The sequence below is a fragment of the Coffea arabica genome, chromosome 7e (assembly GCF_036785885.1).
Source record: "Coffea arabica cultivar ET-39 chromosome 7e, Coffea Arabica ET-39 HiFi, whole genome shotgun sequence".
Lineage (NCBI taxonomy): Eukaryota > Viridiplantae > Streptophyta > Magnoliopsida > Gentianales > Rubiaceae > Coffea > Coffea arabica.
In genome coordinates this window covers 17,781-161,959 of record NC_092323.1, presented here as the reverse complement: position 1 = coordinate 161,959, position 144,179 = coordinate 17,781, and positions in this window count along the sequence as shown.

The window sequence follows — 144,179 nt, the reverse complement described above, 5'->3', positions numbered from 1 at the left end:
TTTGTCAAATTGCCATGGTCGACCCAAGATGACATGGGTGGCGTGCATAGGCACGACATCACAAACAATTTCATCAGTGTAAGGTCCAATGGAAAAGGGAACGCGTACCTGTTTGAAGACACGTACCTCTCCATCCTCACTCAGCCATTGGAGGCGATAAGGGTGTGGATGCCTAGTGGTTGGAAGTCCTAAGCTCTCAACCATGTAAGCTTGCCATGTTTGTTCAGCTCCCACCGTCGATGATGAGCCTACACACCTTGTCACCCACTTTTCAACGAGTGTAAAACAGGTTCTCCCTCTGGAGTTGCTCGTCCTCTTTTACTCGGGCGGTTAACACTCGTCGTGCCACCAGACACCCTACTTCTCCTTGTGTAGGCGAGCAATCTTCCTCAGCCGAGTCTTCATCCCGGCAGTTGCCTTTGGTCAATTCGGGTATCTCCTCACAGTCGTCATCAGCGGACACGATCTCGCCATTGTGAGTGATTAAAATGACCCATTGGTTTGGACATTGAGATTGAATGTGCCCAAACCCTTGGCACTTAAAGCATTTGATGTCCCTACTCCTAGTCTTAGGAGTCTCATGGGGTGCCTTCGAAGTAGACCTGGATGTATCGGTAACTTTGTTAGGGGTAGAATTAGAATTTCGGCTAGGAGCATTACCTTGAAGTCGGCTTGAAGAAGTTGGTGTGGCCGAATATCCAGCTTCGTGGATCGCCCTCCGTGGTTGGTTGCCCTTCCATGAGGTGGAGTGTGAAGACTGGAAGGTACGGCCTCCTCGCCTCAGTCTCTTTCCCCTCTCGGCCTTGATAGCGAGTTCAAGAAGGTCATGCATGTCCACATAGTGTTGGAGCTCTAAGGCTTCCTGAAGGTCTAGGTTGAGACCTCGAAGGAATCTAGCCATGGTTGCTTCGCTATCTTCTTGAAGGTTCGCCCTCATCATGGCCATCTCGATCTCTTTGTAGTAGTCCTCCACACTTATGTTGCCTTGAGTGAGGGTTTGCAATTTCGAGTGGAGGTCTCGGTTGTAGTAGCTTGGAACGAATCGCTTTCGCATCAATGCCTTGAGCTCTCACCAAGTCCGGACTCGCGGTTCTCCCATTCTCCTCCTATGGGTCCTTACTTGGTCCCACCAAACTAGGGCGTAGTCGGTGAACTCAACGGTGGTGACTTTGACTTTTTGTTCCTCGCTATAGTCGTAGCAGTCGAAGACCATTTCGATGCGGCCTTCCCACTGTAAGTACGCCTCAGGGTCACTCTTGCCTTTGAACGCGGGTACTTGAATCTTAAGCCCCTTTAGTTCGTTCTTGGGCGTGTCCCTTCTAGGCTTCTCGGGTCGCTCCTCATCCTCACTAGCGGAGTAGTCTTCGCTATGTGCCTCTTTGGTGCCATGGTTACTCCGGTTGTGGGATCTCGAACGAGAGCCTCGTGTGAGACTCCTGGACAACTCGTCAAAACGAGTGTGTAACTCCTCCATTTGTTGCTTACTGATTCGCCTGAGCTCATTCTTCATTGCGGCGAACAACAATGAGTGATCGGTGGTTGCTTGTTGTTGCTCCATGTCTTTCTTGATGCCCCTGCAAAAGGTTAGTAACAAGCAAGGAAAGTGCAAGTATAGCCTCACTTCACTCCCTTAGTGTGTCCCTCACGCTCGTGTGTAGTGCTCAATTCACTCTATTAGACTTACCAAGTGCCTTTACCTGTTGGTTTAGGTAATTGAGAAATGTTGCCCGAGTCCAATAATCGTCACCAACTTTTCCCCACAAGAGTAAGCAAGAGTGTAGGACACAATTGGATGATATATTTGAGATGGAGTGGTCGGATTTGAAGGTTGTTGGGACGGACAAACTTGAAAAAAAAATGCTAAGAAGAACAAAACCCTAGGATTCCTAAGATGTAGGAGTGGGTCCTAAAACGTAGGAGTGTAAGTAGGAGTGGTCCCCTAAAGCAAGGAGAGAAAGTAGGAAGGTGTCCAAGTGATCTTAGAGTTATCCAAGTTCTTACTTAGTTTCCTAAAGCATTTGGGAAAACAAGTCAGCCTTGAAGTCCTCCCTTGACCAACCTTTAACACTTCCAATGGCTTCTCCAAAATCAGATTCAGCCTTTCTCCCCTTTGGCCGAATTTTTTCCAGAATTTCCTCCCACTTAATCCTTTCCTAAAGTCGGCTATTACTCCCTATAAAACCTCCTCTCACAGCCGTACACTTCACACCCAACACAAACCAGATTTGGTGGCTTCCTACTTCAACCGAATTGGTCCTCTGAAATTTCCAGATTTCTTCCCTCTTAAGTCCTTCCCAAAGTCGGCTAACCTTCCTATAAAAAACCCTCCTAGGCAGCCGCACCTTCCTCCAAGAAGTTCGGCTCTCTCTCTACTCCAAACCAGTTTTCAATTCGGCCCCTCCCCCTCCAAGACAGCGTAGTCCTTGTTCAAGACAATGGCTTCCCAACGTAACGCGAGTAATGTTACTCAAGAATCTCCCAAGCGACTTGTTCAAGGAACTCCCAAGAAATTTACGCCTAAACCAAGAAAGCCTCGTATGGATGCAAGATCTTACAAGAAACTTTTTATATGGAGAGAGGTGCAAGTCTTCAAGACTCAAGATGACCAAGAACCTCAAGAATCTCAAAGGGTGATACAAGTGATCAAGGCTCAAGGTGATCAAGATTTTCAAGAAGAGGTTGGCCAAAACTTTTGAGTTTCTTTCTATTTGCTGTCCGAATTTTCTGGTTTGTTGGAAACAATATGTAATGGTTGTTGTTTTGGCAATAAAACCCAAGTACTTCCCTCTTCCCCTTGTTCGGCCTTTGTTCCACCCGAATGCTCTTCTCCTTTTTTTTTTGTTTTTGTTTTCATTCCGATTCTCTTTTTTTTTTTTTGACTTAGCAATATAACTACACCTGGCCGAAAGGTTTAAAACCAGGTTCTGGTCAGCCCCCAACTTACTACAACCAACACCCCCAAAAACTCCAAGATTTTATCAAGAACTTTCAAGAACTTCAAGATTAATTTCAAGAAACTCAAGAAACCCTAGATGCTTGTAGTTTCCTTCAAGATTCACAACTCCAACAAGTTTGATCCACAAATCAGTTTAGAAAACTAACTAAAACAACTTGGATGACCCAAACAAAGCTTGGACAGATTTGACAACAAAGAAAAAACCCTAGCCGCAACTTGGAAAAACATAGCTGTTTTTTTTTTTTTTTTTTTTTTTTGTAGTTCGGCTATAACCCAATGCTGGGTAGAATTGATGCAACAAGAGCACAAAATCTGGTCAGATTAGAGCTAGCAACAATATGCACAACTTTGGACAGAATTGGGAAAATTGATTAGCGACTTGCAAGGACAACAAGCCGTGGACAGATTTGTTGCAACCAAGGAACCTAGGGGCGGACAGCTTTTGGAAGTGCAACTATGGGATGCTAATGGACACAAATGGTCAGATTTAAACACACAACTGAAACCAGAATTTGACACGATAACAAACGAAATTAGTGCGGACAGAATATTTTTTTTTTTTTGACACAAGGCAGCGGAATTCAACAAAACTAAGACAAAATAACGGATATAACGGAAGGTACCTCAACCAAAGCTCTGATACCAGATACGTTCCTCAATCAACTCGTTTCGAGACACGTAGCACGTTTGCCCAAGGATCTAGCGAGGTTGTCCTACGCTTGGTTTGCGGAACCAAGAATTAAACGGACAACACGTTTGATTAAAGGCGGTAGACGACACTCCGATGAAGGTGAATACTCCAGGGGAATCGGTCGGTTGAACAATCAAGGACAGAACGCAAGATTGCTCAATAACCCTTGCCAAAGCAAGTTAAAGGCTCGAATTCCCTCTTAAGAAGAAAACGAAGTTGCTAAAAACTTTATTCATCAAACTTGTATCCTTAATCTTACAAAGCTAGCCTATTTATAGGCTAAACAAAACCCTAAAGAAACCCTAAGAGGGGAGTCGGCCATCTTGACTTCAAGATGGGCCGGCCCATGCCTTCTACTAAGCAACTATTCCAACTGAATAAGTAATAAAGACTAAGGCCCTACTCGGCCGACTCACAAGGAGGCCCATTTGACTCTTCATGGGCTTGGATCAAGGTGTAAGTTACTTGATTGTCTCTTTCTAAGCCTTCAATAACTCTATGGGCTCCATGTTGGTCTTGGACAACTCGAATGAGGGCTTGGAGGGATTCTTTGAAGAGTTTGGCCCGTGCACGCGTAACTGGGCCCAATGGGACTCGGACTGGGTCATTGCGTGGGCCCTGATCCATGCACACATCACTCTTACTCAAGTTGCAAGTATATTTCTCTAGTCCTCGAGAGTAAATTTGGGCAGCATGCCCTTTGTATTTTCCTATTTCCTGCCATTTATGGCTTCATTATTTTCCCCATTCAAACCCAAAGGTACACACACAACAATCTAAATTCAATAGCCGTTCAATAGGCTCAAGACAATACAAGGACAAAAATCAAGCTAACAACAAGTGCGGAAATGAAGTTTAACAAGAGACAGATTTGATAGAGTTTTGCGTAACGGACACAACCGAAGCTACTCTTATCGGATTGGGGTGAAACTTATACCGTTTCGAAGCTAAGACGAGGGTCTACAACTTTCATGAAGATGACTTAGTCAAATTTCCAGTGTAACCCAGTCCAATTCCCAATTCGCAGAACCAACTTCCAACTAACCGGCTAGTTAACCGTACTACATTTAAATGGCCATATCTCAGGCTACCAAAGTCCGTTTAAGGCGTTCTTGGAGGCGTTGAAAAGCTAAGATAGATTAATAAAACTTTCATGTTTTGGAAAATGGCTAAATCAGCACGGATCATAGTGAATAGACACGGTCAACTGGATGAACTGTCTAAAACCGATCACTGGATGCATCCTAGGGCAGTGAGGGTATTTTGGTCTTTTCACAGGCTACGTTGCTCCGATTGGGCTGAAATTTTCTAGGAATCTATAAAATATCATTCTATAAAACTTTCATGTTTTATTCCAAGCCTAATTCGGCTTCTAACACAGGGCACTGAAACCGGACAGAACTGAAGCATACAATTCCAAAAATCTGGAATTTTGGGATTTCAAGGGCAATCTCTTCATTTTCTTGATTCAATCACTACCACAACCTCTTATACAAGCTTATATACATCATATACCACTCCTACAATAAGTATAAGAAGGAAATCAGTCAAACCCTAGCTTACATACATCACCCCAAAATCATCACAACAACTTGTATAGCTACTAATCTAACCAAAACATGAGTTATATAACAACTTAAACAAAAATAAAAGAACCAAAGCCATGGATCAGACCTTATACCTCAACAAAAGGGCTTGCAAGAGTAATACTTCACCTCCTCTTGAAATTTTTGGTTCCCTTAGCTTCCCAAGTTCACAACTCACAAGTTAATCGGTTTAGAATCTTGTTTCCTTCACTCAAATGGTGCAAATCAAGATGAAAGAAGGTTGTTTCTCTTGCTCTCTCTTTTTCTCTCTCTCTTGTCTCGGCCAAACCAGAAAAAGAATGAGGAAGAATGAGCTAATTTGCAAGATAAGAAGGTAAGAAAATTAAGTTTAGTCAAAGCCACAAATTGCCAACACTTGGCACTACCAAAACCATCCAAAATCTTTTTTTTCTTTCCTTGCATTTTGAGTCCAATTTTTCGGCCAAGACGATAGCTATGAGGGGGGGATATTTTCCACCAATATCAAGGTTATGTGCTGGTAAGGAAATGGTAGTCAAGTGGGGTGTTCAATCGGTAGTGCACGGTACACGTCGGTTCGCACCGTTTTTCCTTAAATCACACATACTAGGGTTTTTACTTCCTATTCACTAACTTTTTATCATTGCTTCTAATCACATATTATTTCTCACCTAAAAGTCACTCTTAAGCACCAAATTTGATCCTTACTCCATACCGGATAATTACACTACGGATACACGAAAAATCCTATTTCAGTTCGAATTGAAATCGGAAAGGAAAACCCTAATTTCATATGATCATTGGCACTTTTCTAGGGTGATTGAGTAGTAGGATAGTGTAGACTAATAATTGCCAAATAATTTTCAAATAAAAGGGAATTTTTAAGAAATATATAAGGAATTTAAAAGTCCTCACACTCTCTTCCCCTTAAGAAAATTTCGACCTCGAAATTCATACATGCACTCCTAAATAGCGTAGTGTATTTTCTTGTATATCCGTTTCTAGCTCTCAGGTCTCACTGTAGCCAAAATTTAGCTTAACAATAGAAATCACGAATCGTACCTTCTACTATCTCCGATGATTCAGGTAATGCCTGTTGATCCAAGGCGTACACTCTAGCTGGCACTCTTGGCTTAGTCCCTCCTACATTTGCTTGTTCAGGATTTAGGTGTAATCTACGGGGACAAGTTGCAAACTGGTGCTCGGTGCTACCACACCATAAACATTTTCCTGCCTTTCGCCAACAATCACTCTCCGTATGATTGGCTTTTCCACAGTACCCACAAGATACTTGAGGGGCTGAGGTCTGACCTCCTTGTGAGGCACCTCTTGCTTGGCCCCAGTCACGCGAAGCTCCTCTTGGAGTACTTTCCTTAAATGTCCCTGAAATTTTCTCACCACCATCTCCCCGACCTATCTTAGAGGATGGCATATCTAAATCATCCTGTCCTTGCCTTTGACTTCCTCCAGGCGCACCTCTCCTTTTTGCATGAAAAGCTCTCACTTGTGCCATAGCAATTTCTATTCTTTGGGCCTTCTCCAAAACCTCCGTAAACGTATTATTCTGGACTGCCGCCAAGGCCTCTTGTATTTCCACATTGAGCCCTTGCACAAACCTCCGTACTCTTCTTTGCTCCGTAGCTATCAGTTCAGGAGCAAATTTAGACAACTTCGTAAATTGAGTTTCATACTCAGCTATACTCAAAGTTCCCTGTCGGAGGTTAATAAAATCGTCCTCTCTCTTTTCCTGGACGATAGGTGGAAGGTATTTCTCGTTAAACTCCCGCACAAAATTCACCCATGTCCATGCGGTCCCCTCTCTCTCCCACTTAGCCCTCACTACATTCCACCAAGCCCTGGCCGGTCCCTCAAACTGGAAAACCGCAAATTGTACTTGCCTATCCTCTGTATAATTTAAAGCGGCAAAGATGTTGATCATGGCTTCAAGCCATCTCTCAGCTCCTTCCGAGTCTGGTCCTCCCAAGAACTTAGGTGGAGAGTACTTCTGGAATCTCTATAAGGCCCAATCTTGCCCCATATCGGGGTCCCTAGGTTGATTTACAGGGGCTTGACCCTGTTGTTCCACTAAACGGGCCAGAATATTAGTCATTTGTTGGATTGCAGTTGCCACTTGATCTCCCTCTATAGCCTGGGGTCCAGGTTGTGGCTCGACCATTGCACTTCCCTCATCTCTCGGTTCCCGCACCGGTTCTTGTGCTTGCCTACCCCCACGACCACGACCAGGACCACGTCCTCGAGTAGTTCCCCGATCCTGACTTCTTCTACCTTCCATGCTTCGCGACTAATCAACTATAGCAATATAGCCAGCTAATCAATGATAGAATATAGCCACTAAATAACTATATAAATATAAACAGAATAAAATAAGGCTCAAATAAACCTTTCCAAATCATAAAACAGGGGTAATGCAACACATTCAATCAAAACAAGTCACATCAAAACTCAAAGCACGTGAATAATAAGGATCCCAAATCCCATGAATATCTTCACACTATATTTCAAGTCCAGACTATTCGCATTCCCCGTGCCTTTGCTTTCGCCATCCAAACTTATCCTAATATTACGCGAGATCTCAACTTATCGTAAAGGTATCACTCTTTGGTACTCGGGGACAAGAATCCGAAAATATGATAATTCACCACTCAAGCTGGCCAGGCTCAAGAGCAAATCACCCGTATTAGAGATTCCTACCCAAAATACATATCTAAGGTCCCCAACAATAGACAATTGTTCCATACTTAACAAGTCAATCCCCACAGTCCGAGAACCCTCTCCCGGCACGAGCTCAATAGGAGCTCTGATACCATCTGTGACGGCCCCACCTCCCCTTGGGCGTACCCTAGGGTTTAGCGGACCGCCTGCCCAGCTCTCGCCAGGACTCACTCACTCGCATCAATGAAAATAAGGTGCAACCTTGATAATAAACGAAATAACGGTTCCCAAGAATGGAACATACGAATACATTCATTTCTATCTCAATCATCCATACAGTCCCAAATACATCAAAAGATTTAAGTTCTCAGTACATTCAACCCTAATCGAGCGACTAGCGCGAGTACAATTACAAAATTCAAAACAACTAGACTACGCTAGTCTGTACACGTCTCACGCCTCGCTCGTACCCCCTGTAAGGAAAACAAATGGTGTGGAATGAGCTAAAAGCCCAGTGAGGTTCCGAATAGAAATTGACCATTATTTAGAAGTACAAGTTTTCGATATAGCAAAGTAACGAGCATGAAGAGTTCATAAAAGTGAGCAATAGCACGTCAAGTAGCAATCTAAAAATGAGGGAGTGTAAAAGTTTTTCAGAAGAAACAATAATCCAATAAGCAATAATCATTCCAAAGTATAAGGATACGGAGGGCTCTCAGGAGCCAAATTCCCATTGCATCACCAGGAGCTTGATCACGTAATAGTTGACACTCCGTCAACTTTCAAGTAAGTAACCAATCTAGTAGGACACCACTTACACTACTCTCCGTCCACCATTCAAACCCCCTGCTGGGCCCGAAATCCTCAATAAACATGGGTGGTAATACTCGAGTATACCGATTAGTCGAGGAGATATCACTCCACTCGACAATCAAGAAACCCAGGGTTCGTTACCCAATCGACCAGACCCTTGCCGGCTCGACTCGAGTAACTTGCCACAGGGTTTCTGGAATTCCAGGAAGTGTGCACATCATAAACAAGTATATCAAATCGATTTCAACAATAAACAAGTATATATCAAATAAGGGCAAGTGCGATAAAGTACACTGTTGCCCGTTCAAGCCAATCATATATCATTTAATCATATTGATCAAGTATTGGAAACAAGTGTCCAGTTCAATCAGGTATTTGGAAGCACTCACCAAAATGAAGTGCCCCTAGTAATCACGTCTGGGTTATACTCCGGGTTCGGAGTCCAAATCTGCGATAAAACTTTGTTTCAGAACTTTAAAAAATCAACTAAGGTTCGAAACGTAGACGTTTCGTTCAATAAGAATGAAGACATGGAAATTCACTTGGAGGATATTCGTGAAACACTCGCTCGCTTTTCAAATTATATAACTTTGTAACATTTATACTTGGAAATGCCATTTGAGTGGAAAGTACAACGAAAACGTATTTCTAGTAGTCATGGTTGTATTTATCAAGGGTACAAGTTCGGCCAAATCCTTACCTATATACCTCGGTAAAAGAAGACGCAAATATCCTAGATAGTTCAAGTGGTAATCACTCTTAACCCTTACTCAAGTTGCAAGTATATTTCTCTAGTCCTCGAGGGTAAATTTGGGCAGCATGCCCTTTGTATTTTCCTATTTCTTGCCATTTATGGCTTCATTATTTTCCCCATTCAAACCCAAAGGTACACACACAACAATCTAATTTCAATAGCCGTTCAATAGGCTCAAGACAATACAAGGACAAAAATCAAGCTAACAACAAGTGCGGAAATGAAATTTAACAAGAGACAGATTTGATAGAGTTTTGCGTAACGGACACAACCGAAGGTACTCTTATCGGATTGGGGTGAAACTTATACCGTTTCGAAGCTAAGACGAGGGCCTACAACTTTCATGAAGATGACTTAGTCAAATTTCCAGTGTAACCCAGTCCAATTCCCAATTCGCAGAACCAACTTCCAACTAACCGGCTAGTTAACCGTACTACATTTAAATGGCCATATCTCAGGTTACCAAAGTCCGTTTAAGGCGTTCTTGGAGGCGTTGAAAAGCTAAGATAGATTAATAAAACTTTAATGTTTTGGAAAATGGCTAAATCAGCGCGGATCATAGTGAATAGACACGGTCAACTGGATGAACTGTCTAAAACGGATCATTGGATGCATCCTAGGGCAGTGAGGGTATTTTGGTCTTTTCACAGGCTACGATGCTCCGATTGGGCTGAAATTTTCTAGGAATATATAAAATATCATTCTATACAACTTTCATGTTTTATTCCAAGCCTAATTCGGCCTCTAGCACAGGGAACTGAAACCGGACAGAACTGAAGCATACAATTCCAGAAATCTGGAATTTTGGGATTTCAAGGGCAGTCTCTTCATTTTCTTGATTCAATCACTACCACAACCTCTTATACAAGCTTATATACATCATATACCACTCCTACAACAAGTATAAGAAGGAAATCAGTCAAACCCTAGCTTACATACATCACCCCAAAATCATCACAACAACTTGTATAGCTACTAATCTAACCAAAACATGAGTTATATAACAACTTAAACAAAAATAAAAGAACCAAAGCCATGGGTCAGACCTTATACCTCAACAAAAGGGCTTGCAAGAGTAATACTTCACCTCCTCTTGAAACTTTTGGTTCCCTTAGCTTCCCAAGTTCACAACTCACATGTTAATCGGTTTAGAATCTTGTTTCCTTCACTCAAATGGTGCAAATCAAGATGAAAGAAGGTTGTTTCTCTTGCTCTCTCTTTTTCTCTCTCTCTTGTCTCGGCCAAACCAGAAAAAAAAATGAGGAAGAATGAGCTAATTTGCAAGATAAGAAGGTAAGAAAATTAAGTTTAGTCAAAGCCACAAATTGCCAACACTTGGCACTACCAAAACCATCCAAAATCTTTTTTTTCTTTCCTTGCATTTTGAGTCCAATTTTTCGGCCAAGACGATAGCTATGAGGGGGGGATATTTTCTACCAATATCAAGGTTATGTGCTGGTAAGGAAATGGTAGTCAAGTGGGGTGTTCAATCGGTAGTGCACGGTACACGTCAGTTCGCACCGTTTTTCCTTAAGTCACACATACTAGGGTTTTTACTTCCTATTCACTAACTTTTTATCATTGCTTCTAATCACATATTATTTCTCACCTAAAAGTCACTCTTAAGCACCAAATTTGATCCTTACTCCATACCGGATAATTACACTACGGATACACGAAAAATCCTATTTCAGTTCGAATTGAAATCGGAAAGGAAAACCCTAATTTCCTATGATCATTGGCACTTTTCTAGGGTGATTGAGTAGTAGGATAGTGTAGACTAATAATTGCCAAATAATTTTCAAATAAAAGGGAATTTTTAAGAAATATATAAGGAATTTACAAGTCCTCACACTCTCTTCCCCTTAAGAAAATTTTGACCTCGAAATTCATACATGCACTCCTAAATAGCGTAGTGTATTTTCTTGTATATCCGCTTCTAGCTCTTAGGTCTCACTGTAGCCAAAATTTAGCTTAACAATAGAAATCACGAATCGTACCTTCTACTATCTCCGATGATTCAGGTAATGCCTGTTGATCCAAGGCGTACACTGTAGCTGGCACTCTTGGCTTAGTCCCTCCTACATTTGCTTGTTCAGGATTTAGGTGTAATCTACGGGGACAAGTCGCAAGCTGGTGCTCGGTGCTACCACACCATAAACATTTTCCTGCCTTTCGCCAACAATCACTCTCCGTATGATTGGCCTATCCACAGTACCCACACGATACTTGAGGGGCTGAGGTCTGACCTCCTTGTGAGGCACCTCTTGCTTGGCCCCAGCCACGCGAAGCTCCTCTTGGAGTACTTTCCTTAAATGTCCCTGAAATTTTCTCACCACCATCTCCCCGACCTATCTTAGAGGATGGCATATCTAAATCATCCTGTCCTTGCCTTTGACTTCCACAAGGCGCACCTCTTCTTTTTGCATGAAAAGCTCTCACTTGTGCCCTAGCAATTTCTATTCTTTGGGCCTTCTCCAAAACCTCCGTAAACGTATTAATCTGGGCTGCCGCCAAGGCCTCTTGTATTTCCACATTGAGCCCTTGCACAAACCTCCGTACTCTTCTTTGCTCCGTAGCTATCAGTTCAGGAGCAAATTTAGACAACTTCGTAAATTGAGTTTCATACTCAGCTATACTCAAAGTTCCCTGTCGGAGCTTAATAAAATCGTCCTCTCTCTTTTCCTGGACGATAGGTGGAAGGTATTTCTCGTTAAACTCCCGCACAAAATTCACCCATGTCCATGCGGTCCCCTCTCTCTCCCACTTAGCCCTCACTACATTCCACCAAGCCCTGGTCGGTCCCTCAAACTGAAAAACCGTAAATTGTACTTGCCTATCCTCTGTATAATTTAAAGCGGCAAAGATGTTGATCATGGCTTCAAGCCATCTCTCAGCTCCTTCCGAGTCTGGTCCTCCCAAGAACTTAGGTGGAGAGTACTTCTAGAATCTCTATAAGGCCCTATCTTGCCCCATATCGGGGTCCCTAGGTTGATTTACAGGGGCTTGACCCTGTTGTTCCACTAAACGGGCCAGAATATTAGTCATTTGTTGGATTGCAGTTGCCACTTGATCTCCCTCTATAGCCTGGGGTCCAGGTTGTGGCTCGACCGTTGCACCTCCCTCATCTCTCGGTTCCCGCACCGGTTCTTGTGCTTGCCTACCCCCACGACCACGACCAGGACCACGTCCTCGAGTAGTTCCTCGATCCTGACTTCTTCTACCTTCCATGCTTCGCGACTAATCAACTATAGCAATATAGCCAGCTAATCAATGATAGAATATAGCCACTAAATAACTATATAAATATAAACAGAATAAAATAAGGCTCAAATAAACCTTTCCAAATCATAAAACAGGGGTAATGCAACACATTCAATCAAAACAAGTCACATCAAAACTCAAAGCACGTGAATAATAAGGATCCCAATCCCACGAATATCTTCACTATATTTCAAGTCCAGACTATTCGCATTCCCCGTGCCTTTGCTTTCGCCATCCAAACTTATCCTAATATTACGCGAGATCTCAACTTATCGTAAAGGTATCACTCTTTGGTACTCGGGGACAAGAATCCGAAAATATGATAATTCACCACTCAAGCTGGCCAGGCTCAAGAGCAAATCACCCGTATTAGAGATTCCTACCCAAAATACATATCTAAGGTCCCCAACAATAGACAATTGTTCCATACTTAACAAGTCAATCCCCACAGTCCGAGAACCCTTGCCGGCTCGACTTGAGTAACTTGCCGCAGGGTTTCTGGAATTCCAAGAAGTGCGTACAACATAAACAAGTATATCAATTCAATTTCAACAATAAACAAGTATATATCAAATAAGGGCAAGTGCGATAAAGTACACTGTTGCTCGTTCAAGCCAATCATATATCATTTAATCATATTAATCAAGTATTGGAAACAAGTGTCCAGTTCAATCAGGTATTTGGAAGCACTCACCAAAATGAAGTGCCCCTAGTAATCACGTCTGGGTTATACTCCGGGTTCGGAGTCCAAATCTGCGATAAAACTTTGTTTCAGAACTTTAAAAAATCAACTAAGGTTCGAAACGTAGACGTTTCGTTCAATAAGAATGAAGACATGGAAATTCACTTGGAGGATATTCGTGAAACACTCGCTCGCTTTTCAAATTATATAACTTTGTAACATTTATACTTGAAAATGCCATTTGAGTGGAAAGTACAAGGAAAACGTATTTCTAGTAGTCATGGTTGTATTTATCAAGGGTACAAGTTCAGCCAAATCCTTACCTATATACATCGGTAAAATAAGACGCAAATATCCTAGATAGTTCAAGTGGTAATCACTCTTAACCCTTACTCAAGTTGCAAGTATATTTCTCTAGTCCTCGAGGATAAAATTTGGGCAGCATGCCCTTTGTATTTTCCTATTTCCTGCCATTTATGGCTTCATTATTTTCCCCATTCAAACCCAAAGGTACACACACAACAATCTAATTTCAATAGCCGTTCAATAGGCTCAAGACAATACAAGGACAAAAATCAAGCTAACAACAAGTGCGGAAATGAAGTTTAACAAGAGACAGATTTGATAGAGTTTTGCGTAACGGACACAACCGAAGCTAAGCTTATCGGATTGGGGTGTAACTTATACCGTTTCGAAGCTAAGACGAGGGCCTAGAACTTTAATGAAGATGACTTAGTCAAATTTCCAGTGTAACCCAGTCAAATTCCCAATTCACAGAACCAACTTCCAACTAACCGGCTAGTTAACCGTACTACATTTCAATGGCCATATCTCAGGGTACCAAAGTCCGTTTAAGGTGTTCTTTGAGGCGTTGAAAATCTAAGATAGTTTACTAAAACTTTCATGTTTTGGAAAATGGCTAAATCAGCACGGATCATAGTGAATAGACACGGTCAACTGGATGAACTATCTAAAACGGATCACTGGATGCATCCTAGGGCAGTGAGGGTATTTTGGTCTTTTCACAGGTTACGTTGCTCTGATTGGGCTGAAATTTTCTATGAATCTATAAAATATCATTCTATACAACTTTCATGTTTTATGCCAAGCCTAATTCGGCCTCTAACATAGGGCACTGAAACCGGACAGAACTGAAGCATACAATTCCAGAAATCTGGAATTTTGGGATTTCAAGGGCAATATCTTCATTTTCTTGATTCAATCACTACCACAACCTCTTATACAAGCTTATATACATCATATACCACTCCTACAACAAGTATAAGAAGGAAATTAGTCAAACCCTAGCTTACATACATCACCCCAAAATCATCACAACAACTTGTATAGCTACTAATCTAACCAAAACATGAGTTATATAACAACTTAAACAAAAATAAAAGAACCAAAGCCATGGGTCAGACCTTATACCTCTAAAAAAGGGCTTGCAAGAGTAATACTTCACCTCCTCTTGAAATTTTTGGTTCCCTTAGCTTCCCAAGTTCACAACTCACAAGTTAATCGGTTTAGAATCTTGTTTCCTTCACTCAAATGGTGCAAATCAAGATGAAAGAAGGTTGTTTCTCTTGCTCTCTCTTTTTCTCTCTCTCTTGTCTCGGCCAAACCAGAAAAAAAAATGAGGAAGAATGAGCTAATTTGCAAGATAAGAAGGTAAGAAAATTAAGTTTAGTCAAAGCCACAAATTGCCAACACTTGGCACTACCAAAACCATCCAAAATCCTTTTTTTTCACTTCGAATTGAAATCAGAAAGGAAAACCCTAATTTCCTATCATCATTGGCACTTTTCTAGGGTGATTGAGTAGTATGATAGTGTAGACTAATAATTGCAAAATAATTTTCAAATAAAAGGGAATTTTCAAGAAATATATAAGGAATTTACAAGTCCTCACACAAGAACCGAGAGAGGAGAGAGAGGCAACGATTGAGCCACAACCTGGGCCCTAGGCTGTAGGAGGAGATCAAGTGGCAATTGCGATCCAACAAATGACCAATATCGTCGCTCACTTGGTGGAGCAACAGGGTCAAGTCCCAGTGAATCAACCTAGGGATGATATGGGGCAAGATAGGGCCCTAGAGAGATTCCAAAAGTTCTCTCCTCCTAAGTTCCTGGGAGGACCAGACCCTGAGGGAGCTGAGAGATGGTTAGAGACCATGATCAATATCTTTGCCGCGTTAAACTATGCAAAGGAAAGGCAAGTACAATTTGCTGTTTTTCAGTTTGAGGGTCCGGCCGAGCCTGATGGGATGTAATTAGGGTTAAATGGGAAAGAGAGGGGACTGCATGGACTTGGGTGAACTTTGTGCGAGAGTTTAATGAGAAATACCTCCCACCTATCGTCCAGGAGAAGAGAGAGGACGATTTTATTAAGCTTCGACAGGGAACTTTAAGTGTATCTGAGTATGAAACCCAATTTACGAAACTATCTAAATTTGCTCCTGAACTGATAGCTACAGAGCAAAGAAGAGTCCGGAGGTTTGTGCAAGGGCTCAATGTGGAGATACAAGAGGCCTTGGCAGCGGCCCAGATTAATACGTTTACGGAGGTTTTGGAGAAGGCCCAAAGAATAGAAATTGCTAGGGCACAAGTGAGAGCTTTTCATGCAAAAAGGAGAGGTGCGCCTGGTGGAAGTCAAAGGCAAGGACAAGGTGATTTAGACATGCCACCCTCTAAGATGGGTCGAGGAGATGGTGGTGAAGAAATTTTAGGGACAACTAAGGAAATTACTCCAAGAGGAGCCTCGCTTGGTAGGGAGCAAGCAAGAGGTGCCTCACAAGGAGGTCAAACTCGAGTATCTTGTGGGTACTGTGGGAAGGCCAATCATACGGAGAATGATTGTTAGCGAAAGGCAGGAAAATGTTTATGGTGTGGTAGTGCCGAGCACCAGCTTGCAACTTGTCCCCGTAGGTCACACCTAAACCCTGAACAAGCAAATGTAGGAGGGACTAAGCCAAGAGTGCCAGCTAGAGTGTACGCCTTGGACCAACAGGCATTACTTGAACCATCGGAGATAGTAGAAGGTACGATTCGTGATTTCTATTGTTAAGCTAAATTTTGGCTACAGTGAGACCTGAGAGCTAGAAATGGATATACAACAAAATACCCTACGTTATTTAGGAGTGCATGGATGAATTTCGAGGACGAAATTCTTTTAAGGGGGAGAGAGTGTGAGGACCCGTAAAATTCTTTATATTTTTCTTAAAAATGCCCTTTTATTTGGAAATTATTACTTTCTAATAGCCCTACTACTCAATCACCCCACAATAAGTATAAATGAACCTAGAAAGTAGGGTTTCACTTTTCGTTTTCAAGTTAGAGCGAATTAGGGTTTTCATGTTTTTCCGTAGTGTGACTATTCGGTACGGAGTAAGGATCAAATTTGGTGCTTAAGAGTGAATTTTAGGGGAGAAATAATATGTGATTAGAAGCAATGATAAAAAGTTAGTGAATAGGAAATAAAAACCCTAGTACATGTGATTTAAGGAAAAAACGGTGCGAATCGACGTGTACCGTGCACTACCGATTGAACACACCACTTGATCACCACTTTCTTACCATATAAGCTCATTAATATTTGTGCAAAATATCCCCTCATTCTCAGCTAGCTTTGGCCGAAAATGTTGACCAAATTTGCAAGGAAAAGAAAAAAAAATGAGTGGAAATTGGTGATGCCACTTGTTGGCCATCTAGGGCCTTGACCAAGACCAAATTGTCTTGCCTTCTTATCACCATTTAGCTTCCTTTCTTCATCATTTTTTACTTGTTTTGGCTGAGACAGAGGGAGAGAAAAAAACCAAGGGAGAGATACACCAATCCATCTTGAGTTTGAGTCACTTAAGTGAGGAAACAAGAAACTAATCCGATTAAAACTTTCTTTGAGTGTTTAGCTAGTGGTGTGTTGGTGAAAGTTTGGAAGGAAAAGCTAGGGCTGCTCTTGGAAGTAACTTTAGTAAGGTAATAGTGCTGATTTACCATTTCTTACTCTTAATCTTGCTTAACTTGGCATAGCACCATAAATTTGTGGTGGATGATAACTATTATAATGATTTGGATGGATATAGTGTATGTTCTTGAGTTACATGAGTTAGGGTTTGAATGATTTTCTGCCTATACTTGCTGTATGGATAGTATATTTTGTATCTAAGCTTATATAAGAGGTTGTGGTAGTGATTGAAGCAAGAAATGAAGAAAGTTTCCTTTGAAACCGTAAAATTTCAGATTTCTGGAAAACTGTAGCTCAATTCTGTCTGGTTCCAGTTCGTGATGTTAGAGGCCGAATTAGGCTTAGCATAAAACATGAAAGTTGTAGAGAATGATATTTTATAGTTTTATAAAAAATTTCAGCTCAATTGGAGTAACGTAGTCTGTGAAAAGATCGAAATACCCTCACTGCCCTAGGATGCATCCAGTGATCAGTTTTAGACAGTTCATCCAATTGACCGTGTCTATTCACTATGATCCGTGCTGATTTAGCCATTTTCCAAAACATGAAAGTTTTAGTACTTTGTCTTAGATTTTCAACGCCTCCAAGAACACCTTAAACGGACTTTGGTAGCTTGAGATATGGCCATTTGGATGTAGTATGGTTAACTGGCCGGTTAGTTGGAATTTGGTTCTGTGAATTGGGAATTTGACTGGGTTACACTATAAATTAGACTAGGTGGTCTTCACCAAAGTTGTAGCCCTTTGTCTTAGCTTCGAAACGGTATAAGTTTTACCTCAATCCGATAAGCATAGCCTCGGATGTGTCCATTCCGTAAAAACCTGTCAAATCTGTCTTTTGTTAAACTTTATTTCCGCACATGTCATTAGCTTGATTTTTGTACTTGTATTGCCTTGAGCCTATTGAACGGCTATTGAAATGAATTTGTGTTGTGTGTAACTTTGGGTTTGATTGAAGAAAAGAATGAAGCCATAAATGGCTGGAAATAGGAAAATACAAAGGGCGTGCTGCCCAAATTTACGCTCGAGAACTAGAGAAATATACTTGCGACGTGAGTAAGGGTTAAGAGTGATTACTACTTGAACCATCTAGGATATTTGCATCTTCTTTTTTCCGAGGTATATAAGTAAGGACTTGGCCGAACTTGTACCCTTGAGAAATAAAATAATGACTGCTCGGAGTATGTTTTCCTTGTACTTTCGACTCAAATGACATTTCCAAGTATAAATGTTACAAAGTTATATAGTTTGAAAAGCGAGCGAGTGTTTCACGAATATTCTCCAAGTGAATTTCCATTTCTTGATTCTTATTGAACGAAACGTCTAAGTTTCGAACCGTAGTCGATTTTTAAAGTTCTGAAACAAAGTTTTATCGCAGATTTGGACTCCGAACCCGGAGTATAACCCAGACGTGATTACTAGGGGCACTTCATTTTGGTGAGTGCTTCCAAATACCTGATTGAACTGGACACTAGTTTCCAATACTTGATCAATATGAGTAAATGATATATGATTGGTTTGATCAGGTAAGAGTGTACTTTATCGCACTTGCCCTTATTTGATATATACTTGTTTATTGTTGAAATCGATTTGATATACTTGTTTATGATGTGCGCACTTCCTGAAATTTCAGAAACCCTGCGGCAAGTTACTCGAGTCAAGCCGACAAGGGCTTGGTCGATTGGGTAACGAACCCTGGGTCTCATGTTTGTCGAGTGGAGTGATATCTCCTCGACTAATCGGTATACTAGAGTATTACCACCCGTGTTTATTGAGGATTTTGGGCCCAGTAGGGGGTTTGAATAGTGGACGGAGAGTAGTGTAAGTGATGTTCTACTGGATTGGTTCCTTTACTTGAAAGTTGACGGAGTGTCAACTATTACGTGATCAAGCTCCTGATGATGAAATGGGAAGTTGGCTCCTGAGAGCCGTCCACATCCTTATGCTTTGGAATGATTATTGTTTATTGGATTATTGTTTCTTCTGAAAACTTTTATACTCACTCATTTTGAGATTGCTACTTGAAGTGTTATTGCTCACTGTTATGAACTCTTCATGCTCGTTACTTTGCTATATCGAAAACTTGTACTTATAAATAATGGTCAATTTGCTATTTGGAACCTCACTGGGCTTTTAGCTCATTCCACGCCATTTGTTTTCCTTACAGGGGTACGAGCGAGGCGTGAGATATGTAAAGACTAGCGTAGCCTAGTTGTTTTTTACTTTTGACTTGTACTCGCGCTATCACTCGATTAGGATGATTGTACTTGGATTGTATACACTTTGAACCTGTTTGGGTATATAGAGGCTTTGTATATTGATTGTACATCGATGTAAATTATAAGTGTGAATTGTGATGTTATTTATTATCTATGGATGTATGCACGTGATACGAGTGAGTGAGTCCTGGCGAGAGCTGGGCAGGCGGTTCGCCGAACCCTTTGGTACGCCTTAGGGGGAGGTGGGGTCGTCACATTGCATCTCAATGGCAGCCAACCTATCGGATAATTGTGTCATCACAAATTCATGTCTCGCCGCTTGTTTTCGAAGAGCTTGGAGCACCAGTTTGAGTGACACGTCGGCCTCAGACTGCTCGGATATGTTCCCTTCTTGAGACATATTGTCAAACCTGCAAAACAAATGTGTCCTAGTCTACCTTGCAAAGCACTCGTGTATCACTCAAGGAAAAACACACTCACTCTCAACTTTCCTTCTCGAAGTTCTTAAAACAACTTAAAGTCTCAAAAATTCTAGAATTAATTACCCTATAAGCAAGTAACAAGACACAAAGCAGAATTTTTTGTAAATCTTAGAAAACTCTACCCGAAGCTAGAACTTTTTTTGAGCTGCTATTTTTGCTGAGTTTCTGGTCAGTATTTTGGAGGGTAAGTGGTGCTTTTGGGGTGCTCAAATAATGCAAGAACCAGTCCTCAAATTTCAATCAAATCGGTTCGGAAAAACTAGCTCAACCGATTTTAGAAACTCAAGAATTCAAAGGCGGTTTGGCTAAGGTGTTTGTGGTAGTTTAGGTTTGGTTTTGGAAACTGATTTGGGTGTGTTTTGGGGCTGGTTAGGTCGTTTGGGGTTGTTGGAATTCACTCAAGATTGGAAACTCAAGATTTGGAAACCAATCAAGAATTGGAAACTCAAGGTTTTGGGAAATCAATCAAGATTTGGAAACTCAAGGTTTTGGGAAACCAATCAAGATTTGGAAACCAATCAAGAATTGGAAACTCAAGGTTTTGGGAAACCAATCAAGATTTGGAAACTCAAGGTTTTGAGAAACCAATCAAGAATTGGAAATCAATCAAGAATTGAAAACCAATTAAGATTTGGAAACTCAAGATTTGGAAACTTTATTTCCTTTGTGTGAGAGCCGATTCCTTCTCTTCTTCTTCTTTTTCATTTTTTTTTCATTTTTTTTTCTTTGGCTCTTCAAGGAACACAAATTCAGGTCACACCAACAATTTCAAGAAACGGATGAAAGGTTATGCAAATTCCAAGAAAACCCTAGTTCTTGATTTGTTGTTCAAGAACTTTCGAAACAAGACTTGGTGGTCCAAGAACTTCAAGAATTTTGTTCAAGAAGCTCAAGGACTTCCCCAAATTATGTTGTGGTGTCCAAGGTTTGCAAGAACAACAACCAATACTCAAGAAATAGGCAAAACAGAATTTCAGCAATACTCAAAAAAAATTCCAGCAACTTGGACACTAAAGCAATATAAGGTACATGACTTTTTTTTTTTTGTTAATAAACCCTAAGTTCGACAGCAAGAAAAAAGAGAAAAATCAGATTTTTTTTGACTCGGATTAACAGTAACGTGAATAGTACGCTATAGTCGATGAACAGTGATTCGCTACAGTACGATGAACAGTGATTCACTACAGTTTTTTTGGGACAAAAGACACAAACTAACAAGATATGAGCAACTTCAATTGAAAGAGAATCAACCTTGTGATACCCCGAAAATTAGGAGGTTGTTTGTAAAGAAAATACTAAAGTGTATTTCTTTGGGTTTGATTTAAAACCTTATTTTGTTTTAAAAGACTAGAAACCCTAAAAAAATTTTAATCAAAAACCCTAATTTACTTGTGACTAACCGGTTTTCTTAAATCACTCATATTTTAATTGAAACCCTAAGTTTAATCACTGGAATTGTAAAATTCCTCACGTTTTTCTTAAAATGCCTTTTATTTGGAAATTATTCATTTATTATGGCCCTAATACCCAATCATTCCTCAATAGGTGCAAATGAACCTAGGAAGTAGGGTTTCACTTTTCGTTTCCAAGTTAAGAGCGAATTAGGGTTTCACGTTTTCCCGTAGTTTGATTATTCGGTACGGAGTGAGGATCAAATTTGATAGGTAAAAGTGACTTTTGGATGAGGGAATACTATATGACTAGAAGTGATAATAATAAGTTAGTGATTATAAGCTAAAAACCCTAGTATACGCGATTTAAGAGAAATCGCGTCAAACCGACGGGTATCGATCACTACCGATTGAACCCACCACTTGACCACCACTTTCTTACCACCACATACCCTTGATATTTTTGCAAAATATCCCCCCCCCCTCATACTCATCCATATGGCCGAAATTTGTGGCCAAAATGCAAGGGAAAGAGAGAGAAATTTGCATGGCTTTGGTGGTGGTGACAAGTGTCACCACCCTATGGCTCTTTGATTAATTTTTTTTTCTTGTTCTTTTATCCTTCATTTCAGCTTATTTTCCTTCATTCTTTCTATTTTTTTGGCCGAGCAAGGGAGAGAGAGAGAGCAAGAGAGAAAAACCTTCAATCCATCTTGAATCCAACCATTTGAGTGCAACCAAGGAAAACTAAACCGATTATTCACTAGGTGGAAGCTTGGGAAGCTTGAGGAACCAAAAAATTTCAAGGAGAGGTGAAGGATCATCCTTGCAAGCTTGTATCTTGAGGTATAAAGGCTGATCAACCATTCTTTTTCCATTAATCATGATTAAGTTGAGTATTAATGTTAGTATTGTGCTTGTGAACTTGTTTCAAGTGATTGTGATGATTGGATGGATGATTTTGAGTTGGGGTTTCTTGTGGGTTAGGTGTTGTATGATGTATATATATGGTATATGATCTTGTGAAGGTGAAAGTAGTGGTAGTTTCAAGGTGAAAATATGAATTATAGCTTGAAACAACAAAAATTCCAGATTTCTGGAAAATTGTGGTTCAGTTCTGCCTGATTCTATTTCAGTATGTTAGAGGCCGAATTTGGCTTAGAACAAAACATGAAAGTTGTATAGAATGATGTTTTATGGTTTCCTACAAAATTTCAGCCCAATCGGATCAACGTATCCTGTGAAAAGACCAAAATACCCTCACTGCCCTAGGATGCATCCAGTGATCTGTTTTAGACAGTTCATCCAATTGACCGTATCTATTCACTATGATCCGTGCTGATTTAGCCATTTTCCAAAAAATGAAAGTTTTAGTACTTTGTCTTATCTTTTCAACGCCTCCAAGAACGTCTTAAACGGATTTTGGTAACTTGAGATATGGCCATTTGAAGGCAGTACAGTTAACTGACCGGTTAGTTGGAATTTGGTTCTGTGATTGGGAAATTTGACTGGGTTACACTGGAATTTGGACTAAGTGGTCTTCATCAAAATTGTAGGAATTTGTGTTAGCTTCGAAACGGTATAAGTTTCATCCCAATTCGATAAGCGTAGCTTCGGTTGTGACCGTTACGGAAAAACACGTCAAATCTGTCTTTTGTTAGATCTCATTTCCGCACATGTTGTTAACTTGATTTTGTACTCATATGACTTTGAGCCTATTGAATGGCTGTTGTGATGAATTTATATTGTGTATAACTTTGGGATTGGCTGAGGAAAATAATGAAGCCATAAATGGCTGGAAAAATTAGGTAAACACAAAGGGCGTGCTGCCCAAATTTACGCTCGAGAACTAGAGAACTATACTTGCAACTTGAGTAAGGGTTAAGAGTGAATATCACTTGAACCATCTAGGATATTTGCATCTTCTTTTACCGAGGTATATAAGTAAGGACTTGGCCGAACTTATACCCTTGAGAAATAAAATAATGACTGCTCGGAGTACGTTTTCTTTGTCACTTCGACTTAAATGGAGATTTCAAAGTTTTACGAGCAAGCATAAGTTTTACAAATATTTTACTCATAGCCTTTGGTTTAAATGTACTCTTTTCACTTCCAAAACTATACTTATACTTTGTACTAGTAGTTATTCGGATTTTTTTTGGTTCACTTAAACTTTGGAGGGGTTTAACTGTAATATTTTCTCTTGGCTATTATTAGGGTTTCTTGGCGATTGAGAGTGTTATCCGGGAGGATACTTTGGACATTATTTTGCTTAAATAGGTGAGTGTTCTATATACGTTTTGTTTCTATGACTATGTAGGTTGTTGTGACTATGTGATTATTTGTGAATATTTGATTAAATGTTAATTGTTTTCTATGATTTCTCAAATGAACTTTCGCTAGGTGAGTGTGTATTTTATCGCACTCGACCTAAATAAATATGAAATTTTTGATGATTAAATGTTGAAATACTAGTTGTGCATGAATGTAAGCCTTTTGACTGAACTGGGCCCTTGCCTTTGTTACTGATCGACTCGAGCCAGAAGCGGACTCGGTCGGGCTATTTGGTGACTTGGGTGAATGTTTGGTATACTCGAGTATTACCTTGTTGTCGGGTGGAGTCCGGCCAATATCCGGATGGGGGTGAAAAGCCTGGCCAACGTCCAGGAGGAGGTGAATGATAATGAATGAATGAACGTCAAAAACGAGAGGTTTTACTTACAAAAATGCATTTTTTTAAATAATTGGAGGAATAAGGGAATGAAAGGGGAACGAACGAACGAATTGCTCCTTGTGAGCCTGTATCCTTTTAATGAATGTATTATCATTGCTTTATATTGGACATGTTTTTTTGATTATTTGTTATTACATGATTAATGTCCTTGTTTAATTACTTGTTTCTATGTATAGAACCTCACTGAGCTTTTAGCTCATTCCTTTAGTTTTGTTTTCTTTAACAGGGGACGGCGAGCAGGATGAGAACTCTGTATAGACTAGCCTAGTCTAGTTCTTTGATTTTGTAATGGTTCTCGCCCTAGTGCTTGGCACGGGTTGGATGTGTGTGGAATTGAGAATCTTTGTATATTCGATGTTTGCACTCCCTTTTGAGATAGTGGTGTACATAAGTTTTGCTTTAAATTTTGGATCGTCGTTATATTTATTCTTGTGGGTTTATTCTGGTTTTGTTTGAGGGTTGAAGTGAACGACTGAGTCCCGGCGAGAGTTGGGGAGGTGGTCCGCCGAACCCTCTGGTTCGCCTTAGGGGGAGGTGGGGCTGTCACAAACCTGATGCTCTGATACCAACTGATAAGCAACCCTAGGGGAAGACCCTTCTAGAACCTCCCAACTTTGTAATAACAGAGTTGGACCTTTTCTCCCAATGAAAATTGAACTCGATTGTTCTCATGAACTCAAGACCTCTGACACACGAAGGTAATCCGCAACCTTAAGCAAATAATGATGGATAAAGAGACACCACGATTAGGGAACAAACTAATCGATAAAGTCTGATTTGAATCCTAAGCTATGAACTCAAAAATTCAAGAATAAGTTAGATTAAGAACTTGAAGGAAAATTTCTCACGATTTCTGGTTGTAATATTCCGTCCCTTATTTTGAAAGACAAGGAGCCTTATATAGGCATGTAAAAGACCTAAACTAAGCTGCCAACAAAAACCTAATCCGACTTGGAATTTCCCTTGCTAAACTCGGCCCAAGCCCAAGTGCAACTAGGAAAACCCTAATCAACTTAATACGAACAAATAACGTTGGTGCTTGACTAAAGCAAGCTTATGACCAACTAGCTAAGCTACTTTAAGGATTAAAACTAGAGGACAACATGTCCTTTGTGCGATTACTAAACTAGGCAGCTTTAAAACAACTACTAACTAAGCTAACAAGTATGAGATCATTCTTTCATTTCAAACGTACAAGTGAACAAGGTAACTTCATGGTCCACCAAATCTTCAAACTTAGCTTGCTCCTTGCTTGTATGGTGAATGATCAAGGTTTGTAAAGCTTCCTTCACCCTCTTGGATCTTGATCTTGTCATCGGACCACCAATGTTGACTAAAGAATTCTTGACCCAAGGTTGAAGTTGTTGCGCACCCGTATCCGCATCATTCCCCCTCTCCTCGAAAGGATTTGTCCTCAAATCTTCAAAGTCTGTATCAATGTCAAAAGGAGATAGGTCAGACACATTAAAAGATGCACTTATGCCATACTCACTTGGAAGTTCCAATTTGTAGGCATTGTCTTTTATCCTCTCCAGGACACGAAAAGGTCCATCTCCTCTTGGATGTAATTTGGTCCGTCGAGATGCTGGAAACCTTTCTTTCCTCATGTGCACCCAAACCCAATCATCAGGTTCGAATACAACATGCTTCCTACCCTTATTCGCATGTTTTGCATATTGCGCATTTTTCTTCTCAATTTGAGCTCGAACTCTCTCATGCTAGGTCCGAACAACCTCTGCCTTTTTGACACCATCTGTGCTTAAATACTCATCAACAGGAATAGGTGATAATCTAGAGGAGTTAGCGGCTGAAACCCATAAACAGTTTCAAAAGGAGAATGAGTGGTTCGGTTATATGCAAACTCGACAATAGGCAAACATTCTTCCCACTTCTTCAAATTCTTTTGAACAATGGCTCGAAGTAAAGCACCAAGGGTTCGATTGGTTACCTCAGTTTGACCATCCGTTTGAGGATGACTAGAAGTAGAAAATAACAACTTAGTTCCCAACTTTCCCCAAAGTGATTTCCAGAAATAGCTTAAAAATTTCACATCCCTATCACTTACAATAGTACGCGGTTCCCCATGTAATCTAACCACGTCCTTGAAGAATAAATTAGCAACATGGCGCGTATTATTTGTTTTCCTACAAGGGATAAAGTGAGCCATTTTAGAAAATCTATCCACTACAACAAAGATACTATCCATACCTCTAGCAGATCTTGGTAAACCAAGCACAAAATCCATGGCTAAGTCTGTCCAAGGAGCATGAGGTACTCCTTGACTTTGCCTGCTTACACTTCAAACACTTATCACACATGTTAGCAACATCACGCCTCATTTTAGGCCAATAGAAGTGTTCATGCAAAATGTCAAGAGTTTTATCAACGCCAAAATGTCCCATCAACCCTCCGCCATGGGCTTCTCTAACAAGTAGTTCCCTAAGTGAACAGTTGGGAATACATAAGCAATTTTCTTTGAACAAGAAACCTTCATGCCTATAAAATTTTTGAAATGCAGCATGTGCACAAGCTTGAAACACATTAGAAAAATCGTCATCATGTGCATACAAGTCTTTAATGTGCTCAAAACCAAGTAACTTAGTACTCATAGTAGTGATCAAGGTATACCTCCTAGGTCTATCTCGACCTTCTCTTGCCCTCCTTTGGTTTTTCCTTGATCGAAGTGAGGTGTTAGAATGATATCCCTTATCATCTGCATCATGATCAGCATTCTGAACACTCGAAACCCTATTGTGCGTATCTCCGGTACCGTGCATTTCAATGGCAGCCAACCTGTCGGATAATTGTGTTATCGCAAATTCATGTCTCGCCGCTTGTTTTCGAAGAGCTTGGAGCACCAGTTTGAGTGACACGTCGGCCTCAGACTGCTCGGATATGTTCCCTTCTTGAGACATATTGTCAAACCTGCAAAACAAATGTGTCCTAGTCTACCTTGCAAAGCACTCGTGTATCACTCAAGGAAAAACACACTCACTCTCAACTTTCCTTCTCGAAGTTCTTAAAACAACTCAAACTCTCAAAAATTCTAGAATTAATTACCCTATAAGCAAGTAACAAGACACAAAGCAGAATTTTTTGCAAATCTTAGAAAACTCTACCCGAAGCTAGAACTTTTTTTGAGCTGCTATTTTTGCTGAGTTTCTGGTCAGTTATTTGCAGGGTAAGTGGTGCTTTTGGGGTGCTCAAATAATGCAAGAACCAGTCCTCAAATTTCAATCAAATCGGTTCGTAAAAACTAGCTCAACCAATTTTAGAAACTCAAGAATTCAAAGGCGGTTTGGCTAAGGTGCTTGTGGTAGTTTAGGTTTGGTTTTGGAAACTGATTTGGGTGTGTTTTGGGGCTGGTTAGGTCGTTTGGGGTTGTTGGAATTCACTCAAGATTTGGAAACCAATCAAGAATTGGAAACTCAAGGTTTTGGGAAACCAATCAAGATTTGGAAACCAATCAAGAATTGGAAACTCAAGGTTTTGAGAAACCAATCAAGAATTGGAAATCAATCAAGAATTGAAAACCAATCAAGAATTGGAAACTCAAGATTTGGAAACCTGATTTCCTTTGTGTGAGAGCCGATTCCTTCTCTTCTTCTTCTTTTTCGTTTTTTTTTCATTTTTTTCTTTTGTTTTTCATTTTTTTTTTTTGCTTTGGCTCTTCAAGGAACACAAATTCAGGTCACACCAACAATTTCAAGAAACGGATGAAAGGTTATGCAAATTCCAAGAAAACCCTAGTTCTTGATTTGTTGTTCAAGAACTTTCGAAACAAGACTTGGTGGTCCAAGAACTTCAAGAATTTTGTTCAAGAAGCTCAAGAACTTCCCCAAATTATGTTGTGGTGTCCAAGGTTTGCAAGAACAACAACCAATACTCAAGAAATAGGCAAAACAGAATTTCAGCAATACTTAAAAAAAATTCCAGCAACTTGGACACTAAAACAATATAAGGTACATGACTTTTTTTTTTTTTTGTTAATAAACCCTAAGTTCGACAGCAAGAAAACAAAGACAAATCAGATTTTTTTTGACTCGGATGAACAGTAACGTGAATAGTACGCTACAGTACGATGAACAGTGATTCACTACAGTTTTTTTTTTGGGACAAAAGACACAAACTAACAAGATATGAGCAACTTCAATTGAAAGAGAATCAACCTGATGCTCTGATACCAACTGGTGAGCAACCCTAGGGGAAGACCCTCCTAGAACCTCCCAACTTTGTAATATCAGAGTTGGACCTTTTCTCCCAATGGAAATTGAACTCGATTGTTCTCATGAACTCAAGACCTCTGACACACGAAGGTAATCAGCAACCTTAAGCAAATAATGATGGATGAAGAGACACCACGATTAGGGAACAAACTAATTGATAAAGTCTGATTTGAATCCTAAGCTATGAACTCAAGAATTCAAGAATAAGTTCGATTAAGAACTTGAAGGAAAATTCCTCACGATTTCTGGTTGTAATATTCCGTCCCTTATTTTGAAAGACAAGAAGCCTTATATAGGCGTGTAAAAGACCTAAACTAAGCTGCCAACAAAAACCTAATCCGACTTGGAATTTCCCTTGCTAAACTCGGCCGAAGCCCAAGTGCAACTAGGAAAACCCTAATCAACTTAATACGAACAAATAACGTTGGTGCTTGACTAAAGCAAGCTTATGACCAACTAGCTAAGCTACTTTAAGGATTAAAACTAGAGGACAACATGTCCTTTGTGCGATTACTAAACTAGGCAGCTTTAAAACAACTACTAACTAAGCTAACAAGTATGAGATCATTCTTTCACTTCAAACGTACAAGTGAACAAGGTAACTTCATGGTCCACCAAATCTTCAAACTTAGCTTGCTCCTTGCTTGTATGGTGAATGATCAAGGCTTGTAAAGCTTCCTTCACCCTCTTGGATATCTTGTCATTGGACCACCAATGTTGACCAAAGGATCCTTGACCCAAGGTTGAAGTTGTTGCGCACCCGTATCCGCATCAGAAACTCCCTTTGAAACTTCATTATTCCTCCCAATAAGCAAATCAGGCTCATGGTTGAAATTGAACATCAATGGATGACAAAGAGATACAACACTTATGATGCAAACTCCATGAAAAGTTTGATATTCACCAATGGATTTAGGAATAAAACATGCCAAGACCAGCTCAATTTTTCCTTGCTTAACCTGCATAAAAGTAGAAACACTAAACAACATAGAGTTAAGATCGTTAGAAAAAATGTATGATCTCACATCCTTTCTCGCAATCAACTCACTCTTAAAATTTTTAATCTCTTTCTCATGCTCAATAGCTGACTTTTTCCTCTCATTATTATCAACCTCTTTCTCCTTTTCAACTCCCTCGAATTTTACCTCATCAGTCACAATTCCCTTATCTAGCTCTTTCTTTATACTATAACGCTCATGCTCACTTTTCATGTATGCTAGATCAATACAAAGTTGGTCATAAATAAGTGATACAAGTGCAGAACGACGACCATTCAATAAGAAGGAATACTTATTAGTATGTCCATCATATTTAACTTCTCGCCTCAATATTCATGCTTTACCCAGCAATACATGTGTCACTTGAATTGGGACTACATCACACAACACTTCATCCACATACTTGCCAATTTGAATAGGTACAAGTGTGTGTTTAGTAACCCAAACATCAACATGAGCACTCGGCAACTTATACGATTGAAGATGATCAATGGTTGGAAGATTTAATTTGTTAACCATGATAGCGCTTGCAAGATTGACTTCACGACTCCTATCAATGGCCAAGTTGCAAGTTTTATCTTCGACACCACAACGAGTATAAAACCAATCATGCAACTGAGATTTGAGATGTCCAACTGCTCATCTATACCACGTAATACCACTTCTTTGACTCCCTTAGGATCAGGAAGAAGATATTGTAAGCTAGCCTTTAAATGCCTTGTATTCGCCATGATGTATGAGGAAACTTGCAAAAAAATTAGTGAAACAAAAGATACACTCGTCACTCGTGTATCACTCAAGTGTTTAAAACACTCAATGCTCTCACTAATCACTTCTCAAATCCCTTGATTGCTTCCTTTGAAGAAATCAGAAATTTCGTCCAAGTAATTCAATCAAACTTTAATCAAGTTTTCCCCAAAAGTGGCGTATGAGTAGCTGGAATTTAAGACTGAATGAAGACTCAAAAGGCAGCAATTATACAAGCAAAAATTCGCTGGAATCTTTTTGTTTCAGTCCGCAAAAGAAGGACTCAAAATGTTGTGAGAGTTTTACTTCGACAAGGACTGACTAGACTGGTTTGGGTTTCTTTCGAACACTCCTAACAATCTGTAAGCGACTCAAAGAATACCAGTTTATAGCTCGGATAGAATGCAAGGTTTGGTGACACAAGAAAACAAGATGGCAAAAATTTAGAGTCCTAGAAGGACTCTACCTACGTTGCATGCGGCTGGTTTTGTTCTTGGGAGGTTATACCCAATGTTTCTTGGGTGTTTGTGGGCTGTGGTTTCATGTTGGCGGCTGGTTCTCCCCGATTCAAGTAGACAAGTTTGAGGTGGACAGGTTTGGTGGGGCTAGGGTTTGTCCTAGCAAACCAAGTCGGTTAGGGTTTCCCTTGTCAAGGAGGTTTCCTTTTCCAAGAGGGTTTCTTATTTCTTGTGATCCGATTCTGGTTCCCTCTTTCTTTTCTTTCTTTTTTTTTTGGTTCAACCAGAATGCTTTTCTTTCTTTTGAATTTCGGATCAAGGTTTCAAGAACAAGAATGATTGGGCAGCCGCTAAGGTAGCCTTGCAAGGCAGCCGCAAGTTCCAAGGCAGCCTTGTGCAAGGCAGCCGCAAAACAAGAACTCGGTTCAAGCGGTGATTAGCCTTGTTCCAAGGTTCCAAGAGCAAGAGCCTATTGGTATTTGTGCCAATCAAGGCCGCCACTAAGTGTACCAAGATTCGGTGAAACAACCCAGCAATTTTATATAAAGACTTCCAAGATTCACCAAGAAAATAGATCAAGAAATCAAGATTTTCAAGAAACAAAGGTAAGCTTTTCAAGGGTTCCAAGGAAGATAATTGCAAAATAGATTCAGCTTTTTTGTGCAGAACAAACAATTTTCCCAGCCCTCTTGTTCAAAGAAAACACTTCGGTATCGAGAATTAACCAGCGACCATGATACGAACGGCACCAACCTTGTGATGCAACCCGTATAGAAAGGCTAGGATCTAGAAGGCGCAGACTCACGTTGATGATGAACGAACGCAGCGGATTCACCTAAACCCGTTGATCACGTGATCAATGAACCACGGTATGGGTAGAAGATGCCACAATCTAGCACGGTTCTAGATTGATAAGTCAATTGAATACCAAAGAATTGAATCTAAGATATTCAAGGTGCTTCAATGAAGCTTTGAGAGAACTCTCAAGTGTATTTCATTAATCATCAAAAACTGAGCATTACAATAGAAATTCTAAGTTAAATACTAACTAGTAATAAAGACTAATAGGCCAAGCTACTCACTGATGTGGCCCACATGACCTAAACCATTAACCCAAAGACTAACAACGACTAAGGTCCAAACCACAAGCTAGTTGGGCCTCTTTATTACATTCTACTAAACTAATAATGGGCCATGGACCCCCATAGCCGAATCATGGCTTCTAATCTTCAAGAATGGCCGAAATTAGGACAACAAGCCTAGCTTCATTGAGGCCCTCGATGGCCTTTGGTTCTCCACTTGACTCTCGGGCCGCACGAACCAATGTTTGTAGTGTTTTATTCAATCTCTTCGCGCGAGCTCGTGTCATAGGCCCCAATGGCACCTTCACTTGCTCCACTTAGATAGTTCTCTCGGCCTCCTCATCATTCCCCTCCTCTTGTGAAAGATTTGTCCTCAAATCGACCTCATCATCTGCAAGATAGGGGCTAAAATCAGTAACATTAAAAGTAGCCGAGACATTATACTCACCAGGAAGATCGAGCTTGTAGGCGTTGTCATTGATACGCGCCACAACTTGGAATGGTCCATCTCCATGGGGTAGCAACTTGTTGCGATGCTGGACAGGGAAACGCTCCTTGCGCAAGTGTAACCAGACCCGTCACCTGGTTCAAACACCACGCGACGCCGACCCTTGTTGGAATGCTTGAGGTACTGCTGGGTGCGAGCTTCAATGTTGGCCCTCACCTGCTGGTGCAAAGCCTGGACAAACTCGGCCTTCTTCTTGCCATCAAGGTTAGTACGCTCAGACAAATGCAAAGGCATCAAATCCAAGGGAGTCAAAGGATTAAAACCGTAAACAATTTCAAATGGAGAAAACTGTGTAGCACTATGAACTGTACAGTTATCAGCAAACTCGACATGTGGTAAACACTCCTCCAAAGTTTTGAGATTCTTTTTAATCATGGCCCTGAGCAAGGTAGACAAGGTGCGATTAACAACCTCAGTTTGACCATTGGTCTGGGGGTGATTGGATGTAGAAAATAGCAACTTAGTGCCCAACTTTCCCCATAAAGTTTTCCAGAAGTAAGAGAGAAACTTGACATCTCTATCAGACACAATGGTCCTAGGTACACCATGCAAACGGACAACTTCTTTAAAGAAGAGATCAGCTATGTGAGTAGCATCGTCCGTCTTATGACATGGAATGAAATGAGCCATTTTAGAAAATCAATCAAAGATGACAAAAATGCTATCATGACCCCTTTTACTCCTAGGCAGACCAAGCACAAAATCCATTGAAATGTCAACCCATGGTTCTGAAGGGATAGGTAGAGGTGTATACAAACCGAAAGGTTGGAGCTTGGACTTGGCGCGGTGACAGGTGATGCAGCGTGACACTACTCGCTCCACATCCCGCCTTATGTGTGGCCAATAGAAATGTTCCTGTAAAGCACTCAAAGTCTTGGTGACACCAAAGTGTCCCATCAAACCACCGTCGTGAGCTTTACGGGTTAGTAACGAACAGAGCATGACGGAATGTATAATTTGTCATTACAATACAGAAATCCGTCATGTATGAAGAACTTACCCTGACCCGACTTAGCACAAGACTTGTAGATATCAGAGAAATCAGAGTTGGTATCATAGAGTTCTTTGATAAGGTCAAATCCAAGGAGTTTAGCATCAAGTAAAGCAATCAAAGCATACCTCCTGGACAGTGCATCGGCAACGACATTGGTCTTGCCAGCTTTGTACTTGATCACATAGGGAAAGGACTCCACAAAATTGACCCACCGTACGTGTCTCTTAGCTTGTGTTGAGACTTGAGATGCTTTAGTGCCTCGTGATCAGTGTGGGTGACGAATTACTTAGGCCGCAGGTAATGTTGCCATGTCTCCAGTGCACGAATCAAAGCATAGAGCTCCTTATCATAAGTGGAGTAGTTCAAGGTAGCACCATTCAACTTCTCGCTAAAGTACACGATCGGCCTTCCCTCTTGGATCAACACGGCTCCAATTCCTACACCAGAAGCATCACACTCAACCTCAAAAGTTTTATCAAAACTAGGTAAGGACAATAAGGGTGCGTGTGTGAGCTTGTGTTTAAGGAGTTGGAATGCCTTCTCCTGAGCTTCCCCCCACTCGAAATTCACTCATGGTCTTGGGCACGGGCCACTCATTGATGGTCTGGACTTTGCTCTCGTCCACTCTAATGCCCTGTGCACTAACCTTATAACCAAGGAAAACAAGCTTATTAGTACAGAAAGTACATTTGCCAAGGTTGGCGAATAACCTCTCCCTGCGCAAAACATCAAGAACAGCTCGTACATATGCTGCATATTCCTCAGGACTCTTGCTATATATCAGAATGTCGTCAAAATAAACAACAACAAATTTACCTAAGAACGGGCGAAGCATATGATTCATAAGGCGCATAAATGTACTAGGGGCGTTAGTCAAACCAAATGGCATAACTAACCACTCATACAGACCATACTTAGTCTTGAATGCTGTCTTCCACTCGTCCCCTTCCTTCATTCGGATTTGGTGGTAGCCACTCTTAAGATCAATCTTGGTGAAATGACTGCACCATACAGTTCATCAAGCATATCATCTAAAGGAGATATAGGGTGACGATACTTAACTGTGATAGCATTGATAGCACGGCAGTCTACACACATCCTCCAAGTGCCTTTTTTCTTTGGAACGAGGATGACGGGAACTGCACAAGGACTCATGCTCTCGCGAGCCTTCATCTACTTGCCTTTGGATCTCCTTAGTCTCCTCAGGGCCCATCTTGTAGGCCGGTCTGTTAGGAAAGGACGCTTTAGGAATGAAATCAATCTGGTGTTCGATCCCTCTGAGTGGTGGAAGCCCACTTGGGATCTCGTCTGGGAAAACGTCCTCAAATTCTTGCAACAAAGAGGAGATTGCCGAGGTAAGTCATTGAGTGCCTCATGAGAAAGTAAAATCACCTCTTTGCAGTATAAAACATATACAACTTGCTTGGACAAAAGTAATTTGCGAACTTTCCTGTTCTTGGCAAGCAAGTTAGGCCGTTTCTCTATTCAACCAGATGACCCAAGGGTAGATGTCCTCTCGACTGGTGCCTTAATGATTGCTTTAGAATCGGTGGACTTCTTGGCTAACTCTCGTTCATGCTCCTATTGCAATCGGTGGTCTTCATGCACCTGCTGAGGTGTGAGAGGAACAAGTGTCATCTTCTTGTTGTGGTGCAAGAAGGAGTACTTGTTGGTGAAGCCATCATGAGTAGTGATATGTGCACGGACCTTAGCCCAAGTAATGACCTAGTTCGAGTTCCATTGGGCCCATTCACACCAACACGGTTTGGTCTTATTGAGTTGTGAATTCATGCTGACCCACAAAAAACAATCCCAAATCTCAATAAGACCAAACTTCAAGAGTTCCTGACATTCTTGTTCGGATTACTGAGTATCATCAGGGTTCATCCCTGAATGACTTGTTTTTGTGGGATTGATATCCTCATTCTTTTTGAAGAGAAGTCGGATATAGAAATCAGGGTTTTCCCACAAAGGGTGATCACATTTTTGTAAAAACTCTTGATGATTTGATGATGAACATGATTCTTGAATAATCCGAGCATGAATCTTCTGGAGTTGATCTTTCTCTTCTTGAATCAGGTATAATTTAGGGATATCAATATATGGTTTAAAAAACTTTTTTGATTTTATCTCTTGACCTGTAACAAGATATTTGTTTTGTTTATAAAGATCAAATCCAAGTAAAAGATTTTTTCCAGTAAAATTTGCTCCCAAAAATTTTGATGTAATAAGGCAATCTGGGAGAAGTTTTAGGGTTATGGGATTTTTTGTAATAAACTTGGTTTCAAAAAGATTCCCATCAGCTCCCCTAAACTTATTAATCTCTGGGATCCAATACGCATCTGGTAAAATATCCTTTCGCATAATTGATGTATGAGCTCTTGTATCAAAGAATGCAATTAGAGGAATAGGCTTAGAATATTTATCCAATAAAATATGAATAAGAGTTTGTGGATAAACTTCCTTTTCATGTTCCTCTTTGTTTGCCAAAGCTGTAACAGGACTTATGGTAAGGATATCTTCTGGGACCTGTAGAGCAAAGAGAATAGAATCAGTTATTTCTTCTTGTTCAGAAAATTCAGATTCTAAATCAGATAACTGATAATGAAGTTCATTTTGGATTTCTGAAATTAATTTTACTCCCTTTTGGTTGTTTGGACAATTTTTTGCAAAATGTTCGGCCTTTCCACAAATGAAACATTTGTTTCCTTTGGTTCCCCTGAATCTTTTAGACTTGCGCCTGAAATATCGCCATTTCTTTCTAAAAGGTTTTCTGGGAAAATCCTTGTAAGATTTGCTGAAGCTCTTGAATCTTTTGAATTTTCTAAACCCTTTTCTTCTTTTGGATGGAGCACAAGCCTGGCATTTTCCTTTAGTGATCAGTTCTGGTTTCTTGCATGCTTGATCCAAACAAACATCTCCTTTGAGATATTCTGTAACGGCCCCACTTCTCCCTAGGGCGTACCCCAGGGTATCGGCGGGCCGCCTGCCCAGCTCTCGCCGGGACTCAGTCAGTCACTATAAGAAAAGAGAATAAAATCCACAAAACAATCGAAATAACAATAATTCCAAACTTAAACGTAAACTTATATACATTACTGTCTCAATGGAAGTACAACTGTCAAAATATAGGTTCTCAATTCCCCATACAACTAGCCCGTGCCAAGCACTAGGGCGAGAACCTTTACAAAAGAAACCGAAGTGCTAAAACGGCTAATCTATTCGTAGCTTCCATCCTCGCACGTCTTCCCCTGCTAAGGAAAACAAAACTAAAGGGATGAGCTGGAAAGCTCAGTGAGGTTCCGTACACATAGGCAACAAGAGAAACAAATGCATGTAAACAACAATTCACGATACAAGTACAATAAAGCGATAAACACATTCATTAAAAGGATACGTGCTCACAAGGAGCCATTCGTGCATTCATTCATTCTCCTTCCATTCTCCTTCCTTCAATCATTTGAAAATACATTTTGTATAAGTAAAACCCCTCATTCATTCATTCATTTCATTCACCCCGTCCCTGGCTTTTGGCCAGGCTCCACCAACCTACAGGGTAATACTCGAGTATACCGAATCATTCACCCAAGTTCCTAATCGCTCGACCGAGTCCGACTGGCTCGAGACGACCGGTAACAAGGGGCTATGGCCAGTTCAGCCCGAAGGCCTACATTCATGCACAATTAACATTTCAATCGCTCAATCATTAAAATTCACAATCATTTAGGCTAAGTGCGGTAAAGTACACACTCGCCTCGAAAATCGTTTTAGCAATCATTGAAAGCGTTTAACATGTTATCAATCATTCAAACAAGCCATATAATCAGGAAATATAACAAATAAGGAACACTCACCTATACACGCAAAATAACGCCCACTTCTCAATCACCATGGAAACCTAAAAGGCCACAAAGACCACATTACAATCCATCTAACATGATTTAGATGAAAACAACCAAAACCTGACTACTCGCGAGTAAACGTATAAAAGGACTTTCAAAGTGTAAAGAGGGCGTTTGGATCCGTGAATAAGAATAACCCTAATGCAATCCAAACCAAAAGGGTTATAAAATCTCTAACGAAAAACATTTAACCATAACAAATCAAAATCCCAATAGATAGGCTAAGGAAATATTCTCTTGGAATTGTAAAGAATCATTCATGCAGCTACAAGCCACTATATATTCAAGTAGTGGTTATATAATAAGGGTTTTGATGAGAATCATATGGAAAAGAGGACTCGTAAAACTTTACTTGAAAGTAGTTCACTTGTGGCCGAGAAAACCCTAACTTGGCCGATAAAACCCCTAATTCAAACCTCTTTATTTTGAATACGGGGTAAGTAAACATTTGGTGGTTCAAATCGAAGAGGTAACATGTTTTCGAACGGTAAAATGGTCACATTAGTTGCCTTGCGGAAATATACAAGTTTAACTAGAACTTAGCCCTCGAATCAATATTTGAAAAACCCAAATGCAATTCTCAAGGAAATACACCCAATTTGATACAAGATACATTTCCAACCACTTTAACTTATTCAATTTCCAAGAAAACAAACGGACGGCATGTCCCTTGTGTTTACCTATTTTCCAGCCATTAATGGCTTCATTATTTTTTTCTCAAATCAGTCCCAACGTGTCATATAGCATAATCCCATCCAAAAGCCATTCACTAGGCTTACAAGTCATATAAATACACAATAAATACAAAGAGCAAGCTAGAAACATTTCCGGATAAAAACAGTTTTGACATCATTTTTGCGGTTTTGGCACCAATGGTGCTACGATTATCGGATGAGGGTGCAAGACCCACCATCTCGAAGCTAAAATACAGGGCTACAACAATGTAGAAGGCTACTCAGTCCAAATCCTAGCACAACTAGGTCAAACGTGCCAAATACTAAACCAGAATTACCAAAACAGGTTTGCAAAACACACAAAACTGTAATAAACACAACTCAGTCTATACAAGTCCAAATGCCGAAATTCCAAAGGAATAAGTTAGCTAAGACATCCAGCTACATTTCATCAGAAGACACCAACTTCAAAATCCAAACCAATGCCAGTCAAAACAACCAAATACAAACGCAGTTTTCACAGTCTGAGCAACCCAGATCAGCAATAGTAAAATCGACATATCTCTCTCTACACTAATCCAAATGACCTGAAATTTTGCAGGCACTTTAACCTCATCAATACCTACAACTTTCATGTTTTGAGCAAAGTCCAATTGGGCCTCTATCTATGAGATATAAATTCGGACAGAATGAAGAACATTGAAACCTAGTCTTCCCAATTTTCCTTCCAAACCAAACTTGCTTGCAAATAACCATCATTCACACCTCCTAGCCTCATTCTATAACATTTACATTCATCATACTTGGCCACATAGACAAAATCATATGCAAACAGAAAAATCATAATTAAATAGAAAACTTCACCATAATCAACCCCAAATCAAGATATAACTCACAAAATAACATATCCAACCCTTACAATTCACAATTTAACCATTAGCAATGCAAGAGAGAACTTTCTTAATCATCTTACCTCACAACTCAAGAAGACTAGCAATTCCAAGCTTCCCCTTTAAAATCACTCCACCCAAAAGCTTTAACCTTCCAAGAAGCTCACTTGTACGGAGGGAATTTAAATTCTATCGGTGAAGTTCCAAGATTGAAGCAAAAATCAAAGATGAAGATTGAAGAGTTTTTTCTCTCTTTGCTCTCAAAGCTCACGGCTGAACAAGAAGAGAAATGAGATATTTTGGTGATCAAAAGTGATAAGAAGGAAGAAAAAACGCTGGTCAAACCAGTTGTCCTGTCACAATCCGGCCGGTTTCTGGCCGGATTTCAGGCCGGATTCCTGGCCGGATATGAGGCAGAGACGAAACTCATTTTTTCAAAACTTCTCCACAATCCGGCCAACAATCCGGCCAAGAACTGGCCGGATTTCCGGCCGGATTCGGTCCTTCAGCATTTTCGCAAAATTTTTCCTCTTTTCCAAGTTTGATTGCCACGCTCAATTGTACTTCTAACACGTACACATACATACATAGCTCATACATAATTGCACATAACAACAAAGCCTTCCCGTTTTTAAAACGATTAGTGAACAATACTTCAATTAAACGGGAACAAGAGTAAACCAAAACACTTAGAAAATATGCAAGGTTTAGGGTTCTCACATATTCTCGGATAACCTTTCTCTTGTTGCAAAGATCATCAAGAGACAATAGGACTGATTGTTTAATTTGTCCAGGTGTCAAATTTAATATAGATCCATATTTATTATGGATATACATTTCTGCACCATTTGCAAGAGATTTTGGAAGTGAACTGATAAATGCCTGTTTGAGATTAATATCTGCACCAAGAGAATAAAACAATTTAGTCATCTTTTTAAAATGTTTATTTATATCACGCCGATCATAAGATAAACATTTCATCTGGAAGAATTCTTTTCTTTTTGTCTCCTGGCTTTCTCTGACATTCCCAATAAACGTCAGATGTAACAAGTTGATATTTTCCATAAAATCTTGTTTGGTTAAGAATATCATCTTGTCTGCATCTCCAAGAGTCATCCACCAATTCTTGAGAATTCCTGATAAATGAGTTGTAAAGACAAAGAATTTCAAAATGAGATTCTTCAGTAAGATTTTGAGCAAGCATCCAAGCATGAAAATCTTGGAATTTTGCTTCCCATTCTTCAAGAGGGACTTTATCAATTGTAAACAGAGGTACTCCCTTCGATTTAGGAAAACTATTCCTTTCTGGTCTGTTGAATGATGTTTCTCCTATCTCCTCATCATCATCAGGTTCAACTACCTCGGGTGCATCAGCCATGTGAATTGTAGGAATCTGTTCTATCTCTCCTTCGCTAGATGATTCATTAGAAGAAATATCTTCTGAGCTTTGGGTATCATCTGAACTTTGTGAAGAATAATCTGAAGAACAATCTTCTTTTGTCGAAACAGACTCAGAAGATTTGGGGTCTTCAACATAGGTAGATATATATGGAACTGATTCATCATGGAGTTCATGTAACATGGAAGACAAAGGATTGTCATAAACCTTTGTGGCCTCATTTGCTTTTGTTTCTTGTTCCAGAGAAAAAACAGGATTAGTATGGATATTGTACATCAATGAAGATGGCGGCTCATGAGCAATTTGTTTTTTTTTCCTTTTTCTTTCTTCTTCTTCTTGTTTCTCTTCTTTCTCAACAAACCTTCTTGCCTTTTCAGCATCTTCTTGTTTGTTCCTACGATATTCTCGTAGAACTTCTCCAATATCAAAAGGTTTTGAGGCCGGTTGCTGCTGATCTGGAAAGAAAACTGAAGGGGAAGGTGTAGTAACATTACCAAAATAAAAAGGTGTTGGCCAGTTTCTAATGGGAGTTGCCCCAAAAGCTGGACTTACCTTGGGAGGAGGTATTTCAGGTCCTAAATCATATTTAGGAACTTCTCCTGTAGTACGCAGAATATGAATTTGATTTTGTATAAATTTAGTTTCCTTTTCTTTATTCAAAATAAATTCAGCTAATGAAGATGGGTTAGAAGGTAGAATATATTTAAGATCTTCAAGTCTTTTTTCAAAGACAGAAATCATATGAGATACTCGAGAATTTTGTGTCTGAACAACAGTATCTATATGATTTACCTTACCATTAACTTCAGTTACCTCTTTATGAATAGAGGTAAGAGCAGAATTCTGGATCAGAGAATTTTCAGTTTGCCAATTAAGAACATCTTCTGCTGGGTTTGGTATGATAGTTTCTCCACTAGGAAGAACCATAGGAGCACTATTTTGGATTTTTGGGGTATGTCTGGCACCATTTTTATTGAAGGTTTCTAGCTTGGGAAAATCTTCTTCCCTGAACATGAAACATTCTTGAACCTTTGGAGTAGGATTCTGAATCAATGGTTCAATTCTGCAAAAGGGTTTTGGTTTCCAATCTATTTTAATCTGTTCTGCCTCCTTTTCTAAGATATCAAGGCATTTTTGGTAATAAGGATGAAGATCCTTTTTTGTAGGAGGAGAAAATCTTTTGGAGACGTCTGGAATCCAATCTGAAGGAATTTGATAACCATTGAACTTGCTTCTTTCTGATACAAAGGTATCTGTGTCTGGATCTTGGGGATCCAGATCTGGTTTGCAAGGTCGGGGTTCAAATGGGTGAGGCTTTGATTTTTTCTTTTTGGAAAGATCTGGTAGATCAATATCAAAAAGCCTTTCCAGTTGACATTCTTCACATTCATTGCAAACATCAAAATAGATATGGCCAGATATAGGATCTTGAAACCATGAGACTGGATGTGAGAACCTGTAACTTTTCCATTTGTTAGGTTTTATAATCTTTCTAGGCTTTCTTATTTTCAATGGCTTGTTTTCTACACTTTCTGTATCCGGAAAATTTTCTAGATTATTTTTACGAGTAAATATAGTTTTTAGATGATTTTTCTAGTATCGAATAGATTTTGAGAAATTAAGAACGTATATCGGACGTGGGACCCACTAGTGCGAAAAGTTCAGAAAAATTCGGCCAATTAGGTTAAATTCCGGATACTGTGTAAAATTTATCGGGTGTTAAGAGATAAGTAGAGTGTGTGAAATGATTGATGTGAGAGGAAAAAAAAAAGTGATAAGATTGCATTAATGGAGTGACAAGTGTCACACAACCATTGGTTGGACTTTGTTGGCAACTATTCACACTTTTGACTTTTGACCAAATTGAGTAAATATCTTGAAAAATTGCTCAAAAATCACCATTTTCTTCTCCTCCATGGCCGGTTCTTCCTTGAGCAAAGAAGAAAGAAATTCTTCAACTTTCTAGCTTCCATTTCACTCAATCTTCCAAAACCAACCACCTAAATTAGATTCCACTCCATAAAATTCCTCCCTTGGGTGCTAGTAAGTAGTTTAGTGAAGTTTGTTTGAAGAGCTAAGGTGTCCAACATCTCCCTCTCTCTTGTTTACTTGGTAAGTGGTATATGAACTCCCTCCTATACTTAATGATGGTTCATTTGTGCCTAATGTGAGCTAAAGTGATGGATTATGTGAATTATTTCTTGATTTGAAGAGTTTTGGTGAAGTTTTTATTTTATTGGGGATTTTTCTGGTTTAATATGAATGGGATGTTGTGGCCATCTTTGATGATTGGCAATGGACTATAATGACTCTAGTAGGTGTGAATTGTTGATAATTGCAACCAATTTTGGATTTGGAGTGAATTGTGAAAAGTTAGGGTTTGATAACCCCTAATTCTGTCCGATTTTGGATCATAGGGTTAGAGGCCGAATTGGACTTTGTTCAAAACATGAAAGTTGTATATATTGATGTGTTTGAGGTGCCTGAAAAATTTCAGGTCATTTGGATTAGTGTAGAGTGAGATATGGTGTTTTTACTGTTGCTGTTCTGGGTTGATCAGAATGCGAAAACTGCACTAGTAATTGGCCATTTTGACTGGAATTGGTTTGGATTTTGTTGTTGGTGTCTTCTGATGAAATGTAGCCGAATGTCTTAGCTACCATATTCCTTTGGAATCAATGCATTTGGACTTGTATAGACTGACTTGGACTGATTACAGTTTTGTGTGATTTGGGAACCTGCAATTACGGTTCTGGCTTGGTTTTCTGCATTTTGGACCTAGTTGTTGTGAGGACCCGTACTTTTCTTAATTGCACGTTTTCTGCATTTTCTTTATTAGAAAATTTTTCTAGATCAATTTTATGAGTAAATATAGTTTTTAAATGATTTTTCTAGTATCGGTTAGTTTTTGAGAAATTAAGAGCGTATATCGGACGTGGGACCCGCTAGTGCGAAAAATTCAAAAAATTTCGGCCAGTTAGGTTACGTTTTGGATACTGGGTTTAATTTATCGGGTGTTATGAGATATTTAGAGGTACCAAGTGGATAGGTGTGAGAAAGACAAAAAAATTAGGCATGACATTAATGAGAGGGACAAGTGTCATGAAACCATTGGATGGGGACTTTGACTAACTTTTCTTAACTTTACTAAACATCCATTTTGACCAAATGTTTCTTCATTTTTCACCTTGTTGGCTGAAATTTTGAGGAGAGAAAAGAGAGGAAATCCTTCATCTTGTACTTCAATCCCTTGCTCCAATCTTGATTTCTAACCATTAGAAGTGAAGATTACTCCGTCAAAGTTACTTATTAAGGAGGATTAAAGCTTCTAGTGGAGTTGTTTTGGAAGAAAAATTCCTAAGTCATCACCTTTCTTGATATTTGAAGGTATCATGTCTAGCCATCCTTCCTTTGTTCTTGATTATGTTAAATTAATGACTTGTGATAGCTAAAGAGATGTTTGAGTGGAAAATTTCTGACTTGAATGCAAAAATTTCCAGTTAAGGTTTCATTTCCTCAATTCTGCCCGTTTCTGTTTGACCAGGTTAGAGGCCGAATTGGCCTTAGAACAAAACATGAAAGTTGTAGAGAATGATGTTTTCTATTTATTTGTAAATTTTCAGCTCAATCTGAGCTCGGTAGCCTGTGAAAAGACCGAAATACCATTGACTGTCCATGAAACCTGTTTCGCGCCCAGAATTCTGTTTTTGTGTAGTTTTCCATTTTTGATCATGAAAATGCAGGATTTGGCCATGGAGGTCTTCATAAGAAATGTAGGGTTGTGTCTTAGCTTCGAAACACCATAAGATACACTTCAATCGGACTTCGGTAGCCTGAATTATTGCTGTTTAACAATTGTGCGGTTAGCCAACCTGTTTGTGAGTTTCTGGTTTCATATATGTCAATTTTGACCTAGTTTCACTACAAACTGGACTGAGTGGCCTTCTTCAACATTTTAGCCCTATTTGTTAGCTTCGAAACGGTGTGTCTTTCACCTTTATCCGATAATCGTAGCGCCAATGGTACCAAAACCGCAAAATGGTGTCAAAAACTGTTTTTATCCGGAAATGTTTCTAACTTGATTTTTGTATTTATTTTTGTATTTACATGACTTTAAGCCTAGTGAATGGCTTTTGGACATGAGATTATTCTATATGAGATGTTGGGACTGTTTTGAGGAAAATAATGAATCCATTAATGGCTGGAAAATAGGTAAACACAAAGGACATGCCGTCCGTTTATCTTCTTGTAATGTGAGCAAGTTAAAGTAATTTGGCGAATGTATTTTGTGACGAATTGGACGTATTTACTGAAAATGTTACCGGCTCTTTCAAAAGGTGGCCGAGGGCTAAATTTCTATTTGAACCTGTATATTTCCGCTTGGCAAATAAAATGATCATTTTACTATTCGAAAACCTAATACCTCTTTGGGTTGAAATTCCAAACGTTTACTTACTGTTTACCAAAATATAGAGGTTGACCTAGGGTTCTCTCGGCCACAAGTGAATAACTTTTACGTGAAGTTTTAAGAGTGAAAGGGAGATAGTTTTGCCACTTTTCATGATTTTCATCAAGGCATAGAGTCTATTGATTTTGAGCTACATAAACAATTCCGGAAACAATACTTCTTAGCTTACCTTATTGGATTTTGATTTGTCGTTGGTTAAAGTGTTTTCTGCCGGAAATTTCATAACCTTTTTGAGTTTGGTTTCGCGGTTGGTTTATGAACCCTAGTAATTTCCGTCCACGGATCCATATGCTCTTTTGACACTTTAAAAGTCATTTTATACGTTTACTCGCGAGTAGTCGGGTAATCCTTGATTTCATCTAAACCATGCTAGATGGATTGTAATGTGTTCTTTGTTTACTTTTAGGTTTCATTGGTGATTGAGAAGTGGACGTTATTTTGCGTGTATAGGTGAGTGTTCCTTGTTTGTTATGTTTCATGACTATATGGCTGGTATGAATGATTGATAATATGTTAAATGCTTTCAATGATTGTTAAAACGAGTCTTCTAGGCAAGTGTGTACTTTATCGCACTCGGCCTAGATGATTGTGAAAATTTTAATGATTCAATGATTGAAATGTTATTTGTGCATGAATGTAAGCCTTTTGGCTGAACTGGCCACTGCCCCTTGTTACCGGTCGTCTCGAGCCAGAAGCGGACTCGGTCGGGCGATTAGGGACCTGGGTGAACGTTTTGGTATACTTGAGTATTACCTTGTAGGTTGGTGGAGGTTGGTGGAGCCTGGTGAATGAATGAATGAACGAATGAATGAATGAGGGTTTTATTTATATACAAATGCATTTTCAAATGATTGAAGGTATAAGGGAACGAAAGGAGAATGAATGAACGAATGAATGAACGAATGGCTCCTTGTGAGCACGTATCCTTTTAATGAAGGTGTTTATCGCTTTCTTTTGTATTTGAATTATTAGTAACGTATAATGAATGCATTGAACTTCTTGTTGCTTATGTGTTCGGAACCTCACTGAGCTTATAGCTCACCCCTTTAGTTTGTTTTCCTTAACAGGGGAAGGCGAGCAAGGATGAGAGCCTGTATAGACTAGCTGGGTCTAGCTCTTGGTTTTCTTTTGTAACGGTTCTCGCTCTAGTGCTTAGCATGGGCTGGTTGTATGGTGAATTGAGAACCTCTGTTTATTGACGGTTGTACTTCCTTCTGAGATATCTATGTATATAAGTTTTGTTTTAAGTTTTGGATCCTAGTTTTGCTCTTTCTTGTGGTTCTATTTCTGATTTGTGTGAGTCAACGTCTGAGTCCCGGCGAGAGCTGGGCAGGCGGTCCGCTGAACCCTCTGGTTCGCCTAAGGGGAAAGTGGGGCTGTCACAGTTGTGCTAGGATTTGGACTGAGTGGCCTTCTACATTGTTGTAGCCCTGTCTTTTAGCATCGAGATGGTGGGTCTTACGCCCTCATCCGATAAGCGTAGCGCATTTTGTGCTATTACCGCAAAAAGAGGACGAAAACTGTTTTTTTGTTAAGGTCAAGTGGTGCATTGCTGAATTTCTGGTTTGCTATTATGCTTGTTTATGCATATGAAACCCTATTGGGTTATGATTGGCATGGCTTTTTGACTCGTTATCGAGTCTCATTGTACTTGCTTACATGTTTTAAGACTTACTCTTATTCCGGTCATTTCCTAGCTAACTTTTGTACTTGTACTGCTTTGAGCCTAGTGAACGGCTTTTGGTAAATGAGATGACTTTTGTGTGAACTGTTGGGACTGATTTGAGGATATAATGAAGCCTTAATGGCTGGAAAAGTAAGAAATTTAGGGGAGGTGCTGCCCGATTTTATAGGCCGTTTGGTTCCTTTAAGTTGGATTTGCCTTTTTGTGGAAATGAAAGGCTTTTGGGTTGTTTGCGCCTAAGTCTTCATGTTACCTTTTCGTTTCTAAGAAAATCATGTTTTGCACCCTTGCATTAGTAACTATTTGGCGAGGCGTACGACTAGTAGTCGAGCCTCACATGTGCATTCTGTTTACTCGATTCTGGAAGTAAAACCTTCAATTGGTTTATTTTGATTATTTTAGGATTTCTTGGCGATTAAGGCCAATCTGAAGTGAAAACTTTTGAAGTTGAGCCGGTGAGTGTTCCACTACCTGCTACCCATTATGTGAAATATCTGAATATCTGAATACTTGATTTATGACTATTGAAGCCAAATACTGTTTTGATAAAATGGAGGCGAGGGTGTACTTTATCACACTCGTTCTTCTATCTGTTCATATGCCAATTTTGAGTGCCTATCTGAATCTGCCGTCTGAATCTGCTATCTGAATCTGCTATCCTGTATCTGTATCTGAATCTGTTATCTGTGTCTGCATCTGTTCGGATTTCTATGACCTATGAGCTCAATCCTGTGGCTAAGTTATTCGAGTCGGGCCGGCAAGGGCCTGGACGATTAGATAACGAACCACGGTAGTCTGTTCGGGGATTTTTGGGTATTGAGACCCTTGATTCCGGTATACTCGAGTATTACCATTTCTGTTCGGTTGAGGTGAGCGGGCCCGGTAAAGGGGTGTTTGGTGGACAGAATTCGGTGTAAAGAGGGGTCTACGGACGCGTTGGTTCTATATGCGTTGACGGAGAGTCAACCGGTTTAGATCAAGTACTGCGCTGGAAATTTGGCTCCTGAGAGCCACCCGTATCCTTCTGATTTGAATCATTGGTTCCTTTGCTTTACATCTGACATGTGTGTCTGATTTGTTAAATGTGAAATGCCATGATTTTTATGTTCTCTGTTTGGTACCTCATTGAGCGCAAGCTCACCCCTTTCTATTCCTTTTGTTTTCCTTACAGGAAAATAAACCCTTTTGGTCTGGATTTGACACATGGCTGCCAAATTGAGCTAGTTGAACATACCTTTTGTATAGCTCATGTATTAAAACCCTAAGTGTACTTTTGGGGCGTTTCCTCTTTTGATTTGGCAAACCGTACATGTATCCACTTTTGAACCACTTTGGTATGCCCCTTTTGGGTTGTATATGCTAACTTGTGAGATGTAAATATTTGCTCAACGTTTGGTTGGGTTTTGACGTGTCGGTTCCTCTTCATGGCCGACTCCGACTTTGTTTTTTTTTATTTATTTTTGTGGGTTCGACTTGTTTACACGCGGTTGTATGCCCGAAAAGTATTAGATCGCGCTAATCTGAACCATTAGTCCTGGCGAGAGCTGGGCAGGCAGTCCGCCAACCCCTTTGGTTCGCCTTAGGGGAAGGTGGGGCTGTCACACTGGAAGTTCTTCTTTGTCAAAATACTGAATAATATCCTGACTTCTGTGTACGGATTGAAGACTTTGTGGATGATCTTCATGTATCTTCCATTGTTTTTCAAAGTCTGATGGATAATACATAGGAACCTGTACACACAAAATAGAAGGATGAGATTTTGAAATCATAGGTTTCAAATGAGAATGATCAAAAGAGATAGAAGTTCTCCATTCTGATGTTTGAGTTATTCTTGAGTTGGAAGACTCAAGAGGCTCATTTGCTTGAGTATGCAAATTTTCATAATCCGTAATCCAACTATTGGGTAATAATTGAATTAATTCTGATTTTGAAATCTGCCTTGGGACATGTGTGCATGAGGCACTGTTCTTCTCATCTACTCGGATAAGAAGAGCATTTTCACCACCTGGAATTGTGAGATCCAGTGCATGATTCTGTACATGATAAACCATCTGGTAGTGAAGAGTAGCGGCTATAGCATCTGAAACTTGTTCTGCCCCAATAATTTGTACCTGCACTTTAAGAGCATCTAGCAGATGTGGATCTGCTAAGGACATATTAAAATTAGGAAAGAGAGTAACTAAAACAGTTCCAGCATTAAGTGTTGTTTCTGTGGTTGCTATACAAGCATGCTGGTATTGTTTGAATCTTGTATCAAGTAGTGCTACACGAGCAACTACTGGGAGTCCTTTCCTTCCATGAAATGATAGGGAAATCTTGATTGCTCCAAAGTGTATATGGGTATAACCTTGCTATTTCCATTGCATAGGGAAATCATTGGGAATATGCAAGGTTATAAATTGTTCCTTCCGAGTAGCAGGAATTGGATGTTGGTCCACCTTTGATGCCTGGATGTATTCTTTAACTCCTTTAGGGTGAGATTTAATCAAAGATCTTATCACTCGTGTTGGAGGAAAAGATTGTTTACCAAAATCACTATATGGATTTATAACAGGAATAGAGGTAGGATTAACCACCTCTGGTTCAATAGAAACTTCATATAAATAATCTAACTTATTACTATTTATTGTTTCTAATTTCAAACCACTAGCAGTTGTAATAGTAGAAGACTTAGAAGAAGAAGCCATAGATTAAACACGACTAATACTTAGATCTTTATTAATAACAACTTTCTTTTTGGATTTTTCAATATCTTGGAGCATACGCTCCTGAGTACAAATAGCAGAAATACGATGATTCAACAAATCTATTTTTACTTGTCTACTCACAATACTATAAGACCATGGATGCAAATATTCAGAAAACTGTTGAATAGTATCTTTATATGACTCAATCCTATCCAAACATTCTTGTTTGCTAAGATCACTATATTGATCAAACAACTGGATATCACTATTTATGCAAATAGTCTTACGAATATGGTCATACCATGCATTATAATTACCATAATGATTTTGTACCCATGCCATGAGTTCGTCATGTTGATCTACTATATTCATGTGCATCCCAGGATAAACATCATTATATTGCAATATAATCCCCATATATTCTTAGCCAACCCTGGTCGGTGATTGGTTGTCTAGATCATGTCCAAGTGTAGATCACATCATTAACTTTCCTTCATTTAAGAAATGTTAAGCCTTTGTGAACTTTGTAGTAGGTCACCCACTATAGGTGTTGTGAGGACTCGAATTTTCTTATTTTTATTTTATTTTTCTGGTTTAATTAATTATTTACTCACCCAATTTCTCTGAATAATTTATTTCAATCATTTTAAACTTATTTACATGGAATAATGTCTCAATTATATTTTTAACACGTCTCGTTAGTAAAATTAATTTTTCTAGGGCTTGTTTTGCGAGAAATAAGGAGTACACGTTTTTCGAGACTATGTTCGATCATAGAGTACATTAGTCTTGGAGAATTAAGAATGATCAATAGTAGATGAAGAAAAGTTAATTGAGAGATTAGATGTGAGTAAGTTAAAATTAAGCTTATACCGTGCGCGCGTTGAAAGTTTTCCGAAAGACGCGCTGGTACAAATTAATTGGAGATTTGAGGAATTAATATTAGACTCATGTGGGGACTTATGTTTTTATTTCTAAAATAGTTATTTTCATGATTATTTACCCTAGTATTAGTTAGTTATATCATCGTTACAAGAATTTCTTTGAAATTACGTTTTATCGCGCACGAGTCGGAAGTTCGCGTTTTCACGCGCGCGACTAATTGATGGACTTTAGAAATTTATTTTAGACTACTAAGAGTGAACAATTATAGTGTTAAAGGAAGTACAATTGAGGTTTAGTACACAAGTGAAACAAACCCGAGAGAAAATGGACACGAAACGCATGCGCGACACTTTTAGTAGTTGACTTTTTCCCAAACTTTGGCCCCAAGTTTCCAAGCTTCCAAGGGAAGCTTTAGTCATCAGATTTCTCTCTCTCTCCTCACTCATAGCCTGGCCGAAACTCTTCAAGGAGAAGAGGAAGAAAAGCTTCTCCATTTTTGCTTCAATCCTTGCTCCATTTCATCTCAAATCTTGCAACCAACTTCCACTTCACTTGGAGATTCACTTGGACTAGGAAGGAAGCATCAACTCATGATTTTTCTTGAGGTTTTAGAAATGCAAAATTTCTGGTTTATCTCAAAGAAATAGAAGGTAATCATCCGATCACTTAAACTTAGTTTTAATGGGTTAATCTTTGCTAGGAAGCTTGTAGCTTCATGGTTATTGTTGTGGTTTGATTTTAAATGATTGGAGTGGGCTTTATGAAATCCTACAATGGATATATTGGACTGATATGGTGATTATAAGTGTGGTTTGTGTTAATTAAGTGGTAAACAAGGTGAGATTAGTTGGAAAATTTCAAGGAAAGTTGAGGAAAATTTCGGTTGGTTGATGACCAATTCTGCCCTGTTTTTACCGAAGCTTTAACTCAAATTTTTGGCGATCAAATGACCTTGAATCTGATGTAAATATGTTATATAGGATGTGTGGAAAGTTTCCACCAAAAATCACTTGATTTGGTTGAGGAAAAATCGAGTTTTGGTAGGAACAAAACTGGAAAATCGTATAACAGGGGCTCTCTGGCAGTAAACTTTGAACGATCATAACTCTTTGCTCAGATGTAGAAATCAAGTGCCGTTAGCGGCATTTGAAATTAGACATCTGTAGTTTTCTAACGGTATAAGATGCATCCCTTGATTCGAAGTGAGTGAGCCGTACTAGTTCACCAAAATTACCTGTTCTGTTTTATTGCTTTGCTAGAGGGTCACTGATGAGCTGAGACTTGTTACTTAAATTTGAGCTAGTTATGAACTGAATTTTAAAATGATTGCTTCCGATGAATTGTAGCCTGTTGAATGTAGTTTTCAATCCACCAACCATGTTCAATTTTAAGTTGAATTGAGTGAGTTGTGGTCAAATTACCGAACTGCACCAATGATAGAAAACCCTAGTTTTGGCTAGCCGAATGGCCTAACTTGACTTGGGACTTGTTGTTTTGCAAATTTTGACATCAATCACCTACCAAATGTGTATTGGATGTTTTTTAGACTTTTGTTCCATAAATGAGCCAGATTTGAGTCATTTTCATTGGGAAAAATGTTTGAAACGGAAGAAGAAAGCAAAAGACAGATTGGTCTTGGGATTTTCTTGAACTTTGGTAGTTTGGTTCACTACCTCCCCTTGTGAATTTTCAAATGAAATTTGGTAGAGGAGTAATCCTCATATGGAAGTTGAGTTGTACCAATTTTGGTGTCAATCTAAGACCATTTCGATATACAAATGATGTCCCAAAGTTGCTCTTCGAATTTGGAAAACTTTTCCTTTTCTCTTGGCCGAATGGTCAAATCTGATTTGGGAAGTTATATTTCGAAAACCTTGATGTCAATTACTTCTAAATTTCTTAGTGGATGTTTATGGAACATTGGTTTCAATATTTGAATTAATTGAGGTTGATTGTGTGGAACAAAGCTTTTAAAAAGGAAGGAGACGTGAGAAGGCAGTCTAGCCTTGGAATATTTCTTGAACTTTAGTTGTTTTAATGACTGCCTTTCTGTGGGAGTTTTTACATGAAACTTGGTAGAAATGTTGTTCATACATGGAAGATTTAGCGTACCAAGTTTGGTGTAGTTCCAATGCCAAATCGATGGTCAAACGATATTTCAAAGATAGCCTTTCAAATCTGGAAAATGTTCAATCTGTCCTTATTTTTAACTTTGAGCTACTATATCTTGATGTTCGAAACTCCAATTTTAGTTCTGCTTGTTGAGTTTTAAACTTTGATTGGAACTCTAATAGTTCTGTGAATTTTAGAGGCTAGTTCACTTTCTGTGAATTTTTCCGAATTTCCAAAGTTTACCAAAAACTAAGGCTGAAACTGTCTTGGGAGTCCAAGTCAGCCACTTTAAGCCGAAATTTGAGTATCTTCCATTTGGAATCTTAGGAAAGTGTCTTCTAGGAACTTTTAGTACTTTGGAACTAGTTTCCAACAGTAAAAAGTTTTCTAATTTTGGACATATTGAGTGCAAGATATGATTTTTCTAGGCTTGACGCACAAAGCTGAAATTTGCCAATTTCTTAGAAAATGAAATTTTGGAAACTTGAATTCTTATCTTGCTATTAATCTATCGTTTTGAACCCGATTTCATGGAGGATATGAGTTTAATCAGTAACTTTAAAATCTACACTTTTGAATCTTAACTTTCGATAAAATGAAACCATTATAAAGACATTGACTTGAATTCTAAAGCAAGTATGCATTCTTTCTTGTTTGATAAGGTATTTGTGAAATTGTGAGGGTCATTATTGGTCACTTTTCTTTAGGCGATCAAGAAGGTCTCGAAGAGAATCCCGAAGTGGATCATTGACGACTTTCTTTACTCACTTATTTTGATTGGTGAGTGTTCTATATAGGAGTACGTGACTTGAATTGTTTTATGACATGTTTACTCCATGGTCATTATGTGTTTAACTGTTAAATGCTACCGATAATTGCTCCTATGAACTTTTCCACCATTTTAAGGCGAGTGTGTACTTTATCGCACTCAACCTACTAAAATGATAAATGTCTACCGATTAACCGTGAACTACTACCGTTTGCCGTTAACCGTGATTACTTACCGTTTACCGACTTACTTGATTACCTGCTTACTTGATTATCGTAAATTACATGTTCATATGAAATTACCGTATATTGCTTACGTGTTTAATTAAGTGTTATTGATAATTGCTCATATGAAATTGCCCACCGTTTTAAGGCGAGTGTGTACTTTATCTCACTCGACCTACTAAAATGACAGATTTTTATCGTTAACCAAGAACTATTACCGTTTACTGTTTACCGTTTACCGATTTACTTGATTACTTGTGCATGTTGTAAGCTCTAAGCTGAACTGGGACCTGCCCTTGGTTACTAATCTACTTGAGCCAGGACTGGGCTCTGTCGGGTAGGTTGGAACCCTGGGATACCGTTTCGGTATACTCGAGTATTACCACTGGAGGGATAAGGTGATGGCCAGACAAACCGAGGGGATCTGAAGTTGTAAGGTGAAGTTGACCGAAATGGTTCCACTGGAACACCGTATCCTTCAATATGTGTTTATTTCTGTATCATGATAACTGTCTTATTGTAAATGTGCCAATGTGAAATCTTGAACCGTATATGTATCATGCTTAACTTACATGATTTATTAGAACTGCTAGAGTGTCTTGGAACCTCACTGGACTATGTAGCTCATTCCACGTTTTTGTTTTCCTTAACAGGGTTCAAAACCGAGAGTGCCCGTGAATAGTATTAAGTTGTTTCCTTTTGGAAACTTTAAGTTGTATTATAGCATATGGCTGTAGTACATATTCTTTTGGGTTGTATTAAGCTTGAAAGCTAACTAATTGTAAGTATGAAATATTTTGGAGTACTTGAATTATATAGAGAAAATATTTGAAGTATTTCGAGCTTTTGGATTATAGATTGTAGTGAGTCCCGGCGAGAGTTGGGTAGGCGTCCCGCCAATACCTTTGGGCTCGCCCTTGGGAGAAGTGGGGGCGTCACAGGTTTTCAATTACCTTGTGTACTTTTAGAGGTAAGATTAATGTTCTTCTCTTTGTATTTTAAAGTTTTTAATAAAATATAGATCTAGCATCCATCTCGCATGTGTAAAGTTTGCAAAGAAAAAAGAAAAAAAAAGATAGTTCATGGTTAGATGAATGGTACAAATAAATAATTAATTGAAATCCATAAATTGATAATAAATAATATTTAGTGCCATTGGACTAGTTTCTGGGTTCTACCTATTCAAAGGATAAGAACCATCATTTCTCTATTTAATTCTTCAAGAATTAATAGTCTAACTTATTCAACTAATGTGGATAAATATTAAATTCAATAAACCTTGTTGGATTTTCAACCTCACCACCACCAGCATGCTTGACAAACTCTTTTGGAGTGAAAAGGTGTCCATGGCATACACAAACAATAACTGCTCCTTCATTTCCATGATACTTGTATAAAAATCCTTTTGTCTCTTTGCCATTGGGCTTGCTTCCAGTGGTAGTTAACATAGGCATCTTTCTCAACAACATTTCTATAATCATCTCTAGTATAAAATCATCCCTATGAACTTTAATTCTCTTTAGTGGATTTTCTTGTGCAGGATCATCTGTTATGAGTCCCTTTCCTTTTGTGTTTGAGCTAGAGGCATATGTAGGTATTTGAGTCACTGATGTGGATATATCTTTCTCTGCATCTTCTTCATCTTCTGATGAGACAATGGATTTTTTCATTTTTTGTTGTTCCTTTTCTGCCATTATTACTACAACAAGAGAAGTATATCTGTTAGAGTTTATATTAAGAGTAATAAACATTTGTACTTGTTGATAATCAATTGAATTCAAAATATTAAATTCATATAATTTTTTTTTAAATATTACGGAATGTAGATCTAGTTAAAGATTGCAAAATAGAAAAAATAATTGAATAAATAAGCTGGTGCATGTGCCCAAAGGGATGTACATATATGTTTGTGGGTGTGGGGATGTGTTTGTCTCGTGTATATAAGCAGCCATACATATGCCAAGAGATCTCCATGAATATTTTAAAACCATGAGTAAAGTAAGTGCAAAATGCGCCAAATGTTTTAGATATCTAATGTCAGGAAGTTTTGTTTATCTTGTCTAACATACATACCAATTGAGATTCTCAGTTTTATTGATGGAAAAAACTTAGTGTTTGCTTTCAAGAATCAATAACAGGTATAAAAAGGGTTTTACATGATTTTTTAACATACCTCTTAATAAGTAGACTTCTGTTGTTCAACGTCCTGTAAGAACTAGCCTAATAAGAAGAGAAGATAAAGAACATAGATGAAAAACACAATGAGAAGTGGAGATGAGGGAAAGTTATATAGCAATAAGTTGATTTAGGAAAGAAATACCTATTATAAAATGTATTTGGGTCTTGTATACACCATTATTAAGAGTTTTATTAACTTAACTATTTAGATGATTAGAAGGTAAAGAGAAAATATTTTTACAAATTATAGATATTATTAAAATGCAATGATTTGGCAGTTCATGAATTTGGCTAAGAATAATGATTACCATATGTTATTGCATTGAAATTTGGGTCTACTTTTAGAGAATGCTAATACACGTGTTTGCTAACTGAGCTATGAAATATTTGAAAACTAAATTGGCTTTTTGTATGTCTACAATTTAACAATAAGTCATTATGGCTTTCTCTTTCCTCTAACTTTTTTTTATAATTAATAGATACAAGTTAAGAATTGAGTTCATATGTGCTTTCATACTTGACAAATTCGAGGCACATACATTTACATTATTACCATAACAAGATGGTTTAACTTTGTTAAAAAATATATATATGAATTTGTATATGTATTGTGACACCCGAAGGAAAAGAAAAGGAAAATTTTCTTTATTTATTGATTTATTTTTCCGCGTGCATTTTTCTTACTTTATTTTATTATCAAAATTTTCCAGAGACTTTTATAAATGAATATAGTTTTCCAATCATTTTTCTAGTATAAATTAGTTCATGAGAAATAAAGAGTGTATATTGGACGTGGGACCCGCTAGTGGCGTTAAGTTCGATAAATTCGACCAATTAGGTTATATTTTGTATACCGGGATTAATATACTAGGTGTTAAGAGATAATTAGAGATTACCCATATGGATGGGTGTTGGAGAGACAAAAGGATAGCTATGCATTAAAGAGGTGACAAGTGTCACTTTGTGATTCAAGTTGGACTTTTGACCATCTTACCTCAACTTTACTAAAACCAAAATTTGACCAAAAATCAAGCCATTTTCTCTTTCTTATGGCAGAAACTTTGAGAGCAAGAGAGAGAGAAAAATCTTCATCTTTCACTCCAATTTCTTACTCCAATCTTGAGTTCTAACCGATAGAATTGCAAATTACTCCATAAAAGTTGTTTACTAAGGAGATTCCAAGGTGTTTGTGGAGCTAATTTGGGAAGAAGAACTCTAAGCCATCACCTTTCTTGAGATTTCAAGGTATCATGTCTAGCAATCCATTCTTTGTTCTTAACAATGGTTTATTAGTGACTTGTGTTGGCTTAAAAGGTGATTTTATGGAAGATTTCTTGGATTAAAGTGAAGTTAGTTAAATTTCTATTTTTTCTTTGGGATTTTTCTGTTTTCCTATGATGGATATGGTTAGCCTTGAATTGATGGTTCTAAATGGTGTTAAATAGCTCTCTTGTACGTTAATTGCGGTTATTTGCGAAAAATTTCAGTTAGGGAGGACAAAATACCCAAGAAAACCCTAAACCACTCCCTTTTTATTTGGTAAGCGTAAGTAAACATTTGGAGTTTCCAATTGAAGAAGGATCATGTTTTAAGATGGAAAACGGTCATAGTATTTGCCAAACGAAAATATACAAATTCAAATAGAAACTTAGCCCTCGAGCGAAAATTTGGGCAGCACGTCCTTTGTATTTACCTATTTTTTCAGCCATTTATGGCTTCATTGTTTTCCTCAATCAATCCCAAAGTCACACACAATATCATCTTATTTCAATAGCCATTCCATAGGCTTAAAGTCATATAAGTACAAAAATCAAGCTAACAACATATGCGGAAATGAAGTTTAACAAAAGACAGATTTGACGGGTTTTGCGTAACGGACACATCCGAAGCTATGCTTATCAGATTGGGATGTAATTTATACCATTTCGAAGCTAAGACAGAGGGATACAACTTTCATGAAGACCACTCAGTCCAGTTCTCACCCTAACTAGGTTAAATTTACCAAAACAACTCCAGATTTTCCAGTTCGAAATTCACTGCAGAAATCAACTAGCAGTCCTGCTTTATTCACTCATATCTCAGCACACACAATTCCAATTCAGGTAATTCCAAAGCCATTTGAAAGATAAGATACAAGGCTATAAATCTTAAGAAGATATCATCAACCAATTCGGTAATATTCCTGGTCAAACTAACCACTTACCGAGGCTGATTTTCATTTTCGGACAGAAACAGGGCAGCAGGGGTATTTCGGTCTTTTCACAGGCTACGTTGCTCCGATTGAGCTGAAATTTTGTAGGCCCCTATAAAATATTATTATCTACAACTTTCATGTTTTGTTCCAAGCCTAATTTTCCCTCTAACATAGGGCACTGAAACCGGACAGAACTGAAGCATACAATTCCAGAAATCTGAAATTTTGGGATTTCAAGGGCAATCTCTTCATTTTCTTGATTCAATCACTACCACAACCTCTTATACAAGCCTATATACATCATATACCACTCCTACAACAAGTATAAGAAGGAAATCAGTCAAACCCTAGCTTACATACATCACCCCAAAATCATCACAACAACTTGTATAGCTACTAATCTAACCAAAACATGAGTTATATAACAACTTAAACAAAAATAAAAGAACCAAAGCCATGGGTCAGACCTTATACCTCAACAAAAGGGCTTGCAAGAGTAATACTTCACCTCCTCTTGAAAGTTTTGGTTCCCTTAGCTTCCCAAGTTCACAACTCACAAGTTAATCGGTTTAGTTTTCCTTGGTTGCACTCAAATGGTTGGATTCAAGATGGATTGAAGGTTTTTCTCTCTTGCTCTCTCTCTCTCTCTCCCTTGCCCGGCCAAAAGACAGAAAGAATGAAGGAAAATAAGCTGAAATGAAGGATAAAAGAACAAGAAAAACAAATTATTCAAAGAGCCATAGGGTGGTGACAAGTGTCACCACCAAAGCCATGCAAATTTCTCTTTTTCTCCCTTGCATTTTTGGCCACAAATTTTGGCCATATGGATGAGTATGAGGGGGGATATTTTGCAAAAATATCAAGGGTATGTGGTGGTAAGAAAGTGGTGGTCAAGTGGTGGGTTCAATCGGTAGTGATCGATACCCGTCGGTTTGACACGATTTCTCTTAAATCGCGTATATTAGGATTTTTAGCTTATAATCACTAAATTATTATTATCACTTCTAGTCATATAGTATTCCCTCATCCAAAAGTCACTTTTACCTATCAAATTTGATCCTCACTCCGTACCGAATAATCATACTACGGGAAAACGTGAAACCCTAAGTCGCTCTTAACTTGGAAATGAAAAGTGAAACCCTACTTCCTAGGTTCATTTGCACCTATTGAGGAATGATTGGGTATTAGGGCCATAATAAATGAATAATTTCCAAATGAAAGGCATTTTTAAGAAAAACGTAAGGAATTTTACAATTCCAGTGATTAAATTTAGGGTTTCAATTAAAATATGAGTGATTTAAGAAAACTGGTTAGTCACAAGTAAATTAGGGTTTTTGATTAAAATTTTTAGGGTTTCTAGTCTTTTAAAACAAAATAAGGTTTTAAATCAAACCCAAAGAAATACACTTTAGTATTTTCTTTACAAACAACCTCCTAATTTTCGGGGTATCACAACTGTGACAGCCCCACTTCCCCCTAAGGCGAACCAGAGGGTTCGGCGGACCGCCTGCCCAGCTTTCGCAGGGACTCAGTCGTTCACTTCAGTCCTCAATCGAAACCAGAATAAACCCACAAGACTAAACATAACAACGATCCAAAACTTGAAGCAAAACTTATATACATTGCTATCTAAAAAGGGAGTACAAACATCGAATATACAAAGGTTCTCAATTCACCATACATCCAGCCCGTGCCGAGCACTAGGTCGAGAACCATTACAAAACCAAAGAAACCAGTCTAGGCTAGACTCTACCGAGCTCTCGTCCTTGCTCGCCGTCCCCTGTTAAGGAAAACAAAACTAAAGGAATGAGCTAAAAGCATAGTGAGGTTCCGAACACATAGGCAACAAGAAGTTCAATGCATTCATTACATATAACCAATAATTCAAGATACAAATACAAAATAAAGCGATAAACACGTTCATTAAAAGGATACGGGCTCACAGGGAGCCATATATTCGTTCGTTCGTTCGTTCGTTCTCCTGTCATTCCCCTTATTCCTCCGGTCATTTAAATAAAATGCATTTTTGGTAAATAAAACCCTCGTTCGTTCTTTCGTTTCGTTCACCCCCTCCCGGAAATTGGCCAGGCTCCACCAGACTACAAGGTAATACTCGAGTATACCAAATTCACCCAGGGTCACCATATCGCCCGACCGAGTCCGCTTCTGGCTCGAGTCAATCGGTAACGAAGGGCAGGGCCCAGTTCAGCCCAAAGACTCATGCGCAACTAATGTAGCAATCATTAAATCATTGACAATTTCACGTTTCATTTAGGTCGAGCGCGGTAAAGTACACGCTCGCCTAGAAAATTTGTTTTGGAAATCCTTGAAAGCACTTAACACATTATCAAACAAGAACACAAATCATGAAGTCAAGAAAAATATAGCAAATAAGGAACACTCACCTATTACTCAAAACAACGTGCAAATATCCTTCCGGATATTACCTCAGTCATCGAGAAAACCTAAGAGTAAATGAGAAAGAATATTACAGTCTATCTAGCACAAACAATTAGGTGAAATCGAAGAAACCCAACAATTGATGAATAAAACGTATAGAAATGATTTTAAAGTGAAACGAGGGCATTTGGACCGGTGGACGGAAATAGCTAGGGTTTCATAAACTAAACGCAAAACCAAACAAAAAGGGGTATAAAATTTCCAACGGAAAACACTTGAACCAAAGACATGTCGGAATCCAACTATATAGACAAAGAAATATTGTTTTCAGGATCGTTTATATGGTTCAAAATCATCTCATATTCAAGTAGATATTATAGACTAAATGTCTTAATGAAATTCATGTAAAAGGGAGGACAAAATACCCAAGAAAACCCTAAACCACTCCTTTTTATTTGGTAAGCGTAAGTACACATTTGGAGTTTTCAATTGAAGAAGGATCATGTTTTAAGATGGAAAACGGTCATAGTATTTGCCAAACGAAAATATACAAATTCAAATAGAAATTTAGCCCTTGAGCGAAAATTTGGGCAGCACGCCCTTTGTATTTACCTATTTTTCCAGCCATTTATGGCTTCATTGTTTTCCTCAATCAATCCCAAAGTCACACACAATATCATCTCATTTCAATAGCCATTCCATAGGCTCAAAGTCATATAAGTACAAAAATCAAGCAAACAACATGTGCGGAAATGAAGTTTAACAAAAGACAGATTTGACGGGTTTTACGTAACGGACACATCCAAAGTTACGCTTATCGGATTGGGATGTAATTTATACCGTTTCGAAGCTAAGACAGAGGGATACAACTTTCATGAAAACCACTCAGTCCAGTTCTCACCCTAACTAGGTCAAATTTACCAAAACAACTCCAGATTTTCCAGTTCGAAATTCACTGCAGAAATCAACTAGCAGTCTTGCTTTATTCACTCATATCTCAGCACACACAACTCGAATTCAGGTAATTCTAAAGCCATTTGAAAGCTAAGATACAAGGCTATAATTCTTAAGAAGACATCATCAACCAATTCGGTAATATTCCTGGTCAAACTAACCACTTACAGAGGCTGATTTCCATTTTCGGACAGAAACAGGGCAGCAGGGGTATTTCGGTCTTTTCATAGGTTACATTGCTCCGATTGAGCTGAAATTTTATAGGCACATATAAAATATCATTCTCTAAAACTTTCATGTTTTGTTCCAAGCCTAATTCACCCTCTATCATAGGGCACTGAAACCGGACAGAACTGAAGCATACAATTCCAGAAATCTGAAATTTTGGGATTTCAAGGGCAATCTCTTCATTTTCTTGATTCAATCACTACCACAACCTCTTATACAAGCCTATATAAATCATATACCACTCCTACAACAAGTATAAGAAGGAAATCAGTCAAACCCTAGCTTACATACATCACCCCAAAATCATCACAACAACTTGTATAGCTACTAATCTAACCAAAACATGAGTTATATAACAACTTAAAAAAAAATAAAAGAACCAAAGCCATGGGTCAGACCTTATACCTCAACAAAAGGGCTTGCAAGAGTAATACTTCACCTCCTCTTGAAATTTTTGGTTCCCTTAGCTTCCCAAGTTCACAACTCACATTTGGAGTATTAAATCAAAATCTTGACAAGTAATACAAGCACTAATTTTCATGACTTGGGGTATGCTTGGAATAGGAAAGATATATCTCAAACTTACATCAAATTCTCCAAAAATTACATATCACAAACGCAGCGAAAACTAATTCCCAAGCGTGGAATGTACACGTACATCCATTCAAGTCCAAACATTCATACAAACCCAACTATTACTCAAGAGAAATCTAAAACTCAAACTATACAGGAGATAATCCATCTAGCCACGTGAATAAGTACTACAAGCACTTTTTTTGCCTCGAGCCCTGTGGAGGGGAATAAAACATTTTTGGGGTGAGCTAGAAGCTCAGCGAGTAACCAATCAAATCAGTAATCAAATCAGTTTCGTAATAGTTCATTTCAATGATGTCATGAATCAGTAATCAAATGTACGTTTATTGCTCTCGTGAGCCAGTGAAATCATGGTACTTAGATGGCCAACGCTCAAGTTGATCAGTTAACAATAAACAGTGAAACAGGAATATGGAGCCATTTGCTCCCGGTAAACAGTAAACCGTGGTGGAGACGTTGGTTCTAAGCCCAAGACTTCCCAAGAACTCGTTTAAGCCAAATCATGTCATGAACTCACATGCAAGCACACATGATATGCAATCGAGTAAATAATGCAAGAAACAATTCATAAGTAGCTTTGGAAACAGTTTGGGGTCACTCACCTTCACGGCTTAGGAACCATCCATCATATATCATTGCCTTGCCCAGATCCAAACCCTTCAACTCAAACTCAAAGCAATCAAATGCTTTCAAAGATCGGACAGCATATCCCCTTAATTTCCTTACTTTTCCATCCTACAAGCAACACCATTTCATCTCAAATCAACCACATACACATCATAGACTATCAAATACACCTTTCGGCACAATATCCATAACTGAAGCTACACTTATCGGATTGAAATGAATCTTATGGCGTTTCGAAGCCAAGACATAACCCTACATTTCTTATGAAGACCTCCAAAGCCAAATCATGCATTTTCAGGGTCAAAAAAGGAAGTTTCCACGAAAACAAAAATCTGGGCGCGAAATAGGGTTCATGGGCAGTCAAGGGTATATCGGTCATTTCACATGATACAGTGCTCGGATTGAGCTGACATTTGGTAGGAAACTAGTTAACACCATTTGCTACAACTTTCATGTTTTAATCTAAGCCTGATTCGGCCTCTAACATGCCCAAATAAATCCGACCAGAACAGGGCAAATGTAAACCCTAAACCTAGAATTTCCGCACAAAACTGAAATTTAATTGAGGACTGTAGTGAACGACTGAGTCCCGACGAGAGTTGGGCAGGTGGCCCGCCGAACCCTTTTGTTCGCCTTAGGGTGAGGTGGGGCTGTCACATGTATTCAAACTAATTCAATGGCATTAATGCAATGATGGCTAATGAAAAATTGACAATCATTATTCAATGACAAGTTTGCATTCTATTTTTGTATTTTGCAAATAAGGAATATAAAAAACACATAATTAAATTCATATCTAAAAAGATAATGTCGATAAGACAATACTTTGTAATTATTTAAAAATTAAATTATAAATAGTTTTCTATGAGTTGGACTATACTCAAATATGAACTAAGTGCTCTTAAAATTTGAATAAAATTTAGAAATAAAACATGTAAACTGGATACTTATAAAAGAGAAAGAGCACAAAATATTATGTTCATTCAAAGATTATATCATGTTACAACAATTCAAAGAGAACCTATTCACAATGTATCACTAAAAATACCTAATGTAGACTCTCAGTGGTGCTTAAGCAATGCGACAAATAAGTTGATTTAGAATTATAAATTAATTAAGATATTTACTTGTAATATAAATTTTGAAGTGGAATCAACGGAAACAAGTTAACTTAGGTAACAAATACCATGATTTGATAACTAATTAGACAACAAAATCCATGTGGAATTAAGGGAATCATTTATGCATATCATAATATTTTGGTAAAAAATATGTTTGTTATTATCATTTTTATAGACACAAAACAATACTGCATACAATATTCGGCGGATTGCATTATTGTCTAGTACTATCAACTTAGACTATTGGTAACTAAAAATTTATTGAAAACTCATGCATCCAATCCTATGCTATCGTTAATTTAGTTAAATTGAGAACAACATACATCATGATTTCTTTTCAAAATATTATAACAATATAGAAAGTTGGATACTCATATAATTCCTCATAATCCTTAAACAATTTAAATAAGGCTGCAACTATATAAAAGTCACACTTGTAATAGAAAATCATATACAACATCAAGCATTTCCTAAATGAATTTGCAAGTTGATTTATAGTTTGAGTTTATTGAATAATAGCTACAACAGAAATCATATCTTCACAGACAACATAAAAAATTGGTTATTGATATGTATAGTGTGAACAAGTTAACATTTAATAAGATTATTATGAAAATTTTGAATAAAAGAAATAGGATTATGAAAATCATGTCAAATATTGAATTTAAAAAATATCAGTAACTCAATTGCTACCTACTAATAAACTAGGTGAGAGGGAACCATGTTTTACATGGCTTAAAATATCTAATGTTTAGTTACTTGATGTCCATGTGATAATATCTTATAACCTTTGTAAGAATGATTTGAGGTCAAAAGAACTAATCTTGTATATTAAGAATAAATGAGCTATATTGCAATCAAAATGTTAAAAAAGAAAGTAGACTTAACAAAAAAAATAACTGTTAAAATAATAAGAAAAGAAAGCGAGTTTGATAAATAAATAAAGTATACTGGCTTGTTGCATAAGCACCACATTAATTTTAGCATAGTTAAGGAAGAAAAATTTAACATAGTGTCTAGCTATTAATGCAAAAGCATTAAATTTAATGGAGTAACAATGTTATAGAAATAGGTAATTACTATACTATCAAATGAATAATAGCTAATAGCTATTTGATTGATTGCAGTTACTGCATATTTGAAAGTTTTTAGAATCTCTTGTTTCAATTTTCTTCGAAGATTAGTATATATCAATTTCTAGTTACTCCTTTTTTTTTGTTTTATAATTCTTTTAGGTTTCTTGAAGAAGGTAACTCTTGTGTTATTTTTAGTAGGTGTGTATTTCTCTATTAATTAAAGACTCATAATCTATGAAGCCTATCTTTCCCAAATTTATTCTTCTACCTCCTCCCAGTTTTTTTTTTTTTTTTACTTTTAGCGCTTCTTATTTTTATCATCGTTGAAGTATGCAATTTATCCAAAAAGATGATTTTCATGTAATAATGGCATTTGTAGTTTAGATATACATTTCTAGATTCTAGATTTATTCTATTCTCTTTGATGTAGATCACCAGATTGATGATACTCAATCAATTTATTTTCTCAACCTTTAATTTGGCATATGTATTTCTACATATTTTTGAAGTGTTTCTATTTTGAACTATTTAGAATTTCTTCATATCACTTTTTTCATTATTATCTACAATTCTAAATATATTATTAAAAAAAATCTAATACTAATATTGTTATCAAAGTATTGATGAAAATCATACAATGATAAAAGATTAGTGGTTAAGTTGAACATTGTTTAATAAAAAAGATGATACGAAATATGGGCCGCTTTTGATACAAAATATGGGCCGCTTATGGGCCATGTTTTGGGCTGCAAGAGATTGAATCTTTTAGTAATAGTTAGTAGTTTATTTTCCAGACTTCTATTTTATTTGCTTGGAATAAATTTGGTCCAAGACCTCATGTTGAGTTGGATCTGATTTATAAAGTCTAGGCTCACTATTACTTAAGTTGGTTAATTAGCTTTTATTGAGTTATGTTGGGCCAGCTTAAAGCCTTCGTTGGATCGATTATAAGCTGACCATTAGATAGTGGATTTGAGTATTGGAATCGGGCCAAAAGCCTAGCCTAGCCGAGTTAGGGTTTTCAAGTCACTTTAGGTTTTCAAGTTGTATGGCTATATATAGTCAAGGCAAGAGACCTTCATAATCAGTTTTTTTTGGACATGAGAGTTCTCTCAAAGCTTCATTGAAGCACCATTGAATATCTTAGAATCGTTCTTAGGTATTCAATTGACTTATCAATCTAGGATCGCGCTAGATTGTGGTGTCTCCTACCAATACCGAGGTTCGTTGACCACGTGATCAACGGGTTTAGGTGATTCCGCTGCGTTCGTGTGTCATCAACGTGAGTCCTCGCCTTCTAGATCCTATCCTGTCTGTACGGGTTGCATCACAAGGTTGGTGCCATTCATATCAGCTGGCATCAGAGTTAGTTGAAGGTATCACGTATATCCCTTCTTTCCTTTGTTTCGTTTTGTCTTTTTTTTTGGTGTCGTTTTCTGCTCTTGTTGGAGTAAAAAAAAAAATTTCTGTCCAAGTGTCGCTAATCTGTCCAAGCCTTGTTCGAATCTGTTTTCTTGTTGTTTGTGTCAAAATTTCTATCCGTGGTTGTCTACAATCTGTCCAAGTAAGTCTGCACCTGTTTACTCTTGTTCTTGAGTTGAAAATTCTGATTTGTGGTTCGTGTCTCATCATCTTGTGTCGTGTTGTGTGCCGTGTGTTGGGCTGCCGCAACTTTGCTGTGGAAGCCATGAGAAATTAGGGTTTTGTCTAGGGTTCTTGAGTCAAAAAAAAAAAAACAAAAGAAGAAGCGGCTGCCGTACCTATTCTCTTGTTGTCTGAATTAGGGTTGCCATCCTTGTTTGGGAGAAAATTGTGGGCTGTCCGAAAAAAAATTGTCCTTGCTACCTTGCGACCGTGTGGACTGTTTTGGAGTTGTAAGCCGTTGTTTGGGAAGTATACCACAAGTCTTGGTGAATCTTGAAGTTCTTGATTGATTCTAGCATCAATCTTGAATTTCTTGAAGCACTAGAGTGGAAACTTGACAAATCTTGAATTCTTGAAACAACCAAGTGTATCGTGAATACGTTTGGCAAGTAAGGTAATCTGATTTGTTTTCCTTTTCGGCCATACCAAAAATTCAGTTGCAGCCAATCTAGGTCAAAACCCTAGCAGCCACACCTTGTGTTTCGTTGTTCAAAAAAAAAAAAAAATAGGGAGCAACATTGATTCGGCCAAGTCAGAAATTTCCAAAATTTTATTGCCACTAGTCAAAGCTTACATAGTGTGTTCGAAACTACAAAACAAAATCAAAAGTTTTGGTCCACTACTTCTTGAGTCTTGGGAACTTGTTTCATTCTCCTAGTAAAAAATTTCTTGTACTCTCTTGCGGTGGTGAAGGGTTTCCTTGATTTTGGAGTGAATTTCTTGGGGACATCTTGGGTAACCCATTGGGGGGGAGCTTGAGGAGGGTTATTGGTGCCACCTTGTTGATTGTCCATCTCTGAGTTCTTGTTCTTGAGCCAACACCGAATCTGCCTTGTGTGTTTTGCGCCTAAGGAAGCCGAAATTGAACTTGTCTTGTGGGTTAAGTGTCACGCCAATTGTGTTTAAATAGCCTAAACCAGCCGTGATCCTTGATTGTATTTTCCTAATTGCAATTGGTTTCCAAAGTTCTTGATTAAGATTGCTACCTTTGATTGATTTCCTAATCTTGTTTGGTTGCCAAAGTTGTTTGATTTCCAATCAAGACACATCACTACGTTTTAGGAATCACTCTTCCTACTTTTTAGGGATTGCCTTCCTACACTTTAGCAACATTTCTGCCGCCACCTTGCCCTACCTTTTAGGGATTTCCTTCCTACATTTTAGCCCTTACCTTTTCCTACATTTTGGGAGTTTCCTTAGCCTTTTCTTTCCTTTTCTTTTCGGCCACCTTTCCTACATTTTAGTTAGATAGCCGCCGCCCATTCCTTCCTTTAGAAGGCCATTCGGATCTACTAACAAGCAAAGGCAGCTTGCGTCTCAAAAAAAAAGAGAGAGTATTTTTCTCTTTTTTTTGGTCGAGTCTTTGTCTTCATTGCTGTCCGTGTCTCAGTCATCCCTGTCTTTTCAATTTTAGTCTGTCCATCTTGTTGTCTCTCGAGTCAATCATTCCTATTCAATTGAGGATTGCCACATTCTCGTGATCCAAATTGGAAAGTTGATTGTTTGCCGGGGAGGAGTTCTAATTTCTTCAAGGTAAGCTATCAAGAGGTTTTTGAGAAGTGAGTGGTGAGAACATTAGAGTGTTTTAAACACTTGATTGATACATGAGAGTGAGCGAAACACGTAAGGGAGAGAGTGAGCGAAACACGTAAGGGAGTGAGTGAGGACTATTCTACTAATGTTCGTTGAGTTGTGCAGGTAATAAAAGTATGAGACAAACGAATGCTCAACTTGAGCTTCACCATCTTGTGCCAAAAGGAGTAAATACTGTGGCATTGCGTGAGATAACTGAGCAATTGGAAATCATCAAAGATAAAAAAAATGATTGGTTTTATACACGTTGCCACATCAAGGATAAAGTTTGCAGCTTAGCCATTGATAAGGGTTGTGAAGTTAACCTCGCAAGTACTGTCTTGGTTGAGAAATTGAATCTTCCAACCATTGATCATCTTCGACCTTACAAGTTGCAAAGTGATAGTGGTGATATTTGGATTACTAAGCACACACTTGTTCCTTTTCGTATTGGCCAATACATGGATGAGGTGTTGTGTGATGTAGTTCCCATTCAAGTGACGCTTGTGCTGTTGGGACAATGGTGGATGTTTAATCGAGAAGTCAAATATGATGGATATACTAATAAGTATTCCTTCACATTTAATTGCCGTCGTACCAGGCTTGTGTCGCTTAATTCTAAGCAACTTTGTATTGATCTAGCATACACGAAGAGTGAGCATGAGCGTTATAGTATGAAGAAAGAGCTAGATGAGGGAATTGTGACTGAAGATGTAAAATTCGAGGGAGTTGAAAAGAAGAAAGAGGTTGAGAATAATGAGGGGAAAAAGTCAGCTACTGAGCATGAGAAAGAGATTAAAAATTCTAAGAGTAAGCTGATTGTGAGACAGGATGTGAGATCATATGTTTTTTCTAACGATCTTAACTCCACTTTGTTTAGTGTTTCTACTTTTATGCAGGTTAAGCAAGGAAAAATTGAGTTGATCTTGGCATGTTCTATGCCTAAATCCATTGGTCCAAATTCGACCATTCATGACACAAGGCTGATTAGAGAGCTTTGGAGTGGTTGGAGTATAGCCTTGAGTTTCCCATGGCGGATTGTGAGCATTTTCAAGCTGACCAAGAGACATGTGCACCGAATTACAATAATCATGATGTATGCAAATATCATTCATTCTAAGAGAGCCAATATGTGGAGATTTGAGGTTTCATACTGCCAACTCTTGTAGTACCATTCATTTCCAAACACGATTTGAGGACAAATCTTTTTCAATAGGAGGGGAATGATACGAAATATGGGCCGCTTATGGGCCATGTTTTGGGCTGCAAGAGATTGGATCTTTTAGTAATAGTTAGTAGTTTATTTTCCAGACTTCTATTTTATTTGCTAGGAATAAATTTGGTCCAAGACCTCATGTTGAGTTGGATCCGATTTATAGAGTCTAGGCTCACTATTACTTAAGTTGGTTAATTAGCTTTTATTGGGTTATGTTGGGCCAGTTTAAAACCTTTATTGGATCGATTATAAGCTGACCATTAGATAGTGGATTTGAGTTTTGGAATCGGGCCAAAGGCCTAGCCTAGCCGAGTTAGGGTTTTCAAGTCACTCTAGGTTTTCAAGTTGCATGGCTATATATAGTCAAGGCAAGAGACCTTCATAATCAGTTTTTTTTGATGATTAATACAACAATACATTTTGAGAGTTCTCTCAAAACTTCATTGAAGCACCATTGAATATCTTAGAATCGTTCTTAGGTATTCAATTGACTTATCAATCTAGGACCGCGCTAGATTGTGGCGTCTCCTACCAATACCGAGGTTCGTTGACCACGTGATCAACGGGTTTAGGTGACTCCGCTGCGTTCGTGTGTCATCAATGTGAGTTCTCGCCTTCTAGATCCTATCCTGTCTATACGGGTTGCATCACAAGGTTGGTGCCGTTCATGTCAAAAGAGTTTATTGGAAGAATAAAATTTTGTTTACTAAGTGTGATTGTATGTAAAGAGAAACAAATGAGAAATAAAATAATGAAGAAGTAAATAAGTTCATATGCTCATCCTTACCTTTCGGATGCATGTTATAGGTTCAATTTACCCAAATGAAAACATAAGGAAAGCTATCTGAATATATACTTCTGGCATAGGTCCAAGGTATCTAAACACCCTACTAACTAGTTATTAAATAGTAAAGGATCATCTTCTCAAGATATAAAATCCAAAAGCCACCTAGTTAAGCAAAAAAAATGTGCTATGTTTTCTAGAATTTACAAGAGAGAAGAAACAAAAAACAATTGTATTTGGGAGTTTGATTTGTTCATTTACTCTTTTAAAGAGTTGTTTGTAGAATGAAACTCATCGAATTAGTGTCAACGTTTTTAAGGGGAATTGAAAGCCTTCACTCAATTCGACTAGAGTTATTCATAAGATTGCAAGAGTTAGCAATTGTACAAGGGTCTTTCTCTCACCCAACTAAAGAGCCATTAGAGGAAGAAAACAAACATGCAATACTTGTGAAAATCTAATGAACAAGGAGATTGGACACTGGTCAAAAGCACTAAGACAGTAGCTGAATCACTATAAATCGAGTTTGTTTTTCTTTCCGCCTACTAATTTACTACATTTTTTTTATTTGCTTCATCATACTAAATAGTTTATTTTCTAGTTATAATCTCCGGTTCAAGTTTCATTTTTTTTTTATTTTGAACCTAACTCAAATTAGATTTCATTCAGGATAACATTTGGTATTGAATCTTAGTCTACTTTGAAATTAAATTTCACATTGTTGGCAATAAAGATCAGAGCAATCAATACACTTTCTTAGACAGTCAATGGCTAACTAGGCTATCTTTGTTAATGGAATAACATATAAATTTTTGAAAGATATATTGAAAGTTTTCTTCATTTTATTGATGTTATTTTCAATGTATGTTGTGATACCCCAACTTTTAGGATACTATTGTTGTTTAGTCTCAAAAAAAAAAAATAATACGCTTCCTTTAGTTTAGTTTTATTTTAAGACATTGTTTTGTTTTAAAGACTAGAAACCCTAAATTCTAATAAAAAACCCTAGTTTTACTTGTGACTACTCGGTTTTCTCAAATCTCTCATATTTTACCCGAAACCCTAACTGGAATGAAGGGAATTGTAAAATCCCTCATATTTTTCTTAAGTGTCCTTTTATTTGGCGTTTATTCTTTTCTAATAGCTTTACTACTCAATCACCCCACAATAAGTGCAAATGAACCTAGAAAGTAGGGTTTCACTTTTCGTTTTTTAAGTTAGCGTGAATTAGGGTTTTCACGTTTTTTCGTAGTGTGACTATTCGGTACGGAGTGAGGATCAAATTTGGTAGGTAAGAGTGACTTTTGGATGAGGAAATATTATATGATTTGAAGTGATAATAATAAGTTAGTGATTAGAAGGTAAAAACCCTAGTATACGTGATTTAAGAAAAAACGGCTCGAACCGACGGGTATCGATCATTACCGATTGAACCCACCACTTGAGGATATGAGGATAAGTTTGGATGGCGAAAGCCGAGGCAAGGGGGATTCGAATAGTCTTGACTTGGGATATATTGAAGATATGAGTGAGACTTGGGGACCCTGATTATTCACGCGTACGTACTTGGTTGTACTTTGTCAAGTTTTGATTAAGTATAGTGCCTGAACAATACTTAGGGTTACTGTCCCGTAGGATGTGTGAATTACTATGATATATACAAAGAAAGTGTGTTATTTTCAATGTGTTTTATTAATTTTCGTTTTATGATTTAAAAATGCTTTTATTGAACCTTATAGCTATTTTATTTTTCTTATACTTATTTACAAATACGAATAAATATATGAATTCATGAATACATGTATGAATTTCGAGGACGAAATTCTTTTAAGGAGGGGAGATTGTGATACCCCAACTTTTAGGATACTATTGTTGTTTAGTCTAAAAAAAAAAATATATTACGCTTCCTTTAGTTTAGTTTTATTTTAAGACATTGTTTTGTTTTAAAGACTAGAAACCTTAAATTCTAATAAAAAACCCTAGTTTTACTTGTGACTACTCGGTTTTCTCAAATCTCTCATATTTTACCCGAAACCCTAACTGGAATGAAGGGAATTGTAAAATCCCTCATATTTTTCTTAAATGTCCTTTTATTTGGCATTTATTCCTTTCTAATAGCTTTACTACTCAATCACCCCACAATAAGTGCAAATGAACCTAGAAAGTAGGGTTTCACTTTTCATTTTTTAAGTTAGCGTGAATTAGGGTTTTCACGTTTTTTCGTAGTGTGACTATTCGGTACGGAGTGAGGATCAAATTTGGTAGGTAAGAGTGACTTTTGGATGAGGAAATATTATATGATTTGAAGTGATAATAATAAGTTAGTGATTAGAAGGTAAAAACCCTAGTATACGTGATTTAAGAAAAAACGGCTCGAACCGACGGGTATCGATCATTACCGATTGAACCCACCACTTGACCACCACTTCCTTACCACCACATACCCTTGATATTTTTGCAAAATATCCCCCCTCATCCTCAGCCATATAACCGAAAATTGTGGCCAAAATGCAAGGAAAAAGAAAGCAAAACTTGGATGGCTTTGGTGGTGACAAGTGTCAACCATCTATGGTTCCTTGACCAACCTCTTGTCTTGCCTTCTTATCTTCCATTTGAGCTCATTCTTCCTCATTTTTTTTTCTGTTTTGGCCGAGAGCAAGAAGGAGCAAGAGAGTGAAGAGAGTTTCAATCTTCTACCTTGAATCTAACCTTTTGAGTGCAACCAAGAAAAATTAAACCGATCAATCACTGGTTTGGAAGCTTGGGAAGCTAGGGAACCAAAAATTTCAAGGAGAGGTGAAGGATCATCCTAGCAAGCTCTTGTCTTGAGGTATAATGGTTGATCAACCTTTCTTTCTCCATTAATCATGATTAAGTTAGGTATTAATGGTAGTATTGTGCTTGTGATGTTTGTTTCAAGTGATTTTGATGACTAGATGGATGACTTTTGAGTTAGGGTTTCTTGTGGGTTAGGAGTTGTATGATGCATATATGTGGTATATAATCTTGTAAAGGAGAAAGTAGTGGTAGTTTTAAGGTAAAAATATGAATTATAGCTTGCATATGACAAAATTCCAGAATTAAGATTTCTTATGGTTCAGTTCTGCCCGTTTCTGTTTGAGTATGTTAGAAGCCGAACTAGGCTTAGCACAAACATGAAAGTTGTAGAGAATGACATTTTATGGTTGCCTACAAAATTTCAGCTCAATTGGAGCAACGTAGCCTGTGAAGAGACGAAAATACCCTGACTGCCCTAAGAGTAAAATCAGCGGACAGTTTTGACAGTACACTAAGTTGGTTGCATTTGTTCACCTTGATATGTACTGAACTAGCTTTTAGTCAAAACATGAAAGTTTTATTACTTTGTCTTAGCTTTTCAACGCCTCCAAGAACGCCTTAAACGGACTTAGGTAGCTTGAGATATGGCCATTGGGAGGTAGTACGGTTAACTGGCCGATTAGTTGGAATTTGGTTCTGTGAATTGGGAATTTGACTGGGTTACACTGGAAATTAGACTAGGTGATCTTCACTAAAGTTGTATCTCTCTGCCTTAGCTTCGAAATGGTATAAGTTGTACCTCAATCCGATAAGCGTAGACTCGGTTGTGTCCGTTACGCAAAAATACATCAAATCTGTCTTTTGTTAAACTTCATTTCCGCACATGTCGTTAGCTTGATTTTTGTACTTGTATTACCTTGAGCCTATTGAATGGCTATTGAAATGAGTTTGTGTTGTGTGTAACTTTGGGTTTGATTGAGGAAAATAATGAAGCCGTAATGGCTGGAAAATTAGGTAAATACAAAGGGCGTGCTGCCCAAATTTACGCTCGAGGACTAGAGAAATATACTTGCGACTTGAGTAAGGGTTTGAGAGTGAATACCACTTGAACCATCTAGGATATTGCACCTTCTTTTATCGAGGTATATAAGTTAGAACTTGGCCGACCTTGTACCCTTAAAAAATGAAATTTATGACTAATAGAAATACTTTTTTGCCATTTCGTCGACCCAAATGGTATTTCAAAGTATAGTTGTTTCCAAGCTTGAAAGTTTTAAGAGCGAGCATGTGTTTACAAATATTCTACAAATAAGTTTCAATTATGTGATTCTCGTTAAACGAAACGTTTAAGTTTCGAACCTTAGTTACTTTCAAAAGCTCTTAAACAATGTTTTATCGCAGATTTAGATTCCACACACACGGAGTAACACCCGAACGTAACTTGTAAAGGCACCGCATCTTTTGGTGAGTGCTTCCAAATATCTGGTTGAACTGGACACTTGTTTTAATACTTGATCCATGAAAATACATGATACGAGATTTGTTGATCGGGCAAGGGTGTACTTTATCGCACCTGCCCTAATATGATATCTACTTGTTTATTGTTGCAATTAACTTGATATACTTGTACTTGATTTGTAAGTGTGGAGCGGCAGTATGTACCACACTCTATCCGAGTGGGAGGTGCCTCTCATTCCCGTCTCCATACTTTTATTTTAATTCAATCGATTGGAGTGTTACCTCATTGACTTTTGGGGACCCCAAACCCCATTGGCTAGTTAATCTAGTCGAGCCGGCAAGGGCTTAGTCGATTAGGTAACGAACCATGGGTCTTTTGTTGTGTCGAGTGGAGTGATATCTCCTCGACTAATCAGTATACTCGAGTATTACCACCAATATTTATTGAGAATTTTGGGCCCAGTAGGGGGTGTGAATGTGGACGGAGAGTAGTGTAAGTGGTTCTCTACTGGATTGGTTACTTACTTGAAGGTTGACGGAGTGTCAACTATTACTTGATCAAGCTCTGGTGATGCAATGGGAATTTGGCTCCTGAGAGCCATCCGTATCCTTATACTTTGGAGTGATTATTGTTTATTGGATTATTGTTTCTTTTGAAAAACTTTTACACTCGCTATCTTTGAGATTTGCTACTTGAAGTATTATTGCTCCATTTTATGAACTATTCATGCTCATTACTTTGCTACGTGATACTTGCATTTTTAAATAAGGGTTAACTTGCTATTTGGAACCTCACTGGGCTTTTAGCTCATTCCACGTCATTGGTTTTCCTTACAGGGGTACGAGCTAGGCGTGAGACGTATACCGGCTAGCGTAATCTAGTTATTTTTTACTTTTGATATTGTACTCACGCTAGTACCCGACTAGGGTTGATTGTACTCGAATTGTAAAAACTTTGAAGTATTTTGGTGTGTAGTAGTCTTGTATCTGGTTTTGAGTATCAATGTATATATTAAGTTGAAGTGGCTGTGTTGTTTATTTTCTATGGATGTACGTTATTTTCTTACGTTTTGAGTGAGTGAGTCCTAGCGAGAGCTGGGCAGGTGACCCGCCGAAACCTGGGGTACGCCCTAGGAGGAGATGGGGCCGTCACAGATGGTATCAGAGCTCCTATCGAGCTCGTGCCGGGAGAAGGTTCTCGGACTGTGGGGTTTGACTTGTTAAATGTGAAATAAATGTCTATTGTTGGGGACTTTAGATATGTATGTCGGGTAGGAATCTCAAAAGTGGTTGATTTCCTCTTGAGCGTAGCTAACTCAGGTGGGGAATGATCATATTTTCGGATTCCTGTACCCGAGTACCAAAGAGTGATACCTTTATGATAAGTTGGTATCCCGAGTAATATGAGGATAAGTTTGGATGGTGAAAGCCAAGGCAAGGGGGATTCGAATAGTCTTGACTTGGGATATATTGAAGATATGAGTGAGATTTGGGGACCCTGATTATTCACGCGTACGTACTTGGTTGTACTTCGTCAAGTTTTGATTAAGTATAGTGCCTGAACAATACTTAGGGTTACTGTCCCGTAGGATGTGTGAATTACTATGATATATACAAAGAAAGTGTGTTATTTTCAATGTGTTTTATTAATTTTCGTTTTATGATTTAAAAATGCTTTTATTGAACCTTATAGCTATTTTATTTTGCTTATACTTATTTACAAATACGAATAAATATATGAATTTACGAATACATGTATGAATTTCGAGGACGAAATTCTTTTAAGGAGGGGAGATTGTGATACCCCAACTTTTAGGATACTATTGTTGTTTAGTCTCAAAAAAAAAATTACTATGATATATACAAAGAAAGTGTGTTATTTTCAATGTGTTTTATTAATTTTCATTTTATGATTTAAAAATGCTTTTATTGAACCTTATAGCTATTTTATTTTGCTTATACTTATTTACAAATATGAATAAATATATGAATTTACGAATACATGTATGAATTTCGAGGACGAAATTCTTTTAAGGAGGGGAGATTGTGATACCCCAACTTTTAGGATACTATTGTTGTTTAGTCTCAAAAAAAAAAAAAATTACGCTTCCTTTAGTTTAGTTTTATTTTAAGACATTGTTTTGTTTTAAAGACTAGAAACCTTAAATTCTAATAAAAAACCCTAGTTTTACTTGTGACTACTCGGTTTTCTCAAATCTCTCATATTTTACCCGAAACCCTAACTGGAATGAAGGGAATTGTAAAATCCCTCATATTTTTCTTAAATGTCCTTTTATTTGGCGTTTATTCCTTTCTAATAGCTTTACTACTCAATCACCCCACAATAAGTGCAAATGAACCTAGAAAGTAGGGTTTCACTTTTCATTTTTTAAGTTAGCGTGAATTAGGGTTTTCACGTTTTTTCGTAGTGTGACTATTCGGTACGGAGTGAGGATCAAATTTGGTAGGTAAGAGTGACTTTTGGATGAGGAAATATTATATGATTTGAAGTGATAATAATAAGTTAGTGATTAGAAGGTAAAAACCCTAGTATACGTGATTTAAGAAAAAACGGCTCGAACCGACGGGTATCGATCATTACCGATTGAACCCACCACTTCCTTACCACCACATACCCTTGATATTTTTGCAAAATATCCCCCCTCATCCTCAGCCATATAACCGAAAATTGTGGCCAAAATGCAAGGAAAAAGAAAGCAAAACTTGGATGGCTTTGGTGGTGACAAGTGTCAACCATCTATGGTTCCTTGACCAACCTCTTGTCTTGCCTTCTTATCTTCCATTTGAGCTCATTCTTCCTCATTTTTTTTTTCTATTTTGGCCGAGAGCAAGAAGGAGCAAGAGAGTGAAGAGAGTTTCAATCTTCTACCTTGAATCTAACCTTTTGAGTGCAACCAAGAAAAATTAAACCGATCAATCACTGGTTTGGAAGCTTGGGAAGCTAGGGAACCAAAAATTTCAAGGAGAGGTGAAGGATCATCCTAGCAAGCTCTTGTCTTGAGGTATAATGGTTGATCAACCTTTCTTTCTCCATTAATCATGATTAAGTTAGGTATTAATGGTAGTATTGTGCTTGTGATGTTTGTTTCAAGTGATTTTGATGACTAGATGGATGACTTTTGAGTTAGGGTTTCTTGTGGGTTAGGAGTTGTATGATGCATATATGTGGTATATAATCTTGTAAAGGAGAAAGTAGTGGTAGTTTTAAGGTAAAAATATGAATTATAGCTTGCATATAACAAAATTCCAGAATTAAGATTTCTTATGGTTCAGTTCTGCCCGTTTCTGTTTGAGTATGTTAGAAGCCGAACTTGTGACGACCCCACCTTCTCCTAAGGCGTACCAAAGGGTTCGGCGGACTGCCTGCCCAACTCTCGCCAGGACTCACTCACTCGTATCGCGTGCATACATCCGAGGACCATAAATAACATCGCAATTCAAGCTTATAATTTACATTGATGCACAATCAAGATACAAAACCTCAATATACCCCAACTGGTTCAAAGTGTATACAATCCAGATACAAAACATTCTATTCGAGTAATAGCGCGAGTACAAGTCAAAAGTCAAAACAACTAGATTACGCTAGTCTTTACACGTCTCACGCCTTGCTCGTACCCCTGTAAAGAAAACAAAACTAACGGAGTGAGCCAAAGCTCAGTGAAGTTCCAAATATCAAATTGGCCATCAAACAAAGTAATAACAGTGTAATAGTGAAATAGCGAGCAAACAAGTCCAATCAAAGAGATAATACTTCAGGTAATCAAGAATATATGGATCGTATTCACATGTAAGGATACAGTGGCTCATGTCTCGGCTCTATCCTAGCTTGATCGATTGGTAGTTGACACTCCGTCAACTTTCAAGTAATAACTAGTCCAGAAAGAAAACCCCACTTCACGCAAGTCTCCGTCCACCGATCAACCCCCTTATCCGGGCCCGCACGCCACACGAAACACGGGTGGTAATACTCGAGTATACCGATTAGCCGAGAAGATAACACTTCACTCGACATTACTAGTTATCCAGGGTTTGTTATCTAATCGACCAGGCCCTTGCCGGCTCGACTCGATTAACTAGCCACAGGGTTTCTGGAATTCCAGGCAAGATATAATTCATACACATGTAAAGCAAGTCAATTGAAATCGATGAACAAGTACAAGTCTCATTAGGGCAAGTGTGATAAAGTACACCCTTGCCCTGTTAAATCACTGATATATCATGTAATCACATTTGTCAAAGAGAAATCACAAATATCAAGTTCAATCAGATATTTGGAAGCACTCACCAAAAGTAGTGCCTCTAGTGTTCGCGTTGGGGTGGTACTCCGGGTTTGGAGTCCAAATCTGCGATAAAACTTGATTTAAGAACTTTGAAAATCAACTAAGGTTCAAAACTTAGACGTTTCACTCAATAAGAATCAAGAAATTGAAATTCACTTGGAGAATAGTCGTGAAACGGTTGCTCGCTTTTCAAACTGAACAATTTTGTAAGATGTATACTTGGAAATAACTTTTGAGTCGAAAGTGCAAGGAAAACGGATTTAGAGTGATTATTACCACTTTTCCTAAGGGTACAAGTTCGGCTAGGTTCTAACGTATAACCCTCGATAACCAAAGTAGCAAAAGTCCTAGATGGTTCAAGTGATATTCATTTATCAACTTTACCCAAGTCGCAAGTGTAATTCTCTAGTCCTCGAGCTTAAATTTGGGCAGCATGCCCTTTGTATTTTCCTATTTCTAACCATTTATGGCTTCATTATTTTCCTCATTCAAACCCAAAGGTACACACACAACAATCTAATTTCAATAGCCATTCAATAGGCTCAAGACAATACAAGGACAAAATCAAGTTAACAACGAGTGCGGAAATGAAGTTTAACAAGAGACAGATTTGATAGAGTTTTGCGTAACGGACACAACCGAAGCTACGCTTATCGGATTGGTGTGAAAATTATACCTTTCGAAGCTAAGACAAAGGCGTACAACTTTCATGAAGATCACTTAGTCAAATTTCCAGTGTAACCCAGTCAAATTCCCAATTCACAGAACCAACTTCCAACTAACCGGCTAGTTAACCGTACTACATTTAAATTGCCATATCTCAGGCTACCAAAGTCCGTTTAAGGTGTTCTTTGAGGCGTTGAAAATCTAAGACAGAGTACTAAAACTTTCATGTGTTGGAAAATGGCTAAATCAGTACGGATCATAGTGAATAGACACGTTCCTCGATCAACACGTTTCGAGACACGTAGCACGTTTGCCCAAGGATCTAGCGAGGATGTCCAACGCTTGGAATTGCGGGGTCTAGAACCAAACGGACGACACGATATGATTCAAGACGGTAGACGACACTCCGATGAAGGTGAATACTCCAGGGGAATAGGTCGGTAGAACAATCTAGGACAGAACGCAAGACTGCTCAAAACCCTTGCCAAAGCCAGTAAAGGAATTGTAACTCTCGAATGTAAGAGAAAACAATGCTGAATTTTTATGATAAAACGCCTACCCTAAAACCTTACAAAGCAAGCCTATTTATAGGCTAAAGTGACTGAAACCCTAAAGGGACTAGGAAAGGGAAAAGTCGGCCCATGGTCTTGGGACAAGATGGGCCGGCCCATGCTCTTACTTAAACACTAATCAATTGCTAAATAACTACTAAGGCCTAAGGCCCTATTCGGCCAACTCATTTGGAGGCCCAATTGAGTCTTCATGGGCTTGGGTCATGGTGTAGATAACTCGATTAAAATCCTTCAAGCCTTCAATATCTCTATGGACTCCATGTTGGTTTTGGACAATTCGAACAAGGGCATGGAGGGATTCTTTGAAGGGCTTGGCTCGTGCACGTGTGACTGGGCCCAATGGAACTCGGATTGGGTCATTACTTGGGCTAAGGTCCGTGCACACATCAGTCCCCTCCACTTGAGCAGGATTTGTCCTCAAATCTGGATGGAAATGAATGACATGAACAAGGGTTGGTATCATGGCTCCAGTGGCTCCTCTTGTTCGTATCATTCCCCCCCTCTTGAAAGCAATTTGCCCACAAATTGAAGCACGAATGGTGACAAGACGAGTTACATGCCTTCGACTCAATCTTGTTATGATGGCTACAGATGGCATCCAATGCAAAGCCCATGGGCTAAGTTGGAACATAACCCTTGTCGAACCTTGAATCTCACAAACCATCTTCAATGTATGCTCAACTTGATCGTTTGTGGTCATGAGGTAAGGGTCCTCAAAGTGGTATGAAGTGTATCCCATGAAATCGAACTCCGGCTCGAACACACTTGCAAGGCACCAAGGCGGATTTGGTGATGTTGGAGCTTCATGTGGACTAAGAGCAAGACGAAAATCATAATGGTCATTGAGGTACTTGTTCTTTAAACGAACCCTTGGTACACAACGATTCCCAAAGTGTGGAGTGTTCCCTTCAAGACGAGCTCGAATCAACTCCCCTTTGGTGTGGACTGATTTGAGTTGACATTGTTCCATGAATGGATACCAACGGGGTTTAACTCTTGGAGTGCCAACTCCATGGAGGCTTGCAAAGTCTACAATTGATTTTGGAATGGAACACACCAAGATCAACTCAACTTGCCTTTGCTTGATCTGTATAAAAGTAGAAACACTAAACAAAGCGAAGGTAAGTTCGTTAGGAAAATAATAGGCCTTCACCGGGTTGCTCAAGATCAGCCCACTTTCTCTCTTTTCTTCCTTTTTACCACCCATCTCATTAGATTTTTCCATCTCTTTTTCTAGTTCAACAGCTGACCCTTTCATCTCATTACTTTCAACTCCCTCGGGTTTTACCTCTTCAGGCACAATTCCTTCATCTAGCTTTTTCTCCATTCTATAACGCTCAAGCTCACTTTTCATGCATGCTAGATCAATACAAAGTTGGTCATAAGTAAGTGATACAAGTGCAAGACGACGACTATTAAATAAGAAGGAATACTTATTAGTATGTCCGTCATATTTAATTTCTCGCCTCGACATCCATGCTTTGCCCAACAACACATGTGTCACTTGAATTGGGACTACATCACACAACACCTCATCCACATATTTGCCGATGTGAATAGGTACAAGTGTGTGCTTAGTAACCCAAACATCACCATGAGTGCTCGTCAACTTGTACGGTTGAAGATGATCAATGGTTGGAAAATTTAATTTCTCAACCATGATAGCGCTTGCAAGGTTGACTTCACAACTCCCATCAATGGCCAAGCTACAAATTTTATCTTTGACATCGCAACGGGTATAAAACCAACCAAGCAACTGAGATTTGACGAGGTCCAATTGCTCATCTACACCACGTAATGCCACTTCTTTGACTCCCTTAGGATCAGGAAGACAATGTTGTGGGCTAGCTTTTATGCGTCTTGTATTCGCCATGACGTATGAGGGAACCTGCAAAAAGTTAGCAACGAAACCGAAGATATTGCCTTTCACGCTCCCTTACGTGTATCCACTCGCACTCGTGTATATGGATGTCACTCTAATGGACTTACCAAATACCTTTACCTGTTGGGTTAGGTAGTTGAGAAAGGCCGCTCAAGTCCAATAATTTTCGCCAACTTTTTCCACAAGAGTAACCAAGAAGGTAAGACACAAATATGGGTGCAAAATGAAGCGGAAATAGACGACTTTGAAAGGCCAATAATGGCGGACAGAAATGGAAGTGCGCCAATGGGGACACAAAAGAAAGAAACCCTAGCTTCCTAAAATGTAGGAGTGGGTTCCTAGAATGTAGGAGAGTGTTCCTAAAATGTAGGAGAGAATGTAGGAGAGTGTTCCTAAAATGTAGGAGAGAGTGTATGAGAGTATACCTAAAATGTAGGAGAGAATGTAGGAGAAAATGTAGGAGAGTGTTCCTAAAATTTAGGAGAGAATGTATGAAAGTATTCCTAAAATATAGGAGAGGATGTAGGAGAGTATTCCTAAAATATAGGAGAGAATGTAGGAGAGTGCCCCAAAATATATGAGAGAATATAGGAGAGTGTCCAAGTGAAACAAAGAAACCCTAGCCGCAAGTAGACATCCTAGCCGCAAGTAGAAAACCCTAGCCGCAAGGATAACCCTAGCAAGAGAAGGAAACCCTAGCAAGATAAGGAAACCCTAGCAGCCGTCACGTTATTGTTCATGCTGCCCAAGCGACAACCAATTAACGAGACAGATTTGGGAGCAACGTTGAAACACCAACAACCAGAATTTTTTATGCACAAACGACTCAAACGCAAAAAACAAGTTGTGGACAGAAATTATCAACAAACTAGACACAACACAAAGGAGATAACACACTAACAGATTTTGTGTTCGGATGAACAGTACGTGAACAGTGTCGGATGAACAGTACGTGAACAGTGTCGGATGAACAGTACGTGAACAGTGTCCTTTTTTGTGCAGATTCGGCTATGGCTAAGTGCTGGGCAGAATAGATGCCACGAGAGTATGAAATCTGGGCAGATTGGGACTAGCAACAATAACACACAACTGACCAGAAATCGACGCGACCAAAAGACAAGAACTAACGGACAGAAATCTCTTTTTTTTTTTTTTTTTGACAAGCGACGCAAACAGAATTTTGTGACTAACAAAGGCACAACAAGAACAAGAACTACGGACAGATTAGGCACAACTTTGACCAAGAATTGGTCGCAACAATGACGTACTAAACAGCGGACAGATTTGCAACACAAGAAATCACACGAACAGAATTTTTTTTTTGAGACAAGTGCAGCGGAAATAAGGAAAGCTAAGACAACTACGGATATAACGGAAGATACCTCAACCAAAGCTCTGAAGCCAACTGATACGTTCCTCGATCAACACGTTTCGAGACACGTAGCACGTTTGCCCAAGGATCTAGCGAGGATGTCCAACGCTTGGAATTGCGGGGTCTAGAACCAAACGGACGACACGATATGATTCAAGACGGTAGACGACACTCCGATGAAGGTGAATACTCCAGGGGAATAGGTCGGTAGAACAATCTAGGACAGAACGCAAGACTGCTCAAAACCCTTGCCAAAGCAAGTAAAGGAATTGTAACTCTCGAATGTAAGAGAAAACAATGCTGAATTTTTATGATAAAACGCCTACCCTAAAACCTTACAAAGCAAGCCTATTTATAGGCTAAAGTGACTGAAACCCTAAAGGGACTAGGAAAGGGAAAAGTCGGCCCATGGTCTTGGGACAAGATGGGCCGGCCCATGCTCTTACTTAAACACTAATCAATTGCTAAATAACTACTAAGGCCTAAGGCCCTATTCGGCCAACTCATTTGGAGGCCCACTTGAGTCTTCATGGGCTTGGGCCATGGTGTAGATAACTCGATTAAAATCCTTCAAGCCTTCAATATCTCTATGGACTCCATGTTGGTTTTGGACAATTCGAACAAGGGCTTGGAGGGATTCTTTGAAGAGCTTGGCTCGTGCACGTGTGACTGGGCCCAATGGAACTCGGACTGGGTCATTACTTGGGCTAAGGTCCGTGCACACATCAGTCCCCTCCACTTGAGCAGGATTTGTCCTCAAATCTGGATGGAAATGAATGACATGAACAAGGGTTGGTATCATGGCTCCAGTGGCTCCTCTTGTTCGTATCAGATAGTGTAGAATAATAATTGCCAAATAATTTTCAAATAAAAGGGAATTTTCAAGAAATATATAAGGAATTTACAAGTCCTCACACAACTAGGCTTAGCACAAACATGAAAGTTGTAGAGAATGACATTTTATGGTTGCCTACAAAATTTAAGCTCAATCGGAGCAACGGAGCCTGTGAAGAGACGAAAATACCCTGACTGCCCTAGGAGTAAAATCAGCGGACAGTTTTGACAGTACACTAAGTTGGTTGCATTTGTTCACCTTGATATGTACTGAACTAGCTTTTAGTCAAAACATGAAAGTTTTAGTACTTTGTCTTAGCTTTTCAACGCCTCTAAGAACGCCTTAAAAGGACTTTGGTAACTTGAGATATGGCCATTGGGAGGTAGTACGGTTAACTGGCTGGTTAGTTGGAATTTGGTTTTGTGAATTGGGAATTTGACTGGGTTACACTGGAAATTAGACTAGGTGATCTTCACCAAAGTTGTAGCTCTCTGCCTTAGCTTTGAAACGGTATAAGTTGCACCTCAATCCGATAAGCGTAGCCTCGGTTGTGTACGTTACGTAAACATATGTCAAATCTATCTTTTGTTAAACTTCATTTCCGCACATGTCGTTAGCTTGATTTTTGTACTTGTATTACCTTGAGCCTATTGAATGGCTATTGAAATGAGTTTGTGTTGTGTGTAACTTTGGGTTTGATTGAGGAAAATAATGAAGCCGTAATGGCTGGAAAATTAGGTAAATACAAAGGGCGTGCTGCCCAAATTTACGCTCGAGGACTAGAGAAATATACTTGCGACTTGAGTAAGGGTTTGAGAGTGAATACCACTTGAACCATTTAAGATATTGCACCTTCTTTTATCGAGGTATATAAGTTAGAACTTGGCCGACCTTGTACCCTTGGAAAAATGAAATTTATGACTAATAGAAATACTTTTTTGCCATTTCGTCGACCCAAATGGTATTTCAAAGTATAGTTGTTTCCAAGTTTGAAAGTTTTAAGAGCGAGCATGAGTTTTCAAATATTCTACAAATAAGTTTCAATTATGTGATTCTCGTTAAACGAAACATTTAAGTTTCGAACCTTAGTTACTTTCAAAAGCTCTTAAACAATGTTTTATCGCATATTTGGACTCCACACACATGGAGTAATACCCGAACGTAACTTGTAAAGGCACCGCATCTTTTGGTGAGTGCTTCCAAATATCTGGTTGAACTGGACACTTGTTTTAATATTTGATCCATGAAAATACATGATACGAGATTTGTTGATCGGGAAGGGTGTACTTTATCGCACCTGCCCTAATATGATATCTACTTGTTTATTGTTGCAATTAACTTGATATACTTGTACTTGATTTGTAAGTGTGGAGCGGCAGTATGTATCACACTCTATCCGAGTGGAAGGTACCTCTCATTCCCGTCTCCATACTTTTATTTTAATTCAGTCAATTGGAGTGTTACCTCATCGACTTTTGGGGACCCCAAACCCCATTGGCTAGTTAATCTAGTCGAGCCGGCAAGGGCTTGGTCGATTAGGTAACGAACCATGGGTTTTTTGTTGTGTCGAGTGGAGTGATATCTCCTCGACTAATCGGTATACTCGAGTATTACCACCAATATTTATTGAGGATTTTGGGCCCAGTAGGGGGTGTGAATGGTGGACGGAGAGTAGTGTAAGTGGTGCTCTACTGGATTGGTTACTTACTTGAAGGTTGACAGATTGTCAACTATTACTTGATCAAGCTCTGGTGTTGCAATGGGAATTTGGCTCCTGAGAGCCATCCATATCCTTATACTTTGGAGTGATTATTATTTATTCGATTATTGTTTCTTTTGAAAAACTTTTACACTCGCTATCTTTGAGATTTGCTACTTGAAGTATTATTGCTCACTTTTATGAACTATTCATGCTCATTACTTTACTACGTGATACTTGCATTTTTAAATAAGGGTTAACTTGCTATTTGGAACCTCACTGGGCTTTTAGCTCATTCCACGTCATTTGTTTTCCTTACAGGGGTACGAGCTAGGCGTGAGACGTATACCGGCTAGCGTAATCTAGTTATTTTGACTTTTGATATTGTACTCACGCTAGTACCCGACTAGGGTTGATTGTACTCGAATTGTAAAAACTTTGAAGTATTTTGGTGTGTAGAAGTCTTGTATCTGGTTTTGAGTATCAATGTATATATTAAGTTGAAGTGGCTGTGTTGTTTATTTTCTATGGATGTACGTTAGTTTTTTACGTTTTGAGTGAGTGAGTCCTAGCGAGAGCTGGGCAGGCGACGCGCCGAAACCTGGGGTACGCCCTAGGAGGAGGTGGGGCCGTCACATATGTTATTTAGGTATGTTATTTTATGTATACTATTTTCAATGTTCGTGTGTAGCTAAAATTATAGATGAATATAGTGATAAAATAAGAGATAAAATGGAATGAATTAAATTAAGGGATAATACCAGAAACCTCTCTTGAAATTTTTGACAATTTCATTGCTCTCTCTAAAACTTTTAGTAACATCACATACTTTCCCTTATCAAAATGGGACCTCCTATTGACATCACCAATGGCAAAATCACTCTTATACCTAATCTTAAATTGATACATCTAATGTGGACTTAATCATATATCAGTCCCATGTAATTAAGAGTTGGTAACTATTATCCATATACTAATTGCTGCTTATTGACTAATGTGCTCTCTATTAATTTGTAGCTAAATTTGTCTTCTACATTATCTACTTTTTCAAGTTTCACTTTTTTCTTTTTCTTCTTCTCTGTCTCTCTATCTTTTTTTTGTTTCCTTCCTTCTTTGATGCAACCAAATTTCTATATTTTAAAAATTAATGCACCTATTATCGTTTTCTTGTTTAATATGTAATTAATAAATTTTGGGTGATATATTAATTTTGAATAAAGTATAGTCATTGGTAATTTTGAATAAGATAGAAATCCAAATTTCAACACCTATATATTCAGATTTTACATTTCATCATCTAAATTAGAAAACAATTAAAAAAAAGTTCTGTAGATAAACAAAACAATGGAAGTTTTATAGTTAGACTAAACACTTGACATCCCTAAAAAAGTAGGTTGATGTGTAATCTATTTTGAATACATGGAAGTTACATGATATTCCAATTACTAATCATGTTGTAATTTTTTCTTATTGTTCACAATATTGATTCTTAAATGTACTAATTTGTGATAATAATTAGGCATTGCTAATGAGGCAACAGCTGTACAAGTTATTTTTTCAAAATATGTACTTGTTAATTTCTAATGATCACATATTTTTCCATAACATAATCAGCATTTACATAAAAAAAGGAATTAATGAGACTAAAAAAGATAAATGAATAAAAAAGAGAATAAAAATTAAAAAGAAAGAACTGATGCATAATAGTGGGTTGTCAATAAAAATAAAAATTACATTAAATATGTTTACTAAATTTGTTTTGATTTCTTATGAGAATAGATGATGATTAAAGACCTTTCAAAGGAAAATAAGAATATATATCATGAAAAGAAATTTTTTATTAGGACAAAGAAGAAAGAAAGAAGAAATATGAGAGAAATTGCAAGTACTTAGTAGTAGAAGGGTAGGAAAAGAATAATCTACTTGAGGGCATAATTAGCCTTTTCACAGCCTACGAAAGTTGACCAACATGTTTAACTGTTAGCTATCATGAGACGTGTATATTTCTTGAGTACATGAAATAGATTTCTACCAAACCCTAATGAAAAGGGATATTTTGTAATCAAATCAAAAATAAAATTTGAAGAAAAATAATGATACTAAAAGTCTAAAAGACATTTATGGGATTAAAATCTATTCTCTTTTCTAAAACTAATATTTCAATCTCACTTTTTCTGATTTGGACTGATACATTTTGAAAATGCATGAACTAAAGGAGGCTTGTGATATTTCTACAACTTCAAGGTAGGATTCTCAGCAGAGGTTTCTAAAATTATTCCTTAAATGAGAAGGTTAAAAAAATTGGCAAATGCTTTGTACAATGGGTTAAATGCAAAGAATATGGAAGAACAAAAGATTATAATATGATATGACTGAAGAAATAATATGACTGAACAAATATAATATTATATTTGTGAGGGAACGAGTTGCATAGAGAAGAAAATATGTCTCTCCTTGTGACTCCGTACGAAAAATTTCAAAATGGAACCATATGTAAATAATGATAGCATGTGTTGTAAACTCAACAATATCATTAGAGATTTAGAGATACTTGAAAAGAATTCCCTTAGAAGAGCTAGAAAATTTTTGAATGCTTTACCTGAGTAATAAAAGTCAAAAAGATTTGAGATATTATCTATAAAGTAACTTATAAGTTCACTTATGTCTTCATTTTAGTCATAGGAGCATGCATTTCCATTGTTTTGTGGTTTCTTTGATATGGGCGGAATGAAGCACACTTCCAAGGTTTGTATCTCAGTTTTCCAGTTGAAAGCTGATCCAATTAAGAGCTTTCTTGTTGTTTGCTGGAATAAGCCATCCATTGGGTGTTTTAAGGTCAATACTGATGCAAGTATTGATAGGAATTCCTCAATAGGTAGCGGCCTTCTTCGTGATCATTCTAGAAAGGAAAATTTTGCTTTTTATAAAAAATTTAGTGAGTTAGGAATGGTTGAAGCGGAGGCTAGAGGTTTATTATTAGTTGCAATTATATCAATGATGTGTGCACGGATGGCGGCCTTGACTCAAGGCTTTCATAGAGACATTGAAGGCTTGAAGGGGTCAAGCAAGTTGGCTACACATGGGCCCAAGCCCATGAAGCACCAAAGGCGGAGGCGTCAAGGTCCCTCGCTGAAATCGGCCCACCTAGTCCAAGGCCTGGCTGAACCCTTATTTCCTTTCTACTAGCATTAGGGTTTCGTTAGTTTGCCTATATAAAGGCTTGCTTTGTAAGCATTAAGGGTAGACGTTTTATCAATAAAGTTTGTTATTTTCGATTCTTCTTCTTGAGAGAGAATTCAAGCCTTTTACTTGCTTTGGCAAGGGTGTTGAGCAATCTAGCGTCTTGTCCTTGATTGTTCTACCGACCTATTCCCCTGGAGTATTCACCTTCATCGGAGTGTCGTCTACTGCCTTTAATCAAATCGTGTCGTCCGTTTGATTCTAGGTTCAGCAATCCAAGCGTTGGACAACCTCGCTAGATCCTTGGGCAAACGTGCTACGTGTCTCGAAACAAGTTGATCGAGGAATGTATCAGTTGGCTTCAGAGCTTTGGTAGAGGTATCTTCCATTATATCCGTAGTTTTTGTCTTTGTTTTCTTTGTTCCGCTGCCTTTGCTTACAAAAAAAATTTTTGTCCGTGTCGTGTTTGTTCTTGTCATTTGAGCCTTGCCCCTAATCTGTCCGAAATTCATTTGTTGCGTCGTTGCTAACCAGTTCGTGTGTCGTTTGTATTCTTTTCCGTCAAAAAAAAGGAAAAAAAAAAACCAAACAAGCAAATCTGTCCACGTTTTTCTTTCCTTGTCGTGTGAATCACTTTGTGTCAAATCTGTCCATGCATGCTTGATTATTGCCTAGACAAATCTAACCATATTTTGTATCGCTTGTTGCACCAAAATTCTGACCAAGTAGTGCGTGTAATAGTAGCCCAACCTGTCCGTGAACAAGAGCAAGTTCAAGGGGCGGCGGCTAGGGTTTCTCCTTGTTTCCAAAATCTGTCCGTACCTTAGTTCTTTTGTTGCATCCATTCTGTCCGTAGTAGTTGTCACATCAAGTGCTGGACGTTTGTGTCTCCAACGTGCGTGGTTTGATGCTCATCAAATCTGTCCACGACTTGTTGTTGTTGTGGGTCGTTTGATGTTCACCAAAATCTGTCCGCATTTTGTTTTTGGTATTGAGTCGCTAATTATTTTTCCCAAATCTGTCCGCGTGGTGTGCGTTTGTGTAATCAAAAATTCTGGTTGCATCCAAGTCTGTCTTGGCCGTTGGACATCACTTGGGCAACAAAGAAGCAAGTGGGGCGGTGGCTAGGGTTCCATTAGGGCGGCTAGGGTTTCCACTTGCGCTAGGATTTCTTGTTTCCAAATCTGTCCAAGCTCGTCCTTGAGTCACCCACGTTGTTTTCTTAATTTTCTAATCTGATTTTGGCTAAACTAGTTGGAGTTTGTGAGATCTTGAAGCGAACCTACAACATTCTAGGGTTTTTGGATTACTTGGTTGCTACCTTGAAGTTTCTTGGAGAGTCCTTGCAAGAACTTCCTGTCTTGAATGTTGCTTGTGGGAATATAGAGGGCTGACCGAATCTGGAAATTATTTCTTACGGCCAAGTGCTCTTTGTTATCCGTTTGAGTTATACAAAAAAAAAAAAAAAACAAAACAAAAGAAAGAAAAGAAGAAATCGGTTGGCAAAACAAAGAGGGGGCAACCGACTTGTGTGGGAGGAAAATTCTGATTTGCGCAATGCTACTTGGAGTGGAATTTGGAACCTTCTAAAAGTTGTTACAAGAAGGAAAGGGTTTTTCCCAAAAGGTTTCCTAAACTAATCAGATTTGTACAATCCTTCTTGGAACCAAATTGAGTAGGAACAAATTTCTGGTTTGTTAATCCTTCTTGGAGTAGAATTTGGAAGTTACCAAATCTGTTTTCAAGGATGAAAGATCTGAATTGGCGTGGGAAGGAAATTTGGAAGTTACCAAAGCTATTTTCAAGGAGGAAAGATCCGAATTGGCGTGGGAAGGAATTTGGAAGTTACCAAATCTGTTTCCAAGGAGGAAAGGGATGTCTAAAGGGTTTCCAAAACTGACTTGCTTGCCAAAATCAAATAGGAAACTAAATAAAACTCTTGGGTAACTCTTCTACTTCCACTTAGACCCGTAAATTTCCCTAATTTTTATATTATTTTATTTTACTTTCCCGCATGCATTTTCTTCATTATACCTTCTTATATTGATTTTTCCAGACATTTTATAAGTGAGTAGAGTTTTTAAATCATTTTTCTAGTTTAAGTTAGTTCATATTAAGTTTGAAGCGTATTATGGATGTGGGGCCCGCAAGTGCGCTAAGTGCGATAAATTTTTGCCGATTAATTGAAGTTTTGTATAAAGGAATTACTGTACAAGGTGTTAGGAGACAATTAGAGGTTAGTTAGATAAATTACCATTGGTAGACAAAAGGATAAGATTAAAACCCTAAAAAGGAGCCAAGTGTTACTATGCTATTAGAAGTTGGACTTTTGACCAAGGTTAGTAACTTTACTAAAATCAGATTTTTGACCAAAATTCATTCATTTTCTTGTCTCCTTTGGCTGAAATTAGTGAGAGAGAAACTAAGAGAGGTCTTCATCTTCCACTTCAATTTCTTGTCCAAATCTTGAGTTCCAACCGATTAAATCGCAAACTACTCCATAAAAGTACTAGTTAAGGTAGTTTTCAAGGTGTTTGTGGAGCTAATTTGGGAAGAAGAAGTCTAAGCCACCATCTTTCTTGAGGATTCAAGGTACGTTGCTTGCAAAATCCCTCTTTGTTTCTAATAATTGTCAATTAGTGGATTGGAGAGGTTAAATATGTAGTTTTGTGGACAAGTTTATGGTTGGAAGTAGGGGTAAGGTGAATTTCAGTTTTTATAGTAAATTTTCTATCCTCATATGATGATTGATGTTTAGCCATGATTTGGTAGTTGTCATGAGTAATTTTGAGCTTGAAAATGCTAGTTTTGCTTGCCTTCAAAGAATTTCAGCTAGAGTGCATGAATTTCAGTTTTAGGGTTTCCAATTTGCCCTGTTCTGCCTGGTTCTGTTTGACCATTTTAGAGGCCGAATTAAGCTTAGCTCAAAACATGAAAGTTGTAGGAAATGATGTTTTGTAGTTGTATGTAAAATTTCAGCTCAATCGGAGGACTGTAACATGTGAAATGACCAGAATACCCTTGACTGCCCATAAGCCCTGTTTCGCGGATAGTTTTCTGTCTTCGTAGAGATTTCAATTTTTGACTCTGAAAATGCATGATTTAACTTTTTAGGCCTTCATAATAAATGTAGGTATATGTCTTGTCTTTGAAACGCCATAAGATTCGCCTCAATCGGACTTGTGTAGCCTGAGTTATTGTCATTTGAACCTAGTGTTGTTAACCAGCCTGATGGTGAAAGTCTGGTTCTGTACTTTGTGATTTGACCTAGATATACTATGAACTGGGTTGAGTGGTCTTCATAAAAGTTGTAACCCTCTGTATTATCTTTGAAACGGTATAAATTGTACCCCAATCCGATAAGCGTAGCTTCGGTTGTGTCCGTTCCGCTAAGCGACATCAAATCTGTCTTTTATTTTCTGACTTAAACTTCATTTCCGGACATTTTCCTAGCTTGAATTTGTACTTGTACGACTTTGAGCCTATTGAATGGCTATTGAAATGAGATTATTTTGTGTGTGACTTTGGGACTGATTGAGGAAAACAATGAAGCCACAATGGCTGGAATATAGCAAAATACAGAGGGCATGTGAGAACCCGAAAAATTTCTTAATTTCTAGGCATTATTTTCTTTCTTTGCACACGTTTTCTATATTTTGATTATCATATTAATTTTATAGATATTTTTATTTATAGATATTTTTATAAGTAAAAATAGTTTTTAAATCATTTTTCTAGTATAAGTTAGTTCATGCGATATTTGAAGTGTGTATTGGACGTGGGACCCGCTAGTGCGTTAAGTGCGGTTAATTCGGCCAATTAGGTTAAGTTTTGCATTAAGGGATTCATTTACCATGTGGTAGGAGATAATTAGAGGTTAGCTAGGTTAATTTGTAAGGAGAGACAAAAGGATGAGATCAAGCATAGGAATGGACAAGTGTCAAGTAACTATTGGAGGATGGACTTTGACCTACTATTCATCACCTTTACTAAATACCAAAAATTGACCCAAATCATCTTCATTTTCCTAGCATCTTGGCTGAATTCTTGAGGAGGAAAAACAAGAAGAAAGCCTTCAACTCTAACTCCATTTTCTTGCTCAATCTTGGGGATTCAACCAACCAAATCACAAACTACTCCATAAAAGTTGTTTGTTAAGAAAGATTAAAGCTTGTAGTGGAGTGATTCTTGTAGGAGAAACCCTAAGCTATCATCTTTCTTCAAGTTTCAAGGTAAATTCCCTAGAAATTTCCTTCTACTCTTGATAATTGTCAATTAGTGGTTTGGAGAGGTTAAATGTGTAGTTTTGTGGCTAAGTTCATGGTTTTAAGTAGAGGTATGGTAAATTTCAGTTTTATATTGAAAAATTCTGCTCACTTGTGAAGCTTAAGGGTTGATCATGATTTATTAGCTTTGATATATGGAAAAGCTTGTGTCTTGGTGCTAGTTAACTTTGCCTAAAGAAATTCCAGCTTTGATGTATAAATTTCAGCTTTAGGGTTCCAATTTTTCCTGTTCTGTCCGGTTTTATTTGAGCATGTTAGAGGCCAAATCAGGCTTAGGTTAAAACATGAAAGTTGTAGCAAATAATGTTAACTAGTTGCCTACAAAATTTATTTCAGCTCAATCGGAGCAGGGTATCTTGTGAAATGACAAAATTGCCCCTGCTGCCCTGTTTCTGTCAAAAATGATAATCAGCCTCTGTAGGTGGTTAGTTTGACCAGGAATATTACCGAATTGGTTTGTCAGTGTCTTCTTAAGAATTATAGCCTTGTATCTTAGCTTTCAAATGGCTTTGGAATTACCTGAATCGGAGTTGTGTATACTGAGATATGATTGAATGAATCAGGACTGCTAGTTGAATTTTACAGTGAGTTTCGAACTGGAAAATCTGGGGTTGTTTTGGTAAATTTTACCTAGTTAGGGTGAGAACTGGACTAAGTAATCTTCATCAAAGTTATAGCCCTCTGTCTTAGCTTCGGTATAACTTGCACTTCAATCCAATAAGCGTAGTTTCGGTTATGTCCGATACGCTAAGTAGTGGTGAATCTGCCTTTTTGGTTTCTTAGCTTAAAGTTCATTTCCAGTCATTTTCCTAGCTAAATCTTGTACTTGAATGACTTTGAGCCTATTGAACAGCTATTGTGATGAATTTATATTGTGTATGACTTTGGGATTGATTGAGAAAAATAATGAAGCCATAAATGGCTGGAAAATAGCTAAATACAAAGGGCGTGCTGCCCAAATTTCCACTCGAGGATTTGGTAACGATTTGGGAGCGAATACTATATGAACCATCTAGGATATTTGTGTCCTCTTTTATCGAGGTATATAAGGTCGAATCTGGCCGAAACTTGTACACTTGGAAAAATGAAATTTACAACTAATAGAAATACGTTTTCATCATTTTTTCGACTCAAATGGATATTTCAAAGTTTTACGAGTAAGCATAAGTTTTCCAAATATTTTACTCATGTCCTTTGGTTTAAATGTACTCTTTTCATTTCCAAAATCATATTTATACTTTGTACTAGTAGTATTTGAATTGTCTTCGATTCACCTAACTTTTGCTGGAGGAACTGTAATATTTTCTCTTGATTAACCTTAGGGTTCATCGGTGATTGAGAGTGTTACCCGGAAAGATATTCTGGACGTTATTTCGCCTTAGTAGGTGAGTGTACCACTCCCCTGAATTGTTGTTTAATTGGTTCATCTATACTTGAAATGTGTGACATGGATAACTATGAACTCTGTTATTTTGAATGAGACGAGGGTGTACTTTATCACACTCGTTCTCTTGCCTGTACTGAATGAACTGGAATCTCTTACCTGTACTTGTTATGAATATGAACTTGTTACTTGCGCCTGTTATGAGATCGTTTGGAAGTGTGTCCAACGATCTTCCTGTTAACTTGAGCTCAACCTCATGGGGAGTTAATTTAGTCGAGCCAGCAAGGGTTTCGTCGAGGTAATTGACAATCCATGGGTGCCTGTTCCTGGGAAATCTTTGGGTATTGAGACTCTTGATTCTGGTATACTCGAGTATTACCATTTTTGTTACTGTTCGGCGTTCGGCCCGGTAAGGGGTATGTTTGGTGAACAGGATTTTGGCGTAAGAGGGGTCTGCGGACATGAGTGTGTTATTAAACGTTGACGGAGAGTCAACGAGGCTGGATCAAGTATTGCAACGGGGATTTGGCTCTTGAGGGCCACCTGTATCCTTTAAAATGTGGTGTTCATTTATTTCTCTTACTTGATGTGTATATGTGCCCTAAAAGTGTTTTCTCATGATTTCCACTATTATACTTTTGGTACCTCATTGAGCTTCTAGCTCACCCCGTTCCATTATCCTTGTTTTCCTTACAGGGAACCACTTTTGGAACTGTGATTTTGAAGTATGAGTTGAGCTAGTTTAGATATTTTGTATAGCTCCTTAATGGTTGGAAACCCTAATTGTACTTGGATTCAGATGTTCCCTTTTGATTTGTAAAAATACGAATGTGATTTATAAAAGCGTGTACTCATGTTCATGTGGTATGTTTGGTTTGTATATGTCCATTTCAAAGATTATATGAAGTTACTTGTATTCGATTGGGTCCTGGTCGGATTGTGACGTGGCAGGCACTATTCACTTTCCGTTTCGATTTCGTGATTTTTGCTTTGTTTAAGCGCGCTATTGTATTCCGGCACGTTTTGAGTTGTGTGTAACCGTCTTAGTAGTCCTGGCGAGAGTTGGGCAGGCAGTCCGCTAACCTCTTTGGTATGCCTTAGGGGAAGGTGGGGCTGTCACAGGGCATGCTGCCCAAAATTTTAGGAGTTGAATTGATCTTGGTAAAAATGAAGGGTTTTGGGGGTTGTTTGTAACCCTAGAACCAACTGTTATCTTTTTGCTCAAAAGTCATATGTTATTCTTTTGTACTAGTACTTAACCTGGGAAGGCATACGACTTGTAGTCGAGCCCCATTTATGCATTCCATTTACTGGGTTTGTGGATGTGCCAACTATAATTATTTTATCTAGGTTATTTTAGGGTTTCTTGGCGATTAAAGCCACTTTGGGTAAAAACTTTTGAAGGATCTGTACTGGAACTGGTGAGTGTACCACTCCCCTTATTTGTTGTTTAACTTGGTTTCTGTACATGAAATCTGTGATTTGAATGACTGTACTATCTGCTATTCTGTTTGAGACGAGAGTGTACTTTATCACACTCGTTCTCTTGGTTGTCTGTATGCTTACTTACTATATATACTTGACTCTGTTATCTGCATCTGAGTCTGTTCGGATGTCGTTTGGAGGCTTGTATCCAACAACCCTTCGGTGATCTCTGAGCTCAAAACCTATGGTTAGTTACTCGAGTCAAGTCGGCAAGGGCCTGGTCGATTAGATAACGAACCACGGTAGTCCGTTTCTGGGAATCTTTGAGTATTGAGACTCTTGATTCCGGTATACTCGAGTATTACCACTTCTGTTTCTGTTGAGGTGTTCGGGCCCGGTAAGGGGTATGTTCGGTGGACGAAATGTGGTGTAAAGTGGGGTCTACGGACATAGTTGTTCTTTATACGTTGACGGAGAGTCAACGAGTTTGGTTCAAGTACGGCAATGGGAATTTTGGCTCCTGAGAGCCACCTGTATCCTTTCTATCTAAGGTGTCTGTTTATTTCTCTATGTGATATGCACGTGTGACTAATTGAACATGAAATTCTATGACTCTTGACTGCTATTATTTTGGTACCTCATTGAGCGTAAGCTCACCCCTTTCCTGTTATCTTTGTTTTCCTTTTAGGGGCAAACTTTGAATCCCTGATTTTGGAAGAAAGGGTCGAGCTAGTATAAATATTATTTTGTTAAGCTCTTTTGTAACCGAAACTCGAATTGTATTTTTAATTGTATGAATACTTTGGTTTGTACCTTAGTTTAGTTAATTTGTTAAAGGCTCTGATGTAAATATATATATAAGTGTTTAATCTTGTCTATTAAGTGTATTCATTTGAGATATTAAGATCTTATGGTTTGGTAAGCATGTTCTCACCTTAGTTGTCTCCGATTGTTCATTTTTCTTTGGGTCCTATCGCGCGTACTATAGGGTTTGTGAGTTTCGACTCCGTAGTCCTGGCGAGAGTTGGGCAGGCGGTCCGTCGAACCCTTTGGTTCGCTTTAGGGGGAGGCGGGGCTGTCACAGGTGGTATCAGAGCCACTTCACGTGGTCTCTACGCGGAGTGAGCTTGGGCCAAGTGTTGTTATAGTCCTAATTTTGTGAATATGTTTAAAGGATTCTGTGCTCTTCTTGGGCGTAAACTATGAGTCGTGCATGTTATAAGTGTAAAGATCTTTATCATGGGACTTGAGGAAGATAGGTATGTATGTCGGGTAGGAATCTTTAATATGGATGATTTACGCTTAGGACCAGCCGGCTCAAGTTGTGAATTATGTTCTTTGGGATTCTTGTACCCGGATACGAAAGAAATGAGAACCTAGGTTAGAAATGATTTGGGTAAACTAGAAATGTGATTCTATGGAATTTCGTGTGATTTGTTCGGTTGTTATTAAGTATGACTAATCTTGATTAAGATATAAATTGTGGTATTCTCCTGAAGTATGGACGGAACCCTAGAGGGGGAAAGCTTTTCGTTAGTTGCTTTTGTACCTTCGGCCTGGTTAGTATATAGTACTTTTGATGGCTCTGATACTTTCATGGAATTTTCTTTTGCTTGTATCTGACTGACTGCTATCGTTTGATTTGTTTGATAAAGTTGTGTTATGTATATATGCTTTTGATCTGTGTGTACCTCTTGTTACTTGCTTATGCATATAATTATCTTTAATGGTATATTCACGCTTCGACCCTAGATTGGTAAATTCAATGGAGGGTACCCGTAGTGGAAGAGGCCGTGGACGTGGTGTTAGGCAACCTTTGAATGAAGGAAGTAACTGGGAACCAATACCTGAACCAAACCCTGAACCTAGGGTTGACCCGAATGCTCAAGTAGCCGCTGCTATCCAGCGTATAATCGATCTGCTAGCCCATGTAGTGGAACACCTGGGCCAAAACCCTAATCCTCAACCTGGAAACCCTGGTAACAATATAGAAGGCGAGGATAGAGCCCTTGAAAGATTTCAGAAGTTCTCCCCACCAAAATTCCTTGGAGGACTAGACCCTGACGTGGCTGAGAGGTGGCTGGAGAAGATGATTGATATTTTTGCTGCGATACATTATACCGAGGAGAGACAAGTGACATTCGCTGTCTTCTAACTGGAGGGAGCAACTCAATCTTGGTGGAATATCATTAGACTGAAATGGGAAAGAGAACAAACCCCGAGAACATGGGCGAATTTCATGAGGGAATTCAACACCAAGTTTTTCCCTCCTCTAATCCAAGAAAAGAAGGAAGATGAATTCATTCGGCTTCGCCAAGGAACTCAGACCGTAGCCGAGCATGAGAGTCAATTTACTCGGTTATCTAAGTTTGTGCCCGAACTGATTGTAACCGAACAAAGAAGGATAAGGCGTTTTGTCCAGGGATTAAATGTTGAGATTCAGAAGGACCTGGCTGTAGCCCAACTTAGTGCTTTTAGTGATGCTGTGGAGAAAGCCCAGCGAGTTGAGAATTCGAGGTTACAAGTTAGAAACTTCCAAGCCAAGAAAAGGGGATTTCCTGGGAGTAGCTCGGACCGAGAGGATAAGAGTACACCTCTTAAGATTGGAAAGGGAAACGGGGGAGTACGACTACCAGGGAGGTCAAGAGGTGTCTCACAGGGAGGATCGGTCTCTGCTACTCGTGGTCCCTGTGGATATTGCGGAGGGCCAAATCATACGGAGGCAAATTGTTGGAAGAAAGAGGGAAAATGTCTGCGCTGTGGAAGCGCCAATCATCGGATTTCCGACTGTCCAGTTCGATTGCGAAAAGGAAAAGGGATCCAGCAACCAACTGAGACCAACCCTGGACAATTAAAGGGGGAAGGGACTGGAACGAAAGTACAGGCTCGGGTGTATTCTCTAGAGCAACATCAGGTCCCTGACTCGTCTGAGGATGTAGAAGGTACGATCTGTGGTTTAACTAAGACTTTGAGAGATCATAGTGGTAAGGAAATTTCGAGGGCGAAATTTCTTTAAAGGGGAGAGAGTGTGAGGACCCGTAAATTTTTCTTATTTTTATATTATTTTATTGTACTTTCCCGCATGCATTTTCTTCATTATACCTTCTTATATTGATTTTTCCAGACATTTTATAAGTGAGTAGAGTTTTTAAATCATTTTTCTAGTTTAAGTTAGTTCATATTAAGTTTGAAGCGTATTAAGGATGTGGGGCTCGCTAGTGCGCTAAGTGCGATAAATTTTTGCCGATTAATTGACGTTTTGTATAAAGTAATTACTGCACAAGGTGTTAGGAGACAATTAGAGGTTAGTTAGATAAATTACCATTGGTAGACAAAAGGATAAGATTAAAACCCTAAAAAGGAGCCAAGTGTCACTATGCTATTAGAAGTTGGACTTTTGACCAAGGTTAGTAACTTTACTAAAATCAGATTTTTGACCAAAATTCATTCATTTTCTTGTCTCCTTTGGCCGAAATTAGTGAGCGAGAAACCAAGAGAGTTCTTCATCTTGCACTTCAATTTCTTGTCCAAATCTTGAGTTCCAACCGATTAAATCGCAAACTACTCCATAAAAGTACTAGTTAAGGTAGTTTTCAAGGTGTTTGTGGAGCTAATTTGGGAAGAAGAACTCTAAGCCACCATCTTTCTTGAGGATTCAAGGTACTTTGCTTGCAAAATCCCTCTTTGTTTCTAATAATTGTCAATTAGTGGATTGGAAAGGTTAAATATGTAGTTTTGTGGACAAGTTTATGGTTGGAAGTAGGGGTAAGGTGAATTTCAGTTTTTATAGTAAATTTTCTGTCCTCATATGATGATTGATGTTTAGCCATGATTTGGTAGTTATCATGAGTAATTTTGAGCTTGAAAATGCTAGTTTTGCTTGCCTTCAAAGAATTTCAGTTAGAGTGCATGAATTTCAGTTTTAGGGTTTCCAATTTGCCCTGTTCTGCCTGGTTCTGTTTGACCATGTTAGAGGCCGAATAAGGCTTAGTACAAAACATGAAAGTTGTAGGAAATGATATTTTATAGTTTCCGGTAAAATTTCAACTCAATCGGAGGACTATAACATGTGAAATGACCGAAATACCCTTGACTGCTCATAAGCCCTGTTTCGCGGATAGTTTTCTGTCTTCGTAGAGATTTCAATTTTTGACTCTGAAAATGCATGATTTAGCTTTGGAGGCTTTCATAAGAAATGTAGGTATATGTCTTGGCTTTGAAACTCCATAAGATTCGCCTCAATCGGACTTGTGTAACCTGAGTTATTGTCATTCGAACCCAGTGCTGTTAACCAGCGTGATGGTGAAAGTCTGGTTCTGTACTTTGTGATTTGACCTAGATATACTATGAACTGGGTTGAGTGGTCTTTTATGAAAGTTGTAGCCCTCTGTCTTAGCTTCGAAACGGTATAAATTGTACCCCAATCCAATAAGCGTAGCTTCAGTTGTGTCCGTTCCACTAAGCGACGTCAAATCTGTCTTTTGTTTTCTGACTTAAACTTCATTTCCGGACATTTTCCTAGCTTGAATTTGTACTTGTACGACTTTGAGCCTATTGAACGGCTATTGAAATCAGATTATTTTGTGTGTGGCTTTGGGACTGATTGAGGAAAACAATTAAGCCACAATGGCTGGAATATAGCAAAATACAGAGGGCATGCTGCCCAAAATTTTAGGGCTACGCGATTCCTTCAAGTTGAATTGATCTTGGTAAAAATGAAGGGTTTTGGGGGTTGTTTGTAACCCTAGGACCAACTGTTATCTTTTTGCTCAAAATTCATATGTTATTCTTTTGTACTAGTACTTAATCTGGGAAAGCATACGACTTGTAGTCGAGCCTCATTTATGCATTCCATTTACAGGGTTTGTGGATGTGCCAACTATAATTATTTTATCTTGGTTATTTTAGGGTTTCTTGGCGATTAAAGCCACTTTGGGTAAAAACTTTTGAAGTATCTGTACTGGAACTGGTGAGTGTACCACTCCTCTCATTTGTTGTTTAACTTGGTTTCTGTACATGAAATCTGTGATTTGAATGACTGTACTATCTGCTATTCTATTTGAGACGAGAGTGTACTTTATCACACTCGTTCTCTTGGTTGTCTGTATGCTTACTTACCGTATATACTTGACTCTGTTATCTGCATCTGAGTCTGTTCTGATGTCATTTGGAGGCTTGTATCCAATGACTCTTCGGTGATCTCTGAGCTCAAAACATGTGGTTAGTTACTCGAGTCGAGCCGGCAAGGGCCTAGTCAATTAGATAACGAACCACGATAGTCCGTTTCTGGGAATCTTTGAGTATTGAGACTCTTGATTCCAGTATACTCGAGTATTACCACTTCTGTTTCTGTTGAGGTGTTCGGGCCCAGTAAGGGGTATGTTCGGTGGATGAAATGTGGTGTAAAGTGGGGTCTACGGACATAGTTGTTCTTTATACGTTGACGGAGAGTCAACGAGTTTGGTTCAAGTACGGCAATGGGAATTTTGGCTCCTGAGAGCCACCTATATCCTTTCTATCTAAGGTGTCTGTTCATTTCTCTATGTGATATGCACGTGACTAATTGGACATGAAATTCCATGACTCTTGACTGCTATTATTTTGGTACCTCATTAGCATAAGCTCACCCCATTCTCGTTATCTTTGTTTTCCTTTCAGGGGCAAACTTTGAATCCCTGATTTTCGAAGAAAGGGTCAAGCTAGTGTAAATATTATTTTGTTAAGCTCTTTTGTAACTGAAACCCGAATTGTATTTTTAATTGTATGAATACTTTGGTTTGTACCTTAGTTTAGTTAATTTGTTAAAGACTCCGATGTAAATATATGTATAAGTGTTTAATCTTGTCTATTAAGCGTATTCATTTGAGATATTAAGATCTTATGGTTTGGTAAGCATGTTCTCACCTTAGCAGTCTCCGATTGTTCGTTTTTCTTTGGGTCCTATCGCGCGTACTATAGGGTTTGTGAGTTTCGACTCCGTAGTCCTAGCGAGAGTTGGGCAGACGGTCCGCCGAACCCTTTGGTTCGCCTTAGGGGGAGGCGGGGCTGTCACAGATGGTCTCATCTATTTATACAACAAACTTGGCCTTTGAGTACAAACGGCCTTTCAAAACAGTACATTGGCCTTTCAGAGGAAATGGCCTTTCGGAAAAGCAAACAACATAACACAAATGGCCTTTCAAAACAGTACATTAGCCTTTCAGAGGAAATGGCCTTTCGGAAAAACAAACAACATAATCAAATTTTATTAAGGGGACCTATCAATATCCGAATCAGCCCACATCCAATAATGCAAAGATGAAGATCATCCTCCAAACTATTGAGTCAAATGAAGAGTGGCTGCAATCTGTTTCCCGTTTCAAGTGCTCGAACGAGTCACTGACAACGCCTACAAGTTGGAGCTACCTGGGGAGTACAATGTTAGCGCGACCTTCAATGTCGCGGACTTGAGCCCGTTCCTTAAGGACGATGATCCAGATTTGAGGACAAATTCTTCTCAAGTGGAGGGGACTGATGTGTGCATGGACCTTAGCCCAAGTAATGACCCAGTTCGAGTTCCATTGGGCCCAGTCACACGTGCACGGGTCACACACTTCAAGGAGTCACTCCAAGCCCTTGTGCGAAATGTCCAAGACCAACAAGGAGTCCATAGGGACATTGAAGGCTTGGAAGGGGATAATCAAGTTGTCTATACGATGATCCAAGCCCATGAAGAATCAAGTGGGCCTCCAAGTGGGATAGCCAACTAGGCCTTGGGCCTTGAGTTAGATTAAATTGTTTTATTGAGTCATGGGTCGGCCCACCTTGTCCAAGGAGTGGCCGAACCTCCTTTCCTATTTTTCTTAGGTGATACGGTCCTCGATCAACTCGTTTCGAGACACGTAGCACGTTTGCCCAAGGATCTAGAGAGGTTGTCCAACGCTTGGGTTGCGGAACCTAAAACCAAAACGGACAACATGAATTGGTAGAAGATGGTAGAACGACGACTCCAATCGATGGTGATTACTCGAGTGGATTGGTCAGTATAACAACCAAGGATAAGCACGAGATTGCTCAAACACTCTTGCCAAGAGCAAGTAAAGGGTCGAAATTCTCATAAGGAAGAAAGTCGAAAATCTAAGCAAATTTTATTCATAAAACGTCTACCTTAACCGTACAAAGTGAGCCTTTATATAGGCTAAGGGGCTAATGAAACCCTAAGAAACTAGATAAGGAAGGTCGGCCACTCCTTGGACAAGGTGGGCCGGCTCATGACTCAAATAAACTAATCTAATCGAATTCTAAACAATTGAACGTAACACTAAGGCCTAGGGCCTAGTTGACCAAACCTTCATGGGCTCTCTTCGTGGGCCTGGATCATCATGTAGACAACTTGATTATCACCTTCCAAGCCTTCAATATCCCGATGGACTCCTTGTTGGTCTTGAACATTTCGCACAAGAGCTTGAAGTGACTTCTTGAAGTGTTTGGCCCGTGCTCGTGTGACTGGACCCAATGGAACTCGAACTGGATCATTACTTGGGCTAAGGTCTGTGCACACATCAGTCCCCTCCACTTGAGAAGGATTTGTCCTCAAATCTGGATAGAAATGGATGATACTACAAGAGTTGGTAGTATGAACCCCAAATCTAATGCCACCACATATTGGCCCTCTTAGACTGAATAATACTTGCATACGTTATGATTACTATGATTCGGTGCTCATGTCTCTTGGTTAGTTTGAAAATGCTCACGACCAGCCAAGAAAAACTCATGACTTTACTCCAATGGCTCCAATGATACGAACAAGAGGAGCCATTGGAGTAAAGCCACGAGTTTTTTTTGGCTGGTTGTGAGCATTTTCAAACTAACCAAGAGACATGAGCACCGAATCATAGTAATCATGACGTATGCAAGTATCATTCAGTCTAAGAGGGCCAATATGTGGTGGCATTAGATTTGGGGTTCATACTACCAACTCTTGTAGTATCATCCATTTCCATCCAAATTTGAGGACAAATCCTTCTCAAGTAGAGGGGACTGATGTGTGCACGGACCTTAGCCCAAGTATTGACCCAGTTCGAGTTCAATTGGGCCCAGTCACACGTGCACGAGCCAAGCTCTTCAAAGAAACCCTCCAAGCCCTTGTTCGAATTGTCCAAGACCAACATGGAGTCCATCGGGATATTGAAGGCTTGGAAGGTGATAATCAAGTTGTCTACATGATGATCCAAGCCCACGAAGAGAGCCCATGAAGGGTTGGTCAACTAGGCCCTAGGCCTTAGTGTTAAGGTGCGGTTATCTAGAGTTAGATTAGTTTGTTTTAGTAGAGCATGGGCCGGCCCATCTTGACCCAAGATGGCCGAATTCCTTTTCCTGTTTTCCTTAGGTTTTATTAGCCCTTAGCCTATAAAAAGGCTTGCCTTGTAAGGTTTTTGGGTAGACTCGATTGATTAATAAAATTTTCTTTCGATTTTCTTCTTGTGAGAATTTCGTTCCTTTACTTGCTTTTGGCAAGGGTTCTTGAGCAATCTCGTGTTGTCCTTGATTGTTCTACCGACCTATCTACTTGAGTAGTCACCTCGATTGGAGTCATCGTTCTACCGTCTTCTACCAATTCGTGTCGTCCGTGTTGGTTCTAGGTTCCGCAATCCAAGTGTTGGACAACCTCGCTAGATCTTTGGGCAATCGTGCTACGTGTCTCGAAACGTGTTGATCGAGAACCGTATCTGTGACAGCCCCACCTCCCCCTAAGGCATACCTAAGGGTTCGGCGGACCGCCTGCCCAGCTCTCGCCAGGACTACGGAGTCGATTTACACAAACCCAATATAGTACGCGCGATAGGACCCAAAGAAAATGAACAATCGGAAACTACTAAGGTGAGAACATGCTCACCAAACCATAAAATCACAGTCTCAACGGAATACATTTAATAGATAAGGTTAAACACTTATACATATATGTACATTGGAGTCTTGAACAATTTAACATACAGTGCAATCCGAGGTATTCGTACTACGTAAAATACAATTAGGGTTTCCAACCATTGAGGAGCAATACAAAATATCTAAACTAGCTCAACTCATGCTTCAGAGTCACAGTTCCAAGAAGTGGTTCCCTGTAAGGAAAACAAAGGTAATAGGAAGGGGTGAGCTTTCGCTCAATGAGGTACCAAACATATAGGGGTGAAATCATGGCCTTTCACGTTTAAACAATCAGATACATATACCAGATATAAAGGAAAGTAGATTAGACACAATGATTCAAGGGGAAGGATACATGTGGCTCTCAGGAGCCAGATTTCCATCTGCAGTACTTGATCCGAACCTGTTGACTCTCCGTCAACGTAAATAGAACCAACATATCCATAGACCCCACTTTACACCAATTTTCCGTCCACCGAACATACCCCTACCGGGCCCGAACGCCGAACAGAACAGAAGTGGTAATATTCGAGTATACCGGAATTAAGGGTCTCAATACCCAAAGATTCCTGAAACAGACTACTGTTAGTCGTTATCTAATCGACCAAGCCCTTGCCGGCTCGACTCGAGTAACTTGCCACAGGTGTTGAGCTTAGAGGTCACAGAAAGGTCGTTGGATACCAGCCTCCAAACGACGTCCGAACAGACTCAGAAACAGATAACAGATTACACACAGTAAATAGGCAAATGGACAGACAAGAGAACGAGTGTGATAAAGTACACCCTCGTCTCAAACAGAACAAACAGATAGTACAGTCATTTAAATCATAGATTGCAGGTGCAGAAACCAAGTTAAGCAACAAATGAGGGGAGTGGCACACTCACCTATTAAGGCAAAATAACGTCCAGAATATCTTTCCGGGTAACACTCTCAATCACCGATGAACCCTAAGGTTAATCAAGAGAAAATATTACAGTTCCTCCAACAAGAGTCAGGTGAATTGAAGACAATTCAATTACCACTAGTACAAAATATAAATATGATTTTGGAAGTGAAAAGAGTACATTTAAACCGAAGGACATGAGTAAAATATTTGGAAAACTTATGCTCGCTCGAAAAACTTTGAAATATCCATTTGAGTCGAAGAAAGGAAGAAAACGTATTTCTATTAGTCGTAAATTTCATTTTTTCAAGTGTACAAGTTTTCGCCAGATTCGAACTTATATACCTCGAGAAAAGAGAACGCAAATATCCTAGATGGTTCATATGGTACTCACTCTCAAATCGTTACCTAATCCTCGAGTGTAAATTTGGGCAGCACGCCCTTTGTATTTATCTATTTTCCAGCCATTTATGGCTTCATTATTTTCCTCAATCAATCCCAAAGTCATACACAATATAAATTCATCATAACAGCCGTTCAATAGGCTCAAAGTCATTCAAGTACAAGATTTAACTAGGAAAATGATCGGAAATAAACTTCAAGCTATGAAACCAAAAGGGCAGATTCACCGCTACTTAGCGTATCGGACCTAACTGAAACTATGCTTATTGGATTGAAGTGCAAGTTATACTGTTTTGAAACTAAGACAGAGGGCTATAACTTTGATGAAGACTACTTAGTCCAGTTCTCACCCTAACTAGGTCAAATTTACCAAAACAACTCCAGATTTTCTAGTTCGAAGTTTACTGTGGCAGTCCTGATTCATTCAGTCATATCTCAGCACATACAACTCCAATTCAAGTGATTCCAAAGCCATTTAAAAGTTAAGATACAATACTATAATTCTTAAGAAGACATCAACAACCAAATCAGTAGTATTCCCAGTCAAAATAACCAATTACAGAAGCTGATTATCAGTTTTGGATAGAAACCGGGCAGAAGGGGTATTTCTATCTTTTCATAGGGTACGTTACTCCGATTGAGCTGAAATTTTGTAGGCTACTATAAAACATCATTATCTACAACTTTCATGTTTTGTGCTAAGGCCAATTCGACCTATAACTATGTGTAACAGTACCAGGCAGAATTGGGGAAAAATGAAACCCTAATCCGAAATTTTCCGCATAAAGTGGAAATTTTTCCGCAATTAGCTACAATTAGCTACAATAGCTTCATTCTAGACTATCCCAAGTCATCATCCATGGCCATACAATAATAAACATATAAAAACAGAAAAATTCAAGCATAAATATAAAATTCACCAATCTCAACTAAAAGTCATGAAATCTTCCACCAAATCACATCTTTGACTAACACAAGCTACCAATTTAACATTAGCAAGACCAAAGAATGAACTCCTTAGCTACTCACCTTGCAACTCAAGAGAATAGCCAACTAAGCACATTTGTTTCTCAAACCACTTCACCAACTACCTCAAGACCACTTAGCAAAGGGATTTTATGGAGTGATTTGAAGTTTTATCGGTTTGATTTGAAGATTGGAGCAAGATTATAAAGTAGGAAGTTGGAGGATTTTTTTTTTCTTTTCTTGACCAAGAGGTTCGGCCAAAGGGGAGCAAAATGTGATGAATTTTTGGTCAAATTTTGATTAAATGGTCAAGTAGGAAAGTTAGTCAAAGTCCAAGAATAAATGGCTTGGTGACACTTGTCACCTTTTGGCCCTAAAGCTTATCATTTTTCCCTCCAATGCTAATCCAACAATAATACAACTAAGTAACCTCTAATTACCTCTTATCACCTAGTAAATTAATCCTGGTATACAAAACTTAACCTAATTGACCGAATTTTATCACTTACCGCACTAGTGGGTCGCACAACCGGTATACGCTCTTAATTTCTCAAAAACTAATTAATACTAGAAAAATAATTCTAGAACTATATTTACTCATAAAAATTATCTAGAAAATTTTCCTAATAATGAAAATATAGAAAATGCATGCAATTAAATAAAATGAAGTCTAGAAAATAAGAAAAATTCACGAGTCCTCACAGTATCAGTTGGCTTCAGAGCTTAGGTGGAGGTATCTTTCGTTATATCCTTATTTTTCGTAGTTGTGTCGTAGGGTTTTTGTGTTTTGTCCGCTGCCTTGTTTAAAAAAAAAATGATACTGTTCACCGTTACTGTTCATCGTACTGTTCACGGTACTGTTCATCCGAACCCAAAATCTGTTGGTGTGTTATCCCTTTTGTGTTTGTGTCTAGTTTGTCGATAATTTCTGTCCAAAATTTGCCGTAAGATTGTGTTCCCAAATCTGTCTTGGTCGTTAGTCATCACTTGAGCAAGTGGGGCGGCGGCTAGGGTTTCTACTTGCGGCTAAGGTTTCATTTGCGCCAGGGTTTCTTTGTTTCAAATCTTTCCAAGTATTGCTTGCTTCATCCAAGTTGTTTACTAAATTTTCCAAAACTAACTTGCTTTCCAAAGTCAATTAGGAAACTAAGTAAAGCACTTGGATAACTCTTTTCTCACTTGGATACTCTCCTACATTCTCTCCTACATTTTAGGAACACACTCCTACATTTTAGGAACACTCTCCTACATTCTCTCCTACATTTTAGGAACATACTCCTACATTTTAGGAAGCTAAGTTTTCATTGAGATTCCATTCACACTAGCGCATCCATCAAATCTGTCCAAAACTTCCCTTCAAATTCCAGCCACTTAAACGTTGCAATCTTGGAGTACTTGGAGAGAAGTTGATTGAAAACTCATTGAGGAATTTCATTTCTTCAAGGGGAACAATCTGTGACTTGAGAAGTGTCGTGAGAGCATTAGAGTGACATCCATATACATGAGTGCGAGTGGATACACGTAAGGGAGCGTGAAAGGCAATATCTTCGGTTTCATTGCTAACTTTTTGCAGGTTCCCTCATACGTCATGGCGAGTACAAGATGCATAAAAGTTAGCCCACAACATTATCTTCCTGATCCTAATGGAGTCAAAGAAGTGGCATTACGTGGTGTAGATGAGCAATTGGACCTCGTCAAATCTCAGTTGCTTGGTTGGTTTTATACTCGTTGTGGTGTCAAAGATAAAATTTGTAGCTTGGCCATTGATGGGAGTTGTAAAGTCAATCTTGCAAGTGCTATCATGGTTGAGAAATTAAATCTTCCAACCATTGATCATCTTCAACCGTACAAGTTGACGAGCACTCATGGTGATGTTTGGGTCACTAAGCACACACTTGTACCTATTCAAATCGGCAAATATGTGGATGAGGTGTTGTGTGATGTAGTCCCAATTCAAGTGACACATGTGTTGTTGGGCAAAGCATGGATGTCGAGGCGAGAAATTAAATATGACGGACATACTAATAAGTATTCCTTCTTATTTAATAGTCGTCGTCTTGCACTTGTATCACTTACTTATGACCAACTTTGTATTGATCTAGCATGCATGAAAAGTGAGCTTGAGCGTTATAGAATGGAGAAAAAGCTAGATGAGGGAATTGTGCTTGAAGAGGTAAAACCCGAGGGAGTTGAAAGTAATGAGATGAAAGGGTCAGCTGTTGAACTAGAAAAAGAGATGGAAAAATCTAATGAGATGGGTGGTAAAAAGGAAGAAAAGAGAGAAAGTGGGCTGATCTTGAGCAACCCGGTGAAGGCCTATTATTTTCCTAACGAACTTACCTTCGCTTTGTTTAGTGTTTCTACTTTTATACAGATCAAGCAAAGGCAAGTTGAGTTGATCTTGGTGTGTTCCATTCCAAAATCAATTGTAGACTTTGCAAGCCTCCATGGAGTTGGCACTCCAAGAGTTAAACCCCGTTGGTATCCATTCATGGAACAATGTCAACTCAAATCAGTCCACACCAAAGGGGAGTTGATTCGAGCTCGTCTTGAAGGGAACACTCCACACTTTGGGAATCGTTGTGTACCAAGGGTTCGTTTAAAGAACAAGTACCTCAATGACCATTATGATTTTCGTCTTGCTCTTAGTCCACATGAAGCTCCAACATCACCAAATCCGCCTTGGTGCCTTGCAAGTGTGTTCGAGCCGGAGTTCGATTTCATGGGATACACTTCACACCACTTTGAGGACCCTTACCTCATGACCACAAACGATCAAGTTGAGCATACATTGAAGATGATTTGTGAGATTCAAGGTTCGACAAGGGTTATTTTCCAACTTAGCACGTGGGTTTTGCATTGGATGACATCTGTAGCCATCATAACAAGATTGAGTCGAAGGCATGTAACTCGTCTTGTCACCATTCGTTCTTCAATTTGCGGGCAAATTGCTTTCAAGAGGAGGGGAATGATACGAACAAGAGGAGCCATTGGAGTAAAGCCATGAGTTTTTCTTGGCTGGTTGTGAGCATTTTAAACTAACCAAGAGACATGAGCACCAAATCATAGTAATCATGACGTATGCAAGTATCATTCAGTCTAAGAGGGCCAATATGTGGTGGCATTAGATTTGGGGTTCATACTACCAACTCTTGTAGTATCATCCATTTCCATCCAAATTTGAGGACAAATCCTTCTCAAGTGGAGGGGACTGATGTGTGCACGGACCTTAGCCCAAGTAATGACCTAGTTCGAGTTCAATTGGGCCCAGTCACACGTGCACGAGCCAAGCTCTTCAAAGAAACCCTCCAAGCCCTTGTTCGAATTGTCCAAGAACAACATGGAGTCCATAGAGATATTGAAGGCTTGGAAGGAGATAATCAAGTTATCTACACCATGATCCAAGCCCATGAAGAGTCAAACGGGCCTCCAAGTGAGTTGGCCGAATAGGGCCTTAGGCCTTAGTGTTAGGGTGCGGTTATCTAGAGTTAGATTAGTTTGTTTTAGTAGAGCATGGGCCGGCCCATCTTGACCCAAGATGGCCGAATTCCTTTTCCTGTTTTCCTTAGGTTTTATTAGCCCTTAGCCTATAAAAAGGCTTGCCTTGTAAGGTTTTAGGGTAGACTCGATTGATTAATAAAATTGTTTTCTTTCGATTTTCATCTTGTGAGAATTTCGTTCCTTTACTTGCTTTTGGAAAGGGTTCTTGAGCAATCTCGTGTTATCCTTGATTGTTCTACCAACCTATCTACTTGAGTAGTCACCTCGATTGGAGTCGTCGTTCTACCGCCTTCTACCAATTCGTGTCGTCCGTGTTGGTTCTAGGTTCCGCAATCCAAGCGTTGGACAACCTCGCTAGATCCTTGGGCAATCGTACTACGTGTCTCGAAACGTGTTGATCGAGGACCGTATCAGTTGGTATTAGAGCTTATGATACGTTCCTCGATCAACACGTTTCGAGACACGTAGCACGTTGCCCAAGGATCTAGCGAGGTTGTCCAACGCTTGGAATTGCGGGATCTAGAACCAAACGGACGACACGATTTGATTCAAGACGGTAGACGACACTCCGATGAAGGTGAATACTCCAGGGGAATAGGTCGGTAGAACAATCTAGGACAGGACGCAAGACTGCTCAAAACCCTTGCCAAAGCAAGTAAAGGGGTCGAATCTCTCTCTCAAGAAGAATCGAAAATATGCAAAACTTTATTGATAAAACGTCTCCCCTAAAACCTTACAAAGCAAGCCTATTTATAGGCTAAAGTGACTGAAACCCTAAAGGGACTAGGAAAGGGAAAAGTCGGCCCATGGTCTTGGGACAAGATGGGCCAGCCCATGCTCTTACTTAAACACTAATCAATTGCTAAATAACTACTAAGGCCTAAGGCCCTATTCGGCCAACTCATTTGGAGGCCCACTTGACTCTTCATGGGCTTGGGTCATGGTGTAGATAACTCAATTAAAATCCTTCAAGCCTTCAATATCTCTATGGATTCCATGTTGGTTTTGGACAATTCGAACAAGGGCTTGGAGGGATTCTTTGAAGAGCTTGGCTCGTGCACGTGTGACTGGGCCCAATGGAACTCGGACTGGGTCATTACTTGGGCTAAGGTCCGTGCACACATCAGTCCCCTCCACTTGAGCAGGATTTGTCCTCAAATCTGGATGGAAATGAATGACACGAACAAGGGTTGGTATCATGGCTCCAGTGGCTCCTCTTGTTCGTATCATTCCCCCCCTCTTGAAAGCAATTTGCCCACAAATTGAAGCACGAATGGTGACAAGACGAGTTACATGCCTTCGACTCAATCTTGTTATGATGGCTACAGATGGCATCCAATGCAAAGCCCATGGGCTAAGTTGGAACATAACCCTTGTCGAATCTTGAATCTCACAAACCATCTTCAATGTATGCTCAACTTGATCGTTTGTGGTCATGAGGTAAGGGTCCTCAAAGTGGTATGAAGTGTATCCCATGAAATCGAACTCCGGCTCGAACACACTTGCAAGGCACCAAGGCGGATTTGGTGATGTTGGAGCTTCATGTGGACTAAGAGCAAGACGAAAATCATAATGGTCATTGAGGTACTTGTTCTTTAAATGAACCCTTGGTACACAACGATCCCCAAAATGTGGAGTGTTCCCTTCAAGACGAGCTCGAATCAACTCCCCTTTGGTGTGGACTGATTTGAGTTGATATTGTTCCATGAATGGATACCAACGGGGTTTAACTCTTGGAGTGCCAACTTCATGGAGGCTTGCAAAGTCTACAATTGATTTTGGAATGGAACACACCAAGATCAACTCAACTTGCCTTTGCTTGATCTGTATAAAAGTAGAAACACTAAACAAAGCGAAGGTAAGTTCGTTAGGAAAATAATAGCCCTTCACCGGGTTGCTCAAGATCAGCCCACTTTCTCTCCTTTCTTCCTTTTTACCACCCATCTCATTAGATTTTTCCATCTCTTTTTCTAGTTCAACAGCTGACCCTTTCATCTCATTACTTCCAACTCCCTCGGGTTTTACCTCTTCAGGCACAATTCCCTCATCTAGCTTTTTCTCCATTCTATAACGCTCAAGCTCACTTTTCATGCATGCTAGATCAATACAAAGTTGGTCATAAGTAAGTGATACAAGTGCAAGACGACGACTATTAAATAAGAAGGAATACTTATTAGTATGTCCGTCATATTTAATTTCTCGCCTCGACATCCATGCTTTGCCCAACAACACATGTGTCACTTGAATTGGGACTACATCACACAACACCTCATCCACATATTTGCCAATTTGAATAGGTACAAGTGTGTACTTAGTAACCCAAACATTACCATGAGTGCTCGTCAACTTGTATGGTTGAAGATGATCAATGGTTGGAAGATTTAATTTCTCAACCATGATAGCACTTGCAAGGTTGACTTCACAACTCCCATCAATGGCCAAGCTACAGATTTTATCTTTGACACCACAACGAGTATAAAACCAACCAAGCAACTGAGATTTGACGATGTCCAATTGCTCATCTACACCACGTAATGCCACTTCTTTGACTCCCTTAGGATCAGGAAGACAATGTTGTGGGCTAGCTTTTATGCGTCTTGTACTCGCCATGATGTATGAGGGAACCTGCAAAAAGTTAGCAACGAAACCGAAGATATTGCCTTTCACGCTCCCTTACGTGTATCCACTCGCACTCGTGTATATGGATGTCACTCTAATGGACTTACCAAATACCTTTACCTGTTGGGTTAGGTAGTTGAGAAAGGCCGCTCAAGTCCAATAATTGTCACCAACTTTTTCCACAAGAGTAACCAAGAAGGTAAGACACAAATATGGGTGCAAAATGAAGTGGAAATGGACGATTTTGAAAGGCCAATAATGGCGGACAGAAATGGAAGTGCGCCAATGGGAACACAAAAGAAAGAAACCCTAACTTCCTAAAATGTAGGAGTGGGTTCCTAGAATGTAGGAGAGAATGTAGGAGAGTGTTCCTAAAATGTAGGAGAGAATGTAGGAGAGTGTTCCTAAAATGCAGGAGAGAATGTATGAGAGTATACCTAAAATGTATGAGAGAATGTAGGAGAAAATGTAGGAGAGTGTTCCTAAAATTTAGGAGAGAATGTATGAAAGTATTCCTAAAATATAGGAGAGGATGTAGAGAGTATTCCTAAAATGTAGGAGAGAATTTAGGAGAGTGTTCCTAAAATGTAGGAGAGAATGTAGGAGAGTGTTCAAGTGAAACAAAGAAACCCTAGCCGCAAGTAGAAAACCCTAGCCGCAAGGATAACCCTAGCAAGAGAAGGAAACCCTAGCAAGATAAAGAAACCCTAGCAGCCGTCACGTTATTGTTCTTGCTGCCCAAGCGACAACCAACTAACGAGACACATTTTGGAGCAACGTTGAAACACCAACAACCAGAATTTTTTTGATGCAACAAACGACTCAAACGCAAGAAACAAGTTGTGGACAGAAATTATCAACAAACTAGACACAACACAAAGGAGATAACACACCAACAGAGTTTGTGTTCGTATGAACATAGTCTTGGGACAGTGTCGGGTGAACAGTAGCGGTGAACACTATGAACAGTAACAATGAACAGTGACGTTTTTTTTTTTTTTTTTTTTTTTGAAAAACAAGGCAGCGGAAATAAAAGAACTCTAAGACAAACTACGGATATAACGGAAGATACCTCTACCAAAGCTCTGAAGCCAACTGATACGTTCCTCGATCAACACGTTTCGAGACACGTAGCACGTTGCCCAAGGATCTAGCGAGGTTGTCCAACGCTTGGAATTGCGGGATCTAGAACCAAACGGACGACACGATTTGATTCAAGACGGTAGACGACACTCCGATGAAGGTGAATACTCCAGGGGAATAGGTCGGTAGAACAATCTAGGACAGGACGCAAGACTGCTCAAAACCCTTGCCAAAGCAAGTAAAGGGGTCGAATCTCTCTCTCAAGAAGAATCGAAAATATGCAAAACTTTATTGATAAAACGTCTCCCCTAAAACCTTACAAAGCAAGCCTATTTATAGGCTAAAGTGACTGAAACCCTAAAGGGACTAGGAAAGGGAAAAGTCGGCCCATGGTCTTGGGACAAGATGGGCCGGCCCATGCTCTTACTTAAACACTAATCAATTGCTAAATAACTACTAAGGCCTAAGGCCCTATTCGGCCAACTCATTTGGAGGCCCACTTGACTCTTCATGGGCTTGGGTCATGGTGTAGATAACTCAATTAAAATCCTTCAAGCCTTCAATATCTCTATGGATTCCATGTTGGTTTTGGACAATTCGAACAAGGGCTTGGAGGGATTCTTTGAAGAGCTTGGCTCGTGCACGTGTGACTGGGCCCAATGGAACTCGGACTGGGTCATTACTTGGGCTAAGGTCCGTGCACACATCAGTCCCCTCCACTTGAGCAGGATTTGTCCTCAAATCTGGATGGAAATGAATGACACGAACAAGGGTTGGTATCATGGCTCCAGTGGCTCCTCTTGTTCGTATCAGCTTATGTGGAGGTATCTTTCGTTATATCCTTGTTTTTCATAGTTGTGTCGTAGGATTTTTGTGTTTTGTCCGCTGCCTTGTTTAAAAAAAAAATGACACTGTTCATCGTACTGTTCATCTGAACCCAAAATCTGTTGATGTGTTATCCCTTTTGTGTTTGTGTCTAGTTTGTAGAGAATGTAGGAGAGTGTTCTAAAATATAGGAGAGAATATAGGAGAGTGTCCAAGTGAAAACAAAGAGGGTATCCAAGTGTTTTGCTTAGTTTCCTAAAGTGATTTGGAAAACAAGTTAGTTTTGGAAACTGTGACAACCCCACCTCACCCTAAGGCGAACCAAAGGGTTCGACGGACCGCCTGCCCAGCTCTCGCCTGGACTATGGAGTCGATTCACACAAACCCAACATAGTACACGCGATAGGATCCAAAGAAAACGAACAATCGGAAACTACATATATTTACATTGGAGTCTTGAACAAATTCATACTACACAAAATACAATTAGGGCTTCGTTTTCAAAAGAGCTTAACAACCTGACATATATACTAGCTTGACCCTTTGTGAGGACCCGTAAATTTCCCTTAGTGAATATTATTTTATTTTATTTCCTCGCATGTATTTTTCTTTACTATACCCTATTATTTTGATTTTTTCAAAGATTTTATAAGTGAGTAGAGTTTTTAAATCATTTTTCTAGGTTAATTTAGTTCATATTAAGTTTGAAGCGTATTATGGACGTGGGACCCGCTAGTGCAGTAAATGCAATATATTTTTGACAACTCGTTGGAGTTTTGTATTAAGTGATATTATTTTACAAGATGCTAGGAGAAAATTAGAGGTTAACTAGATAGATTAACCATTGGGAGAAAGAAGATAAGCTTAAAACATAAAAGGAGCCAAGTGTCACCACACTATTGGAAGATGGACTTTGACTAAGTTTCTTTACCTTTACTAAATCACAAAAATTGACCAAAATTCATCTCATTTTCTTCATGCTATGGCCGAACCTCTTAGAGGAAAAGAACAAGAGAAACTTTCAACCTCAACTCCATTTTCTTGCTCAATCTTGAGTTTCTACCATTAAAATTTCAAATTTCTCCATAGAAACTTCTTGCTAGGAAGGATTAAGTGGGTTGGTGGAGTTGTTTTTGTAAGGGAAGCACTAACCTATCACTCTTCTTGAGGTTTCAAGGTATTTCACTAAAAACTTTCTTTTTACTTCAATTATTTGGTAAGTAGTGGTTTAGAGTTGTAAGTTGTGTAGTTTTATGGAAAAGGATGGTAAAGGAAGTGGTGTAATGGTAAATTTCAGATTTTCTAGTGAAATTTCTGCCCTTATTTGATGCCTAAGTATTTACCATGGATTGATAGCTTTGTGATGTGTATTATTGAGCTTTTATATGCTAGTTCTAGTTACCTAATGAAATTTCCAGCTTGGGTACAAAAATTCCAGCTTTAGGGTTTCTACTTTGGTCTTGTTTGTGGTTGGTTTTGGAGCTCTCACTTGGTGAGATATGAAGGGTATTTAATGGTTTATGATTTGTATGTGAAGTTGTGGCTGAAATAAGATGAGATTGGGTGTTATTGTTAGGTTGGAAAAGTAAAGAAAAACAAGGGAGGTGCTGTCAAAATTTTCGTAGGAACTTCTGTGCAGTCTCGGGAAATCTGCTATATCTTGATGTAGAAATGTCGGAATTGAGTTCCGTTTGTTGCGTTTGAAACTACATTCATAGAACTAAAAACCGTGAAAATTTCAGACGCTGTTTCTATTTTTACAATTTATGGTGATTTTTCAAATTTAACTGAAAATTGCACCCTGTTCTGTCTTTCACTGGATGAAGCAGCCACTTGAGGCTCGAATTTGACTAACTTGTGGTCTGGATCTTACAAATATGTCTTCTGAGAAATTGTACCCCTTTGTGTCTATTTTCTAACGGTATAAAGTTTACCAATTATGGACTTAAGAATCTTGAGATATGATTTTTCAAATGGAGGTGTACAAAACTGGAAAATCCTGTTTTCTTAGAATTACTCTTACTTTCATTTTGCACCTTAAGTTTGGAGTTAGTACATCATTGTAGGTATGGTTGTGGTTAGAAGCAAAGGGTTTTTGGATCGTTCATGTTTTTAGGACCAACTACTACCTTTTCACTCCAAAGCTATACCCTTGTGTTGTATTGGTAATTTACTTGGTAGGGCATATGACTCGTAATCGAGTCTCAATTATTTTACCTTGGTGGTTTAGGATGTGCCGGTGATCCGAGTACTTCGGGAGGAAATGTTTGAAGTTGTTTGTTTGAACTGGTGAGTGTACCACTCCCTTTATTGTTGCTTAACTTGGTAGCTGTACATGCAATTGGTGATTTGAATAAATGTACTCTTTGTTTACTCTGTTGGGGACGAGGGTGTACTTTATCACACTCGATCTCTTATCTATATGCCTATTCACTGTATACATTTGACTCTATTATCTATTCTTAATCTGATGTCATTTGGACGTTGTATCCAACAACCTTTCTGGTAACTCTGAGCTCAACCTCCTTGGTAGTCAATTGAATTGAGCCAGCAAAGGGCTTGGTCGAGGAAAATTGATAAGCCATGGGGATGATTTCTAGGAATCTTTGGGTATTGAGACTCTTGATTCCGGTATACTCGAGTATTATCATTTTCGTTCTTGTTTGGCGTTCGGGCCCGATAAGGGGGTATGATTGGTGAACGGGATTTGGCGTTAAAATGGTGTTCTACTGGACTAGTTTCCTTATTTGAAAGTTGACGGAGGGTCAACGCAGTCGGATCAAGTACTGCAACGGGGATTTGGCTCCTGAGAGCCAATTGTATCCTTTCTATCTAAGTTGTTTGCTCATCTCCTTATTTGGTACACCTATGTGTTTAATTGAGCATGAAGTTCCTTGGTTCTTGACTGTTATTATTTTTGGTACCTCATTGAGCGTAAGCTCACTCCCTTCCCGTTATCTTTGTTCTCCTTACAGGGAACAAACTTTGAACTCATGGTTTTTGGAAGAAAAGGGTCGAGCTAATGTATATGAGATTTTGTTAAGCTCTTTCGCAACCGAAACCCTAATTGTATTTTGAATAGTAAGAATACTTTGGCATGTACTTTAGTTAATTTGTTCAAGACTCCAATGTAAATATATGTAAGTAAGTATTTAACTTTGTTTCTTAATTGTATTCATTTGAGATGTTATGTTTTTATAGCTTTGGTGAACGTCTATGTAACCGTTGGTAGATCGGACGAGCGCGGCGTTTCAACGAGGGAAGAAAGAAAATTTTCTGGCGGGAACTGTTCATCGAATCCGGTCGAGTATCCGGTCAGTTTCTGGCCGGATATCTGGCCGGATTAGCAGGGGTTTTTGAAAAATTTTGGATCAGCTACTGCCTCCAATCCGGCCAAGAATCCAGCCAGAAACCAGCCGGATTGTGCGTTGCGGTTACTGTTCAATTTTTTTGTTTTCGTTTTCCTTTTTCCTTTTCGTTATAGTATTTAATCAAAGTATCATTGTACCTTATGGTTTAGAAATCATGTTTTCAATGTAATAGTCTCCGATGGTTTGTTTTCTTGGGTTTCAATCGTGCGTACTCTAGGGTTTGTGTTATTCGACTCCGTAGTCCTTGCGAGAGTTGGGCAGGCGGTCTGCCGAACCCTTTGGTTCGCCTTAGGGGAAGGTGGGGTTGTCACACCCTTTTCTTCCAAAAACGTGATTTCCAAGTTTGTCCCCTGTAAGAAAAACAAAGGTAACAGAAAGGGATGAGCTTGCGCTCAATGAGGTACCAAACATATAGGGGTAAAATCATGGCCTTTCATGTTTAACCAATCAGATACATATACCAGATATAAAGGAAAGCAGTTAGACACAGTGATTCAAAGAGAAAGGATACAAATAGCTCTCAGGAGCCAGATTTCCATTTGCAGAAAATGGAAATAGAACCAACATGTCCGTAGACCCCACTTTACACCAATTTCCCCTCCACCAAACATACCCCTACCAGGCTCGAATGCCAAACAGGAACAGTAATGGTAATACTCGAGTATACCGGAATTAAGAGTCTCAATACCCAAAAATTCCCAGAACAGACTACTGTGGTTCGTTATCTAATCGACCAGGCCCTTGTCGGCCCAACTCGAGTAACTAGCCACAGGTGTTGAGTTCAAAGGTCACAGAAAGGTCGTTGGATACCAACCTCCAAACGACGTCCGAACAAACTCACATACAGATAACATATTATACACAGTAAATAGGCATACAGACAGACAGTAAATAGGCATACAGACAGACAAGAGAACGAGTGTGATAAAGTACACCCTCGTCTCAAACAGAATAAATAGATAGTACAGTCATTCAGATCACAGATTGCAAGTACAGAAATCAAGTTAAGCAACAAATGAGGGGAGTGGTACACTCACCGGTTCCAGTTTAGATACTTCAAAAGTTTTTAGCCACGAAACCCTAAAATAATCAAGATAAAACAATTATAGTTCGCATATCCACAAACCCGGTAAATGAAATGCATAAATGAGACTCGACTACACGTCGTACGCCTTTCCAGGTTAAGTACTAGTACAGAAGAATAGAAATATGACTTTTGAGCAAAAAATAATAGTTGGTCCTAGGGTTACAAACAACTCCCAAAACCCCTTCATTTTTACCAAGATCAACTCAACTTGAAGGAATCGCGTAGCCCTAAAATTTTGGGCAGCATGCCCTCTGTATTTAACTATTTTCCAGCCATTTATGGCTTCATTATTTTTCCTCAAGTCAGTCCAATTCAACACATAAGAAATCTCAATACAATAGCCCCTCAACTAGGTTCAAATTCATCCAAATACAAAGCAAGTCTAGGAATGCAACTAGAAATCAAATTTTAAGGACAAAGCTAAATAGCAGGTTTGATATCTCTTAGCGGAATAGACACAGCCGAAGCTACGCTTATCGGATTTGGGTACAATTTCTACCGTTTTGAAGCTAAGATAAAGGCCTACAACTTTGATGAAGACCACATAGTCCAGTTCAAAGTGTATCTAGCTTAAAATGTCAAATTACAGAACCAGCATCTCACAATCAGACTAGTTAACCGTACTATGATTAAACGACAATAACTCTGGCTACCGAAGTCCAATTGAGGTGTATCTTATGGTGTTTCAAAGCCAAGACATATACATACATTTCCTACGAAGACCTCCAAAGCTAAATCATGCATTTTCTGCGTCAAAAATTGAAATCCCCACGAAGATAGAAAACTGTCCGCGAAAATAGGGCTTATGGGCAGTCAAGGGTATTTCGGTCATTTCACATTCTACGATGCTCCGATCGAGTTGAACTTTTGTAGGAAGCTACAAAACATTATTTCCTACAACTTTTATGTTTTATGCTAAGCCTAATTCGACCTTTAACCTAGCATAACAGAACCAGGCAGAACAGGGGTTAGTTGAAACCCTAATCTGGAATTTTCACACCAAACCAGAAATTTTCCACAACCAATCATATCCAACATATAACAACTCCATTTTACACTATAACAAACCATCAATCCATGACTAAACAATAATTACTATATTAAAACAAAAAAATTACTAACAAATCAAAAATCCATCAAAACTCTACCTTTAACCATAAAACATACCACAAAGCAACATATTTAGCCACTAAAGCCACTAATTTAACATTATTAAGGACAAAGGAAGAAGTTCTTAGTAACTCACCTTACAACTCAAGAAAGATTGCAACTTAACACCTTTTCTTCTCAAACCACTCCACCACTCTCCTTAATCCTATCAAGAGAAAGGTTTTTATTGAGCAAATCAAAGTTTTAACGGTTGGTTTACAAGATCAAAGCAAGGAATGGAAGGAATAAGTGAAGGCTTTCTTTCTTTCTTTTTTTCTTGTGAAGCTCGGCCAAGATGCTCAAAGAATGAAGATGATTGTTGGCCAATTTTAGGTTTTAGTAAAGTTAGTGAATAGTGGTCAAAATTCAAGAACCAACCACGTCGTGACACCTAGCACCTTTTGAGTTAAAACATATCCTTTTGTCTCTCCAAGATTAATCCAACTAAGGAACCTCTAATTATCTCTTAACACCTAGTAAATTAATCCCTGTACACAAAATTTAACCTAATTGGCCGAATTTCTCTCACTTAACGCACTAGCGGGTCCCACGTCCACTATGCACTCCAAATTTAATATGAACTAACTTATATCAGAAAAATATTTTAAAAACTCTATTCACTTATAAAATGTTTGGAAAAATCAATATAATAAGGTATAATGAAGAAAATGCATATGAGAAAATAAAATAAAATAATATAAAAATAAGGGAAATTTACGGGTCCTCACACTCTCTCCCCCTTAAAGAAATTTCGTCCTCGAAATTTCTTTACCACTAGGATCTCTTAAAGTCTTAATTAAACGGCGGATCGTACCTTCTACATCCTCAGACGAGTCAGGGACCTGGTGTTCCTCAAGGGAATACACCCGAGCCAGTACATTTGATCCAGTCTCTTCCTCTTTCGATTGGCCGGGGTTAGTTTTAGTTTGTTGTTGGGTCCCTTTTCCTTTTCGCAATCGAACTGGGCAGTCAGCAATCCGATGATCAGCACTTCCATATCGCAGACACTTTCCTTCTTTCTTCCAACAATTCCCTTCCGTATGATTTGGCCCTCCGCAATATCCATAGGGACCACGAGTAGCGGAGACCGAACCTCCCGGTGAGACACCACTTGACACCCTTGACTGTCGCACTCCCCCGTTTCCCTTTCCAATCTTAGGGGGTGTACTTTTACCCTCTTGCTCGGAACTACTCCCAGGAAAGCCCATTTTCTTGGCTTGGAAGTTTATCACCTGTAATCTCGCATTTTCAACCCGCTGGGCTTTCTCCACAGCATCACTAAAGGCGCTAAGTTGGGCTACAGCCAGGTCCTTTTGAATCTCAACATTTAAGCCCTGGACAAAACGCCTTATCCGTCTTTGTTCAGTTACAATCAGTTCGGGCGCAAACTTTGATAACCGAGTAAATTGACTCTCATACTCGGCTACGGTCTGAGTTCCCTGACGAAGCCGAATGAATTCATCTTCCTTCTTTTCTTGGATTAAGGGAGGGAAAAACTTTGCGTAGAATTCCCTCATGAAGTTTGTCCACGTCCTCGGTGTTTGTTCCCTTTCCCATTTCATTCGAATTACGTTCCACCAAGAACGGGCGGTTCCCTCCAGTTGGAAGACAGGAAACGTGACCTGTCTCTCCTCGGTATAGTGTAAAGCTGCAAAAATGTCTATCATTATCTCCAACCACCTTTCAGCCACATCTGGATCGGGTCCTCCAAGGAATTTCGGTGGAGAAAACTTTTGAAATCTTTCAAGGGCTCTATCCTCGCCCTCTATATGGTTACCAGGATTTCCAGGTTGAGGATTAGGGTTTTGGCCCTGGTGTTCCACTACATAGGCTAGTAGATCGGCCATGCGCTGGATAGCAGCGGCTACTTGAGTATTTGGATCGACCCTAGGTTCAAGAGTTGGTTCAGGTATTGGTTCCCGATTATCCCTTTCATTCGAGGATTGCTTACGTCCGTGCCCATGACCTCGTCCACTACGAGTACCCTCCATTGGTCTAATCAATCTAGGGTCGAAGCGTGAATGTAACATTAAAGATAATTATAGGCATAAGCAAGTAACAAGAGGTACACACAGATCAAAATCATATATGCATAACACAACTGTACCGAACCAGTCACATAGTAGCAGTCAATTAGATATAAATATGAGAGATCCAGGAAAGTAGCGGGGTCATCCAAAAGTACTATAGACAGGCTAGGTCACAAGTACAAAAATAACTAACGAAAAACTTTTTCCCCTCTAGGGCTCCATCCATAATCTACGAGAACAACACCATTTATGTCCTAATCAAGGTTGATCACGCTTAACAACACCCAAGCAAACCACACGAAGTTCCATAGAATCACATTTCTAGTTCGCCCAAGTCCTTTCTAACCTAGGCTCTCATCTCTTTCGTATCCGGGCGCAAGAATCCCATCTAAGATAATTCATAACTCGAGCCGGCCGGTCCCAAGAGTAAATCATCCCTATTAAAGATTCCTTCCCGATATACATATCTATCTTTCTCAAGTTCCATGATAGAGATTTTTACACTTATAACATGCACGGTTCATAACTTATACCCAAGAAAACACATAATCCTTTGCACACATTCACAAGGTAGGACCATAACACCACTTGGCCAAAGCTCACTCCGCGCAGAGACCACGCGAAGCAGCTCTGATACCATCTGTGACAACCCCACCTCACCCTAAGGCGAACCAAAGGGTTCGGCGGACCGCCTGCCCAGCTCTCGCCAGGACTACGGAGTCGATTCACACAAACCCAACATATTACGCGCAATAGGATCCAAAGAAAATGAACAATCGGAAACTACATATATTTACATTGGAGTCTTGAACAAATTAACATACAGTGCAATCCGAGGTATTCATACTACACAAAATACAATTAGGGCTTCGTTTTCAAAAGAGCTTAACAACATGACATATATACTAGCTTGACCCTTTTATTCCAAAATCGTGATTTTCAAGTTTGTCCCCTGTAAGGAAAACAAAGGTAACAGAAAGGGGTGAGCTTGCGCTCAATGAGGTACCAAACATATAGGGGTAAAATCATGGCCTTTCACGCTTAACCAATCAGATACATATACCAGATATAAAGGAAAGTAGTTAGACACAGTGATTCAAAGAGAAAGGATACAAGTGGCTCTCAGGTGCCAGATTTCCATTTGCAGTACTTGATCCGAACCTGTTGACTCTCCGTCAACGTAAATAGAACCAACATGTCCGTAGATCCCACTTTACACCAATTTCCCGTCCACCAAACATACCCCTACCGGGACTGAGCGCCGAACAGGAACAGTAATGGTAATACTCGAGTATATCGGAATCAAGAGCCTCAATACCCAAAAATTCCCAGAACAGACTACCGTGGTTCGTTATCTAATCGACCAGGCCCTTGCCGGCCGACTCGAGTAACTAGCCACAGGTGTTGAGCTCAAAGGTCACAGAAAGGTCGTTGGATACCAATCTCCAAACGACGTCCGAACAGACTCACTACAGATAACAGATTATACACAGTAAATAGGCATACAGACAGACAGTAAATAGGCATATAGACAGACAAGAGAACGAGTGTGATAAAGTACACCCTCGTCTCAAACAGAATAAACAGATAGTACAGTCATTCAGATCACATATTGCAAGTGCAGAAATCAAGTTAAGCAACAAATGAGGGGAGTGGTACACTCACCGGTTCCAGTTTAGATACTTCAAAAGTTTTTAGCCACGAAACCCTAAAATAATCAAGATAAAACAATTATAGTTCGCACATCCACAAACCCGGTAAATGAAATGCATAAATAAGGCTCGACTACACGTCGTACGCCTTTCCAGGTTAAGTACTAGTACAGAAGAATAAAAATTTGACTTTTGAGTAAAAAAATAACAGTTGTTCCTTGGGTTACAAACAACTCCCAAAACCCTTTCATTTTTACCAAGATCAACTCAACTTGAAGGAATCGCGTAGCCCTAAAATTTTGGGCAGCATGCCCTCTGTATTTACCTATTTTCCAGCCATTTATGGCTTCATTATTTTTCCTCAAGTCAGTCCAATTCAACACATAAGAAATCTCAATACAATAGCCCTTCAACTAGGCTCAAATTCATCCAAATACAAAGCAAGTCTAGGAATGCAACTAGAAATCAAATTTTAAGGACAAAGCTAAATAGCAGGTTTGATGTCTCTTAGCGGAACAGACACAACCGAAGCTACGCTTATCGGATTGGAGTGAAATTTATACCGTTTCGAAGCTAAGATAAAGGCCTACAACTTTGATAAAGACCAATTAGTCCAGTTCATAGTGTATCTAGGTTAAAATGTCAAATTACAGAACTAGCATCTCACAATCAGACTAGTTAACCGCACTATGATTAAACGATAATAACTCAGGCTACCAAAGTCCGATTGAGGTGTATCTTATGGCGTTTCGAAGCCAAGACATATACATACATTTATTATGAAGACCTCCAAGGATAAATCATGCATTTTCAGAGTCAAAAATTGAAATCCCCACGAAGATAGAAAACTGTCCGCGAAAATAGGACTTATGGGCAGTCAAGGGTATTTCAGTCATTTCACATGTTACGGTACTTCGATCGAGCTGAAATTTTACAGGAAACTACAAAATATCATTTCCTACAACTTTCATGTTTTATTCTAAGCCTAATTCATCCTCTAACCTAGCATAACAGAACCGGGAAGAACAGGGGATAGCTGAAACCCTAATCTGGAATTTTCACACCAAACCAGAAATTTTCCACAACCAATCATATCCAACATATAACAACTCCATTTTACACTATAACAAACCATCAATCCATGACTAAACAATAATTACTATATTAAAACAGAAAAATTACTAACAAATCAAAAATCCATCGAAACTCTACCTTTAACCATAAAACATACCACAAAGCAACATATTTAGCCACTAAAGCCACTAATTTAACATTATTAAGGACAAAGGAAGAAGTTCTTAGTAACTCACCTTACAACTCAAGAAAGATTGCAACTTAACACCTTTTCTTCTCAAACCACTCCACCACTCTCCTTAATCCTACCAAGAGAAAGGTTTTTATGGAGCAAATCAAAGTTTTAACGGTTGGTTTACAAGATCAAAGCAAGGAATGGAAGGAATAAGTGAAGGCTTTCTTTCCTTTTTTTTTCTTGTGAAGCTCGGCCAAGATGCTCAAAGAATGAAGATGATTGTTGGCCAATTTTGGGTTTTAGTAAAGTTAGTGAATAGTGGTCAAAATTCAAGAACCAACCACGTCGCGACACCTAGCACCTTTTGAGTTAAAACATATCCTTTTGTCTCTCCAAGATTAATCCAACTAAGTAACCTCTAATTATCTCTTAACACCTAGTAAATTAATCTCTGTATACAAAACTTAACCTAATTGGCCGAATTTCTCTCACTTAACGCACTAGCGGGTCCCACGTCCACTATACACCTCAAACTTAATATGAACTAACTTATATCAGAAAAATATTTTAAAAACTCTGTTCACTTATAAAATGTCTGGAAAAATCAATATAATAAGGTATAATGAAGAAAATGCATACGAGAAATTAAATAAAATAATATAAAAATAAGGGAAATTTACGGGTCCTCACACTCTCTCCCCCTTCAAGAAATTTCGTTCTCGAAATTTTTTTACCACAAGGATCTCTTAAAGTCTTAATTAAACGGTGGATCGTACCTTCTACATCCTCAGACGAGTCAGGGACCTGATGTTGCGCTAGGGAATACACCCGAGCCAGTACCTTCGATCCAGTCTCTTCCCCTTTCGATTGGCCGGGGTTAGTTTTAGTTTGTTGCTGGGTCCCTTTTCATTTTCGCAATCGAACTGGGCAGTCAGCAATCCGATGATCAGCACTTCCACATCGCAGACACTTTCCTTCTTTCTTCCAACAATTCCCTTCCGTATGATTTGGCCCTCCGTAATATCCACAGGGACCACGAGTAGCGGTGACCGAACCTCCCGCTGAGACACTACTTGATACCCCCGGCTATCGTACTCCCCCATTTCCCTTTCCAATCTTAGGGGGTGTACTTTTACCCTCTTGCTCGGAACTACTCCCAGGAAAGCCCCTTTTGTTGGCTTGGAAGTTTCTCACCTGTAACCTCGCATTTTCAACCCGCTGGGCTTTCTCCACAGCATCACTAAAGGCGCTAAGTTGGGCTACAGCCTGGTCCTTCTGAATCTCAACATTTAAGCCCTGGACAAAACGCCTTATCCGTCTTTGTTCAGTTACAATCAGTTTGGGTGCAAACTTTGATAACCGAGTAAATTGACTCTCATACTCGGCTACGGTCTGAGTTCCCTGACGAAGCCGAATGAATTCATCTTCCTTCTTTTCTTGGATTAAGGGAGGGAAAAACTTGGCGTAGAATTCCCTCATGAAGTTTGTCCACGTCCTCGGTGTTTGTTCCCTTTCCCATTTCATTCGAATTACGTTCCACCAAGAACGGGTGGCTCTCTCCAGTTGGAAGACAGCAAACGTGACCTGTCTCTCCTCGGTATAGTGTCAAGCTGCAAAAATGTCTATCATTTTCTCCAACCACCTTTCAGCCACATCTGGATCGGATCCTCCAAGGAATTTCGGTGTAGAGAACTTTTGAAATATTTCAAGGGCTCTATCCTCGCCCTCTATATGGTTACCAGGGTTTCCAGGTTGAGGATTAGGGTTTTGGCCCTGGTGTTCCACTACATGGGCTAGCAGATCGGCCATGCGCTGGATAGCAGCGGCTACTTGAGTATTTGGATCGACCCTAGGTTCAAGAGTTGGTTCAGGTATTGGTTCCCGGTTACCCTTTTCATTCGAGGGTTGCTTACGTCAGCGCCCACGACCTACCTATTGAGATAATTCATTAAAGATTCCTTTCCGACATACATATCTATCTTTCTCAAGTTCCATGATAGAGATTTTTACACTTATAACATGCACGGTTCATAACTTATACCCAAGAAAACACGTAATCCTTTACACACATTCACAAGGTAGGACCATAACACCACTTGGCCCAAGCTCACTTCGCGCAGAGACCACGCGAAGCAGCTCTGATACCACCTGCCCAACTCTCGCCAGGACTACGGAGTCAATTCACACAAACCCAACATAGTACGCGCGATAGGATCCAAAGAAATTGAACAATCGGAAACTACATATATTTACATTGGAGTCTTGAACAAATTAACATACAGTGCAATCCGAGGTATTCATACTACACAAAATACAATTAGGGCTTCGTTTTCAAAAGAGCTTAACAACATGACATATATACTAGCTTGACCATTTTATTCCAAAATCGTGATTTTCATGTTTGTCCCCTGTAAGGAAAACAAAGGTAACAGAAAGGGGTGAGCTTGCGCTCAATGAGGTACTAAACATATAGGGGTAAAATCATGGCCTTTCACGCTTAACCAATCAGATACATATACCAGATATAAAGGAAAGTAGTTAGACACAGTGATTCAAAGAGAAAGGATATAAGTGGCTCTCAGGAGCCAGATTTTCATTTCCAGTACTTGATCCGAACCCGTTGACTCTCCGTCAACGTAAATAGAACCAACATGTCCGTAGACCCCACTTTACACCAATTTTTCGTCCACAAACATATCCCTACGGGCCCGAAGGCCTAACAGGAACAGTAATAGTAATACTCGAGTATACCGGAATCAAGAGTCTCAATACCCAAAGATTTCCAGAACAGACTACCGTGGTTCGTTATCTAATCGACCAGGCCCTTGCCGGCCCGACTCGAGTAACTAGCCACAGGTGTTGAGCTCAAAGGTCACAGAAAGGTCGTTGGATACCAACCTCCAAACGACGTCCGAACAGACTCACATACAGATAACAGATTATACACAGTAAATAGGCATACAGACAGACAAGAGAACGAGTGTGATAAAGTTCACCCTTGTCTGAAACAGAATAAACAGATAGTACAGTCATTCAGATCACAGATTGCAAGTGCAGAAATCAAGTTAAGCAACAAATGAGGGGAGTGGTACACTCACCGGTTCCAGTTCAGATACTTCAAAAGTTTTTAGCCACGAAACCCTAAAATAATCAAGATAAAACAATTATAGTTCGTACATCCACAAACCCAGTAAATGAAATGCATAAATGAGGCTCGACTACACGTCGTACGCCTTTTCAGGTTAAGTACTAGTACAGAAGAATAAACATATGACTTTTGAGTAAAAAAAATAACAGTTGGTCCTAGGGTTACAAACAACTCTCAAAACCCCTTCATTTTTACCAAGATCAGCTCAACTTGAAGGAGTCGCGTAGCCCTAAAATTTTGGGCAGCATGCCCTCTGTATTTACCTATTTTCCAGCTATTTATGGCTTCATTATTTTTCCTCAAGTCAGTCCAATTCAACACATAAGAAATCTCAGTACAATAGCCCTTCAACTAGGCTCAAATTCATCCAAATACAAAGCAAGTCTAGGAATGCAACTAGAAATCAAATTTTAAGGACAAAGCTAAATAGCAGGTTTGACGTCTCTTAGCAAAATAGACACAACCGAAGCTACGCTTATCGGATTGGAATACAATTTATACCGTTTCGAAGCTAAGATAAAGGCCTACAACTTTGATGAAAACCACTTAGTCCAGTTCATAGTGTATCTAGGTTAAAATGTCAAATTACAGAACCAGCATCTCACAATCAGACTAGTTAACTGCACTATGATTAAACGACAATAACTCAGGCTACCGAAGTCCGATTGAGGTGTATCTTATGGAGTTTCGAAGCCAAGACATATACCTACATTTCTTATGAAGACCTTCAAAGATAAATCACGCATTTTCAGAGTCAAAAATTGAAATCCCCACGAAGATAGAAAACTGTCCGAGAAAATAGGGCATATGGGCAGTCAAGGGTATTTCGGTCAATTCACATGATACAGTGCTCCGATTGAGCTGAAATTTTACAGGAACCTACAATACATCATTTCCTACAACTTTTATGTTTTGTGCTAAGCTTAATTCGGCTTCTAACCTAACAGAACAGAATCGGACAGAACAGGGGTTAGTTGAAACCCTAATCTGGAATTTTCACACCAAACCAGAAATTTTCCACAACCAATCATGTCCAACATATAACAACTCCATTTTACACTAACAAACCATCAATCCATGACTAAACAATAATTACTTTATTAAAATATAAAAATTACTAACAAATCAAAAATCCATCAAAACTCTATCTTTAACCATAAAACATACCACAAAGCAACATATTTAGCCACTAAAGCCACTAATTTAACATTATTAAGGACAAAGGAAGAAGTTCTTAGTAACTCACCTTACAACTCAAGAAAGATTGCAACTTAACACCTTTTCTTCTCAAACCACTCCACCACTCTCCTTAATCCTACCAAGAGAAAGGTTTTTATGGAGCAAATCAAAGTTTTAACGGTTGGTTTACAAGATCAAAGCAAGGAATGGAAGGAATAAGTGAAGGCTTTCTTTCTTTTTTTTTTCTTGTGAAGCTCGGCCAAGATGCTCAAAGAATGAAGATGACTGTTGGCCAATTTTGGGTTTTAGTAAAGTTAGTGAATAGTGGTCAAAATTCAAGAACCAACCACGTCGCGACACCTAGCACCTTTTGAGTTAAAACATATCCTTTTGTCTCTCCAAGATTAATCCAACTAAGTAACCTCTAATTATCTCTTAACACCTAGTAAATTAATCCCTGTATACAAAATTTAACCTAATTGGCCGAATTTCTCTCACTTAACACACTAGCAGGTCCCATGTCCACTATACACTCCAAACTTAATATGAACTAACTTATATCAGAAAAATGTTTTAAAAACTCTATTCACTTATAAAATGTCTGGAAAAATCAATATAATAAGGTATAATGAAGAAAATGCCTACGAGAAAATAAAATAAAATAATATAAAAATAAGGGAAATTTACGGGTTCTCACAGAAACTGTTTAGAAAACCTTTCTTGAACAACTTTTAGAAACTTCCAAATTCTTCTCCAAGTAGACTTGCAAATCAGATTTGGTATCTACCTCTTCAACCGAAATTTTCCAGATTTTCTCCTTCCAAAACACCTCACCAAGGTTGATTGGATTTCTATAAATCCTTCAAGGAAACCCGACACCCTCTCACACACAACACAATTCGGCTTCGGCTTCCTTCTCCCTTGTGCAACACAAACAGTTTCGGCTATGGGGTCCCAACAAGAAGAGGTAAGCGATCTCACACAACTTTCTTCCCCACGGGTTGCTCAAGACCCTCCCAAGAAATTTACTCCCACACCACGGAAGCCCTTCACCACCGCAAGAGAATATAGGAAGTTGTTTATTCGAAGGGAGGTTCAAGTTTTCAAGAAACAAGGTGGTCAAGAAATTCAAGAACCTCGAAGGGTGGTTCAAGTTATCAAGGCACAAGGTGATCAAGAATCTCAAGAAGTGGTAGGTCAAAACTTTTGAATGCTTTTCTTGGATGTAATTTTCTATTTTGGTTTGGCACGATGTGTAAGCAAACTGGTTTGGCGATACAAATTTACTCCCTTGCTTGTCTTCTTTGCCTCTTGCCAATCACGTGCTTTCTCTTTCTTTTCTTTTTCGTTCCTGTTTTTTCTTTTTTTAAACTTAACAAACGAATAACACCAACAACCTGACCGATCTGGAAAATTCCAGATTTGGTTCGGTCCACAAGGCACAAGTAACGATCAACAATCCCTCAAGAATTCCCACGCAAGTTTCAAGACTTCAAGAATTTCCAGTTTTGATTTCAAGAAACTCAAGAAACCCTAGATTCTTGTAGGTTTCCTTCAAGATTCACAAGTACCAACAAACTTAACCACAAATCAGATTTGAAAACTAAAAAAACAACTTTGATGACTCAAGAATCAACTTGGACAGATTTGGAAACAAGAAACTCTAGCGCAAGTGAAAAGCCTAGCCGCCACTACTATAAGTTTCGTTGTTCCCTTGTTGAACATGGACAGGTTGGCACTAACAACCACAACACACGACTTTGGACAGAAGTTGGACACAAGATAAGGTCAGATTGTCAAGGCAACAAACGACGCATGCATGGACAGATTTGATTTTACCATGACGCCTCAACAACACAAGCAAGTTCGGCCAGAATTTTAGCGAGTGACTTTGCAAAACAACATGGAGACAACGTTGGCTAGATTTGACACAACTACGGACAGCAATTTAGTGAAGAACAAGGGCGGACATACTTGTTTTTTTTTTTTTTTTGCAAGAAGACAATTTTATTAATCAATCGAGTCTACCCTTAATGCTTACAAAGCAAGCCTTATATAGGCAAACTAACGAAGCCCTAATGCTAGTAAAAAGGAAATAAAGGTTCGGCCAGGCTTGGACAAGGTGGGCCGAATCCATGACTCAACAAACCCTACAACTAGTAACTAATCCAAACAATAACTTGATGGCTCAAGACTAAAAAGGCCCAACAGTTGGCCGGCTCCCTTTAATTGGAAAAACTACAAAGACTAACTAGCGGGCTAGAGCCCAAACTAACAACCATCACTTGGCTCCTCGTGGGCTTGGATCAATGTGTAGGTAACTTGATTAACATCCTTCAAGCCTTCAAGGTCCCGCCACCCGTGCACACATCATTAGGGTTTCATTAGTCCCTTAGCCTATATAAAGGCTTACTTTGTACGGTTAAAGGGAACACAATTTTCATAATAAAATTCTGGTTTGTTTCTCTTCAAATTATTGAGAGCACTCGATCCTCTACTTGCTTTTGGCAAGGGTTCTTGAGCAATCTCGTGCTTGTCCTTGATTGTTCATCCGACCTATCCACTTGAGTATTTACCTCGATTGGAGTCGTCGTTCTACCGCCTTCAATCAATTCGTGTCGTCCGTTTTGATTTTAGGTCCCGCAATCCAAGCGTTGGACAACCTCGCTAGATCCTTGGGCAATCGTGCTACGAGTCTCGAAACGTGTTGATTGAGGAGCGTATCAGTTGGTTTCAACCTATCTTCCGTTATATCCGTTGTTTTGTCTTTGTTGAGTCGTCTAGGGTTTATCCTTCGTGTTTTCCACTGCCTTTTTTTTAAAAAAAAAAAAAGAAAAGAAGATTCTGTCCGCAAATTTTTTGGTCCTTGTTGCGTCAAATTCTGGACGTGTTGTGTCAAATCTGTCCATGTTTTAAATCTTGCTTACACAAGATTTCTGTCCAAAATTCTGTTAGTGTGTTGGGTAATTGTGTTTGTCCAGCAAGAAAAACGAAAAAAAAAGACAATTGTGGCAACTACGGTTTCCTTGTCGCATCTTAAGTTGGTTGGTTTTTGTGTTGCAATCTGTCCAAATTTCCCTCTGTTGTTTGCTGTTCATTTTTGTCTAGATTATAGTCTCATTCTTGTGGGTTGGTGTCGTCTTTGGGTTGTGCCAACAGCCCAACAGAAGATTAAAAACAGAAAAATCTTTGTGGCGGCTAGGGTTCTTCCCTTCTAGGCGCATCTTGCGTTGTAGTAAACTGCCCAGATTTTTCCTTCTCTATTTTCTGTAGTTTTTGTCTCGGTTGTGGTCTGATTCTGATTGGTAGTTGTGTTGTTTGGGGCGTGCAAAACAACCCAGCAAAGGTCAAAAAAAAAAGTGCCGCATACCTCATTGTTCTTGAGTCGATTGCTGGAATTTTCTGTTTGGGACTGCCAAACCTGTTTTACCATTGATTCTTGAACTTTTGTGTTGTTTCTTACAAACCTTGAATGCCAACATATATTTGGAAAAGTTCTTGAGCTTCTTGAATGAAATTCTTGAAGTTCTTGGACCACCAAAGACTGACTTGGGAAGTTCTTGAAAATTGAAATAACCTTCATCCGTGTTCTTGATCTTCTTGGGTTTTTGATCTTGTAATTTGGATGAAATTGGATCTGCAATTGTGTTTCTTGAAGAGCCAAGAAAATAAAGCAACGAAAAAGAGAAAAAAAAAACAAAAAAAGGAAAGAACAATCGGCTCTAGCAAGAAACTCCAAGTTCCCAAATCTTGATCAAACTCCAAGTTTCCAAATCTTGCTCAAACTTCAAGTTTCCAAATCTGACCAACTCCAAGATTTCCAAAATTTGAACAACTTTAGACTTCCAAATCTGATCAAACTTTAAGGTTTCCAAACCTCGAACAAGTCCAAGAGTGTGAGGACTCGTAAAATTCTTATTTCAAACCCCTATTTTTGGCTCATTTAATTATTTATTTGGATATTTGCCCCGAATAATATTTTCTAACCTTATTAGACCTAAATACATGGAATTATAGCTTCATTATATTTTTAAAGTGACTTGTTTCAAAAATTAATTTTTAGAAGCTCGTTTAGTGAAAATAGTGAAAACGTGTTTGGAAATTTTAACCAATTGAGAGTACAATAAGTTTGGAAAATTGGAGACTTACACAATGGTCCTAAAATAGGTAATTTTATGTTTAAGTACTCAAGTGATAGTTATTAGTACTATCGTTACAATAGATTCTTGGAGGTTTCGCTTTATCGCGCTTAATTTGGAAATACGCGTTTTCACACGCGCGATTTAATTGAGAGACTTTAGACCCTCATTTTGGGACAATTAAGAGTGAATAATATTTATATGAATATAAATGTATTGGAGGTCTAGTGCACTAGTGAAATAAACTCGAGAGGAATCGAGCACAAAACGCGCGCGTGCGCGCGCGAAGGAGGGTTGACTTTTGGGCAACTTTGGACCACACACTAAAGCTTTCTTTGGAAGCTTCATTTCAGATCATAATTTCCTCTCTCCTAGCTCCATTTCCAGCGTTCAACTCCAAGGAAAAGAACCAAGCTTGCTCCTTCAATTTTCTTCTCCATTTCCCTCACCAAACTTGCACCATTTTGCACCAAAATTTAACTACACTTAGCTTATTTGTGACGGCCCCACCTCCCCCTGGACGTACCCCAGGGTTTAGCGGACCGCCTACCCAGCTCTCGCCAGGACTCACTTACTCGTATTAATTAAAATAAGGTGCAACCTCAATAATAAATGAAATAACGGTCCCAAGTTTGGAACATACGAATACATTCATTTCTATCTCAACCATCCATACAGTCCCAAATACATCAAAAGATTTAAGTTCTCAGTACATTCAACCCTAATCGAGCGATTAGTGCGGGTACAATTACAAAATTCAAAACAACTAGACTACGCTAGTCTGTACACGTCTCACGCCTCGCTCGTACCCCTGTAAGGAAAACAAATGGCATGGAGTGAGCTAAAAGCCCAGTGAGATTCCAAATAGCAAATTGACCATTATTTATAAGTACAAGTTTTCGATATAGCAAAGTAACGAGCATGAAGAGTTCATAAAAGTGAGCAATAACACTTCAAGTAGAAATCTCAAAATGAGCGAGTGTAAAGTTTTAAAAGAAACAATAACACTGCAAGTAACAATCATCTCAAAGTATAAGGATACGAATGGCTCTCAGGAGCCAAATTCCCAATGCATCACCAGGAGCTTGATCACGTAATAGTTGACACTCCGTCAACTTTCAAGTAAGTAACCAATCCAGTAGAACACCACTTACACTACTCTCCGTCCACCATTCAAACCTCCTACTGGGCCCAAAATCCTCAATAAACACTGGTGGTAATACTCGAGTATACCGATTAGTCGAGGAGATATCACTCCACTCGACAAACAAGAGACCCAGGGTTCGTTACCCAATCGACCAAGCCCTTGCCGGCCCGACTCGAGTAACTTGCCGCAGGGTTTTTGGAATTCCAGGAAGTGCGTACATCATAAACAAGTATATCAAATCAATTTCAACAATAAACAAGTATATATCATGTGACGCCCCGAAAAAAAATGAGTTTGAGAACCCGGAAATTTTCTAATTTTCTAGGGTTTATTTTATTTAATCGCCCGCCTTTTCTACATTTTCTTGATTAGAAAAATTCCCCAGATAAAGTTTATGAGCAAAAATAGTTTTAAAATGATTTTTCTAGTATCGGTTAGTTTTTGAGAAATTAAGAGCGTATTTTGAACGTGGGACCCGCAAGTGCGGCAAACGCAATATATTTTTGACAACTTGTTGGATTTTTGTATTAAGTGATATTATTTTACAAGGTGTTAAGATATTTGTATTGGAGAGACAAAAAGATAAGTTTTGAACCAAAAGGTGACAAGTGTCACCATAAGATTTAGTCTTGAGTTTGACTACTATTCATAACTTTACCATTTAATTGAAATTGACCAAAATTCACTTCATTTTGCAAGCTCTCTTGGCCGAATGTTCTTCCTCAAGAAAGAAAGAAAAGCTCTCAATTTCTTCCTTCTATTTCTTGCTCAATCTTGCAATCCAACCAATAAAACTCCAAATCATTCCATAAAATCTCTTTGCTAAGTGGTCTTGAGGTGTTTTGTGGAGTTGTTTGGAAAGCTAAGGTGACTAGTTGCTCTATCTCTTGTATTGCTAAGGTGAGTTGTGAAGGACCCCTCTCCTTCCTCTAATGATGTTCAATTCATGATTGGTGGTGGTATAAGATGCACTTTTATGGATTAAATCTTGATTTTGGTTGAATTGGTGAAGTTTTATAATTATTGGGGATTTTTCTGTTTTCATATGAATATGATTATGGGGTCATGTATGATGATTGGAAATGATGTTTAATGACTCTAGGAGGTGGAAAAAGTGATTAATTGCAACCAATTTCTGTTTTGGACCAAAAATTGAAAAGTGAGGGTTTTGTGATGAACATTCTGTCCGAATTTTTAGGTCATAGATAGAGGCCGAATTGGCCTTGGTTTAAAACATGAAAGTTGTAGGTAATGATATTTTAGAGGTTACTACAAAATTGCAGGTCAATCGGAGTAGTGTAGAATGAGAAAAGTCAAAATTACTATTGCTGTTCTGGTTTTACCCGAACGTAAGAATTTCGCATGTAATTGATTGTTTTGGTTAGGAATGCTTCCGAATTGGTTGTTGAGGCCTTCTGATTAAATTTATCCCTGTTTCTTAGCTTTCATATGGTTTTGGAATTTCTGGATTTGGACTTGTATAGCCTGATTTATGATGTTTCCGCTAGAATGCGTTCTGTGAATCTGTTTTTGTGATTCTGGTATGGTATCTTGCATTTTTTACCTGGTTACACTCGAAACTGGGTTGAGTGACCTTCTGCAATATTGTAGCCCTGTCTCTTAGCTTCGAAACAGTGGGTCTTTCACCTTCATCCGACAATCGTAGCGCCATTGGTACCATTACCGTAAAATGACGTCAAAACTGTTTTTCTGGTTTTGAGCTTAACTTTCGTTTCCGGACTTTTCCCTAGCTTGACTTGTATTTGTACTACTTGGAGCTTGTTGAATGGCTATTGGATGAACTTGTTGTTGTGTGTGTACCTTTGGGTTGGAATGAGGAAATAATGAAGCCGTGACGGCTGGAAAAGTAAGCAAATTCAGGGGAAGTGCTGTCCGAACTTTTGAAGGAATTTATTTGCATTGAGTTTGTGATTTAAGACTTGGATTTGAGCAAGGCAATGATACATGATGGATGGTTTCGGAGCCGTGGAGGTGAGTGACCCTAAACTATTTCCAAAGTACTTGTGAAATGTTTCTTGCATTAACTATTCGATTGCATATCATGCGTGCTTGCATGTGAATTCATGACATGATTTGGCTTCAATGAGTTCTGGGAAAGTCTTGTGCTGGACACCAACGTCTCCACCTTGTTTATGGTTCATGTTCATGGTTATCTGGAGCACCGATGTTGCTCCCACTTTCGTGAGTTCGTGAGTTAATGTTAAATGAAATATTTGAGCGTTGGGTGTTCAAGTGCTATGATTTCACCGGCTCACGAGAGCACTAAACGGACATTTGATCTCTGAATCATGACATTGTAGACACCAAATTTTGAATAATTTGTATGTGGCATCTACTTCATGATTTTTATTTTAGATCGCTTGCATTTAGTTCATTGTTGTGTGTTTTGCATTTTTAGTTGTTATTTTATTTTAGTTTTATTCATTTTGCCCTTTTAGTTTGTCTATTCATTTTTATTTTGTCATTTCAGGTTTTAATCACTTTTAAGTTTTAGATTTTAGTTTTTAGTTTTTTTTTAGTTTTTTAAGTTTATAGAGTTTTAGAAAGAAAAGGAAAACATCAAAAATATGTTTTAGTCATTTTTGTTTTTATTCAATGCTTTCTTAAAAGAAAAATGAAAAGTGAAAAAAAGAGAAAAAAGAAAAAAAGGAAAATTTGTTCACAAAAATATGTTTATTTCTTTAAATTCAATTTTTGGGCACATTAGTTATTTTTATTAAGTTATTTTTGAGAAAAAGAAAATGATGAAAAAATGAGAAATTGGAAAATTTAAAAATGGCCATTTTTGTTTAGTTTTGTTTGTTTAAAATTATTTTTGTTTTGTTATTATTATTATTACGTTTGTGTAATTTTGTTATTATTATTATTTATATTTTATTATTTATAGTTTCTGTAATCTTCAAGTTGTTTTCTTTAAAAAAAAAAAAAAAAAAAAAAAGAGTTTGCGGCATTCAGGCTGCATTTTTTTTTTTTTTTTTGCAGCTTGCCAAGGACACTTCGTACGTGCCATTGAAGGGCAGGATGAAGGCAGAGGCTGGCCTTCATCCTGACCATTCAGTGGAGGGTTTAGGAGTTTGGAGTCCATATAAAAGCAGAAAAAACATCAGCCGCAGGAGGGGTTTTTGGAGGTGAAGATAGGAAAAGGCTACGGAGAGAAGAGAGCGAACGAAAAAAGGAAAACTGGGGAGCCAAGAGTGACGGGGGATTAGAGATTTTCAGAGAGTGAACGGCAAAAAGAAAAGAGGGGAAGACCAAAAAACAAAAAAAAAAAAAGGAAAAAAGAGAGTTACGAAGAGAGAGTAAGAAGTTGGTAGCCGAAAATCTGAAAAGAAGACAGCGACAAGGGAGAGAGTTTTGGAAATAGAAGAAGGCGGAGAGGTGACGGCCAGGTCTTTGGGTAGGAAAAGAGGTTTGAAGAGGGCAACGTGAGATTGAGAAGCTACGGGTTTTGAAAGAGGGAAAACCAGAAGAACAAAACCGAAGGGGAAGCGTCTGCGGTTGAAATCAAAGAGTGCCATTGGAATTGTCACGCCACTTGCAATCACGGATCTTCATCAAAAGGAGCCGGAGCACTGCTGAATCTTGTAGCTGTGCGTAGATTTTAAGGTGAGTTTCGAATTTGTATGACTGAAAGCTTGAGACCCTAAAAAGCTATCAGCTTTCACGATTTCCTTTGCTCCCATGAAAACTGAAATGGACGATTATCTGTTAGTTGTTCCTTCGATGATATCCATTGTTTCAAGAACTTGACTTTATGGCATACGTTTACCTGAAAATTTGGAAAGGGTTTAAAGTTTGATGACTTGAGTGAAGTGGTTGGATAATTTTTGTTGTTCCTGATGATTCCCCATAAATGCACCAGAAACCAACTGCAGTTTTCTTACCCTGCACTTCCCTCATGTTTTCATTAGTTAGGTTTGCCAGTAGACATGGTGTTCATCAAAGGGTGTTTCTAGGGGATCTATGTTGCTGAATGTTTGTTTTTTTATTTGAGTTTGATACCAGAATTCGTTGCATGTACTTGCTGGAATCTCAAAGTAAAAAAAATTTTGCTGCAACACGTTGATGTAGTTTAAGTGCGCCAGGTTCAGCAGCCTTGTTTCATTGTTCTTCTCTCTTGTCCCAAGGTTTGCATTCTGTGTTTAGCTAGTGAAATAATTAGAACTCTCAGGTGATGTTCGGCATGTATGCATCTAAGTTGCAACAGGTTTGAAGTCCTGTTCTTTTTGTAGCAGCAGTTTTTTGAGTAGAATAAATCTGTTGGGCTGCTAAATTCCGTTGCTTGAATAAGAAACCGAAAGGGTGTAGAAGCTTTTGTTCTCTTCAAAGTCAGTATGTTTTTGTTCCATTCTTGTTGTTCAAAGTCAAGTCTTTCGTATGTTGTGTCTGAATGAGAATGCGTTGGGCCATTTTCATAAATGTTTTCTCGGCCAAGTGGGTAAGAAAATTGCAGTAGTTTCTCTCCTCAAATGTTAGCATGATTTCTGGCTCATCTTATTGCATTTTTGTCTTTAAGCCTGTTAGATTTCTATCTACTCTTGTCGTAAATATCTGCACTTTGTGTTGAATGGGTGAAGATACGTTTGGATCTTGGGCAGGAATGTTTGTCTCGGTTGAAAAATGCAGAACAATAGCTTCAGATTGCAGATTTGTTTTTCTTTCTTTGTAGTATTCGAATGACCACTTTGCTTGGATTTCTTCCATCTAATTGATTTGTTAAGTGATGTTTAACCATGTTTTAATGGAAGCAATCTCAAGGTTGTTTTATGGAATCTGTTTTGCCGAAATTGAAAGAGGTTTGCGCATGAAAATTTTCCAGCACTTATATAATCACTTGCCAAGTTTTTTTAGTCTATTTTTAGATGTTGAAGTTATGTACTTGGTGGTTTAATTTAGAGTTTTGGTTTTGTTTGAGAAAGTTTGATCAAAAATTGCCTGGGGACATGAATTTGCAAACAGAAAAGTGCAGCAATTGCTTGTTTCTTGTTGTAGAATGTTATCTTACGTTAGTCTGCATGCATGCAAAATAATTCTGAAAATTACTTCTGGCCCCCCAAGTCTCCCCTTAAGCCACTAAGGCCCAAAAACTTTGGAAATCTATCAAAGTGATCCCTCAATCTTTCTTTTCTTTTCCAATTTACTCTTAATTTTATGAATCACTAGTTGTGCAGTTGTTTAAATGCTTTCGATGGGCCAAATTCATGTAATTAATGGTTAAGTTTGAGATGCCTTGACCCCTCATATTTCTTTTCCCTTCCAATTAGGTTCTAATTTTTCAAACATAGGCTAGTTAAGTTATTTAATGCTTTGACGTCTATGTGTTTCTTCGTGATTATTTGAACTTTTTCTTACTTATGGGTTCTTGAAATTCCCAAAAAATGTGTCAATTGGACTTGAATGATTGAGTAACGCTTGCTTTTGGATCCTTAAGTGGATGTTATAATCTTGATTTCGTTTGATTTAATTTCGCTTAGTTAATCTTGTTATTTGAGTTTAATAAATAATTTTCCATTCTTTTCGTGATCTTTGTATTTGATTATGGCGGATTCCACCTTAGGCCATTCGGTTTGGCACTCCATTTTTAGATTCTTGAGACCTTTTACTCTAGACCGGGTTTTGCCCATACATGCATGGTCTATTCCATATTTAATTTTCGTTTCATACTTAATTTCCATTTTTTGGTGTTTATGGTTGTTACATGTGATTATTTGGTCATTTAAGTGGTACCTTGACCTTTTTATTATTTTGGAGGGTAAATTAGTAAGTTCACTTCATTGGGGCCCAATTTCAAGGAAGGTACACTCTACCCTTTTATTTGCATTTCATTTGATTCTACGTGCTCCTACGTGTTACGTGAATACGCATGTCTACTCCGCTTTCCTTACCTCCTTGCATGCATTTACTTGCTTTTACTTTTATTTAAGTTTTATGGGGTATGTGTACACCTCTTGGCTTGTAATAGATAGTGCTCGGAGAGCATCTTGTCCATTTCCCCTTCCCCTTTATGCTTTTATGGGGTATGTGTACACCTCTTGGCTTGTAATAGATAGGGCTCGGAGAGCATCTGTCCATTTCCCCTTCCCCTTGGTTGCTTGCTTTTGTTGTTACATGTTAGATTGCTTTAGTAGGCTCTTGCATCTAGTCGAGCATGCTAAGTGCTACGTGCTACGTGTTTACGAGCGTTTTGGCATGTCTACTTGCTTTCATAGCCATGAATGAATGGAATGGATGAATGTACGTTTCCGCTAGTCCAACGCTAGTCGGAATTCATAGATGGGCTAGTCCAACGCTAGACCCAATAGGATTTTTCCTTGGATTTTCATTAATGCATTATCTGCATGATCACCACATATCACGCATTTTTTTTCCTTAGTTTATCATTTGGTATGTTCCTCAAACCCCTTTCCCTTCATTTTAGGATTTTTGCATATCATGATAGTTGTAGGGTCCATTTGCTTGAGGGTCCCCTTCCGATAAGGGAAACGAGCGAGTGTGGCTACTCGATAGCCTTAGCACGCTAGTTTCGCCTTCTAATCAAAGGGAAAATCAAGTCACGATTTAGGTCTCCCCGTACCCAATATGCATGAATTCCCTAGGCTCATGCATTCTCAATCCACTCTATCATTACACTTTCACTTTTGTCTCATTTGCACACATGCACCTTTTTATCACCTTCACTTGCACACGAACACTTTTTTTGTCTCCACTTGCACACGAACCCTTTTATCTTCACTTGCACACGAGCATTTTATCTTCACTCGCACACGAGTACTTTCATCTACATTTGCACACCTACATTCTTATCTTATTACTTTTATCATTTTTCTCACTTCACACAAACTCACACTTTCACATGGCATGCATTCCACTCATTTTTCACGTCATTTAGGTTTAGGTGTGACCTCTCCAAAAGGATCATTATTGGGCTTCACAATTAATGTGATTGGCACCACTCAACCTTTGAAGAGAAATTTCCCCCAATCCCCCTAGGTCTAGGTTTTTGCATTCATATAGACATATCCAATACGCGATACATACCTTGGGTAGAAAAATTAGGAAAAATTGGTTTGAGTCGCGCAACTAGCCTTGGCTAGGTCAAAGGGGTGCCTTGGATTCTATCCTTGCCTTCCCCTTTGTCAAACGTGACCCCCGAACCTTTTTCTTTGGCTTACGTGGACTAGGAGTCGTTTTTAAAAAGGGTTTTACTACTTTGTCTTTAAAAAAACACTTTTTGGGTGACTTGGTACACCCCAAATCTATACCAAGTGGCGACTCCGTTTTCATATTTAAAAAACCCTTTTTAAAATTTCATTTGGCCAAATCGTCGCTTTCCAAAGTCCCATGGCCTTTTTACTTTTCATTTTGCACACGTTCACACCGCATTACACACCACACATCACACATTCACATTCATTCGAAAAGTGGGGCGCGACAGTTGGCGACTCCACTGGGGACTTCCTAAGTGGGTCCAAGCATTTTGACTTAACCATTCGTTTCCTTTTTCTACCCTTTCTATGCATAGCATGTGGATATTAGAATTGCATTTTTCATTTTTAGGACCTTTTGTCTTATGCACGTAATCAAACCAATCCCTCGACTCATGAATGTATGTTTGAATGAATGTTTACTTGTTATCTCGCGCTTGCATTGCATTTGGGGGGGTGTGTGTCACCTTTAGAGCCTCGCGTGGTTCTCAACCCCTTCCCTCAAAATAGGGGAACACTTCATACGTGCATGTTTACTTGCTTTATCCCATTTTATTTTTATTTTCGTGGGCGTTTCCCACACCACCTTGTAGGATTAGGATCGATTGCCTTGGGTAGGCGGCTGGTGTGCTCTGCGCCCATAGCGCTACCTAAGGGATCACTCGAGCCACCGATCAAAGGCCCTGGGAGTGATGACCCTTCGCCTTTAGGTCTGAAGGCTTGGGAGCCGAAGCTTTATCGAGTCTAGGCATTAGTGAGCCCCAGCCTCATGCATCCATGTTAGAGTTTGCCTAAGTTAGAGTCGGCCTCACCTTTTCTTAAGCACATTAGGCACGAGGGAGGGGGTTCCACCCCTTTTACTTGTTTTATTGTATTTCTTTTCTTAATTGCTCCCAATGTGTTATGTGTACTATCAATTGCACTAACCATTCTTTTGTTTTCCTGGCTTGCATTCATATGCCTTAGCAATAAGAGGCCTCTTTGGCACTCTTTTAGTGACTTACCCACTAGATAACTTACATGTTTAAATTCCAGTCATTATGCTTAATTTTCAATAAGTACATTTCATTTTAGACCTTTTTCCCCCGATGCATTATTTATGTCCTTTAGACCATATTTGTCACATATTTACATCGCTTTAATAAATGGCATCATGCATAAACCATAGAAAGGGAATGCCACATAGGGAATCCCGTGTTTAGGAATAAAACCACCTTGTGTCTCGGATACTTAATCCAATGAGACTTGCACGTTTACATTTTTGTACCATCCGAAGGGGTAGTGCACAAGGTAAGGTAAAGATCCGATCATTTTCATAGAGTGATCCTTGGAATATGAGCATCTAATAATCACTTTTTGGCCGTTTTATAAAAAATTGGTAAAAATCCCTTGCGTAAAGGACATTAATTTGAAGAAAATTCACAAGCGATTCCTCATGGTTGAGATGATAAATATGGAGGCCAAATCTTGATTTTAGAAGGCTCATAGACTAATTTCCTGAAATCACTAATAGCCGGACAATTCAACCAATCCATTTTGCCAATTCATTCAATAAATCATCAAATCTTTTGACCAATTTACCCTTTTAGGGTCACCTGGTCGATTTTTGAATAAATCGTCAATTCATTTGACCAATTTACCCTTTTTAGGGTCATTCGGTCGATTTTGAATAAATCATCAAATCTTTTGACCAATTTACCCTTTTTAGGGTCATTCGGTCGATTTTGAATAAATCATCAAATCTTTTGACCAATTTACCCTTTTTAGGGTCATTCGGTCGATTTTGAATAAATCATCAATTCATTTGATCAATTTACCCTTTTTAGGGGTAATCTGATTAATTTTGGATAAATTTCATTCAATTCATTTGACCTGTTTCCCTTTTAGGGTAATTCGGTCGATTTTAAATAAATTGTCAATTTCGTTCAACCCATTGGCCCTATTAGGGTTTCATTGTCAAATTCCAAATTGGGAAATCTAGTCGATTTTGGAAAAATCATCCCTTGCATTTGATTAGTTGGGATTTTTGGACCCGTGCTTCACTGAGAAAACTTGGTCAACGAATTCCAATCTCTTCGATAGGAAATTCGTCAAGGTCAAACCCGTGCGTTTTTACAAATTCTTGTATCGATCACAAATGATCAATCTATTCGGACGTTGTCCTCATTTTGACAAATCTCTCGTCACTCCAATTGACCAAATTTTTCAAAAAATTATTTTCCACTCAATGAGTTGATCAGATCCATCAGGTATGGTATGGTGCCTACCTCAGAGGATTGCATTTTCATGCTAGGCC